This window comes from Ammodytes marinus (assembly GCF_949987685.1).
Source record: "Ammodytes marinus genome assembly, chromosome: 12".
Lineage (NCBI taxonomy): Eukaryota > Metazoa > Chordata > Actinopteri > Uranoscopiformes > Ammodytidae > Ammodytes > Ammodytes marinus.
The window spans coordinates 18,950,357-19,094,535 of record NC_137216.1 but is presented as its reverse complement, the minus strand read 5'-3'; the positions used below and the strand labels follow the sequence as shown (position 1 = coordinate 19,094,535).

Genomic DNA, 144,179 nt, shown 5'->3' with positions numbered 1-144,179 from the left:
AACTCATAAGAATGTAAGATGAATAATTCAAAGACGCTATTTTAGATTTCACAATGTCTGTTAATAATTCATCGCATATCCTGAATATTTGAAAATACCTGAGTTTGTAGGGAAGTTTACATACATATTTATAGTTTATTTTATTTAGCAAATTCTAAATTGAACACGGCAAATGGGCGTCCCTTTTTGTCCTTTTCCATCTAAATGTCGTGCAATGAAAGAGATCTCTCAAAGAGGGAAATCGATTCCAAGACGATGATAAATTCAAACGAACAGATTAGAGCACATATCCCCCCCTTTAATCTGATAGCTGATTGCAATCTTGAAGGGTTCCTTTCTCCCCACAGGAAGAATTCCCCCGCTGGTTACAACACAGTTAAACTCCTCACCTAGCCACCGGCTACAGGATCAAAGCAACATCCACTCACAGGAAAACAGAAAAGTCAAGCAGGGAAAAGGCTGGTTGCTATAGCAACTTAGACCACCCCTTGTATGGTCTCACACTACAATTTTATTATTAGGACAGGAGCATGTTAACTACCTTCATTAACCTAAGCCCTTGTTCGTAGTGCAACAACACCTGCTGTGAAGAGTGCAGATGGCAGCAGCAGGTTTTCATTATGGACTCTTTCTTATTTACAGATTCTACAGACACTATAGTGTAGCCTTCTTAAATATACTGTGTGCCAGCTATAAAAGAAATGTTTACCTTATGCTATTTTCTTATACTGTTTATACAGTGTTGTTTTAGTCAAATTATCAATCTTTAAACATGAGATTTGTTTCATGCATGTATGTAGAGATCACATGTACTCTGCATGTATGTCCCTGTGCCCCTTCCAGAGGACTGCATTTCTATGGCACAGGAGGACGGCAACATCAAATATTCACTCTTGGATTTGCCACACTTGGAATAAGAGCGTCCTTGGAAGTCTGACATCTCCTGTATAATTAAGCTGTCCGGATTAAAGCAGGAAAGCAGCCTAATCAGCAGCAGGATACGTTGATAAGCATTAAGCCACGCGGACACAAATTATTAAAAACTCCTTCTGATCAGAAGGTCCCATAATGCATTAGTCCTCCAGAATGAGGTCAAGCACCTTGGGTTTCCATACAGTCATATCCATTAAATATGTGATTTTGACAGCTAGATTGGCTCAAGCAGTGAAGTGTGGGAGAAAGACAATAAGAAATGTCCTTCATTCCCACAGAGTGTCATAGATTGTGGTTTGTTTCCGGGAATGGAAAAGGATACATCGCTGAAATACAAGACAGCTTTGGAACAGAACATTTCGGGGAAACATAAAATAGCTCCTATTTTTCAATCTTTTTTTTTCTTTTTTTGTGGAGAATCCTTTCTTTGCGTTTGTTGTTGTGCCCTAAAATGTGTCCTCTCCCTTTCGACCCACTTATTTACTGCCCATTTTGGCCGTTTGATAACTGCTCCCACTTTAAATGTTCCTTTCAGACTTATAGCAGCACTTTGGCACTTTCTGTAGCACAGACAAATGCCCCCTTTTGCACAGCAATTCAGTCAAAATGGCCATTAATCATTATCTAAGGTGGGTATGAATCAGGGAGGCAGTATTCCTGTTTGATTAAGCTGAATCTACTCTCTGCAGATGTTACAATACACATCACTGTTTCCTTCCTATTGCCTTTGCCCCCCCTCATCGCTACATCGGTCATGAAATGGAAATATTTGACATTAATGTGCAGCAGAGCACGATGTTTTGCGATGTCAAAGCGATGTGAATGTACTGTAAAATTCATCAATTATTCATAGAAAAAGGAAGTTGGAACACGGGAAAGATTTTAAATTTCTCTAGCTCTTTTCATCAACTGTCTTCGCCAGCATGCATCCTGATGATAATGTAGTGAGGGCAGAATCCATTTACAAACAGCACTGAGGTGTAGTGTTTTCGGTGTTGCCTGCATGTGTCTCTGTATTTCCTCCCCTTGCACATCTCAATACCTCATCACTGAGTATTGGATATAGGATAATGAATCATCAGGCCATCGTTAACGCATCGCTTTAAATTTGTCTACTAGGCTCACCAGGGTCGAATAACAGAAGATATGGATTCCTATTATGAAGAATATGGTTCCCATGTGCTTAAAAGCAATGTGAACAGAGTTTATCCGAGCTTAGTTGGTTGCTGGGCATTTATCTGTGGCCCACCATTACTATAGTAGATAGTGCACTTCTTAAATTTACAAGACAAATTCTGATAATGCTATTGCAGTATTTTGTTAGTCTGTGTTGCAGTTAACACAAAAGCTGCAAGATGTAGTTCATTACATAGAATAGAGAGGTTTTTACATCAAAGGCATAATGAAACATTCATGTTGGATGTTAGTTCCCGATGGTGCGATTGCAGCATCATCCGTGGCATTTCTACTTCTATTTGTCACTGTGACTAACAATTACGCTCAACCATTACATAAATACATTATACACTTTGTTCTCAACAGTAGACCATCCTAAAAAAAAGAATGTTCTTACGTCTAATTAAATATAGCAACGTATTGATTTTAACCTGGAGTCTAGATCGTCTGTTTGCTTGATGAGATTCTAGTGTGGCAGACAGAAAAAAAGGCAGGATAAGCATAGACACGATGAGAAAAAGCCTTCTGAATATTACATTTTTCACTGTGGGAAACGGCTTATAAAAAGGGGTTCTATTTCCATTTTAGCACAGGAGAGTCAGTGATGGAGATTAAAAAGTTCTCATAGAAATCGTGTTTTAAATTTGAAGATATCTGTGACATAATTTATATTTATGTAACAGCAATATGTAATGTCAGTAAAGAAGGTAAATGAGTAAAGGAGAATTAGCTTCAGAGATGGAATATACGGTTGAATTAGGTCCTGAACACTTTAAAGTCCACTATGACATTGGCATATTTAAGGTGATGACTCTATACTCTTGCATATACTTACGAATTAAGTTAAAACCCTGCGATCTCCCTTTATATGTGCTTCTGACGCACTAAGCTTTTTGCTAAATGTGCCCAAAATAAGGATGTCTTCGATCCATGCCAAAATTGGAACTCCGTTGCAGTTGTTTCTCATCTTCACCCATCCTGCAGAGTAAGCATCCTGCATCCTGATAAGCATCACACAGAAGTTCCAGTGCAATGACTCAGCTGTTGTTGAAAGTGTTTAGGTCCTAAATAATTAAAAGAGAATACCTGAACCCCATTTAGTATCCTGAACCATATAGGAGTTTGCAGCTCTCCAAATAGGCCTATAAAGAAGCTCTTGTAGGTATTCTTGTGAAAGCCTTGGGAGTTCCTTGTGTTTTCAGTGTTTAAAGCCACACACAAACAACACTTATGGTTTTATTTATTAATTTGTGGTTATTTGAGAGTCAAACAAAGGCATCTTTAAATAGGCCTACATTTGTGACTAAATATTGATTATATGATTTTCACAGATGTTTTAAAGCTGCACTAACCAAATATCTTATATTAACAAATGTGTCCATTCCCATGTTAAAAATAGAAAATTGATCCAGTGACAAACCAACAAATAAGAATATCATGAAGTTACACTCCCCATAACTCCATTGAGCATTTTAGCGTCCTCCAGCTAACTGCTTTGGGTTTAGCCTGAATGTGTCATCGCTCTCTTCAACCTTGTTTCCAGCAGTAGCAGCAGGCAGCTATGCGCTTCCCACCTAGCGCCAAACAGCAAACAGGCACAGTTAGCACGACGCTGGTGAACATTGTGGCGCAATTAGCAGCTAAAGAGAAGGGACATTTCCCTTGGGGGTTGGTGGGGATCAAAACAAAGCCCAAAAGCTGCTAGGTGCTTAGTGGATGAGTGAAGAGGTAATTGTTTGCTGACACATTTGCCTAATCAACCTTATATGGCTTTGAAGTAAATGTTACAGCGTGTTGTGCAACCATCATTGGACCAAAAAAAATTAATGAATGAATTAATGCAGATTTAGAATTTTTAATATATCAGTCCTGGTTGACTTTGTGACACCTGCTGTTACTGGCTGTTAAAGCAAATGTTTTATTTATATTTTGACACCACACGAAGCAACAGAGCAGCAAAAAACACCTCAACTATGCCAAAAATATATCTGTACACAGCGCTCCCATACATACTGTTGGCTGTGTGCCTTATTCTTTAAAGAACACAGTTAACAGTGTTGCCTACCATCAGCTTTTGTCTTCCGCATCTGGTCTGCAATTATTTCCTGTGAATCCCTTGTGCATGGGTAGCAAACATGAATCCCACAGCGATGCACACTCCACCAATAAAAATAAAACGATAACAGAGGGGCAATTAACTTGCACAAATAGACAGAAAGGCTGTTGCTGAAAAATGCCAGCAATAAATAGGAACAAAAATGAGATATGATGTAATGACACACTTTAATATTATATCTTTAAAAAGTAATGTGCACTGTCATGCAATAAACTAAAACTGACCTTGAAACACCTTTCAGATATGAGAGCCAGAATTTACATGATTATGGATTTTTGTAATGGCACTACCCCCACCCCCCTGCAAATGCCAGTGTGGAGCTAACAGTGACGCCGCTGTTCACTTCACTCTGTGTAGTGAGCTAACATCAATCCTGCTTTGAGCTGTAATGATCTGTGTGACCAAATGATGAGTGTAGAGAGTGGTTATGCAACACACTGTCTTCTTGAACTTATCTCAAAGAGGGAAGGGGACATATATCTCTAATTAGGCTTGAAAACAAAAAACTTCATCATCGTTTACAGGCTTGCTAAAAATAGGCTTTACAGTATGTCGGGGGCATGTTTTAATTACAACACCATGTGATTTAATCACTGGCATTTCATCTGCACAAATGTTTATTTCTTTCCATTTCTCCAAGTTGAACTTTTGAACTGGCCAGCTAAGCTTAATGTTATCATTATATCTGTTGTCTGGGTTCAACTTTAGCTCTTTAATGTGCCTTCTGGTCATGATGGTCTTTTCATGGACCAATTGCTGATGGTTCTATGCATGGCATGAATTAACTAAATCCCTCCATGGAAGCAAGATTTGAATTCAAATGGGAATCTTTTGCATCACACTGCTTTGTCATGTCAAATGCAATAGAACATCAGTGCCCCTCGTTAGATGCTCAAAGCATATTTTTCTCTCTCTGTGGGAGACGATGGCTTGACTAATAGTGCATGAAATTCGTCCAAAACATTTTCTTTGTATTCAATTATTTATTTTAAGGGAGGGGGATACTAAATTCCAAATCCAGATAAATACACAGTTTTTTTCCAAGCGGAAAAAGTCTTGCGAACTTTGTGAAGTTAATAAAAGTCTATCAATATCAGCAAGGGCGAGTGCTGAATGCAAACACTCCCTATCAGTCGTGTCCCTGCAGCAGTTGGTTTAGCAGGGAGTGTGTGTTTGGAATCTTAAATGCGACGATCCAGACACATTATTGAGAGCTGTGCACCAAAGGGGTCAGCCAGGAAGATGCACAGAGACGGAGTGACACAGACACATTCATTGCACTGGCAGTAGTTAGCGCCATCATCGTGCAGAATTACGGCCGGTGATTAACTGTTGAGAAAAGTGCATGTACCTTGTTAAATCATTGGCCACCTGTTTCCACAATTTGTAAACTTTGGGATGAAGTCTATGAAGTGGAGTTTTCTAGGAGGGCTGTTGCACCAATCCCTAAATAATATGTGACATTAGGATTTGACTGCTTCATACAATAATGAAGGAATTATAGCAGGCAGACAGTAGTATCTCTACGTTCAGTCAATTTAAGAAATGTTGATGAAAGTTTAGCCTACATTCAGACTGCGCTCGGATTATCTTCCAAGGCTTGGGAAAGCAAAAGAATTGAAATGCAAATAAGAAGGGGATTACTGAGAGAGCATTCCCTCTACTAGAGCCATCTTCATTAATGGGTGAAATACTGGTTGCATCTTTTTTAAGTGTCTAAGCCTAATGATTATTCTCTTTTTACTTACTTTTGTTTTAAGCAATTTCATAACTCCATACATTTCAGCAGTGAGACATGAACGTTTAGCATCTTGCTCTGCAGAATTCTTAAAATGCAATATAACAACAGTGTAATGATCCAATCCATGCCCATAATCATTCCCATTACTCCACACACTAATAATACAACTGGTGTGGCTGGCATGCGGTCCCTATTCCCCTAAACGTGTTTGCCCTTGTTAGTGTCAACCTCAAAACAAAACAGAGCTGACACGACATCCGTAAGAGAGAAAGTGCAGTTCTCTCCCTATACGTGGACAAGGGATTCATTTGCCTATCCAATGAATTGCATTTGAATCCAAAGGAGAATTGTGCTAAATGAGAAACTGAATCATCTCAACTTCAAAAGCATGATTCCTGCACACCGAAAGCACTGTGAAATTTGTAGCTGCAGGGATGGCACTGACATGAAAGTGCCCAAATGTGAATTCCCCTTTCATAGTTTTCTCAGATCTGCAAAGAATGGGAGAGCTATTTACTGACTCGTTTTCTGCCTTATAAAAAATAAACTAACTGCCATGTCACACGTTTTCTTTCCCTTTTGTTTGGCCTGCAAATTAATTCTATTGCCCAAAATAGTACGTGGAATGGAAAACACATTTTGCTTTAATAGGTTTCTTCTATGCTTGTTAAAAAACTGTTTTCCTCACTGTTTATCTGAACACAACAACACAGCATACAGCCTGCTGCATTAATATTAACGTGAGTCACCGGAAAATATTCTAGAAAAAAACATCAAGGAGTCTTCTTGGTACTATATTTCATCATTGTTAGTCAGCGTAATGGACAGTTGCCTAAGTAGAGAGAGCCATCTGCTGGCAAAGTGTAAGCATAGCCCCAACACCGCTCTCATTCTGATCAGGGAGCAGCTATGGCAACACAGTAGTAACACAGAATGCTGCCCCTTCTTCCCTGCAGCTTCCTACTGGGGGAATCATCAAGTGCTCCTAACAGATGTACTGCTGATTGAATTTGTCTTTTCCTATTGCTCATTTCCTTTTCCTCCCTCTATGCCACTTGTAGTCCCATCAGGAAGTGACTTAAAGGAAGCCAGAGGAAGGAGACAGGACGGAAGAGAAATAGGATAGCCGTCTGCTGATACCGTCAAAAGTCGATGCCCATTGCCGACGTGATCCCGAAGTCCATCTTCAGCCAAATAACCAAATTATAGACTCACTCGTTCAATCTGATATGTCAACTTTTCACTGTAGCAAGTCACCAAATAGATATAAAGTGCATGGAAGATTTGACGTTACACTGTAGGATCTACTTTTTAAATCTCATAAGTGGGGAACATTGAGATGATTGGGTCGGATGTCCAGCTTTTAAGAATGCTACTTGTGTCTGGGCATTAGTGGACATGTCATTTAAAAAATTAACTTTCCCCACAGGATTTTCTTTCTCGTCCTTCAGACAGCGTCTCTTATCAGGAGACCTTGAAGCTGTTTTTGGCTCTACAGCATTGAGACAGCCTGCCAGATGGAAGCACTAACATTTCTGTGGCAGAAATGAAATTAGGACGTAGGGAGGGAAAGGAGAGAAATTTGAAGGGGAGCATCACAGACCTGTAGTCTCTGTGGTGGGTCCTTCCCTCAAGGTCTCATCATCACAGCTTTTAGTCTTCAGGGAGTAACAAGGATATCCTCCTGTTGGATGTTCCCCCACCTGGACATGAGGCAACATAAAAAAGAACAACGCTCTTTTGTATACCTGTTTGTTTTCAAATTTGAGCATTTCTAAAGCACGCTATATAGTTTGCAGAATTTGCTTATAATTTCCATTCAAATCAATACACCATGAACATCAATTTCAATCAAAAACTGCAGCTTTGATGAATGGGCCCAAGTTTACAATATAATTCCTGGAATTGATTACTACTATTATGTCTTCTTTTTATTTTTGCCAGTTATTTCAACCGAGTGAGGTAAAACTGCAGACTCAGGCCTTGGGATGTAGCCTTCACACTTTATACTGTCGGATAATAAAACTCCCCTAAAGAACTCCTAACTTGATAGCTGAATTTGACAGCTCTTTATAATAGAAACTGCACCTTTTACAGTACAAGGTGATTGAACAATATCCTAACAATAACGTGGCAAGGGGAACATAGCCTGACAACATGTTTCTACCTCACAGACACAGGCATCGACACCTGTGAGTGTCCTTAATCCTGCCACAGTGGTGGACTGACAGACAGATGGCCTCCAAAGCAAAGTCTTCCAACGGCTTGGAGGAGTCAAACATGGAAACATCGATTATTTTCCAGTGTGAGAGGATTCATTTCCCAGAGTCAGTGGGGCGGTGACCGGTCCATCACTTGGTAAGCTCAGAAAGTTTCAGAAGTTGTTAAGAAGTTTAACAGGATCAGCTCCATAAATCATGATTTGCATTATTAAGGGTTGTCATAAAAAGGAAATGTGCCTAAGCTTTTCAGGGAGGGGTTTAAAAAAACATCACAGGCATGGGGTTGGCTGTGCCATATAGTACTAAAGGATCTAGTAATTTTGTCCAAATATTTAAATGGAATTAAATTCTAATCTTTTTACTTTTAGGGGAAAGTGCAAATCAATAAAACACATTATTATGGGTTTAAAATTACAGCCAAAAGGCTACTAGTTAGACAGCAAAGTGAAAACATCAAGCTTTGTTAGTTTCAAGTTTGCTAAAGTACTACTACAAGGATTAAAAGCAAATACCACCAACAGTTACATATACTGTATGTGGCTACTGTAGCCTACTTACAATACAACATTACCTGATTGAATCAGATTCAGGGTTTCCAGGTACTTGTTTAATACCGTCAGTCCACTGCAATGTAAAAAGGATACCACTTCGATCATCTGTTGTGTACAAACATGTTAATAAATATTTTAAAAGTATTATAAAAAATAATTGACTACAGCATTTATTTTACCTCAACCAGGCCTATTTCCATTGACTTCTGAGAAGTCTCTCTTAGCTTTGTGATGAACACGTTTAAGTACTAGTAGGTTTAGAATATTTGCTGAAATTCTGACCATTCACCCTGCTGTGGCTCCACTTCAGTAACACATTGTCACGGAAGACGTTTCAGCCTGTCTTTATCAAATCAAATATCAGATATACTCTTCAGTAGCAGCCACAATACAAACAAAAAAAACATGGAAATCTACCATTCAACCATCCAAATCATTTGATGAGATCAAGTTTGACAGTTGACGTGCAAAGTGGGCAACAATCTAACTAGAAACGGACGCATTGACCTCGGAGAGGACCCTCATGCATGAGAGAATGTGTGCAAAAACGGATCCTGGAAAGCACAAGCAAATTCTTGCACGAACATTAAAAATTGGCTGCATTCAAAAAAAGATAAATACAATACAAATATCTACGTCTATAACTTATATAAAACAGCAGTGAAAGATACAGAGAGGCATTAAATCATTTTTAATTAGCATTATTTTCCAAAACACATCACAATATTAACAAAAAATAACTTTAAGAAATTTTATTTGGCTGAATATGTACAAGAAGGCAGAAGTCGGTGGGGATAAATGGCCATTAATCTCCTGAACAGACCTGTGCATTGCAAATACTGGATAGTCTAGAGACAGATTGCATTGCTGAGTTTGCTGTGATTTCCATTCCCTCTATTTGTCCAGGAATCATGACAGAATCTTGTCCACTTTGCAGTGCAGGTATGCCAGCTTTTCAGCCCTGCTTTTCCTCAGCATGGGAAACCACTCCTGATGGCGAAGCTCAACAACCCTGTAGCCTGCCAACTTCAACTGCCTCCTCTTCATGACATGAAGGCCCAACAACTGCTGTGACTGGTAGCAGTAGTGGTTCCTGCTGGAAACCTGGATGGCAAGTTTGATTGGGCTTTTAGAGTCCTGAACATCTGAGCGTACTAGGCTTATGGGTTTGGTAAGAGTTTCTGTAATGTCACTGGTCAGGTCTAGCCCTGTGTCAAACAGACTCCCACCGTCATCTGGCTCCACTCTGCGAAGAGATGTAGGCTCAACCGCAGGAGATGGGCTTACAGTTTTTGTGGTGCTTTTGGTATTTGTCAACTGGGCTAAAAGTTCCTCAGTTATAGTTACTCCGACATTCATTTTCCCCCAACCCTGATAAGAAGGACGTTTGGATGAACTGTTCTCTATGGATAATTCGGCCATGTGGGTCGCTGGCTTCACAGGTAAATGCTGCCCGGCGGAGTCAAAATGTACTTCTAGGTCGATGGAGCGGGTGTGGGGCAGAATCATTCTCTTACACACAAACTTCTCTCCTCCCATCAAATCGTGCAGACCAGATTCGGCCTCCTGAACCTCTGGTTTCTGGCACACGTCAGATTGAGCGAACTTCCACAGCATCTCTGCCACCTCCTCCCTCAGCTTACTGTTCAGCCTCGGGCCGGTCCAGTGAGGCAACTCCAGAGCCACGGTCCCATCTAAAGTGAACAAGTCTTTTTTCAGCTCCAGCTGTGTGGATTTCAGCGCCAGGTTGACAAAGGCCGGACTCAAAGCCAGCGCAATGAGGTCCTCTGGGAACTGAGCGACAAAGGCCAAGCCTAGAAGACCGGTAAGGAGATGCTCGGGGTATCGCTGGAACTCAGCTTTCCTCTGTCTCAGGGCCTCTGTCAGGCTCGGATATAAGTTTGGGTTCTGATTTGGGAGAAAGCCCAGGGTGCCGAAAGCCCACAGCAGTTTACAGGAGTCTTTACTCCTGCAGTGTGGCACCAGCGAGGGAACTCTTTCAGCGATCGCCATTAAGATATTATTATTGTAGTAATGCAGCGCCGAACAGGCCAGAGCCACGTGCATCAGCCCCTTGACACCCATCCTGTGGGCCCGTCGGGGAACTTCCCGCGCCATGGCCTCCAGCCATGCTCTGTGATACAGGTAGCTGAAACGCAGGAGCTTCAGCACGTTCACCATGGCAAAGTCATTCATCTCCTCCACAAAAGAGACTGCCTTATCGACGAGGTGAGTCACCGCTCCCTCGGATAGCGATGTCTGGGATTTAAAGAGCCCCAGGCATACGGTACCAACCTCCTCTGGGTACAGTTCCTGTAGATGACAAAGGAGAAGCTTCTCTACGGGATGGATCAGGTCTTTTGGACACTGCCTGCCTTCTCCCATTATATACAGCAGTTGCACCAGCTCGGGGACCCCCATTTGTCCCAGATTTGGACGGACTAACGCATATAGGTGCTGTAAGAACTTGGGGACCTGTCTGCCAATGCAGCGCCACAGGTCAGCGGCTAACAACAGCTGGTGTAAAGTCATGTGATGGACCCGCCGGATCAGCTCGGCTTCGTACAGGCCCAGCACAGTGTGGTCAGAGGGCATGTCCAGCCACACAAACGCCCGCAAGACCTCCAGCAGCTCAGGCTCAGTGAAGAGGTGAAGGTGTTCCACAGAGTAACGGAGGAGCATGATGAAGCGTTGGTCACTCCTCACTAATGTCATCTTACCCGGCTGCAAGCGGCTGAGCTCCCCAAGAAACTGAGACACATCGCTGGGTTTTATGCTGCCCTTCAAAACAGTCACTTTCTGGAGCAGTGGCATGGCCTCCTCCCATTCCATCGGCTGAGGCCGCTGTGTGAGATCAAGGACCATGGGGGCATACCCAGGCCGGCATTTGATGTAGGCACGTGTATCCACTTTAACATCCGGCGCTATGGGTTTTCTGTGGTACAGTGGCACTGATGAAATCTCGGGTTCGGGGCCTTTGTTGAACGCCAAGTCTAAAAGTGTGTTTTTTGCGCTGGAGAGATGCCGCGAGCAACTTACACTGTAGCGGTTGCTCTGTTGCCAGAAGGAAGGGGCCAATGTGGAGAGACAGTGTTCCTCCTCATCTTCGTTATCTGTTTGGCTGGAGGAGGTTCCAGAGTTCTTCACAGGTGGATTATAGGAGGTAGGGTTGTAATGCAGCTTGTATCCTCCTTGGAGAGAGGTGTCCTGGTGTTGCACTATTCCTTTCTTCCCCTCCAGAGCGTCAGCATTTTCTTCTTGTTTGACAAGCTCATGCTGAGTCTGGGTAAAATCCTTCCTCAAGCACGGGAGGTAGCGTAGCCTGGGCACCCGTCGACACAGCACACAGGCAGCCATCAATCTGCCAAACTACAAAGACAAAGAAATGGTGGTAAAAGAAAGCTAGCAAATATCAAAATATAAAAGCTAAGTTGACCAGACATTTAATTATATGTTAAACATATAATGTTTTTTGGGGGGATTGTTTCATCTGAAACTCAACTAAATCTAAAATTAGGTGTGCACTGCAATGGTGCTTCTGACATAAAATGTAGACATGGAAATACTGAGTTAAGATTTCCGCTACTCAATTGTGCTTTCAACAATTAAATAACATATTATATGTAGTATTAAGAATTGTTTTGTACATAGTTATAGAATTGCTTAAATCCATGTAAATGCCAATAACTGACAGATGGATAAGTAGGTTGTACACTTCAGCTGAAATTAATGGACATTGACTGCCTTTGCATATCGAAGATAACTGTCAAAAATATCCATTTAACAATACATTTCTCATGCAAGGCCATTTAACTCACAATTAATGTGGGAAAATAATTGTCTTGTCAAGCACATTATAAATTAAGTGGCCAGTTATAGGAAACCATTACGGATAGTCAAGTCTGTCTTATAGGCACAGGATAGGCACACTAGGCTACTGGCCTATAACATGCATGTTAGAGCTAATGTAGCCTACTTGCATGACTCTTGCTGTTCTGAGTTTGTACCTTCATGGTTGAATTCACTTATTGAAAGTCACTTTGGATAAATATGTCAGCTAAATTAAATGTAGAGCAATGTAAATGAAACAAATGTTATTATTCTATATATCACTGCTTTTATACAATTGTTTGGATATTTCCTGTAACGTGACATGTTCCTTGTCCTTACTTTGAATAATTGTTCAGTGTTGTGCTCTAACATGCATGTTATAGGCCAATAGTGTGCTAATCCGTAAAACAGACTTGACAGCAACAATTTAGAGTGGGTCCTATGATTTCACACAGCAGGTAGCCTGACAGTAATGTAGGCGTAAGTAGCTGAATATACAGCTCATTGAATTCAGAAATAAAGTGCAGCGTACACATAGCCTACTTGTTCTGTATAGAGACCAACTTACCTTTTACTCTGCGGCATCAGCACATGCCTGTTATTAACAGTATGTACATGCCAAACACTCATGCAGCTAGGGTGAGAGTAGAGGAAGCATTCAGTCCATAGATAGTATATTCAGTCCGATTCAGCCATTCAGTCAACGGCCATGCTGTAACTACACCGGTGCTCCAGTACTACACCCTTCAAAATAAAACACCAAGACGTAGTTAGCTATACGATGTCACCATAAATGTACGAAAAACAACTTATAAAATCGTGCTGCGATTTACAGGTTATATTCGTTTGAATGAATATTCGGTATCACTATTAGGTTCTATAATAAAGTGTTGCAAAGTACGGAGGCGGACTTGTGGTTCAATTTTATTATGGCAGGACGATGTAGCTTCCGTGGACAGCAGCAAGTTTGACCTACGGAACCAAGTTAGGTTCAAAATTTAGGACTACGAACCGCGAAATTAAAAAAACAAACAAAACCAAAAACACTTTCAGCATTCCACTATACAATGTAATAGTACTGATCCGCCGCATTGTCTAGGTTTAATTCGTTGTTTTCCAAGAAAGATGTCACTGAAAAGTCAAGCTCTTTTTAATCTAATAGCCTGAAACAAAAAAAATAATGTTTTAATAGGCTTCAAGACTCAACATTTGTTTGACATAATTGGTGAAACTAAGCATAACTATTTTTACATTTTAAATAATTTAAATTATAACTAAGCCTAATGTATGCTAGTATCTGGCTAATATACCCTCTGTAACAAAATACGTTTTTGTAAAAATAAAATAATAAATAAACAAAATAGTATAGGCAGTCAGTTGTTAATTTGTTATGTTCAATTTCACAACATTGTTCTTCATTCCTCAAATACTTTCTGAAGCTAAATTACATTGGAAAATACCATTGGAGCATAGTGAAAGAATAATTTCACCCAACTGTGGAGCTTATTTGAAGTACTTTAAATATTGATTGCCTATTGATTGTGGGCTCATGTTTCCTTGTGAATACTGCTTTTTTTAGGCCTAATCCTTTTTTAGATACAATTTTCGTTTTAGTTGAAACTGTCATTCTGTACAAAAATTATTAAAACGTCAAACTATTTTATGTTGATGCTAGGAAGCACTTTAATTCAAATATATTTTTAATATTGAAGACATAGCCGGCTCTCTGCTAAAGTCTACAACAATCTCTGTTTTGGTACTTGATTTAAATAAAAAATGTAAGTGTGCGATGTATAAATACTTGTTTTTTGTTTGTTTGTTTGTTTTTTGTTTTGTTTCATCTTACCTCTATTCATATGAATACCACATCTTAATAAATACATAATCAATCCAGTTAAACCTGAGGCAACATTATATAATAATAACAGTCATTGCTGCACATTTGTTCATTTGTTTGCTGCTGATACAGAACGATTTGTGTAAATTGTTTACAACTTTCAAGCAACAGCTGTGGGTGGCATGCAATGTCTAAACCCCACATCTGTTTTAATTTATTTTGGTCTGTCTGTGTCAAAAATATTAACCTTTTTTTTCTTCTAATTGAGCTATGGCTTGTTTTGTTTGAGAATAGGGGATATACAGACTTCTTGCCAAACAATTAGCTATGCATTAATTGTATTTCAAATCTAATATGCTTTATTGCATTGCATTTTCTAATTCTGTAGAATTAATTAAAGATTGCCAGGAATTAAGATACTAATTAATTGGTTGAAAGAAATGCACACTCTTGCCAGAAATTAGTTTTCATGTGTTTTCCTTTCCTGTCGACCGATTATGACCAAAGTTTAAATAAGCTCTTCACATAATTGATGAATTTAAAGTCTGGATGAGCAACATTGTGTGTGCTTCTCAACTAACAATACATGCCTTTTAACTCATGTGCCTACAAAAAGATCCTGAGGTAAGTAAACCTTTAAGAGCATCAGAAAACATTGTTATGTCATCATGCCCCCTCACTTAAGTCTTATGAAGAGACTAAGTTGATTCAGGAATTGCACCTCTTTGGAATTCCTTGTCTTTAAAAAATATAAAGGCAAATCCAACAGTTTATTGCAATTGTTTGCAGTCACTTCATATTGTCAAATGTTATCAAATGACATAAAACAATAGTTCATACGTCGAAAACTGCACTTTTTATTTCACATTCTGGTAGTTTACATGTGACTGAGCTGAGGGCATCTTCAAATTAGGTTGTGGTTCCATTGTCATCCATTGACTTCACACATGACTGAAGCTAGAGGTGAAAGGTGAACGAGACTGAATATATGGTCCTAAAAAACACAATTCACCCGCCTTTCTGCTTGAACGAGGAACACTCCTCGTGCCCTTTCAGGAGGAGGAGCCTCCAAAACAGACACTTGAAACCATGTTGTAGCAGTAACACCCCTTTTTATTAAGATCTTTCTTGACATCAGCGTGTAATTCTAACTGTATGTGCATCAAGGTAATTAATTAATTTAACTTTTCATCTTGCTAAAAATGTGCTATTTAAAAAAATGTTTATTAAAAAACTATAAATAAAATATAGGCCTGTATAAAAAAATAAATTTGCTATTTTTATGAAGAGATGTGTATTAGGATGTCATTTGTTTGTGTGTGCTATTACAATAATATACAAATGTTAGATGTTAAATACTGTATTCAGATTACATGCTGTAATAAACAGGGTTAATATATCAAGTAATCGAATAACTTTTTATTGCAATATTCTCATGCTAATATATTACTTATACACATAGGCCTACTACACATAGGCTACACATTTCACCAAGCTTCATGTGTCAGTATAGGAAAGTTCATGTGAAGGACAACTAAAGTCAGGTAACTGTTTAATTTGTTTGAGAAAATGTCAATATTCAGACACAAGACATATTTTTTATGTCAATAAAACAGATGATAATAGTGAAGTTAATCATTTCAAATCAGGTTAGACAATTTGTGAAACTAACAAAATGGCCAAAATGGTTATTCCTTAAATAGCCATATGCCCACAGCTAGTAGGCCTATTCTACACCCGAAATAATAAGTCTACAGCCAAAAAGAAATCCTGTTGGAAGGATAAATATATTTGATATGGTAACTAGAAAATAATTAGTGTTGACGTATTGATTTGTGGAAACTATTTTTCGTTTGAATGACGACGCATATTTATTTCTAGTGGTGGATATCAATACTATTTGGGCATTTCTGACATAACGCAGATGAATATCAACACAATCAGGTTATCAAACTTTATAGGCGTGGAATTGTGCAACTATTGTTTTGGTGCTGCCTGTATTAAATAGCCTGTTTGTTTCCTTGTTTGTTGTTTTCCCCCTAATGAGAAGTACATTCGTAGATTGTGTATTTCACTTCCTATAGCATGTTTATCAACATACTAAATCAAGTAGCCGAACTTGAGAGTCTCATTTGGAGAGGAAGTAGTTGATTTATGCTAATGAAGGAGTTGGGCTTTAGCTACGCTGGCTGGGAGCCGCCCTTCATTCACCACATGGTTGATCCTCGGCTCCACTCGCGCCACTTTCGCAATCTTACTACGATTCCCAAACTCCTAGCAGATCATAATAGTAGCACATGGTTGTGTTTTTTGGATTATACGTCCAAGCTCTTACTCGATGTGTTAAGTCTTTTATTTTTCTCCATTTGGCAGACACGTCTGAAACAGTGAGTACAACGGTAAGTCTGTACAAGTGAGTGAAGATGGTGGATTTTTTAGAAGCTAGTGTCTTATTACGCGCATGTTATTGGCAGGAAACCTGTTGTAAGCCTGCTTTTCGGGAGATACGGTTTATGTCGGGAAAGTGGCGAAAAAGCTCGGCATAGTATGCGATACCAGAGCCACACTTTCGCGTTTTATAATTTGCAAAACAAATGTAATGGTCAGTTTCCGCATTTGAAAACAATGTTGTAAGGAGCGCATGGCAACCTCTTTTCCATGTCTGGAGAATGAGGGAGATTTGAAAAGCATGTGTTGCTGCTGCACCTCGGATAAGTGATACTGACTCGTGTAAATTGCGTGTTACATACGTCGGACAGTAAGCTGCAAATTAGAGACTCGCGTACTCCTGTTCGTCGGCCACATGTTGATAGACATTTTAAGTTGTCTGTGTATGTTGTACACCGCGGTGTAACACTAAAAAGTGCCTCTAGAACAAAGCAGCAGCACATGGGGGTTTGCAGCAGGCCGCGCGCCTTTGCTATCCCGCGAGCTGCCCAGTGAGCTAGCCGCTAACGCTAACACACCGACGTCAAGATACCGTTAAGTGGCATCATTGGCACTGACTTGACTCGCCATACCGTGTGTTTTTGTGGAAATGTCGGTGTTTACGAGCACTTGGAACCACACACTGATATCTGACTTGTGTTCGCTGTGCTCGACCAAGTAGCTAAGTTGGCTACGATTAGAGAATGCAATGCTTAGAAGTGGATGGAGGCTGTTAGATTGCTGATATAGTATGTCATTATTTACCCACGTTTTAATAGAAGTACACCGTGGCATTATAAAGAGTATACCAAACAACCACTGTCTGAAAGCCAACCGTACTCACAGGTTACACGCGCTAGCCTGTTTGCCTAGCACATGCTGGCATTGGGACTGTTTTGATGGAGCCCTCGGCTGCTGCTAGCTTGTTGTGTGCTGGACTCTGACTTAAGTTTGCAGTAGCTCTCATCATACGCTTGGTGCGCCTGTTCACATTTGAGCGCATGCGACACATGCACCTGATTTCAGTGTTGGGCGCATAACATTACTACTTCGCAGACATTATGGTATGACTGTATTGTCCAAGCGGTGGAAGTAGATTTATAAAACGCTCAAAATGTGGACTCTCATGGGCGCCATGTTAGCGCGTGGGGGAGGGGTAACGTTACAGCAATGTGACTGGAGCGCAAGTGTTGCTATCCTATAGCAGCCCCTGGTTCAGATAGGTTTCCCCTATTGAACTTTGTCAAGACATTTCGACATGTTTCTCTTGTGTTTTCGCCCCGGTGAATGCTCTAGTGTTGGAAAAACAACTCGTTAAATGGATTTTCCCTTGGACTCCTACCTGCGACCAAATACACAATGATGGGCAATCAGGCGGGTTTGAGGAACCCTCGGTCCTCCGAAAATTGGAGCTTTGTGCAGGGATGCAAGTACAACATTGCTAATCGATCCTATGACTATTTGATATTGACCTTCAATTTGAATGTCTAATACATTTCCCCGTTTGCGTGTAAGTGTAAACGTAATGTTCCAAATTTAGTTTTTTATTTACGGATGTTTTTGGTGGGAAAGGGGTAAGACAATGACACATGCGTTAACTAGTAAAGACAATCAAAGTTCAGTAGTTAAGATCAAGAAAATCTTGGTGCTTCGTAAATTCACACCCAGTTGAATCATTTATATCAAAGTTGATTGAGTTTGGTCTTAACTTGAAAATGCATCAAGTTTTTTTTCTGGAGAGATATTTTACACGCTAACAGACACACAGCACTGGTCACACAGCCTCCTCGGTGGAGGTTACAAACAAGTCTAATCTGACAGGGACATCCCTGTTATTGTCAAGTCAAATTAACAGATATTATCTACTATAATTTTGAAGGATTCATCTTTCATCAGACCTAGTATTCTCAGATTTTAGTTTGCCAAACGTGAGGATTTGCTTATTGTTTAAACACTTATGCGGTTTGGGCTGCTATTCAAAGAAAGCACACACACACCTTCAAGACAGCACCTGGCTCTAGCAATTTTGTTCACATTTCTGCTGAATTTTTCACATTTCTTTTTGATAATTTGTAGAAAAAAATACAAATTATAAATCAAACTTAATGCATTTTAGTTGATAATGTAAATAATATATTCAAATTTCATCTGAATTGATATTGCTGACATAGTCATGATGTTATGTCTCTTTTATACTTGCAGGCACCTATACACATCTGTCTCTAGGAAGCCCCTCATTTGGATATAAAGGCATCGCAATGCATCCTGAATGAAAACAAAGTTGGAAGTCACTGTAGTGTCAAAGTGCTTACAGTGCAGGTAGTTATATAAAGTCTACTGCAGTGAAGGCACTTTCAGCACTATTCTGATAAAGGTGACCAAAGGAGCCGGCTTTTTCAGACACCGCTTGTTTTTTGCTGGTTCACGATAGACCGATCCAAATACACATCTGGGAGGACATCGTCTCAATTTTGCTGTGAGGTTTTGATGCCATTCCGTTCAAACCTGTTTTATTTATGAGGCGCCATGCATCCTGTCAGTGTTAATATTGCCATTTCATAATTCAACAGTGCATGAAATCCTTGCGGCTACTGAGTGAAATTGAGCTTTGCCTATTCCCCCTTAACTAAGAAATGAACTACTGTGAAATACAGACCAAATAATGTCAAGCTGAATCATTGTTAAATGGGGTTTTGTCATAATTTACCTCGCCTTTCACTAGTGCTTATGCTAAGGTGCATCTAGTGCAGATAGTGAAGTAGACTAGCACCTACTGCCCTAAGTGCTCCTTCTGGCATAAGGGGCTGGACCTCTCATCTGCTCTGTGTGCGAGAATGTGAATGTGCCCGCTTTTAATTGCGACAGCTCTCTGTTAGTTTTGCATAGTTGCGCTGCGAGAAGAAATAAGTTGTGCAAATCTATGCAAAACTGATGGTGGCCTGTGTTTTCATCTGAATATTGTTTCTTCCTCCATTTTGGTCAATTAAGCAACCACTACAGCTGTTAATAATGTCAGGAGGTTTCAGGAGTATTAAAGTGCTTATAGTGCAGGTAGTTTTATGAAATTCTACTGCAGTGTGAGCACTTAAAGTACTTCTAGACGCGTGTTTCTTCTTGGGGAAAACTGCAGAGGTAGCGTAACATGTATATGGGTCTCTGGTTAGTTTTGCTGGTTTGCTTTCAGCTTTTTACTATACTGCTGTGCAAATCCATGCAAAACTGACCATAGAACTGAAACAAATCTATCGAAAGTGATCCCTTTCTGTGCAGGTTGGGAGAGGGAGCAATGCTCTGTACTTGTGTGGTATTGCACTTGTCCCGGCCTGTTGAGGAAATAGGGAATTGTTCTGCATGAAGCTATCCTGTGAAATGGCCCACAAACAAATTTTTTGATCCCATAATGTTGGGATTATCATCCTTATAAAGCCACTTTATATCTCTGACAATTGAATATAATGTAGATGTCTGAAGACTTTTTCTCTCTTCTAATTGTCCCAATGTATGATGATATTTTAATGTTCCTTTTTTGAATATTCAATTAAATAAAATCTTATTTTAATTTTTTGAATTGTGTGTTGCTTTTTGATAATGTATTATCGATTGATCACATGAATGAATATCTGTGCAGATTCATATTGTTATATTAACAGTGTTCTTGTCATGTTCTTCACTACACACCACATTACTATCTTATGAGGGTTTAACTTTGGTTTCAAAATCCATTTTCAAGTTTTCCGGAGTGGATGGTTGGATAAGTTGCAATGAAATAAGGCACATGAGGAAGTAACATTAAGCTAAAGTTAACTTTTTTCCATAATGTGATTCCAAAAGTGAAACTTATATTTTCTAGATTCTTCGCATAACGACATTTCAAGATGCTGGATTTTTGCAGTAATCAACTAAAGTAAACAAAGACAGGACATATTTCACTTTGTGTAAAAAATCTAGAATAAATGAAAGTTTCACCTTTTGAATCAAATTACAGAGAAAAAATAACTTGCATGATATTTTAATTGTTTGAGATTCACCTGTATGTTGCGCTGTGTAAATTAAGATAAGTTTTAAAATCGTCCTGGCCTGGAGGGTAAACCTTTGTGGAATCAAGTTAACGAGGAAAGGCCAATATAATTTGTAAAGGTCATCATTTACACTGTACTAAAACTATTACGAAGCTCCCAAAATGTTCAATGATATTTGCTGTAGAATGAATATTAAATAAGAATAGGAATTAACAATCCGTTGAGTGCAAGAAAAGAACAATTGGTGTGTAACATTAAGATGTCAACTGTTGATCAAAAAGTTGGTCATCGGTCATACATGGAATGCAACTCTTAGTTAAGCAGTTTTTACATAAAGTTATACAAACTATGCATAAACAACTAAAATGATAGTTGTTTAGTTTTAGCTTCAATCCAGAGTTTTTCCTTCTGCAAGTGGCTATATAGTTTTTTGCTTAATTTTAAATTAAATTTGAAGTTTGAAAAGTGCAGTAACCCTATGCCCCAGCAGAGGGAGATATCTGTATACTTAATATATCAGTGTAAGTTTCAAATGTACTGAATCATGGAGAATGCAATTTAACTCAACATTTCTGATTTAAGGTATACGTTTCTTTTTAGTGTACAATATGATGGCAGCCTGAGTGTTGTATCTGACGAGTCAAATAAGGGAAAAATAAATCACAGATGCAATTGAATCGTATTGCCTTATTTTTATTCTTTTATTGTATCAAATCTAAACAATGTTTTTGGGGTTCCTCTTTGGATTTGTCCTGATGTAATAACTGAAAAAACTTTATTTTATTCTATTATTATTCTGTTGTCACAAGCATGGATGGGTCGCATATTAACAAGATGAATGCACCAACTACACTCAACAAAAATATAAACGCAACACTTTTGTTTTTGCTCCCATTTTTCATGAGATGGACTTAAAGATCTAAAATTCATTCCAGATACACAAATGTACCATTTCTCTCAAACATTGTTCACAAATCTGTCTAAATGTGTGATAGTGAGCACTTCTGCTTTGCTGAGATAATCCATCCCACCTCACAGGTGTGCCACATCAAGATGCTGATCTGACATCATGATTAGTGCACAGGTGTGTCTTAGACTGTCCACAATAAAAGGCCACCCTGAAATGTGCAGTTTTGTCTCACAGCAAAATGCCACAGATGCCACAAGCATTGAGGGAGCGTGCAATTGGCATGCTGACAGCAGGAATGTCAACCAGATCTGTTGCTCGTGCATTGAATGTTCATTTCTCCACCATAAGCCGTCTCCAGCAACTTCGCACAGCCATTGAAGAGGAGTGGACCAACATTCCACAGGCCACAATTGACAATCTGATAAACTCTATGCGAAGAAGATGTGTTGCACTGCATGAGGCAAATGGTGGTCACACCAGATACTGACTGGTTCTGAGTCCCCTGACCCCCAATAAAGCAAAAAAATGCACATTTCAGAGTGGCCTTTTATTGTGGACAGTCTAAGGCACACCTGTGCACTAATCATGATGTCAGATCAGCATCTTGATGTGGCACACCTGTGAGGTGGGATGGATTATCTCAGCCTGTCTCTCATTTCCTATCCTTGGGGAGTCCGAGTTCCCTTTGGCTTGAAAACCTCCAATTTTTTTTTTCATCTGCTCAGCGAATTTCCACCAGGCCAGGCAGGAAGATGGCACGGGCAGAGGTTTTAGTACTGCAGATGCTGAAGCACCAACTGCTCCACAGTTTCCCAGCCCTGCAGTCTAACAGAGACTATTCCAGGAGATGTTACTGAGGAGAAAGCGGTATCTAAATTGTGCAACTTACTACAGTGTTTTGCTGTATTTGTGATTGGTAACTTCCTTTTCAGTCTTTGGTCAACTCCATCAAATTATGTTGTTCAGGACATAGGCTACCTTCAGTGTAGTGTAGTCAGCCCAAATTGCACTGTGGAGGATCATATATCTTTTTTATGTATTAGGAGAGACTGAATGGCAATGGCAAGCGAATTGATGTGGCACACCTGTGAGGTGGGATGGATTATCTCAGCAAAGCAGAAGTGCTCACTATCACACATTTAGACAGATTTGTGAACAATGTTTGAGAGAAATGGCACAATTGTGTATCTGGAATGAATTTTAGATCTTTAAGTCCATCTCATGAAAAATGGGAGCAAAAACAAAAGTGTTGCGTTTATATTTTTGTTGAGTGTATCATACACACACCCATACTGTATACAAATTCAACATACAACCTCTGGCCGATGAGGTTTCATTGTTCAGCATAATATTGTCGCGTAGCAGATAGAGCCACTCACTGAAGTGTTCACCTTTCATTATCATGTTCTCGTGACTTGACAGTCAAGACAAATGGGACGCATCCAGAAAGGACATGAACCCAAAGATGCATTTTTGCGTGTCAGCCCGTGCTGATTGCTTTAGCAACCTCTATTTACTCTGATGTCTAAACAATCGCATGCCTTTATGAGACGTATGAAAGCTGCATGATTTTGGGTTGTTAGATAGATGGTGCATTCTTATATGACTTATATGACATTCTTCGCAATTCATAATAGTTCAATAAAACCTACAAGAAAGCTCATTCTGGGAAAACTTAACCCATTTTGGAAGTGCATTAAAACTCAACACTTGTTATTAAGTGAAAGAGCTCTATGCGAATGTAAAAATGTGGAGGAACTGACCTACAGCCAGTTCCTCCACATTTTTACATCTAGACTTGCCATGAAATTGTGTCTAGACTATAGTTCCCAGAGGATGAGTCCTGATGAATTTGTGAAATGTTGGAAACTGACGCGTATAGTAGCCTACCATGAAATTCAGGCTCAATTGTATCATCCATTTCATCTAATGCTTTATTTTATTACAAAATACCTACAAAAAGCATTTCCCATCAGATTGTGAGAATCAAAAACCCAATACCAGCAGTGTCATTGTGAGCATGTTGACATTAGCATTTAGCCTGTATTCACCCTAATGGAAGCTGAAAATAAGCCATTTCATTAATCTCAATACATACATTTAGTAAATGGTAAAATAGTTTAATTTTATTAAAGAATAGTCTCACTTTGTTGCCTTTGTCCGTCACATTGGAAAATAAATCAGAAGTGTTTAGGCCTATAGGCTACTCTGTGACGGGTGAATCATGCAGAAGAGATGAAAACATCTGATGGCGCCCTCAAGTTAATAAATATTTCCATATATTATTTGGGACATTTCACCGTTTTACATTGTGCTATGAGTTGTATAGCCATGGGAAATGAAAGTCTGTTTTGCAGATGCTGGTGGTTGTCTCAAGTCATTCAAAGGCAGACTCTAATTAAGACACAATCCTCTCAGCGCTAAAGTGCTCTCTGCTATATGTGTTGGGCTTTGTGCCTTCTGCATGATTGTGTTGTCCTTCTCCTGGACCTATTCCTCCCTAATCTGTATTCAGAGTTCAGCCTCTCCCCCTCTCTCTCTCTCTCTCTCTCTCTCTCTCTCTCTCTCTCTCTCTCTCTCTCCCTCTCTCTCTCTCTCTCCCTTTCTCTCTTTATCCATGGATATAAATTATAGACATTTTACCAGACCCTTAACCTATGACTGGTATTTTTCAGCTCAGGCTTATGCCAAACTGACCTTTTTTATTGTAAACAGTTTTTGCCCTATACCCTCTGTGGATTAGCGGATATGATATAGTACACAACGACCGGATCAACAAGACAAGTGCATTCATTGTCTGGATTGCAATGTGCTCTCCTTTCCTGTGAGTAACAATCAAAATCTTAACACGCTACACGGAAAATCGATATGCGGTGATTCCTTGATGATCAGGCGGATGGGAGTCTGTCTGTGCACGCCTAAATGTGTTGGCTTCCCTGGTGCAATTACTGTTGTGACTTTGTCAAGGATTACAAAGACAGACAGAGGATGTGTGAGTCATTCTTCTTCATGATCAACATTTAACAGCCCCTATGATTCTCGGCAGACAGCTCTGCTCTCAAACACTTAATCAGCAGAAGTTCTGAACACATACACTTGTCGTGATAGTAATTATTCCACCCCACCCCATGTCGGTCTTTTATAACTACAGGATAAAATATGTGTGGCCCTCATGATTGTTCTCAGTTTAGCTGCTATGAATCCCCCCCCCCCTCCCCAGCACTGGAAGAGTACTTAACCCAGAGAGCCCTACATGTACTTTCATGGTTATCAGGGTGTGACTGATTTTAGACAAACCTGGTTAGCTCCTCTTATTAGTACTCGCAGTGCTAATTGAATATTCAGAAGGGACCGTGTGGGTGTTGATGTTATGTCTCAGGGGATTGCTTAATTCTGCTAACAGACACACAAAAGAAAAGCCTGCGTCAGCCCTGCTGCTGAGGCTGCAATTCACTGCTGGCATTGACTCTGACGGGGGTCTGTTCCTTGCTCTGACCTCTGTAAGTTAACTGTGGCTCCATCTCCCGGATTGTGCCCGACCGGAGGATGAACTCCAGTTTTTAAGTATGCATATGGCACACCGCAGCTGTCAATTTATGCTAATGCACTTTTGAATTAGCCATGAAAAACAATTAATTTTCTGAGCAGGTTGATGAGGAGTTTTCACAAGGAGCTTAATCACAATCTTTGGTGCTGGAGCACTTGCTGACTATGTGGCTTGTGAAGCGAGACATGGACAGAATTCAAAGGATGCCCATGTGAGATTATAAGAAACAATCCCTTGTCTGCTTAATATACAATACACACACTTGATCTGTTGTGGTATCAGGATGGACCCCGTGTGATTTACTTGAGTTAGTTATAATATATCAGTAATTCTTAACTGCTTATTCGGGCTTGTAATACAGACTTACACATCTTCCAAAACAAACATCTTGAGGACATTTGACAGCACGCCACATTGTATACCTATACCTTGAATAATCTTCAGTAATATTTATGCTTTAACGTGGGTAATAAACAATGGTTGCAAGTTATGTGCGGATCTTAATGAATGCATCTCCAAAAAACATCATAGTAAAATATAGGCCAGTATAGGGATGATTGTGGGAACAGTCTCTACAAGGGCCCCAAAGGCACTGTGCAAGAGAGAGAGAGAGAGAGAGAGAGAGAGAAAGAGAACCCATGCTGTGGTTATATACTGGGCTGCTAAATCATGTCTTTAACCACACAATTTCACAGCTACCAATCTGTGTCCTATTTCCCACTCAACCCTACTGTCACCTGTCTCTCATTTCCTATCCTTGGGGAGTCCGAGTTCCCTTTGGCTTGAAAACCTCCAATTTTTTTTTTCATCTGCTCAGCGAATTTCCACCAGGCCAGGCAGGAAGATGGCACGGGCAGAGGTTTTAGTACTGCAGATGCTGAAGCACCAACTGCTCCACAGTTTCCCAGCCCTGCAGTCTAACAAAGACTATTCCAGGAGATGTTACTGAGGAGAAAGCGGTATCTAAATTGTGCAACTTACTACAGTGTTTTGCTGTATTTGTGATTGGTAACTTCCTATTCAGTCTTTGGTCAACTCCATCAAATTATGTTGTTCAGGATACCTTCAGTGTAGTGTAGTCAGCCCAAATTGCACTGTGGAGGATCATATAATATCTTTTTTATGTATTAGGAGAGACTGAATGGCAATGGCAAGCGAATTGGCTACGATCTCTTGTGTCTGGGTTGTGGAAAGGCCACACAGGGCAAATGATGGTGAAACATCTGTGAGTATTCCATCATTATTATATGATGTGAACTATTCACAATGTACCATCTGGGCTTTTGGTCCCATTCATGGGCAGTGGCATTACAGCACTATCTTGTGCTATTTCCACACTAGTGTGCTACAAACAGTTTAATGAGAGCAATGAGACTGAACCAAAACAGTAATATTGTGGGCTGTAAAACTGAACCAGCATTGAGCTGAAAGTCACTCAAATAAACGGTGGAGCTTCGGGGAACTGAAAAGTGCAGGTGATAAATCTCATTGCACAAAATAACGAATTTAATCTGAACCTAAAAACATTATCTTTTCCTAACTTCAACCAGTAGGCTATTTAAATATACAGTAGTGGGAACCTTGCTGCCTATTCATTAATTGAGAAGACTTAAGACTAGAAGTATAACAATTTATGAATATTAAGGTAGTTTTCCAATATAGATTTTTCCCTAAGCACAACGTAACAAAGGGCAGCACAGTTGGTGGTCAGACTTTCACCCAATAGCCATTGCTGTGAAATTAAAGCTTCTGTATGCCTGACTTCACAGTAAAATAGCTTTGCTAAGCTCTATTTAATGGTCAACTTTATTGCGTATCATTGCAAAAAAAGAAGAAATAGCCTTCACACACAGGTTTGGGAGAATTTTGACTAGACTGGGTTTTGTGAGGGAAATCTTGTGGATGATCACTGTATAACACAAAACATGAAGCAGGCTGTTTCCAGAATAAATACAGCAAACGTTTCCAGAAGGCTTCTAAACGACAGATGGTGGTTCAAGTGAAAATCAATTCAGAAATGCTTCTGATGCATTTCACCTTTAAAACAGAGAGAAATGCTTTGATGGGATGGAGGCTGCCATATCTCAACCAGTCTCGTATGTTGAAGGAACAGCTTAATTAATGCATGATTACCACAATATACTGTCATATTTCCATATATGTTGTTAGTTTAGTGAACAAGCAAAAGACATATTCACACATAACAGCCTCATACACGGTGTCTCATGTTGCTGTCACATTACTTTTTTATACTCAGACAGTTACACCACTAGTTATTGCCAACATCCACTCTGAAATGTTAGATAAAACACAGGACATTGTGTGCCACCGTGGCAGTATGTCTGCAAGACATAAAGCACATTTTCAGAGAAATATGTATTTACATTCCAACAGTCTTAGAAGAGAAAATATTGCAGAGTCTTTTCTGCCCATTTTTATGTTCTATAATGGCAACATGAAACATTGGCTTAGCGTTATCTCTCTTAAGGCATTTCACAGCTATAGAGTTATGTTCAATCGAAGAGAGGCATAGCTTTCTTTTTACTTCCTGGCGTAACTCATTTCCCCTCAAAGAACATCTTCTTTCCAGACACGTACTAAAAGACGTCGGCTTGAAGAAGAAAAACTCCTTTTGGTATTTAGCATTCTTCGATGATAATCTATCAATGGAAATGTCACAGTGACAACAGATCAACTGAAGGAAAGCTCCACTGATTTTAGTGTTGGCTTGAGTGATAAATAAATTGGGAACACTTTGAATTTCTAATTGTGGTTATAACTACTATATATCATTAGCTTACTAGCTAATGTTAATGCTTGGTAACAGCGGCAGACAGTCAAAGGCTAACGTAAATTAGATTTAGCTAGATGAGTAATGTTGAGGAAATGTTGGCTAAAGGTTCTATACAAGGTTTACAAAAATAGTGGTTGGCAGTTGGGCTGTAGCTTTTTCCACTCTCTCCATTGTAATAAAGGTTGATTTAAGGTTGTGCAAAGTTTGGCAGTCATGTTATAGGCGGGAAAATAAATTATTGCAAGCTAGCTAAATTATCTCCTCCACGATGAGTCTCAAGTGCCATTCTGTTCATAATGATGCCATGTTTCCGTTTCAGTGCTAGTTTTCATCTAAGTTGGATGAATTTCAGTTGGTCAATAGGCTATATTTTTACAAGTTGATACAGTTAAAGCAATTTAACTGGGTTGGGATTATGAAACACAATTTCAAAAAATGTAAGCCCCTGGGTATTTGCAAATATTTTCTAATAGAGAACTAACTATCACTCTTTCTTCTCTTTTTTTAAATGTTTTTTTTCCAAGGGATGGACCAGATGCAGTGTGAAATCAGCCCTGTCTTACATCTGAAACTGGTAGGAAAGCTGCTCTTGTCTAAGAAAGTCCCAGACATTATCTATGAATTCCCCCTCAATTATAAACACATAAATACGGCTATTGGTTTGACTGTACCTTATTCATATGGAAATGAATAAATGTATCAATATTTGATTTTTCTGTTCATTAGAAACAACAATTGTATAAATACAAACTCGTTATATGATCACACACATGATAAATATTGATATCTTACCAGCCCTATTTGATATAGCCTACTTGTGTTTTCCCAGCCATTTCCTGAGGCACCGGTGGGAGTCCACTGACTAGCCCAAGCTCATGTGTCTAAGACAGCGGTTTTCAAACTGTGGGGGGCGCGGGGTTATGGCAGGGGGGCGCGGATGAATATGTAAAAAAAAAGAAAAACTAAAAAAAAAATTTTTTTTTTTTTTTTAGTTTTTCTTTTTTATACTAAGATCACGGCATAGCTGGACACAAGTTCTTCTGCTTCGTTCCCCTCACTGCATTTAAATGCATTCAGTAAATTACAGAGAAATAGGTCTCGTTAAAGAAAAAGAGCACCAAGCCCAACCCAGAGGACCCTGCATACATTTTGTTTATTTTAAATTAATATTTTTATGGGAAATCCATGTGTCCTTCTTCAATAGCTTCTAATTCATCAGACCCAGTGTCTCCAAATTATTTGTTCACACAAAATTCCTCATATTTAGCCTCTTAATTGTCCTCTCAAAGTGCACCAGATTCATGCATTTCACTTTAAAAAGGTGAAAAAAAATCTCCCGGGGGGGCATACCCCCGGACCCCCCTAGGAGGGTCTGGTTCTCCACTGGCTGCTATTCTCCTCCAGCAGGACATTGGAGGCACTAGCGAAAAAACACTGGGTGTGTGAATGACATTTAACTAGTCAATAATTTGGGCAAGTCTGTCTGCCTATCTTTCTCACCCCGATGCACACTCAGTCAGAAGGCTCATTTATGCTCTACGTTACATACGCATACGGATAAGGATGGAGCCTTCTGTCCGTACTCTGCGTACATTACGTCCGTAATTCTGCACGTATCTTGCAAGCTTGCGGATGCGTACCACACGGACAGAACGGAGCATTACTACCGAAGATCACGGGGGGCGCATAGCCAACAGTTCACTTTCACTTACTGTACATTTGTTTACAAACACAAACGAAAGACATAATACTTTAGAAAATGTCTTAACTTTTGAGGAGAGGTTTTTATGAGTTGGTACAAAATTACATACACATTTATCTATCTATGAAGTTACACGGCCGGGGCACAGAGACATACAACTAAAAACAGAGCAGCATGAGCGGGGATCGCACGGGGAAGAATGTCAGCTAGACGGGAGGCTGACGGCAGCAATAGAGAAGTGATGTCCTCACAGACCCCCGCTGTCTATAATACAGCCTCCAGTTGAGCCTCTTCCATCGCTACGGTAGTAGGCCTATATCGCTAAAGCTGTTTCTTCCATGGACCTATTATAAACTATTTATTCCAGTTGATTCGACTGTTTGACTCTTCTTCTTCCTATTTGAGTAACTTTTTACTCTGAGCGGCGCTGCTGCCCACTAATGGTTGATTTGTTAAATGTCGATTCCAACATAAAGGACGCATGGAAGTATGAGGGCATTGACAGATATAACGTTGTAAACGTACGTCTCTATTTACGCACGGAATTGGAGCATAACTGAGCCTTTATCCATGCTTAAAGGAAGCAGGATTAAAACACTGGATTAAGATGTTAAAATGTATTAAATGTGTTTAAAAACGCACAAAAATGTTTAGAATGTTTCAAAAACATGTTTAAATTTGTAAAATAATATTTTTTTTTTTGGGGGGGGGGCTCCGCTGAAATTTTTTCTCTGAGGGGGGGGCTCACTCTCTCACACTTTGAAAACCCCTGGTCTAAGACATCCCAAAGAACAACAAAGTTGCCATCCAACTTGGAGTTGAGGATCTGAAATCAGAAATGTTAAAGTTTTTCAAAGTGTTCTGGGCTTGCAAGGTTACATATCCTTCCCAACCCGAATCAGTCCATAGTTTTATTTGAGTAGGCTACAGTATGTTTCTGACATGCTCAGCTGAGGTGTAAAGAGATCAAAAGTTGTGGAGCTTATCGCAAAGCTCCAGGCAGTCTTGTAAGTTGTACTGCAAAGAACACTTGTTCCAAGTACTATAAATCAATTTCAGAACATAAGTTTGATAAGGACAGTTATCAGACCTCTTTGGCAAGGACAGAATTGTATGTAGAAGACCATTGTCAATAAATAAGAGTTTTCAGTATGTGTGTGAATTGTGTCATTCCATTAAATGAGTTTAACATTTTTACCTGAAATTCATGCAAATTTCTGTGTAATTTTTATTTCTAACAAATGGTTTCTGTATTACTAAACATTGATTTTTTTTGCAGCAACACAACATGTCAACTAGACACACTGGTGAGTTAAAAATTAGCAAAATATAATTATTAGCACAGCTGTTCTGAAGTTTACAGTATATGCAAGGTCAGATAAAGAGGTGTCTTGGAAAATTGTGTCAGGAGGACTCAGGAGAGATTAATTGACATCTCAAATGACACATTGATTTGCTCTTAGAAAACCAACTCAGAGGAGAAAGACGTAATCCCCCTAAGAAGTGTCTCATTCATTAATACATTGTCCCAAAGGGGAAAATAAGTGGTCTTGTAATAGAACCTCTAATGTACTGTTGTAGGCCTTGTGGCTGTGAGGCAGAATCATTCAGTGTTGTCACAATTTGTCAACAATAATTAGGCAGCAATTGAATTTTTAGTCTATGTGATGATCAGAGTTATTCAAATGTTATATCTCAAAATGCCGCATTATATATGGTCTGCTTTAAAAGTAAACAGGTTCTTCACATACTTTAAAAACATTACCATTTGGCAATCATTTTGCAGTAATTAACCTCTTATAATAACCAAAATCTACTATCGGTGATGTTGTACATTCATGTAAATGCATATTGCTGAAGACAGGTATGAACATTTGCCATTCTCCTCCTACCGTGCGCACAGTGAGAGGATACGTTTACAGGTTCTGTGGCCAATGATTCATGTAATTTGTCATTACAGAGTGATTTCCCTCTGAGCTACTATTGCATTACCATGTCTCCTAATCACTCAGTTGGAATTTGCATAATGTTTCAGTGCCATCCCCTGAAAGTTTACAAAGTAAAGCTGCAAGCAATTATCTGTCACCATCCTATGTCGGGAGATTTGACGTTTTTGACCCCACTTGTCAGGGAATCACACTAGACACTCGTACTCCTGTAGGCAATGTCAAATGAGACAGCTGGGGCCAAGTCTGGATGACACACATCACTGACTGCTGCTAAAGATGTACCGTTTGTCAGAAATAAACTAATATTTCCTTTCTGCCACAGCCCTCTGTTCCATTACATTTTGTAATTGCTGCGAGGCAGTTCTGAAACAATGCTGGATTGGAAAGATCTCCTGTGGTACACACACACAACTGTGGTACTACTGGCATGCCCTTTGTCCTAGATGTAAGTAGTCTCTCTGTTGATGTGATCCTAGAGGTGGTCGCGATTTATACCTTCCGTTGACAGTTTTGACTAGAATCTTGGCAATGCTGCCAGACTCCATTCTGAGTCTACAGTGACTTGCCCACCAGAGAGACATCTCAATGCAGTGGGCCAGACACTTTGAAGACGACCGTAAAGTTTCTAATTTTCATCCCCGCACTCTTTTCACAGCATATCAGAAAATATACTGCACTCTTTGCACAATGTATGTGTAACTCCACCATATATGTAGAGTAGAGATTCAGATTGAATTATTGCATTTCATTGTAAAAGATCTGAGGAAATCAAAGTGGAACTCCAACTATAGAAATGTGTGGGATGACATGAAAACAGGAGTCTTGAGGAGCGTATCGATGAATCAGGGGGCGGTTTGTATTCCAGGCATATCCAAACCTACACAGTGCATCTTTAATGTTTTGCCTTAGGGTAACAGTGGTTTTCATTAGAAAACAAAAAGATTGTATCACATTAAAAGGAGATTTCTAACACAAGTAATGGCTGCTCATTAAACAAGTGAGCATCATATTAACATCCATTTAGCTTTAAGAATCGTATACAGTCATATGAAAAAGTTTGGGAACCCCTCTCAGCCGGCATTATAAATGACTCTGCTTTCACACAAAAAAGATAAAAGTGGTATGTCTTTAATTTACCAGGAACAGCTAAGTACTGGGATGTTTTCCAAACAAAGATTTTTTGAAAAGCAGTATTTAGTTTTATGAAATTAAATAAAATGTGAAAAACGGGCTGTGCAAAAATATGGGAACCCTTGTGGTCTTGCTGATTTTAATGCCTGTAACAGCATGTAAAACTGAGGACTTTAAACACAAAGTTGGTTGGATTATGTTGTTAAGCCTTGAACCTCATATAAAGGTCTGTTTAATCATGATAAAAGGTATTTTAGGTGCCTAAATGCGAGTTCCACTTCTCTTTGACTCTCTGCAGAAGTGAGACAGAATGTGATCATCAAAACAGCTCCCAAAAAATCTTAAAAACAAAGATTATTCATTGTCATGGTTTAGGGGAAGGCTACAAGAAGCTTTCCCAAAGGTTTCAAAAGTCAATTTCTACTGTAAGGAACGTTGTCAGGGAATGGAAGGACACAGGCACAGTTGCAGTTAAACCCAGGTCTAGCAGACCAAGAAAAGTACAAGAGCGGCATATGCGGCGGATTGTGAGAATGGTTGCACACAACCCAAAGATCACCTCCAAAGACCTGCAAGAACATCTGGCTGCAGATTGTGTATCTGTACATGGTTCTACAATTCAGTGCAATTTGCACCAAAACATCTGTATGGCCGGGTGATGAGAAGGAAGCCTTTTCTGCGCCCACGCCACAGATACAGTTGCATGGAGTATGCAAAAGCTCATTTAGACATGCCAGCTTCATATTGGAAGAAAATGCTTTGGACTGATGAGACAAAAATTAAGTTATTTGGTCTTTATAAAAAGCAGATGTTTTGGTGCAAATTGCGCTGAATTGTTGAACGATGTACAGATACACAATCTGCAGCCAGATGTTCTTGCAGGTCTTTGGAGGTGATCTGTGGGTTGTGTGCAACCATTCTCACAATCCTCCACCTATGCCGCTCCTGTTTTTTTCTTGGTCTGCCATGCCTGGGTTTAACTGCCACTATGCCTGTGTCCTTCCATTTCCTGACAACGTTCCCTACAGTCGAAATTGACAATTGAAACCTTTGGGAAAGCTTCTTGTAGCCTTCCCCTAAACCACGACAATGAACAATCTTTGTTTTTCAGATCTTTTGGGAGCTGTTTTGATGATCCCATTCTGTCTCACTTCAGCAGAGAGTCAAAGAGAAGTGCAACTTGCATTTAGGCACCTAAAATACATTTTCTCATGATTAAACAGACATTTCTATGAGGTTCAAGGCTTAACAACATAATCCAACCAACTTTGTGTTTAAAGTCATCAGTCTTACATGCTGTTACAGGCATTAAAATCAACAAAACCACAAGGGTTCCTATATTTTTGCACAGCCAGTTTTTCACATTTTATTTTATTTCATACAACCAAATACTGCTTTTCAAAAAATCTTTGTTTGGAAAACATCCCAGTACTTAACTGTTCCTAGTAAATTAAAGACATACCACTTTTATATTTTTTTTGTGAAAGCAGAGTCAATTATAATGCCGGCTGAGAGGGGTTCCCAAACTTTTTCATATGACTGTAAGTGAATTTACCTTAAGCGTATAGCATCTCTTGCAAGGCCCATCCATTTTTCTACAAATAAGAAGCCTCTGTCTTAACCTCCATCATCTCAGTGCCAGTAATACAGGCTTTGAACTAATGAGCTGTAACCTTGGTGGCAGCGCCATCTCGGTAATGAAGCGTGCCGTGGACTGATCAAGTTCACACCATCTTAGTGTAACTGAGCACTAACAGCAAAAGACCTCCAGAAACCAGGTACGTTTGTAAATGAAGACTGATGTGGATTTTAGTTTAGGATAGGAAAATGTATTGGCTTGCCACACTGTATAGTAAGACCCTTAATTACAATTATTAACATCCTAGACACCTTGAAAAAGGGATGAGAGACAGCAAGGGACTTTTATTTTAAAGCCTGCATACCCTTTGATAATGTAATAATAATTTTAAACATGAAAAAAAAAATTCAACACTGCTACCAAATAGCCCTACTGTGTCCATCCTTATTACCATGTAATGGCAATACTGTGTATATGCATCAATGAAATTAAAGTCAATACTCAAATAAAAATACAAAATTAATCAATGTCTGAATAAAATAAAATGCTGCAGGCAAAGTCCTGTAAGAAGCATGGAGGTCACGTTAACCTGAGGAGGCTTACAAAAAGACCTGTTGATTATTTACTGTGCAGTTAAGAAAACTGAAGTGGTTATTGATGCAGTGACTTTTAAAGATCAGATGCGAAACTTGTCATAAGTTGTGTGGCTGCTTATCTGATGCACTAAATGAGAAATATTGAAAAACCACCAAACCTAATAATTTCCAAGCCTAAAAATAAATCCCAAACATATCGCTTTCCCGTGGCCAATGTACCAAAACACCAAGGACTACATGTGAATGTGGGTCTCTGCTCTATTATACCTCCAAAAAATGGGCAGAGTGTTTTCAGGTCAGATACGAAGCCCATTCAGGGAAATGAGGCTGAGTGCAAGAGCTTTCAGGGTTCACAAACTAGGTTTTATGCAGCAAAATAGCACATATATGCCAACACTTAGACATTACTGTATTTTATGACAACCACTCGGCAAAACTGAAGGATGTGATATTTTTTTTTTATTACGGGCCACTGCCAAAAATGTATCGATTACTGATGCTGATGTTTCTTGGCTACAGATAAAAGTCGATTATTGTACCATTTGAGTTTTAATTGCATTATATTTTTGCCCTTGAGTTACATCATTTTTGGATTGTGACAGCATTGATTTCACCTAAAGTATGGAACGATCCAATTCTCCTGCCACTGATGTTCATTTCACAACTGATTTTCAGTAGCAGTCGTTTCATATGAACGTCAGATGAAGTCACTGTTGATATACTGTATAAGAAGTGGTTTAGCCATTTAGCCTCTTTACTATGTTTTCATTGTTCTGTTCCACTTATTCTATATGTCATATAGTTGCTTGAACATAACATAACAACAGAAAGTGCTGTAGAAAACCAAAAATAAATGTTAATTAACCTTTGCGGTGCGGCTTTTGCGTTCTTTTCAAACTTGACTTAAGTAGGCTACTTTAATCACTTTTTACTCTACAGGAGGTCAAATTGCATGGATATAAAATGTTGACGTTGGACATATATAGTATACCTCACAAATGCATTTTTGAAAAACATTAGCAGTCAACATTTTTCAGAAGTTTTATATCCTGAATAGTTCAAATTATAAAATATAATGCTAGAGTCATTTTAAGTACCAATCTATATTGATCTAATGCAACATTTGTTTTCATATGAACACTTTAGTAACCTTCTGTGTATCACAATTATAAACTTTAATACGGGTTTAGCGAAAGGAACACATGTCAGTTGAAAGTTACTGCAGCACACAATACTTGTGAGCTCAATTTCACTTCTTACTTGACAAATAATTGTTTTATAATCATTCTGCTTTTTCTACAAGCTCCAATATGTTTTCTGTCTTCCAAACAAAAACATCATCTTATTAGCCATTTGTATCATAGGCTCAGAACGTTGAGGCAAACACTGTTTCAAATTTGTCAAGCATATCAAGGATGCCTCAAGGTTTTCCCCAAGCATCCAACTTTCATTCATTCAAAGGCTTTTTTTTTCATTTTTGTTGCAAGTAGTTTGATGTTTGAAATTGAATGTATTCTTGATGAGGGCAGCAGGGAATTGGCCTGGCTGTCAGATCAGCACTATTATCTGCCTTTTAGGTTTGAAGCAAATTAGACTCGGGGTCCCCAAGGTGCCTGGACCCTTGGATACTGGCACTGGTGTTGAATTCTCAGAGCGTGTCACTTTCTTGATGGAAATTCACTTTAATCACAAGAAGATTCACAGCCCCTGTGGACTCGTTCACAGCTTTTTGATTTGTTTCCAGGCCATGTCAGAGAGCAAAGTTTTCACCCGAATCTAAAATAAAGTGTATCAATTAAATACCCTAAGACATTTCTGACCAGTTTTTTATCTGGTGCAGGAACACAGCAATTCGTTTTTTATTTTTTATTTAGTCATCACATCAAATGAGACACGTAATAACAAAGTTTGATGTTGCAAGATAAGGACGGAAAAGTGTGACCAAGATTAAAAAACACACGCAAAATATACGGGCCAATCGGTAGGCATGGACAGTTTGCATTTTCCATTAAACCAAATGGGTGCAATTCGTACTATTCTTGGTAAATAAATTGGGATGGGGTTTGCAAAAGCTGTTTGGTGGAGCACTTGAGGAAGAGTGGCATTTTCAAAAATCTCTTGCTGGTGAATCTATGAAATATACAATCGAGTTTGCTGTAGCAGTCTGTGTTGAGGCACAGAAAGGTAGGCATATTTTCTACTGACAATTGACGAACATGGAAAAGAAAGAGAAATGTTGTCTCCTCACAACATACATTGACAATTTGAATGGTGAGAAGGCTCTGGAAATGGAAATATATCTTGGGAAATGAATTTCCATACTAAAGCACATGGTGTAAATTGACTTCAAAATAAAAAATACAAATAAGAACAACACAACACTGTTAACATAGGGAGCCGAGGAAAGTATTTGCATCATTCATTTTTCAATTTTAGATTAAATTTGTTGCTTGATTGTTCAGAAACAAGCAACAGAGGTAAGCAAACGCCTGTGATAGGCGGACCTTGATTGTCGGGCTCCTCTTGTGTCAATGCATGATTTGTAAGTGCAGTGAAGTGATTTTGCATTGATATTTGCCCCTTATAATTTGATGACAAGAATAAACCCGAACCCTCTCACATACACAAACTCAAAAGCTCACATAGAATGCATGTGCACAGGGTAACACAAATGCAACACGTGCTATCAGCACGCTAGCTTGGACATTTCAGTTACTGCGCGGTGTGCTGCTCCCTCTCTGTTCCCATCCATCTTGTCTTATCTTTGTTTATAAGACATCAGGTGTGTTGTGTCTTACCCATCCCCACAGGTTATTCCACTTGAAATTTATTTTCACAACTCCTTCCAGGGGCGCCCAGAATAGTCCAGATCATTATGGTTTCTGGCAGATGCAGAGCTAGCGACGGATTAAACCAGAGAAGAGCCAAGGACTGTCAGGATTTGGTTTGTTTGTCCCAGCTGTGTTTTTTACAACCCCCTGTGCTCTAGTCAGCCTGGGCACAACAGACAGCAGAGAGGATTCGGACTCCAGGAGCCTATCTCCCCCAACACTTATTTGCAGGCTCTGCGTGTCCGCCACTGGACATTGATTGACCACTAGCCTTAGATTGAAATTGATTGCATAAGGGCCATAACAATGAGAGACTGTGGATATTCTGGCAATGGCTGCGGAGGAGTGTCAACGGATAGGATACTGCTGTCACTACAACATCTGGGTTCTATATTAACGTATTGTCTAGTGGTCAGTTCCCTAAGATCGGAGTACGCCTTTGATCCCAGCGATACTGTGTTTCTAATTGGGTTGTATTGATCCGCCCTGCTCCATGCGCGTGACAGCACAGTCATGATGAATGTCAGTCTGCTGTGCTGAATGAAAAACTGAAGTAACCCAGCCAAACGTTGCCCCGGGTTCAGCTGGGTTGTCTGGGTGATCGGTGGCACCAGGTTCTAGACGGTTAGAAAAAGAACAGAATTTAAGTGGCAGAGAATGTATCCTTTAAAGGCTGTTGGAAGTTTTTAACAAAACTTCAGGGTCCAGTTTCAGGTTGTTATTACCAAAAGATTTGCATCGTATTGAAATTCTTACTAGCACAACTGAGCTGGATAAGTTAAGTGTAAAAATGGGAAGGACACGACACGTATACACAAACATATGCTCCCAAATCCTGTTATCAATTTATCACATCTATTTTATTGATCTTCCATATCAATAAAATTACACAACTTCTTATCACGTTGATCAACACTTTGTGATAACGATAACGTAAGTATTTCAATGGCTTGGTTTACCGCAAACATTAAGATTGCACAATGCAACTGTGCCTCATTTTCATGAAAATACAAAATATAGAGCCACTTCGCATCGGTATTTTTGTCGACTTTAGACTTTATTGTACCAAAGGGGAAATTCTTTTTCACTTCACAGTAAAGTTATGGGCCGCACACCGACATACAATAAACAGATGGACAACAAACACAACAGGAATAACATGCAGACAAATATATAAACAGAGTGGGACTGGGGTGTTTTATCTTGGCCTTTTGTTTAGTGCTGCTATGGCTGCAGGTATATCTTGAAAGTCTGACAGAGGCCTTTTTTCCTTTTCACTATAAAAGAGAATCTATTTGGGAAAGTCCATAATGCCTGATTGAACAGATGCCGACACACAGCGCTAAACGTTTCTGTTCCTAGTAGTGTTAGGCACTGATTGTATGATAAGGCACTTATGATGAATATGTGAGTAAAACAGGGAAAAATCTAATCTTGCCCTGAGGCTTATTGATTTCAGGTTGAGTTTATTCATCTGACATTTGTGCCTGACTATAGAGTAACATAGGAATCACTTAGATATGTGGTGTGGCATTTATTTATAGTAGCGATTGACTTCAGCTAATTAGATATCTCAGTGCAAGTCTCCCAATATCCACCTGACATTTGAAGCATGCACCGCTGTAGTAAACAAAGGCACTGCATGTTTTATATGATTTGAGAAAGTTTCGTAGATCCATATACCATTGACATTACACAGGGTTAATCTTAGACTATCTGCCACTGATTCATTATGCTGCATTAGATGCCCTGGGAGGAGGGAAGGGGCAAAGCTTGAAGGATTGCACAGCATATTAAATCTGTCTTGCTGAACATCAGTAGAATGAAGAATTCCCATGGAGATTTTTTCGAATGGAGATAGAAAAAATAACAAGTCGCTGGTTGGAAACACATGACTTTTAAATCGCCTGCAATCCAAGAAAATGAAGGGCATATAGCTTAAATTGAAGTCATTGAAGCTAAGAATACAGGGTCATGAATGTCTCTTTGTGTACTAACGGATGGTTGCTGAATCTCCATTGCCTGCAATGTTTTAACAACCCTGCCCATGTTGTCTCAAACAACAGAGAGAAATGAGAGATGATTAAAATGATGATACTGAGTCAAATTTTTGAGAGTAATAAATGCATTCACTCATCATTAAATTAAATTAAGGAAATCTGTTTAAGTAATCAATAGTCTGATTTTTGCTAAATCTACAGCAACATAGTGAAACGCTTTTGATTGTGGCCAAACTAACTGTTTGTACCTGACAAAAACCACGGTCTCTAAACATCATAAAAGAGCCCAGACTAGACTGGGACGGCCAAGGCCATCCGACTAAAGATAAATCATTGAAATGGTCAGGTCTCATCACAGCACACTTATCTTTATGTGCTAATCTACCCAGCTGTATTGCTTTAGCCGGCCTGTTTGCAGGGTCTGACAGGTGAAAATTCTTCTCCAATGCTCTGATGCTTCAGACTCGACTGCAATCCAACGTTATGAGTGACTAATAAATAGTGAATTGGTTTTCTAAGTCATGGGAGGAAGTAGTATGGGCTTTGCCTTTGTCACGATGGGAAAAGATGATGATTTAAAGTGTTGAATATTGTATGTGTGTTAATTTGTGTAAGTGTGTTAATTTTTGCTTTTGAGGTTTTCAAACTACTGTGCATTTTGGTCTGGATGGCACTACTTAAATAGGCCTGCTCTGCGGTCGATTACTGAAGACACGGAATCATGGAGAGAATTTATTTTGTTGTTTGCTGTATATTTGCACACTGCAACTGTTGATGGTTCTTCATTATATAATGGATTAATTTCTCATAGTATGCCCAAGACATGCCCCAAAGACATGTTTGTTTCTAATAATTGCTGAGGTGATAAACAATGGGAAATGAAAATACATCTAGTCTTCCCTTGCCACGGGCTTGTGTAGGACCTCTCTGACCATACTTTACAGACGTTTCTATCAGGATAGATGTGCTGACGCTATCAGAAACACACAGTTTTCATCACACATACCTTGAATTTGGCAACTTTAAATGTACCACTTAAGATTTTGATACAAATGTGAAGTTTGACATGAAAAGTCAAATCAACACTTTACAGTTCATGATTATCATTCTTGTACAAGATTGTGCGAGGGGTTTTATACAACTTTTTGGACTACAGAAGTATTGTGTTTATTAGAATGACACTATAAAGGAACGCAAAATAGATCTTGCATTGCGGTTTCATCCCAGCCATAATGGTAATGAAAGATTTAGAAAAGATGTCTGGATCTGCATTACTATAGACCTAAATGGATATATTCCAGTATTAGTTATAACTGCTTCAGATAGCATGGGGTATATGATAAAGTAACCCCTGACAGCTTTTATCCACAAGTGATGCTTTCATGTGATTTTATCTTTTATATTATTAAGCCGAGTAGGTACTAACTGAGGAGAAGCACAATGCTAAAGCCATTGTGCTTTGCAGCAGTTACTTTGCTCTCTACCGCTAAGCTGTAACTTATACTTACACAATTAGGCCAAAAGATTCATACTGCCACAAAGGCCTGGGAAAAATGGAGAATTGTCACCACTCTATTTTTATCTGTATGTATTTTTAAGGTTGTTTTTTTGGGGGCTCCTGAAAATAAAGTTTGTACTTGCACAACCTTCCCTAATGAATGAACAGCATGGAATTAGCAAGGGTCTCAGTGACTTCAGATTTGATCCAATTAATAGGGTTTTCATTTTTTCCAAGAACATAATTAAGGTCTGTAAATGCTATTAATTCCTTTCTCCTTATCTTAACGTTTTTGGAAATGAGATCATAAACATCATAATTGTAATGCGTACAATGGCAGAGTATTACTCTTGTTTGAAACAAAAGAAAGAAAAAAACCGAAAAAGGAAACGCTCAGTGAAATTGTAGTGTGAACTGATTTAATTAGAGTCACTTCACTTGATTCCAGGTTGCGGCAATTAACTTCCTGTCTGTTGTTGAATGTAATTTGTTTCATTCTAACCACAGTTCCAATCTGCAGTTGTGAAGTGGTGAGTTGTTTTAGTTTGGAGTTATTTTAATTAACATTGCAGGTTGTCCCTGCGTGCATACTGTATAGACAGTAAGCAATATAATATTATACTGTATAAACATAGCATCCCATTAACCTTGTTTTTCCAGTTACTATTCACAATTGAGAAATAAAAATGCATTTCAAAAATAAGTTTAGGATTTATAAACCAAGGGGGGATTACAAAGATAATTCAGTTTAGTAACTGTTTTGTGGATGTCTTATGTCATTAACTCTGTGTCTCATTAACTTGCACTTAAATTACATTTTTATTCACAATTTCCCAACTGACAATAATTTTTACCATTTGCAAGTCCACTTACATTTGAATTGCTTTCATCTTTTTCTCTTTAAACAACACTTGAAGTGCCTTCAGCAATTATTACACAGTGAACTAGTACTTCAACTGCACTCATCTCATACTCTTCAAATTCTACAAACAATTCAATGTCTTCCAGGACCCCATCAGCACTTACAATCTAAATAGGCACTTCAACTTCTTTCAGCAAGTCCACTTTCCAACTTTCTTTGAGAACTTTTGAGTATTTATCTTAACTTTTATCTATATTTATTCACCTTAAAATGCTTTCATGGCAAAAGTTCAGCAGCAAGCATATTAAAATTCATATTAGAAAATGTAGCCTTTAGTGTCTGCTAAAAAAACACGCACGATTTGCTACATGTTATTGTGAGTAATGAGGATGTTCATTACTACGCTGATGACAAGTTTCTTTTATGTGTGCTTTATGGTTTGGTTGGAAGAGGAAATAAAGAGTGGGTATAACACATTTGATTTGTGTGGCATATTTAATCTGCAATTGCAGACTTATCTAAGGGTTTGTTGGCATTACTAACCATGAGTTTGTGTTGAGATAGACTCATGGTGGTCTCTGATGTAGGCCTTGGCAATAACAAATCAAAAGGTGCTATAAGGGATCAAATAAAACCTGAGTTAACCACACCTGGAGTAAAAACACTGGTGCCCAAACCCTGATTGAGAGAGTTGTATACAGTCAAAAGGTTTGGTGACCAGATAATTTCTTAGGCTCAATATTTTTTTGATTATTCATTTAGCATAGGTGACACACCAATGTTTGTTTATTCTTCTCTCATTGGGTCTTGTGCTCACACAGCGGCTCATTTCACTGGGAGCAGATTAAGAGCCCCTTTCCCCCCTGAGCATATGTTCAGACAGTGCAGCAGGAGATGTTACGTCTCGCCACAGCCCCCCAGACTACCCATGCAGAAGCCTGTTTTTACTTCTCAAGGAGAATGGGGACGCAATTGTCAAAGCTAAGACTGATACAGGCTATTTATTTCTCACAGGAACTATTTCAAATTTTTCAATGCCAAAAAAGACAGCTAAAAATAGACAAAGACATCCAATAAGAATCTTTTTAAACAGACAAACACTCATAATGCACTTATTTCCCATTATGCAAATGTTCAGAGTCCCACAGGGTTGGGTGTGTCGATATGTCAGGTTTAGAAGTTCACCGCATAGAATAGTGCTCAGCACAGCAGATGATTTATAACTGACTTTTCAGGGGCTCTGTGAAGTGGGTTGGTCTGTGGTGAGTTTCTTTCATTTGAAGTGCATGAAGGGGTCAGCATATAGAAAATAATATTATTTTTCATTTAAAAAAGTGTTTTTGTTCATTGAAATTCAAAAACTTGCCTGGAGATTATAAATATGTGTATTTGCTTATGGCTACAGTTGTATATTTATTAGCTCCCACTTCTTTGTTTTGTCACTTGTGAATCCTCCATAGTACAACTCTGAATCTAAATTCAATATACAACACACACACATACATTCACGATATTCTTTCCACAATAATGATTGTATCATGACAGATGAAGATAATTATCAATACCTCATGACATCTGTGTAACTTTAGAGTTTTTTTTTGCAAAAAAAATATTTAATAACACAAGAATCCATGCATTAATTATGCATTAAGAGATTCAATTTTCTGATGTATTATCTTGGTAATTTAATATGTATTTAAGCAGGTCTTATTTGGAGGTAGTACATTATCTTTTTTTATTATTGTTGAATGCCTGACACAATAGCAGTGGTTCCATAAAGGAGTTTACAAGTGTTTTAGATTATTCATTGGCCTTGTTGCATTGTATGAAAAGGCAGTTTTGCTGAGTTCAGAGTGGATGTATGTTCACTGAAGTTTATCTAACCAGATGATCCGGTATGATAAGTGATAGAAAAAGGAGAAAGCGTTTTACAGCGGTAGGCAGGATGCTTTCCAAGAATTGCTTTAAAATGTGTATTTGAACCCTCTTCCCTACAGTATTTCCTATGCAGTAAATCCAGTTCAAATAGGAATTACGTTGAATAGTACATGATTCAACATCCAAAATGAAACTGTTGAATAAGCAAAAGAAACCAGCAATACTCAAGTTATCTTTATCTTTATTAGTCAATTTGTATGAAAAAAACTTAAAGGGACACCTTTGTTTATTTAAATGTCAATGTGACAGGGTGATAGACTGGGGAAAAGGTTTAATGTCTGCTGTAAAGAAAGTAACAGCTCCGCCTCGGTATCACAACAGATCGTATTGCAGTAAAGGCGTCTGTGTATTCGAAACATGTTATGACAACAAACCCTCAAAATGATATAGGATACAGATTTTGTTGTCCTCCTTTTGCAAATAACGTGTGCTTTCAGTTACGCAACGGAGCAGTGTATCTTTGCCCAGGAAACCTTCCCTTCTCAACCCTCTGACAATTAGCGTCATTATGAAATTAAATAAAAATTTAGTGAAAATGATGATATTGTAATGCAGTAAAAAAGAGTCCTCAGCCATTAACCAGACAGAGTACACTATATGGCAGGAATCCAAGATTATTAATGAAAAGGTCCTGTAAATAACTTACAAACATCCTACTTGGAATAATGCTACTCGTATTACTGTTCAGAAATGTTTTTTTCAGCATGTACTGCAAAGAAGGCCACTGGCCATTGAGGTAAATAATTAAGTATATGGGTTTTGGTCCTTTAGATTTATTGTCATCATTGATGAAAGTATATGTCTTTTATTCCAACAGTAGCAATTATAAGGATTACAAGGGAAAAAAGATTGTATGGATTGTTGAAGTATCAACTGTACCACCATAAGCCTTAACCCAGGAACCATGCACACATAGTTGCAATATGTCTCCTTAACATAAATATCATACACTCAGGTAACCATGGACCAGGAGAGCAAGAGAGAAAAAACAAAAAAACAAATGAGGGGCAAACAAAGGTGAAAGGAAGTGGCAAGTAGTCCACCGTAGCCATGTCTACACATCCCTTCATCCATTTCCCTATTTATGTAAATACAGACAATCCCTGCACCTCCATACAGACCTTGTGAAGAAATGGACAATGTAAATAGCCTAAAACAGCATGACATTCTTGTTCTGACCCATAATGCAACACTGAATAGACACGTTGACATGTCTTTTCAGTGTTGCATGCAGTTTGGGAACAATACCTGTGAACTGGAAAACATAAAAGTGTATGCCCACTGACTGAATAACTTCACTTTGCAGCATCCCTGGCAAAACCTGGGCCAAGCTGCGTGTGAGGAGACTCATGCTGTTGCTTGAAACTTGGATTCAACAGTGATATCAAATTGCAGAGGAAAAACAAAAAAATGTTTTCCTTCAACAAAGGTAATTAGGGGAACAAATGGACATGCTGACTCCCTACATGGTACATTGCTCCTTGCACTGAAAAATAATAGCACATGAATGAATACAAATAAATAGAATATAATACAACTTAACACAAAAGGACGTTTAACATATATGTTAAAATCCCCTACACAAGCTCTGATAAAACATACATTAGTGGAACATACAACCTGGTGTAGCCTACATCCTGTTTTCGTCAGCCCACAGACACAACTGGTTAAAACAGAATCACCATCATCACCCACCAATGGTATTATGTAAAACTGATCAGCAGCCAGACTCATTTTGAGCACTTAACAGTTAGGGGTCTTAATTGCAGTCATGCATGCCGGATCCTGTGGAGATTGTGGAGCCACAAATACAAGCCGTGTATTTGCTGATGGGGAGCAAATACAATTTTTTTTTTCTAAGTTATGGTCCCCACAAGCTTTGCCTTAGGAATGAAAGAATAAGGTTGCCTGTACAAGCGGCTGAACAAAAAGGCTCTCCACAGATGAGAGGTGGTGAAAGGTTTCAGTGATCTCAGATGATCTAAATATACTTGCCTTGCCATATGAGCTAGATGTACTGTAGGTGCTTCAGCTGACCTGGTAAGGATGCGGCACTGTCCAAGGTGCTGAATGGAAAATGCCAGTTGCAAGGAAACTGTGCTGGAGATTCCAAGGGGGTGGTGTCCGTGTAATAGTAACTCCCAGCAGAAAGTTGTCAAGACAATTACGGGACCTGTTAAACTGTTCGGTCAATCTCCCTGGGTTTGTTTTCTCGCAGTTTGTCTTAGTAACTGTCCCTTGTTTGCCCTCACCTTATAAATATTGTAGATATCGTTAAATGTGACAGTAAAAGTAACAGTGTAATTTTTTGCTTCCTTCACATTCAAGTGATTGGCAAAGTTAAAGTTAAGTCACCTTTATGACTGCAGTGTTCACTGTTCTGTCAAGATGTTTTTGTTGTGGTTTTACCTATATAATAACTTTTTAGTGCATCCTCAGTCTCTTGTCTTAATTGTGTGTTTGTGATTGATTACTTTTGACAACATCTTTCGGTGGAGTGCTGAATATGACAGCTGGGAGAAGACCCCAAGATAAACTCAGAACACATGGGTGAGGACTCCGTCTCTAACCAGTCATTGAGTGGCTGGCAATCACAACAGAGCTGGAGAAGGTAGCTGGAGAAAAACATGTTTTGGCAACCAATGTATCTTTAAATAGAACCCCCCCCCCACACACACACACACACACACCCCACCTTACCCCCCCCCCCCCCTCCAACATACACACACACACACACACACACACACACACACACACACACACACACACACACACATACACATACAAATTATACATAAGAAGACCCTTTCCTGCAGTGCTATACTACTTGACAGTTGTTTTAGCTGAATGACACCGCCCCCGATGCTTCAAAGTTAATTAACCATGACCTGTTATGAGGTCATAGTTGTGGAAAATCAGATTTGGGTGTTTGAAAACACATTTTAAGGAAGGTGGAGAAAGAGGAAAAAGGAGAGTCATACTTTGGGACTCTTTAGAAACACCACATGGATTTAAAAAAAACATGAAAGGTGCATTTTGCATAATGAAAATCGATTCTAACTTTCCAAAAAGCAATGCAATATGACCTCATAAAAAGCAGATAAAGGTACTCTCAACTTAAAAAAATAACCCATCCAACCTAAAAACCTGCACCTGTGGTTTTGGATATTTGATCCAAGACACCATGTGCCCCTTCACCATCTGATACAAGCCAATGACACTTCAAAGTACCTTTCAAAATGTGGTATCCCATACCAATGGGGATCTTTTGCACAGCGATGGCAGCCATGTTAATCCACTGTTGATCTACCCTGGGATCAAGCTGTTCCTGAATCAATAAAGCCATGAGAAGCTTGCCTTCTGGTCTGCATAGCCTTTATATCCACCACTTAATACAGTTTGATACCGTGTCATAATTGACATTTTCTGAATTCAGTAGGCCTATAATCCCCATCACTGGAACATACCGTAGCTATCCACAGCATATAAACAAATAATGTATTTCAAATCTTATTTAGAAACAGGACACATTTACCACATTAAGCATTTCACAAATATTCAGGTAATTATTATAAAAACACTCTCATGTTTTACTTAAATTAACTAATATATAGCTGTGAAGATGTATAGTAGTGCAATTTTGTTTCAAGTTGTGTTTTTCATTATATCCCCATAGGGATACAAAGCATTTTTACTTTGATGTTTTTAATATTATTTAGCAAAAATCCCTACGTTTAGAGATCTGTAACAGTTGGAAATACATGTAAAAAGCTCCAGAACTAGCCGATAATACTTAACAAAAAATACTTATTTCAAAGCCTTTTTTACAATGTGCTATCCACGGCCGGCCCTGACCAATTTGCCCTAGGCAAGATTTTAGCTGGCGCCCCCATTGCATTACAGTCAGGTGCAGGTCCACCACTGTTCATACACTCACACAGAACTGGATAGCTTTGTCTTTGACATTTCATTTTATTTTTTTAGGCGCTTCAATTTGTTTTTATAGTTTGTCTATCCTCAGTAGTTGTCATATTTTAAACTTAACTCGTATTTTGAAATTATAGTATTAACAGTATTAGTAAAAAAAAAAAAAAAAAAAAAGTTTTGGTAGCCCATTTTATTTTTATTTTTTTTTTGTAGCGGCGCCCCCTGCGGATGGATGCGCCCCTAGCATTTGCCTATGCTGCCTATGCCCAGGGCCGGGCCTGGTGCTATCCCATTGTATGCATTTGTATTTATTTATGTGTTATACTGGGCTACATCTCTGTGGGTACGTGGGCGTCAAACTGCTCCCCCCCCCCATGAAAATGGATGAGGCTGTACTCCACTCCATATTTTGTGTCCCGCTCTGCCTCGCCAGTATATAGCTGATCTGAACACAGTGCGCTCCTCTCCACACAGCAGTTACACTTCAGCACGGCGTCCATACGGGGGCTTCGTCAGTTCGTCAAATCGTCTGCTGCTGCTGCTAAGCGAAGTTGAGGCAACACGCTGGGGAAACGCGCTGCCTGGATTTATGTGGCACCTCCAACCTCGCAGCTCTCTTTCCCGCGGCGCCGGGGAACTTTTAATCGTTGTCGGTTGCGTCAGGACCCCGTTTTTGCTTTGGGAAAATGTGTTTATAGACACTCTTTAGTTGAGTTGCAACCATTTACCGCCCGGTCATTAAGTACCTGCAGATCTGCTGTTGCTGCAGGGCAGGTTTTACCAGCAAGTGCGGGACAGCCTTACTGCTGCAGAGAACCTCAAAAAAGAAGGATATCCACACAAGTCAACAATGCTCAGAATAGAGACTATCATTTGCACTTTTTCCGTGCTATATGTTGCAACAAGAGCCGATTTCAAGGCGCGGAACTGCAGCGAGGTGAGGGAAGCTTGTGTCGGGAAAGGCTTCAGCTTCGCACATGTCCCTCTCCAGGAAATCCCAGGTAAGGTTGGACTGGGTGCTGCTACCTGTCAGTTACGCAAACCGACCTGCCAAACAGCATTACGCTCAGGGTCAGAAATAAACACTGGCTTTTTGGTGAAATAAACACGTTTGCAATTGGTGTAAAGCTCTTGATGTGATGGTTTAACATCCCCCAAATATCCCGTTGTAACTATTTTTTGAATGCAAAGTCCTTAGTGTCGGTCTTTAAATGTGCAGGGGCAGGCTGTGAGTGCATCGGACGAAGCTGTCCGCACCTACAGCAGCTCAGCCACCTGTCACTCACTTCAAGTTGCTGTCAGTCAAATTGACCATGATACTTAGAAACAGAAGGGATAAATGAATGATCAAAATAGTCTTTATGGATCTGCATGCCTGGATGAGCAGCTCTCCTCTGTGAAGTGACATGCTGCTCGTATACCAGGATCTGTCCCTACCTTCACATTTAAAACGCCTAAACCCAGTGCTATCAGTGTAAACCTTCATGCAGTAATAACAACACCATCCTATCAGCCCACATCAATAGGGCTACCAAATGTGAAAGGAGTCCCCTGGGGCAGCAGCTGTGGCGAGATCAGTGTGCAGTGTACATTTGTCCAGTGGAGGTCTCCGACTGTGCTAACCAAGCAGAGATAATGAATGGTCAACTCTGCAGATTAACTCCTGTCCTGCAAAAAAAAAAAAAGAAGATGATTGATATGGCTCTTGCAGCGCTCCTGTAGCAGTCCATATCCATGAGTCACCACTCCTTCTGCAAATTATGAGCCTCTACCCATTCAGGAGCATTTCTTTCGAATAAGTTATTGAAAGAATGACACATTTTAAGCCCGTTTTCATTTGGGTCCTGTGACACACTAAAGCCTATGTATTAAATGGTTTGAGATCACCAATCATCAGTGATACATTGTTAAACGTTTAGTAGGATTGCCTAGTGGCTGTCTGGACTCATAAAGTAGAGTAATACATGCTGTAAGTGGATGTAAATACATTCTGGTTCAGTAGCTCAGAGGATTTTAAGTAAAAATCATTCCTGTTAAGGGTCAAAACAATGTTTCCCAGCAATAATGTTATAAGGCCTAAATTGTGCATATTAGTTTTGTGATTTGATTTTAAAGGATGATTACACAGTCCCATACTTGGAATGCTGTTACCATGTGAATATGTCTGCATCCGAAGAAAAGTAATCGGGGCTAAATGCTTTTCATCAGATTACTCCCGCTGAGTCGTCTCTCCAGGTCGTCATTGTCACGCTTCAGGAGCGACGGTTCTCTTTTTCTCTTTAGAGCAGGGAGTCTGGAAGGCTGCATATGTTATAACAGGCACACCTGTTCAGAGAAGGGATGAATAACACACTGATTGAATCCTTTGGATCCAAGTCCCTGACATAACGACTAATCAACAACATTGTGTGAAAAAAAAAAATCACCTATCTCATCTCACTCTGGATGAATGTCTCAAGATCTGGTCCTTGATAGAGTCATAACCATATCTGCTCTAAATAGACAACACATTATCAACACATCAGCAAACTCAGACCTTGATTGGTAAATGTCCTCCAGTCTTGCCAAATATTGACTAGATTAACTGCAAAAATTTATATTATTTAAAAGTTAATCCAAAGGCACAACCTCAATCAAAAAAAATAGGAAATACGTGCACTTAAGGAGTAAACAATCAAAGTACAATAAATACCGTATAGTTAATGGGTTCATGATGGACGAAAAGAGTAAAATACCTTATGGTTTAGGTTTTGGGCACCAGTAGATTACTCAACATTAACACAGAACACATAATTGCATAGCCTTTTTTTTCCTTAAAAAATAAAATGTATTACATTTGTTTTTATGTAGAAGGTTTAGCTGTTCAGGATGGCATTGAAGGGGTTAAGAGCATCTATGTGGCAGACGGGGAGCATCTTCAGTGATGACATGGAGTTAATATTCCAGTGCTTGTGGATTAGTTGGTCCTTGTGGGACTCGGTGTAGGGGCCTCTTCAAGCTTCCCGGATAGCCTTGTTGTTTCTCTCAGCGTTACAGCTGCCATCATGCTCCATTAACTCGCTGAGGATTTGGCAAATGCGTCAACCTGCATGTGACTCGACCGCCTCTACAAATGCTTCCCCTCCTTCTCCATACTTAACATTCATGTTAAATTACTTCTGATGTCTCAGTGTCTGATATCTGGCAGGCTGAGCCTTCAACAGGAAATTGTAGTAACAGACACAGGATGTGTGTGCTCTCCCTGCTTTTGATGTGAGTTGACATTACCATCTTAGACATCAAATTAGACAAAAACACACAATGTTTCCCTTCAAGTTAAGTTTCATATATGCCACATTATTTCACCTACATTATCTGTTTGAAGTTAATCTCATTAGACAACTGTTAGTTGATGACTTTCACGTGATCATGCTGCATTGATTTTAGCCAATATGACGTTTTCAATGCAACCATAATATACAGCAGGTTATTATTGCAGGAGTGTTGTGCTCAGCCACTGCTACAATATGTTTCTCGGTAGGAAAGCTTAGAATCCAAGATTCTTGCTGTTGTTGTGTTTGGTCAGACAGAAGGAAGGAACCAGGTCATGTGGAATGACTGCAGTGGAGTCAGTGTTATTGACAGAAATGTTGTTATGATCCAATGCCCGGAGGCTCAGTTGGTACAGTAATTCCACAAGACTTCGGCGATACTACTGCCTGCTGACCGGGCCAGGCTGGAGGATGTTCTCAGATACTTGGCGAAGGCATTTTTCTAAATGGATGGAGCATGAACTTGTGAACCGCATTGTGTTTTGCAAATCTAAAAAACGCCTGCAGCATCTGGCTCTCCACACAGCACAGCAGCAGACACTTTAACTTATTTAATTCAGCATGCTAACAAAGTCATTAGCCTTTTTGGAATCCACTTATTCATTGCTCTGCTCCCAACATGAGACCTACTACACTCTGGTCTGGCCCCTGCTGCTGTCTCAGTTTCCACTCAGTGGATTACCCAACGTCTGGGACAAGATGGGAAGATATGGAAAGTGAGACTGCTGGATTCATTGGAACTTCTTCTTAGCATGCCACCCGTCTTGTGTGCTATCATTTTACATCCAGCTCTGTTTGCTCCCAGCCAGGAGATGGCAGAAATAACGGTGCTGATATTTCACATGATCCTGCACCGCGCCGCACACGAGGCAAATGATCTCTGCTGAAGCGTGTAATGCGCACAGGCTCTCTCCTGTCATGTAATGGGATGGAGAGGATTAAAAAGGGCTAAATGGGAGAGCCTTTAAAATGAATGGCCAGGTGACTTTGTTAGCCCCTGGAGCATACGCCAGTGTCGCTGTGCTGTATCGTCAGATTATTGTGACCTTCCTGAAGTTCCTGTCCCTCACACTGTGTGGATATATATCTTCTGTAGAATGACTTTTAATGGGTTCTTGCCATGGTGTGTTTATGCTTTTACATGTCTGCAAACATAAACAAAATTGATTGTTTGAGTCTGTATGGTAGCCCCCAGTACGTGGGGCTGCATTGGGCTATATCACTTAATGTAAATGTGTCCTACTGGGAAGCAGAGGGGGGTGCACGTTCTGGGGCAGTGGAATCCTAAACAATCATAATTTCTTCCGGCAGCAAATTGGGATTTCTCAAATGCTGCCTTCATAATTTAGTCATCAATCATGCTTATGAATGGTAAAATTTCCTTATGATGGTCTCTCTCTGCGGGGGGTTCAATCCGAGAGCTGTAGGAAACATTGTGTCCTGCAAGTGTTTTAGGGTCCCAGAAAAACACTACACAACACTTAAAGCACATCAATAGGCATAAGGAGGGTAATGATGGATTTTCTTTTTACATTTATTTATTTAACTTTTGCAGTGTTGCTTTAAATAAATGAATTGTACACATGATATTGTATTAGTAGCTGAGGTGCTTCTTAACTTAACATGTGAGATTTATGTATGGTCTTTGTGGTTGAGCCCTTCTTGGTTTGTAGGAACAGGGCCCAGCTGTAAGCACCAATCAGAGTTAAGCAATTATTTGAATTGTGATTGTGATGTAATTCGAGGTCATTGGCTAATGTTACCAGCATTGTCAAACAAACCTGATCAAACCACACCCATACAGCCCTGATGAGGCAGTTGAACAGTGTTGAACGGTCAGCCGATTCTCACAGTACAGCATGCATTTCACACTCAGTTCTGAACATGCCATTTAATTCATTCAAATTCAAAATGTGCACAATAACCTTCATCAAACCATGAGATTATCTTATTTTGTGAGACCTATGGTCAAAACCCAAGTTTTATCTTAATTCCGTCTCAGCTCCGAAAGAAAGTTAACTTCAGATTTGAATTTGTGTGTTTGTTTTCTCATTTGAAAATGTCTTCAGGGTTACTTTTGTTGCCAACCGTCACACTTTTTAATACACACAGAATAGTTTATGGATTAGATGTCTAAACCTTACTCCCGTCTGTGACCCTGGCTTTCTGTTCATTCTGTTTTGTGGCCTTCATCGGGGTTTATGTCCAACTTTATTTTGCTCATAACTCTTGCTGAAATGCTAATACGGCCTCTACATTTTTAAAACACAAAATTGATTTTACTCTGCAGTTGGGCGGTTATTAACAATAATGTTTGTTTTCTAATTTACAGGGCTCATTAAGTGGATCAGGAAATCATTATTCAGCTATTTAAGTTTTAATTATTTATTTTATTTCAATATGGTCGCCTGCTGCTTCTTTAGTGTAATCTCTCAATACATTAAGAGAGGTTACAAAAACACATGAGAGAGACATTAGGTTATTGAAGCTTGACCAAAGAATGCCATGAGCCTGTCGTGTCTTAATTATACTGCTGATAAGCAGCTGTTGTCATATAGGATACTGAGGGAATTATGCTGCAAAACACTGCCATGAAGAATTAATGTTTGTCAAACCCATTTGAGATAAATCTACTGCGAAAAACAAGGAAATGGATTGAAGTGATTCTCCTGAGACTGGCACGGCAATGGCTGTTTAATGGTTTAAGAATCACATTGAAATGTGAAAGAATGAGTGCTCCCGCTGTCAGCAAGAGATTGAATGGATGTTATTTTGATCTATTAGTTCCTGTCAACAACTGTCAAATTAAATTCTAACCTGAAGCCACTTAGAGCTTTTTTCATCCCCCCATTCATTGTCCTCCTTTGAAAAAATACAAATCAAAAGTTACCACCAGAATAAACTAGGGCCGAACAATTTGGTGATTTTGTGGACGTATATTGCAATGTGATCTGATTTGCAATAGACTTTATTTGAATGTTTAGTTTTTTTTAAAAAAAGCTTAAAATAAAATGAACCAAAAATAAATAAATCTTCAGTTCTGAAGAGAGATAAATCTGAATACATGTTTACAGAATTAGAGATTACATAGTCCTCACTTATGATTTTTTATTTATTAACTGCAGGTCTATATCTTTATTATATAATTCCCATATCAATATATTTCTAACACAAAAATAATTATTTCAATGTATATTTTTTGTTAAGTGTTTTTTTCTATACCAATACAGCCCATCAAATTTAATTGAGAGAAAGAAAGAGAAATATGGCTCGGTCATCCAGCTTGACTATTTTCCAGTTATTGTGGCTTCATTTTTCAGTTCTGTGAAAACTTTGACACACTTCAGTATATGCCGGAAGAGAATTGCATATCTTCTATCCAGCGTTCAGAGGAGTATTTGTTACCCATCATGTTAAGCAAGTTACTATGGCGTTACCTTGCAGTGCCTTCAACTTCGAGAGCTCTTTTTAATATGTGGTAACTCTGAAACAGTTTTATTGAGGTGGCAAGAGCATCACTTCTTTCCTTTGACCTTTTCAAATCGATTAATCATTCAGCCCTAGTATTGCTGCACGCTAGATGTTTGATTTGTTAGAAAAAAGAGAAACATTCTGCTCGTTTTGGTGCCTTACATATTCTTATAATAACTTCCAACTACATTCATTTGAAAGGGTGGACATTATGTTCACTCACAAGGTCAAAATGGACTCATTCAGAATCATTCCCTCAAATTGAAGTGGAAGCTAGTTGAAAGGTGCAACCTTGGGTTAGTTGCGATATTAACTGTTGTGTTTTCTCTTGCCCACAAGAGATGCAGCCGCTTATGTTGTTCTGTTTGTGTAATATCTGTATGTGTAGGAATATCAGATGACTGGGGTTTCTGTTTGGACATGTTTGGCACCCGTCTCTTTACTTGATATCTGACTTGCCTTGTCTGGTTCTATTTATTCTTTTGTTTATTAGAATTGTTTATACACACGTCTTCCAGCCGGGACATGACAATATTCCACTATCTCTTTTGAATCCGCCCACCGGATCATTGCTGACTTTCAGAAAACAAATCCTCGGGATCAATGAGTGTTTCTTTATTTACGCGGATCAAATTTTGGCTTTTTTGGCTTGTGACGTATATAGCTGGTGGTGCTTTCCCCCTTCGCTGCATGTCGTTTGGATCTATCTTTAGCCACGTCGTCTGCAGCCTCCTGTCTTGTTGACAACGTCTGACTAGACATGACGGGCAACTGGAGAGGATGTTTGCCTTTTAACACTGCTCCTGAGGTCGGCTCAGTGTGCCGAGTTGCATCCTCGTTTCTCCTTAGGTTAAACTGTCTGCTGACTAATAGGGGACACTGCACGACAAGGTATCAGGGGCTGATAATGGCCCGGTGTAGGTGAACTAAGCTGTAAATGCAGACTGAAAGGTAATGGTCAGTGCATCTCAAGGCCCTCCCAGGTCCCCAATTGGCCACCAGCTGCTGGAAGTAGTTCAGTCCTCTGCCATGCTCCACTTAGCAAGTTGACACAGAGGAGAGCGGCTTGCCTGCTCTCAGAGGGCTTCTAGGCGTGCTGCCCACCACGCAGATCGAATGTCCACACCGGTCTTCTCGTGCCTCCTCCACTAGGCCTTTTTTTATTACACTCTCCTCAATAAATATCAAAGCCAGACATAGCGTTACATATGCTGATTATGCGCTGCTCGTCATTCCTTAATGCGCTGCACATGGTGTCAGGGAAATCCATACAATTGTATCTTAGCTGTGTGGATATTGGTGAACCGTGCTGCAGAAGTGTGTATATAGCACTTGAATAATCCACAACCATTAACTTTGAGGTCATACTTATTGTACTTTTTTAGTTGTATATTGTTCTTGGCAAAGATTTATAGAAGGATAAGTCAGTACAGAACTAAAAATATCTTTCAGTTTACTATCAACTTAGCCTGGAAATCCAAACCCATATCTAGAACGTTATAGGGTCTGGCCACGATCAATAGACCTTTCCAACTCAAGGGGCAGCACCTACGCGTGCATTTCAAATACAACTGCACGCAATTGGATAACACTACAACCAACCAGAGCAATGAATCAGGCGACGTATTAAGCTCCGTTCGTTTAGCGAACAGCAGGGTTCACTTTTGCTGTGGTCGGTCGGCAAAACAGAACATTCCTCTTCCTTGCTAATGAAAGATTTGATAGATGTCTTCCAAATCGTAAAGTGTCGAGGCCAGAGCCATCTCAAACTCATACAACATATCCGCAGCCATCTCTGTTGTTTACTACAACGGTTTTGATGGCGCATGCACAGCACTGTCGTCATCCGATAACGTCCGCCCCAGAGCACCATACATATAGCTCTGGCCTGCCCATATCAGATAGAACCAACTGAAACTTAGCTCAGAATGTTCAGACATATTTAATTAGCTTCAATGGAGCGTGCCCAGACCAACACGCTGAGCACATTTTTATTGACCAGCGGCAGGTCTGGATTTCCAGGCTTCTATCAACTATAACTAACAACAAAGAAATCCTCACATTTGACAAAATTGAGACAGTTAATGTTGGACACCTTATCAAAACCCACTCATCTGCTGTAGATCACAAAATCATTTTTCATAAAAAATGTGTTCAGCTGAAGTAGAGTTCGATCAACCGGTAAGGTCATGCACTAGAATACTCAGAATATTTGGCTTTGAACCCAAAGGACAAGTTATTATTTGCAGCTTTAGAGACCGTTTGGTGTTCAAATGTAAGAATGAAGCCCAACTTTGAAACACACATATTGTCTAGAAAACCTTTTTCTCCACAACTGTTTCTTCAAAGCCTCTTAAAGACCATTCCTCCTCAGTGGCAGAGGGCAGTTATGCATTTATATTTCCTTGCTTCAAAGTCATTCAAAAATATTTCAATATGAAACACTTCGCTCTTTTATCACAAATTCAGCCTTGCACATGGTGTGTTGCAGTAGAATATCTTGACATATCCCTCCCACCCAAAAAAAAATAAAAAATACTGACACGTTTGTTAGGAGTATAAAACAGTTCCAACATCTTTATTCCTGTCCCTTCCCCTTCACGCTGACTCTCCTGAGGATGAAGAATACCATCACACCGTTGCATTGCGCTGTGCTGCTTTTATTGTAGACTGTTTTATGTCGGGGAGAACTCATTTCCTCTTGAACCTGTCCTCAAGGACGTATACTCCTCTGTATCAGCATCCCCCAGTTATTTAAAACACGAGCGTGCCTTTCATTATGACTGCTGACATGACCCAGAATGTGATGGGAATAATGTCTCTCCATTTTTGATTGATGCAAGTTTCTAACTTGTAGCGAGAAACTTGGCTATTCTGTACACAAACCCCCTCTAGAGACATTATTTAAAGTGTAAAGCAAAGACAGTGTGCAGGATACACAGATTTATAGATGTCTGCTGATCTTCATTTGCATTGGATTTGGTTCTTATGCTTTACTGTAGTTCATAAGGATACGATCTTATACTTTTTTTTAATGTGATGATCCGTTAGTTGCTATAGTGTGAGGGATGAAGAAGAAACTATATATGCATACTACATTCAAACTGTGTACATGCAGTGCCTCGGATGTCTGAAATCATATGAAGATGAGTGAATGGGTGTCGGATAGGGCTGAAACGATATGTGTATCGAACCGAGAATCGCGATACGCACAGCCACGATCCCGCATCATGGTGTGAGAAGGCACAATCGCGTTTTTTTTCTTCGTTTTTTTAGGCTTAAGTTTTGGATAAAACGTTTGGTGAAGGAAACTGTAGGTCTTACATGTTTATTTGTTTTCTAAACTTGATTTCTGGTTTACAGCACAGTTAAATATATATTTTTTTCAACAGTTTTATTTTGATACAGAGAAGAGAGAAATGTTATATCTTTGGTTATTTATGTATTCATGTTTCTTATATTGTTCTTTGTGTTCAAATCTGTTCAGGTCATTTGTTATTAAATGTAACATTAAGTTAAATGTTATTATAAATGTTATTTAAATAAAACGCTTTTTTTAAATTTCAAAAATCGTTGTACGTATCGAATCGTGGGTCAAAAATCATGATACAAATCGAATCGTGAGTTATTGTATCGTTACAGCCCTAGTGTCGGATAGAACAGTCATTTACAGCAACCTCTGACTCTTGATTTAGTTTTAACAAGGAGGTGAAATGAGCAAAGTCTGTTTAGGGTCATGTATATTGAGAGCGCCTTACAGTGTACTATTTCCAGATGTGACGCTCACTAAGCCAGAAAAAAGTTTCCCTGTAAATGCATTCATACGCATGTGCACCCACTTAACTTCTTGCAGTTAGACAAACCCATGAATTACTCTGGCTAGGCATTTGTTCAATCACTCATAGTTAGCCTGTAGCCACGTACAATCTGAGACCCTGTTTCCACCTGGCATTAACATCTGACTTTTTGAATCTGGTTACAAGTGGACAGCTCTCAGTCCGTGTGTTCCCACTTGTATTTTCAAATGTGACTTCTCTGTCTACTTGTGATCGGATTCCATTTACCCGCGCTGTATTTAAATGAACACGTTCATCATTTCCGTTTGCATTGCTGTGGGGTTCAAACAAGTAAACATATGGCGCTTTTCCACCGCAAATGTAGCTCGACTCGACTCAACTCGACTCGACTCAACTTGGTTTGGTAGCAGCACGGGTCGTTTTCCACCGCAAATAGTACCTGCTGAACGTGGGCGGGGTCGTCGTAAGGGGCTGAAAGCCTACTCCGGAGCAAAGTAGCAGAGCAGAAATTGCGAGCAGTTGTTGCACTATTAACTGAACCAACCGCCAAAAACACGGATGAAAAATGTTTAAGAAATACCCCCCTTGTATCTGTTTGCTAAAAGAAGTAGAAGAATATTGCTACGGGCCATTAAAAGGGATGGTTGTTGTCCCGATGTGTGACTCTGCCACACAGTCAGCTGTAGGGATGCGTCACGTACATCCCTATGCACGTAAACACGGGCATGATAAAGTTGACTGTTTAGTGCTTGTTTCAGGATACGTGTTTTCAAATGCAAGCCGTGTCTCAGCCTGAATATTTTATTGAGGTAATCAGTTCAGTCCGAGGCTTGTAATGTAATCGCTCGCTATCATGTCTGTCCCAGCTGGCTACTATTAGCCTAGCTGCTAGCTGCCCTACATGTCTCCTCTCGTATGATAAGTAACTTCCCCAACAACCAACACTGGGTGAGCTTAGCGAATATATGGAAAATAAATCCAGATCTGTGATGCAAATCAAATGAAAGAGAGCCAGAGAAGGCTGCACGCGGCGTAAATACACTCAAAAGTCCCGGAGAGTTGGGGAGAATAAACAACAGAATGAAGCCGGTAGTCTCTGGCCACTGATTGGCCAGACAATAGTCTCTGGCCAATCAGTGGCCGGCCGTCTGCCGACGTCACCTTTTAGCATCGGCTCAGCTCGCTTGGAACCTAGAGCGAGGCGATACCAAAAAAGCAGCCGCTACGTGGTACCAGGTACCATGAAATTGCGGTGGAAAAGCCAAAAATGCGAGTTGAGTCGAGTCGAGTCGAGCTGATACCATGCGGTGGAAAAGCGCCAATACAGGGCTGTACAGTGCCACAGTTTGAATCGCATTTGCTATAAAAATGCATTACATGCGAAGATAATTACCAGTCTAGGTTGACGAGATAGGCTAGTCGATCTCATTTAGACAATGAGGAGCGATGCACAATACTGCTTAGAGGGCCCTTACATTAACACTCGCCAAATGCGGGAAATATCATAGTATAGGTAAAGTATAAAAGTAAAAACTCTGAGGCGAGTAAGTTATTACGCCACTTTGGCTGGTGAAAGATGTGTGCTCGCTGTTTGGCTATTCTAACGTCTGCCTCTGTTAAACTCTTGTCACCGCAACCAGTCCATAGCTTTCACAGTTAAAGGTGCAGTGTGTAATATGACATCATCAAGAAAGTTCTACAAAGTTCTAGAATGCAACGCTCCCTGGGTAACCCCAACCCTTTCGAATAATAACAGAAGCTACAGTGGCCTTCAAGGACAAGAACAATTCTACATTTTAAACAATGCATCTGATGACGTTCCAATTATGACACTTTCAAGATGGCAGCACTAGGCCTTGGTCCAAAATATGCAGAAATATGGACATACGTATATGAGACGCTTTCTAAGGGAAAAATAAATTATTCAAAACATTTTTTCAGCTATTATGCACTAAATTAAATGTACTTATGGATATTATAATTACTTTCTACAAAATCTGCAAGGAAATAAAACCCAAAATTCTACACACTGCAGGTTTAAGTTATTCCTTGTGCAAACAGAACGTTTCCTGTACACCTTCACATTAAAAGCCTGTTACTAGCCAAGCGCGAGTTGACCTTTATTTTGAAGCAGATAAGAACAGGAAGTTAGCGCTCCACATGACTGCAGCTTGCATAGCGCCAGAAAAAAAATCAGCGACTTCCGTGTTATCACAGTTTTACTCTGTGAAATGAAAACAGAGGACAGATCATGGACCTATAAAGAAACAGATAGCTTGTCATTTGCAATACTTTTAACTGGGCGCACACTAAAACCTTTTTTTTCTACGTATTTCCGCTCAGGCAGTTGAGTAGGAGGTCCCTAATGTGGACACAAACCACATTCGTGTTTCCACTACCAAATGAATGCGGATACAAGCGACACAAGCGACGTAAACCACCTCCGAATGTGGTTTTTGTGATCCGATCTCAATGCGTCTTGAGAGTGTTCTCACCTGTAGTTAGAGCTGTATTCATGTGATCGGATCACAAAAACCACATGTTAATGCCAGGTGGAAACAGGGTCTGAGACTTCACAGTTAGTCAGCATCAATAACATTACCTCCTTTTGGATGTGCCTGCTGCTGTGTGTTTTGTGTCCATGCTATATATTCAGCCATGTGTTGTAGCTTAAATTAACCCCAGTCACACACTAACGGCTGCATTTATTTAGCTTGACTTTCCCGACAAGATATTCATCAGGTAAAACCAGTTCAAATCAGCACTACGGTTTTCTCTGTGCGATAAGTAATAGTAATATTTTGTGTGCAGCTCTGACAGGTTGAAGGCCCTAAATGTTGTCCATCTGTACAGGCGGAGAATTGGATTACACGTGGATAGGATATGTTTGGACATCCTTTTTCTTCAACTAAGTCATTTCAGACCACAATGAGCAAAGAAAAACATAATATATATTTTTTATTCCACTTGTTTACCTGCAGTAGGCTTTCATGTTTTTAAGTCAGAAATAAATCACAAATCTCCAAGATGATTGATGATAATGGGCAAGGCCAAAATGTGCTAAATGAAATAAATGGCATGGCTACTTGATGAGGATAATTAACTGTTGAAATTTTTTTTGCAAATAATTGTCACGTCTGTATCAGCACGATTGGAGCAGTAAATCAAAACATTTTCAGAGCTTTGCTAATGCAAAAGAGCAATCATAGGGTTTGGTTGGGAAAATGTGCATGGACAGTATAGAGAGGCAGTGAGTGTGTTGTTGTTGTGGTTGTTTTTGTTGTTGTGACCAGCTGAGGCTAATGTTGTTTCAAATGTTTTTCTCAATCTTATAAAATACAATATAAAAAATTCAGTTTTGTAAATGTTTTAAAGTACACATAAGCTGGGTGTAGGAGGCTTAGACTGAGATCTGAAAGACCTACATGTCACAGTCACAAGACAGGGGAAAATATCTTTATGTGCAAATATACATATACAGCTCTTAAATGATTACTCTACCACCCGTTAAGTTGTAAATGAGCAATAGTGAGCGGGGAAAACACAAGTTTGATATAAACAATAACCAGACAGCTCATTGACACCGAACCCACCTGCTAATTGTGACTCTTAGGAGGTGTTAATTGAAGGGTCTGTAAAGTTAACAATGACAGCTGCTCTGTCTTTTATGCATGTGCTGTCATTGTTGGCACTATAGTTCCTAGAAATTAATAAGCAAATGAACATAAAACATACAGGCATCAGTGGAAATATTTTAAACAGAGACTAAAAAAACTATTTCAACTTTTCCTGCACAAACAAATTCCCCCGGGCTGCTGCCAGCATGCGAACACTGGCAAGCTTCAAATGTGAACAATACTTAACCCCGGTGAAAGATGAGGAGAATGTTACCAATGGTTACAACAAAGAAAAATACTATTATTATTGCTTTTGCATAAAAAACACTGCAAGCCTACTTTTAAATGACAGGTTTTAGATGTGAGCACATCTCGGTAGGAAGAAGGAAGAATCTTGTTGTTGCTTTTTTGCAGCAATTCATCAGAAGGGATAATAAACTAGAGCTGATTTGATTGACACTCCATTTGATTACAGGAATGGGAGTGACATGAAATAATTACTACGTACAGTGACAGTTTGTAGGTGCTAATACATTGCTGAATGCATGCATGCATTTATCTCATTTAATATATATCTTTATTATATTGCCAACAGTTTATACTAGTGGCATAGCATAAGGTTGTACTGAATCTGCTTGTTGTCCTGTTTTTGATATGTTAATTTAAGTAAGTGCTGCTACTCCCATGCAAACATTAACCGGTGCCATGTCGTTATGTAAACTTAAGTTGTGCATTCTCCTGTTTGCACCATAGACTGTAAAAAAAATATAAATAAAGGTCATGGAATGTGTACTCTATGTATAATGAGGTTAGGCTGAGACAAGATCTCCTTGTTTCACCCTCATAGTTCTCTTAATTCTGAATGATACGCCAAAGGCCTATCTATGCTATGATGCAAGGTTATTAGTGGAAAAATAATTCCCCCTCGCGAGCTGCATAAGTGTAGCAAAGCTTCAGGTAAAAATCATACTTGGTATACCAGGAAAAACCTCATCAGCATAAGACTGATGTGTCCCTGAAGGTGTGCGTGTGAGAGAGAAGCATCACTTTGACAATTTAGCAATGCCACCATCAAACTTTTAGAAGCTTCAATTGTGCCTATAGCTAGAGCTTTAACAGTAGATTGTGTGTTAATGTGTTGCACTTGTACTTTCTAGATGGATTGAAAATTAAATACGGAACTATATCAGTGCCAATTTACAGTTGTAGAACTGTTCCATACAAATTAGCATGAAATAGCATAATGTATCACCTTTTCCCAAAGAATTGAACCAGCAGCGTTTGTGTGCATAGTATAGCAGACCAGAGCTGTTCCTAAGTGTGGCTTATATGGCTATTTTTTTGTTTGCTAGGAGGAACATAATAGTACAAATCAATGGCAAACAAGTAGATTATGTGCCAGGTCTGGTTTGAGAAGTTTATGTTCCATTTTGTACCTTGATTATTTGGGAGTGTAATCACATGGATGCAGTTGAAGGCAAAACAACATTTTCTGAGGTCAAAGGGCGGGTTTAGGCTATACTAGAAAAGATTATGTTCTTACAATGTGTTGTCAAAAAAATCAAATGTGTTGACACTGAACAGGGGGGACAGGGCTACTGGAGGATGGGGGCAATCGAGCTATGTTGGTGGGCTGTATTCCCAGTCACTGAATACTATAATCAGTAATATTGTTCACAGTATAGCAACTGGATTATCTTATTTAAAAAAAAATAACTGTCAGTCTGTACATCACAGGAAATGCTTCAGCAGCCTTAGCTGAACAGAGTGGGCAGTATTATTGACAGCCACGTCAGGATCACTTCATCCAGCCCAGCGTTACTGGCCTAGTTTACTAGTTTCCCACCAAGAAACTAGAGGCCATGCAAGGCAATCATCAAAGCAGAAAACCACACCATCACGTCAAGAGCACATGCCAGTGATCTTACTTGATGGATGATTTCATTAAAACCAGCAACCAAAATACCATCATCCATGTCATGACTAGAGTATTAATACATACAGCCGTCCCATCCCTCAAACTGAGATTAGCAGTAACATGCATAAAAAATTATTCTTGTATTAGCTAAACTCTGTGTTTTTCAAAGATGCCTGCAACTCCAATATATTTAATTATTAAGTAAACTCCAGACCACCAACATACCACTTTCAGATGTCTATCCTTTGGTTTCATACATTTATTTGTTGACTTCAGCTCAGCTTTTAATACCATCCAGCCCAATATTTTAATTAACCGGCTATTAGAACAACTTGATGAGTAAGAATCTTGTGGGGTGAATTCTTAACCTTTTATTCTCACAGAGAGTGAGAATAAACGGAACGTTGTCGGACCCTGTCTGCTCATCCACTGGCTCCCCACAGGGCTGTGTGCTTTCACCTTTGCTTTTTTATTCTTTATACCAACATGTGTCAGAGCCAGTATGAAAATAGATTGATTTTAAAGTATGCGGATGACTCGGTAGTAATCAGCCTGCTTAGGGGTGGGGAGAGCAGCCATGGACCGGTCATAGATGACTTTCTCAGATGGTGTGATGATGACTCTTACCTTCAGATAAATGTGTCAAAAAAAAGGATATGTTCATTGATTTCAGAAGGCAGGCTCACAGTCAGGAGGCCCTCACAATAAAAGGGCAGACCATTGAACAGGTAACCTCATATAAATATCTCGGGACAGTAATCGATTCTACCCTCAATTTTGATTTAAACTGTGAAGCTGTGTGTAAGAAGGGTCACTAGTGCCTGCACTGTTTGAGGAAGCTTCCCTCTTTTAACATAGACAAAACCATGATGTCTTTGTTTTACTGTGCTTTTATTGAGTACATTTTAACATTTTCCTTAGTATCGTGGTTTGGAAACATATCTTTAAAAATAAGAATTCCTTCAACAAGATAGTGCACCAAACAGTTACAGAGGTGAACTCAATCTATTCAAAGTGATAACACCCATCCTTTAAACAGCGAATTTCAGCTGCATCCCTCTGGACAAAGGCTCAAAGTTCCCAATTGCAGAACAAAAAGCTACTGGAACAGTTTTGTTCCTACAGCCATTATCTGTATGAATAAAATGTTGCAGCGCTACTAGTGGTGCATAATTTTGTTGCACTTTCTGATGTACTGAGCACCTCAGTGATTTTGGTCTTCTGTTTTTTGTTGTCCTTTTGTACTGTGTATGCTAAGAGTGTGAACGCCTTTTTCTTGACCTGCAAACCAAATTTACCCACGGGTATGAATAAAGCAACCTTAAACCTTGAATAACAGTTTATTCCCCAGTGGTATGTTGTCTAATTTTTCCAGGGTCCTATGATTAAAGGTGGAGTCAGCAATTCTGGAGAACGCTTGATGTCAAAACCACCTTTTGTCAAAATCAGTGAATATCTCCTTGAGATCCGTTACTTGTCAGTGCGTAAGAAAAAAAAGTGGTGTAAATACAGAGCCTATAGGCTCTTTAAACTGGTATGCAAACAAAGGGGGCCCACCATAACATGTCTGTTTAGAGAGCCTAGGCTGTTGCCCACAATAAATAATATCAAAGATAGCTACAAAAAGTTTTAAGACGCACTGTTTGTCTAATCACGCTCCATTGTATCTGTTGCTAATGTGTGGCCTGTGCTCCAGCCGATAGATTATCTGTAAGGCCACAGTGCTGTTTTAACCTTGGCAAGGAAGGTCGTGGTACTTTGCTGAGCAGAGAAGTCCCCTGAAAGCGCATTCCCCATATGTTGATGATCCACAGGCTTATTTTAATGTGATGTCTTGCTCAGTCAAGCCTGCTGCAGCACACACTAAGTTTATTGTAAAGGGTGATGGCTTTTTTTCTTTCTCTTGACACGTCTGATGAAAAGTCTACACTCCAAATGTGTAGCCCGAGGGACTTGCCAGTAGATAGTGTGTGTTATTGATGATGTTTCTATCCATGTTTTTTTGTACTATGTCATCCCTTAAATAAGTAGTGATTTGAAATGCAAATTCTTCTGTGGAAGAAGTGTGAAGAGTGTGTAGTTGCTATGATGCTGGAATATGTGCTACATAGAGGTATGGGCCTTGTTCAACAAAACATCTGCCATGGGAGGTCCACCTGAATGTTCCTATGACATATTTACACTGGAGTCTGCCTTTCTTCTAAGATCAAAGGTGTGTTGGTGTGGAGGTGCACTCCCTAGATTGCACTGTGTATAAATGTCAGCCTTACTTTCACATTATTGTGAGAATAAATCTTAATTTTGTACTCTTGTGCTTTTTAAATTTATACACTTTTGTATGTTTAGTAACTTCACATTCATTCACCATTTTTAAGTGCACAGTACAACACTGTAGATACAGAGGCAGGCAGTTTCAGTAGATACTTTGCCCAAGGTCAGGGGAGAACTATTTGTGTGGGATGACAACCGGCCTAGCAATGACCCCGCACCCTCCCTTCACCTCTCTTATGAGCAGGGTAGTGTAAACCATGAAATGTATCTTATGAAGACCAGCAAGAAGAAGACGTCATCAAGCCAAGCCTAACTACGGCCAGCCTCTAACACATAGTCAACCAATCAGAAATAATGTATTTGTTTCCATATAACACTATGTCCCACCATTTTGTCTTCAGTCTTACTGGGGACGCTTTTTGAGAACCAGTAAGCTCCATGTTTCTGCTCACTCAATTTAGATAATAAACCTTTAAGCTTTTAAATAAATCTTCTACTTGTTTTTCCTTCTTCAACTCTGGTTAAAGCGGATACGAGTAACATTTAAATATCTTTTAAACAACCTCATGTTTCCTCTGATAATCATAAATTACCTTTAACAGCAAACGAGACCATCAGTGCAAAGAAAGACGTTTTTATATAGTTTTTATTACTGCTTTTGGTCTGGTCGCACACCCAGTCCGATTTTCGGTTCGCTCGTGCAGGCTCTATGGTCACATATCCGTATTGGTTGCAGATTTCAGTGTGGCGCTGCAACGCGATTTGAGAAGCCTATCCCTCCAGGTGAGGGAAGGGGAGCGGGAGCCTTGTTTGAGACAGTTATTTGTCGTCATAAATGACTGATAACGGGGCTGAACCATCAAAGAAAAAAAAGAGAATGCAATGAAGAAAAGCGAAAAGGGAGAGTGAGTGATAGGCGGGCGGGAGGACGTTGCCAAGCAACGTGTATACAATTTCACGAGAGCGAAACTAGACTGCTAAATGAATGAGCGGTTGGTACTAACACAAAGTTTGCTTTGCTTCACCATCATCAGATAACCATTATCTGAAATAGTCATTATTTACATCAACAACACAAACACATTACCTCATCGTGATCCATAGTCTACTAACTGCCGTCTCTCATTCATTCGCTTTCTGTGAGGACACAGCTCCGTGAGAGAGAGAGTAGTTAGGTGACGCTGCTGAATCAACTCATTGCAAGCAGGTGTGTGTACTGACTGGCATTAGTTGATGCAGTGTCAAAACCACTCTCACGGAGCCGAAAAGAGTCCTCACACTTTCAACACACGAACATGCACTATATTGCGCCCTTCTCAGTCCACGCTCACGCGCCTGGCACGAGCATTTGCGACAGCGGGCGTCGTAAAAATACTACCGCTTTTGTCCAAAGGGGACGCCAACGTGCCATCTTACTCGTAGTGCCTTTAAAAGAACATGAAATATTTTTATAACATTATCTACTCTCATTTTTGGACACATAAATGTACCACGTTTTTGTTAAACGGAACCACACAAATGCAATTTACCGGGGAAATTAAAAACTTTCCGGAAGCTTTCCACGGGAGCTTTCGCTTGGGAATTTTGGGAATATTAAAAATTGGGAATTATAGGAATTAACTAAATGGCTGTAATTGTAATGATTTTTTTCATATCCAAACATAAATCCAAACATATAAACACTATGTTTTGTCATAGACAGACATCCATGCAAACTAATACAATAAAAAAAAACATTACATTTGAACAGATATATTTGTAAGTAGAACTATATCAGTTTTGATCATTTTATGAACAATCAATCATTTCACTGAACAACAAAAATATGAATGTTGTGTGAAATATAACGCATCTTTCTGACCCCACCCATTCAATAAATTAAGTAAATGAGCCTCTGTAAACCTGGTCTAGTAAAAAGCAATATATGCTATCAATAATTACTGACTTAAGGCAGCACAGGCTGTCTTGACATATTGCAATTGCAATTATTGTTATATAGCAGTTTTTCTAAGTGAATATGAAGTGTTAATATTTTAACTTTATCTTGGTTTTTGGAAAAAAGTGTCAGAGTGAGCCCTCACGTGTTTCATACAGGATCTAGCGCCAAATCTCCGGTAGTAGCCTAGCTTACAATTTAGTTCACAGTTGTATGCAGACTACAGGAACAGCATAGCCTACAGATAAATAACGTTTCTTTATAACGCCTTTGCCTTGGAGACTATTTGACTGTAAGTGTTGATAGTTTGTAATGTTAACATTAGCTTTCAGGTGTAAGAATGCAAAGTAAGCTACTTGTATGTTTATTTGATTGCACATGTGGCTCTGTTAGCTAGCAGGTAGACTACTACAGAAGCTAATTGTTTGCTAGCTCACTATACTTTGTCAGCTAAGCTGTGTTTTTACAGTCATGTGTTGTTTAATACTTAAATAGGAATAGCATAGCTGTGTGTATACTTACCATATACTACTTTCTGTGTATTGCCTACTGTCTGTATAGGTCTGGTACTGTGTGTATATTGATTTATTTTTTCATGTCTATGTTACAGTTTTACAAAGAAAAACCTACCAATACAAGATTCACGAAGAAAAAAAATTCTTTATTGGGCTTTTAAATGTTAGCTGGCTGTCATGCTCCATACTACGCACTGCCAGGGCAGTAGGCCTACACAGTCTCTTTTATTTTATTTATCTTTTATTGCCTGAACCGTATTGACTTACAATTTTGCACTAGTTACATGCTGAAGCTAACAGGCCCACAACGTTTGAATGTCATTTGCCCTCCTTTTGTGTTTAAGCTGATCTCTTCTTGGTGATTTTTCGCAGCCATTATAACATATATTATTTATTTTAAAACCAGTGTTTTATTCTTTGGATTGTTCATTTAAGGACTGGAAAGTGCATTTGATTTTAAAGTAGTTCTTATTTCTGTTTTAAGTAGGGCTGTCAAATTAACGCTTTAATTTCGATTAATTAATCACAGAAAAATTAACGCGATTAAAAAAATTATCGCAGATTAATCGCACTTTTATAGTGCCCTTTGACCCGGTGCAAAAGGGGTGAGATGATAGCGCAGCTGTACCTGTAGTTTGCGGACACGGCCTGCACGGGATTAAAGAGTAGGCCAGAAAGAAGCATAGAGAGGGTTCTATGGACGTTTTATGGGAAGCTTTGGGCAAATAAGCATGAAGGTAGGAAGTTATTTTATGTTATTCTCAGCAGTGTCTGTGCATTATTGATTTAGTGGGTGCCTAATTAACAATGTAGGTTCAAAACTCTCAGTATCTCTCAATCTTCCGTCTCACTTTTGTTTGCTAGCTGCCTCGTCTCCCCCATAAACGGACCCCACCCCCTGTCAGTCTTCCTAGCATATGCAGCCTGCCTTTTTTCCTCTTGTGTGTGTGTGTGTGTGTGTGTGTGTGTGTGTGTGTGTGTGTGTGTGTGTGTGTGTGTGTGTGTGTGTGTGTGTGTGTGTGTGTGTGTGTGTGTGTGTGTGTGTGTGTGTGTGTGTGTGTGTCAATATTTTTGGCTATGAGTAGGACGATGGTAACTGAGTCGGCATAGGGCGTAGGCTAAGCGAACCTGTGGCAGTGCAGCGCTGTCTGTTGTGGGAGATAGACAGTCTTCATTTAGCCTGCTTGTTTTTTTGTGGTTTTAAGTAGAAAATTCGGTGAAGTTCCTAATTTTATTTAATGTAGAAAGCTGGCTGAGGGGAGGAGACAGAAGTTACGAGAGAGAGAGAGAGAGGGAGAGAGAGAGAGAGAGAGAAACTGTAGGCTATACAGCTGTTTATAAAAAGGCATAAAAGTGTCATATAAGTACGCGATTAATTTAGATTAATTAATCACAGCGCCTGTAATTAATTAGATTAATTTTTTTAATCGCTTGACAGCCCTAGTTTTAAGTGTATGTATAGATTTTTTGTTTAGTGTCTCAAAGCAAATAAAACACTGTCTTGACTTATATTGCTTTTGTTAAGGTATTTTCCACATGTAATACTGACATGCTTCATGTTACATCTATAAAGGGGATACTACTGCAGTTAACACTGTTGTGTGTATAATTAAGTTTAATAATATTTACTGAAAAGTCCAAATTGTTTCACTTTGAGGTAAAGTCAATACTTCATGACAGTATAATAAAGGTCTCATGACAGTCAATGTCAAAATTAGACAGTGTAATAACACTTAATGACATGTTAATGAAATGTACAAATTGTTTCACTTTACCTGAGGCCAAAATAATCATTCATGAGCATGTTATAAAGGCATTAGACAGTGTAATAACGCTTCATGACATGTTAATGAACTGTCCAAATTGTTTCACTTTACTTTAGGCCAACAGAAACATTCATGACAGTATAATAAAGGTCTCATGACAGTCAATATCAAAACCTTCCACATATGACAGTTTAATGTAATCTTACAACATAAATCAAAATTGTTTCTTTACATTTGATTATTAAGCCTACTATTACATGTTTATGACAGGTCATGTTATTGGTTAATGTCAAGTCGACATAACCAAGATATTTTGTCTTCATTAATGTCAGGTTGTCATTACAAAGACACAGACAAGTTATTTTGTCTTAGCTCATGTCAGGTTGTCATTACAAAGACATCGACAAGTTATTTTGTCTTAGCTTATGTCAGGTTGTCATAAAAAAGACATCTCATACAATGTCAATGTGGCATTAAACGTGACATAATTTACCGAATGACACTTTATGACAACAGTCATAACCATTCATAATGTTCATGACAGTCTTATGACAGTGTTATGTATACGCCTTCAAATAAAGTGTTACCGACCATATTTATGTTAGAAAACATTGAAAAAGTGCATTTTGCAAAATATGGGTCCTTTAAGCTTAGTAAAATAAATACTTTATTCTAGTTGACTTCCACAGGATTTAATACAATATTAATATTCACGTAAGACATTTTAGAATTGTCAATGTATGCGCAGTATGTTGGACAAAATAATCTCAACTGCCATTTGCTGACTTTACTGTAACTCTGATATGTGGCTGAAAAGTCCCAAAAGTGGACATGTTGTGTTTCTAGATCTGATTTGATTTCAAGACCTAGGCAGAACATGCTCCTTAATTTTCTGCAGTTGTGCATGCTGATGATTCTGCATTATCTTTTAGTGTTGTGAGCTTATTCCATATCCACCAAATGTGATCATGGATGCCAGCAACAAATTGACCATTTTACATGTCAGCTTCATGTGTAAAAATAAGCCAGTAAGTCATTTTTTTTCTGTTGAATTCACAAAGGCAATTTATTTAACTGCACAATGGAAAAAAGCTGCATTAATTGACACAGCATGCACAAGATGCAGCGAAAAACATGGCTGTGCTTTTTTTTTTGGCAAATCGCATACATACCTTATCCTACAATTTGAAGACACTTATTTGCAAAACTATATTTTGCTCATATCATATTGTTGTTCACGCAGTATGGTGCTCTCTTAATGAAATCAATTTCTTGTTCTGCTGCTGTGCTATCTATCTGTTGCTGCATTCAGTGATAACTATGCAGCTGCCTTTAGCTTAACAGCTGCTCCGAGGCTCATGCTTATTGTTAAATTAGGTCTGCGATTATTCAGAAAAAAAACTGAAATTGGGTTTCATCTGACACCGTCTCTTGAACGGCTACTGTTAATCTGATAGATGTCATATTTTTCTCGAGACCAGTGGAAATCATGTCAGTTCCTCTTTAACGTTTTTAATACCTGCCCACCCTCCTACAGTATAGCTTACAAACTCATGTAGTGTGGGCATGGGCACATGCATTGTTGATTGAAGATCAGCCAAATTCTGGCAGAAACCTACTGATCCCCTCACAATTGCTTACTTCATACTAAGTATGTTTGATATGTGCCATTTCTATTTTATTTATTAAAGTATTCCTGTTAGTATTAAAAAAGAAAATTAGCCCGACTTAAAAACTAGATAATTTGCCAAATTGAATGCAATTTAAGTGCAAAGGGCAAATTTAGACCTGGAGATAGTAAATAAACCAAATACTGCTTTTTGTCTTCATTGTCCACTGTCTAAGCTTTTATTTAGAATTTGTAAGGAAGGTTCTAACAGGATGACCCTTCACCTCCTGGTCACACTGAAAAGGTGATGCTCTGCTTTTAGTTTGAGTTTGCATTTTGGGGATTCAGGCTACCAAAGTGAGCATGAACAGCTTTGATCATCAGGAAGGCGAGGTTCGATATCAATGGCTCAAATCTAATTATTACACAAGTTCACTTGTACCATTCTCTTCCTCTTTGTGTGCAGATCTAATTGTGCTCTTACAAATCCATGCATGTGCGGTCTCAAAGGTTGACTTGCAGATTGACTAGCGCTCACATTTGTTTTTCGTCAATCAATATTCTTCCATGGTTATATGCTGAAAGGAAGAAATCTATGCCATTACAGACCAAGTCTGCTTTATCGGTAGCTCTTTCATAATGGCTGGATAGAATGGAATGATGTAGATCATTAACTTTTGATTCACTTCAGTATTTCCCCAATGTCATCAATTATGTATCGTGCAAGGGAATATTTTAAAGGAATGTATTATCTGTTCGCTCCACTGATATAACTTTGATAACCTCTTGTCAATGATACTTTTTATTGTCGGACCAAATAAGAAACACTACCATTCATCTTCCACACAAACTCATGTTAAAGAGCCATTTTTAAAAATAGGAACTAATTTTGTTATGCAGAGAAAGAAAAACAGTTAAATTGCAAGTTCCATTTCATATGGGAGTAAATGGACTTTGGTTATATGTTGGTGACACTTTAAATGTCGGTTGGTGTCTGAGCTACAGTTTGAGAAAACTACTGGTTATGTAAAGTAGGAGCTGAACTATAATTCACTGGCAATGGTTTGTAGACATGTCCTTTTTTTATTTAGCTGTATGATTAAAGTTTCAAAATGTTTAAAGGTTATCCAAAAAAAAGTCCCCTCATTTAAGCTTAATACAATTATCCACACAGCAACACTTGACTTAAAAAAAAGTTTTGCTAAGAATCCAATTCTTCCAAGGCCAAGGGCTAGCATATAATTAGCAAACTACATTATGTAGGGTTACAGGCCATAAAAAGCCCCCTTGACACACATACATTTACATGAGCACATGGACATTCAATGCACACACTTGCACATGCACTCCCAGAATACCTACTGTGCAAACACACTTTACTGCATACACCCAAAACTGAATATTTTCTGTGCAGGCATTCATAGTAAAGTAACTAGAGTGGGGCTTAGCAAGCCACCAATTTGAATGGACCCCTGCTAGTTATGAATTGATGCTGAGATTTTGCAATGAAATCTTGCACTATTTTCTCGTAACCTGGAAGGCTAAATGGGAGAACATAAAGCTTTTAATGCTAATAATATAAGCTCAAACGGTCGTGTCCAAAATGCCAGCCGATGCTATAAAAGTTTCATTGAATCGTTTAATCATTTTAAGCTCGTAACCTGCTAGGGAGAGCTCTGGATTGATATTTCCTGTGAATATGTAAAACAGTCGACTAATTTAATAGACAAATCTAACATAGAATAAGAAAGTGTGTGGTTTTTCAGAAAATAATGAAGTGGAAATGCTCTATGTCTATATATTCCAGTCAAGTAAGATTTATTAAGACTGTGGATAGTCACCTTTTTTGTCTATTTTTGCAGGTGAACATCTCCGTGTATGTCCCCAGGGAAACACATGTTGCACACAGGAAATGGAGGACAAGTTTGGCCAGCAGAGTAAACAGGACTTTGAGACTCTGGTGGAAGAAACGAGTCATGAATTGAGAAGCACCTTTGTTTCAAGACATAAACGATTTGACGGTAAGTCTTCTTTTGCTCATTCAGCTGATCCCTTTTCCTACTTCATCTCTTCTTTTTTCTCCAAGCGTATTAATGGTCAGATAACGTAGAACCAAAACTCTGCAAAAAAGCAAAGTCAAAGGACTGAGGCTGTATGTGTCAATATGAAAAACGTTTACCAGTTCTCTTGTCTGTTCTGAGATGTGAAAATCTCATTAATATGCCATGGAGTGGAGAACCGGCTTGTCGGATTAGACAAACATGGGCTTCTTGCGAGGCAGACTGACAGCCCTGAACAGCAGTACAGAGCCAAACTTTTGCATTATTAAGGTTGTTTGGTGGTATTTTGCTGTGTGTGATCTTGCCTTATTCCTGCGGTGTCTGTTTTGACCACACACATCCACTGAGCTTCTGCATTGGGAGGAGGGGGGGGGAAGCACTCATTACTGAACCAAGCCTCGCTCTACTCTCTCCGTTTCTCCCTCTTGGTTCTCTGTGGAGTCTGCTCCATCTACTTACAGTTTAATGAGAAATAATAATCAGTCCAGCACCCAACATTATACTGTGTGGGAAGTGTCAGCTTGTAGACAATGGGGAAGGGGGCTGGAGGTGAAATATGTCAAACACAGCATAAAACCTTTAATGAGTTATCAATTAGAAACCTTTTCAAGACTGTATATGAATTATATTTCTCTGGCGGATATAATGTAAATCCTCTTAAGGAAAATGCCCTAATGATCATTATTCTTAAATCAAATAATATTGGGTTATATTACTTGCCTAATGTACATTAAGAGTAATGAGACACACAGGCCTACTGTAATTAAAGAGGAAACAATATTTTTGATTAATACTTAACCGTTTGTATACTGTTTCAATATAAATTATTTGCATGTACTGTATACTGTTTGTCAACCCCTTATATTTAAACCCAACATTAAGATTTTGATTCCTGTAGTTGATACATTCTTAGTTTAATCATTTTCTAGCTGTAATCCCGAAGAAATAGCAAAGATGCCTGTAGCCATTAAACTTCTGCAACCTTGACTGAAATAAAGGGTCATTCATCAGTGCCGCTGTAAGCAGACTTTATTTATTATAGCACTCTCCAAAATAATGGATATAAAGTGCTTTACAGGAGAAAAATATAGAGACATTTAGAAACCAAAAAATATATAAGTCTATAAAATCATAAAAAGCCAAAGGAAAAAAAACACTTTAAAGTTTAAAATGCAGTCTTTTGTCTGAGGCTTTTACACTCAAGGGGCAGCCACAGACAAAGCAGAATCACCCGAATATTTAAATTTTAACTTTTAAAATTGTTACTTATTATATAGGGATCCATAAGATTCAAGATTCAAGAGCGGCAGTCATTGGCAATGAAATTCTTAAGTCCCAGACTCCTCTCCACAATGCAATATAGAAGAATGATAATGACCTCGACTTAAGTGAAAAGGAAATTGTATGCCAGTATTTTTTCATCTCAAAGTACTGTACCATTTCAGTTAATATAAGTTTATAACTGCACTTGTGCTGACATATTACTGCTCTTCAATTTAAACTTATTTGCTTGCTTGTCGTCTGTGCTGCTGATTTGAACCGCAACATGACAATATCTCTGTGAGAATGGAGTAGACCAGGGGGGCCATGCATCTTCTGTTACCTCTGAATGCACAATTAGTATTGAGCCGGCTAATTGTACTGCCAGTGCTCTGCGGTGACCACCAAACTGATGGTACACATTAGACTAATAACCCAAAGTGGCCATCGATACAATCCATCACAACAAACGTGTTACAAACGACGTCTAACTAAAATAAAAAGTCACATTAGCTTTCATTTGTTTAGTTTTTTATCTTAACTGGTTTGTGGTCCAGCAGTATGAGCAAGCAAACCTCATCATATTTCATCTTTTGAATGTATAGGCTTCTCTTCCACCACAGCATACACAATATGCCACTGTTACATAACTCACTCTATGATAGCTTGGGATGTGCCAAATTTGTCAGCACTTCTTTGTTCCCCACCTCACACCTTTTTAACCATTGACAGATTGTCATGATCTCTTTACATTATGACTATATGCATGAATGATGTATATTCAACAATGATTACAACACAATACCAGATCTCAAGATTGTACATCAACACTCAAGGATTCAGTTAATCTAAAATGAATTCCTATTGTTGTCCAAAAAGTAGGGTGGATCTATAGCCAATGTCAAGAACTGAAATTTTTTTTGAGTGATTATTGCCGCAATTTAATACTCACCACTCAATGTTTTGTCTTCTATGCTCATTTTTTTTCAAACTATTCAACCTATTATATGAAATGAATACTATTAAGTTACAGCACTCAACCCCTCAGATCACTGCACACATTGCCAAGAAACTCAATGTCACACACTGGCTGGGTGATATCTGTCTTTCCCCCTTTTTTCTTTCCAGGAATATACACTTCTTTAGCTCAAATGTGATTCCTGGAAGTGTGCATAAATAAGTAAGTGTTATTTTGATCAGCCGCTGTCAGTATAGTGAATGTCACACAAGGAGGACTCACTCCAGTGAGGGAGGAAATGGGGTTTGTCCGGCAGCACTTAGATGCATGACTGCAGGCACCCCTCTTTCCCCTCGGGGTTTGCTGCCACTCTCCATAATTTCATCAGTGTCCGAGGCAGATGCCGTGTGCATGTTTTCGGCTCCGCAAACCCTGTGCTGTCTGGAGACCTTGTGTCTGCAGTGATGAGCGGTCTCCAGTGCCCATCCACTTGGGAAATCTGAGATATTGATTGCCAGATTTGAATCTCTCCCTTTTATTTTTAGGTTATTGTTGAGTGTTTGAAATGGTATGGTCATTGGTTTTAAGCAGGATTACACAGTAGTAGCTGAGATTTAAAAAGCAAGTAAATTAATATATAATTTTTATTGTGAAGGATTTGAAACATACTTTGTATTGTGTTGTGAGATGCTGCATTTCTACAAAGCCTTAGAGAGGCCTTTTGTCTTTGTAAAGCCTGGGTTGCCTGAGCACAATAGTTAATGATCCAAACAATACCGAGATGTCACTTAATTTAGATGCTCTTTACCATCCATTTAGCGCATTGGCTCTTGAGTTGCGCCCACACAGAGTCAGTGTTTGTGTATATGTTCTTTCCTTTATGCTGAGTTTGTGATGAGTGTTCCTGTGGCTGGCAGTGGTTGGACAGCCCACGCAGACCTGACACTACAGCCTCTGTGTCACGCAGAGAAGGCACAGTCTCAAATACAGAAATATCAACAACATATATTTATGTTTTATAGTACAGCTGGATTAATCTAAGAAGAAAACATTGTCATCTGAACATTCACAAGCCACACTTACTGCAAAGTATTAATACACTTTCCCTTTTAGCAGATGTGTCAAAATTACATTTGAATAGTCTTAATATCTTTCATACAAATCATGACTCCAGGAAACTACAGTACTTCTCAAATAAATTACACAAATGGCTTGCACAGGAAATGTTTTCCATTTGCTCATTAGAAGTCTTAAGTAGCAGGTCTTAATTGATAATCACTAACCAAGCAGAATATTAGTTGATCCTATTTGGAGTTACTCATATGCTGGTAATCGTTGGTCAAAATATCCCATCATTCTATTACGAAAATTTGCAACCAACACAAAATGGCCTCAGTTGTTTTTCTTGTACACTAACAATCACTGGCTCAAAATGAACAACAATGCATTACTCATAAATAAAAAAGACCCACCAAAAACCACTGAAGAAAGTGGGTGGTTTTATTACTGTTGGGTTATTTTGCAAAGCTTAAATATGGCATGGTTGTTTACCCATTGGTAATAACATGTCATGCCTTGCAGTTTTGAAAGTGAATGCACTAACATTTGGTTAAAATAACTACTTCTGTGTAAAGTAAACCAAGTTCTGCGTTGGTGCTATATTGACCAAACCGGGAATGTTTTTGCCCACTGATGTTTAGTTTGTGGAAGGTGGCTATTCAATCCTCATTAAAGTGTATTTAAAGTGAAAAATAAATGTCTCCCCTCCCTAAGCAGCATTTGTTGAGGTCCCCTTGAGCAAAACACTTAACCCGAAATTGCTCCCCAGAGGCTGCCAAACATAGAAGGTCGTAATGCGCTGGCTAGTAACCAGGTGTGGATGTGTGTAACTAGATGAGTGTTAAACTGTGTGGTGTTGAAAAGGGCAAGCTTGCTCAGCAAAACCCTTCTTCTGTTAGGAGATCTCTGTTGGACTATCCAGGACTAGGTGGGATTTGAGTCGAAATGTTACCCTATGTCTTATTCCATTTTTATGTGGAAAGAATACTTTTGACAGAGTCAAGTATGATAACTTTCAAATATGAAGAAATAGAACCTCATTATATCACATTAGACCACCGCTTTATCTTTATCTTGACTCCATTATCAATTGCTTTAATATATTGTTTAATATCGCTTTGAATTGCCCACTGTGTGACTCACAATAGGCAGGCCATAGCAATTAGGAAAGAAAATGGAGACATAAAAGGTCAGCCTGTCATGTTCTCTCAGAGCAGCCCTCTGTAGACCGGCATTTCCTGTCAGACCAATCAATGACCCAGCCTTATGATTGGCAGGTGGAATTAGATGTGCTCCTTTTGGCAGGACATTTACCAGTTTCATGCACATGCATAAAAGCTTGAGGAGTCTGCATGCCTTAATATTGTGCAGTTTCAATAATCACTAAGTGAGAGGTGGGCTCCCTCTGTGATGGCTGTAGTCTTGTAGGAGAAGACACTGAGTGAATCTGCTATGATACCAGGCTTTCTGCGATGCTGCATGAGTCATTTATGCAGTTTTCTGAGGTCAGCTAGCTAGCTTCACTGATGAATTGCATCGTTTATTTGGTTTGACAATGTGTTCCTCATAAGATTATTTTTAACGTGGACGACATGAGACAAATGATCAGAGAAAAATCATGTTGCACACAATTTCAGTGGACATTCAGCTCATTTGGTACCTTTTTTATTTGTATGGTGCCTTAAAATAAAGTGCCAGACAACACAACATAATCCAATAATTGAGTCCATCCTGCAACTCAGCAAGCCGAGAACCGTGCAGATCTGTTTGTCCAATTAGTATCACTTTCTCAAGATGTACAAACTGAAATCTAACCTTGCTGCTTTTAGGAATATTATCAATGTTTTAAAGTCAAGTGTTAGCCTATGATATGTATGAATACCCATTGTAGTGCATGCTTTTTGAGTACTTTGTTTCAGTACAAATATATAAGGATTTCTTCCTCTAGCACAGATGTCAAATGTGGTCCTCTGAGAATGTGGTCCAGGGAGCTAATCCCTCAGTTTCCACACTTGACCACACTGTTATTTTTTATAGATTGTAATTACTCAAACGATGGAAAATGAAATATGTTGGAAAACCCAACCTTTTTCATCCTCCTCCTAATTTATGTCTGGTCGCAGTTCAGTAGACCTTCCAGTTATTAATTCAGTCAGGACATTACAAATATGAGTGAAAAGCATGCTACCTGCCTTTTTTACCCTCATCTAGCACAACAACTTTAAAGTGGGAGCACTCTGTTTCAAGATTGCTGACATACTTGACTACTTGACATCTCTGACAACTAGGAGAGCATCCATCAGTGGGTTTGTGAGAGTGTGCAGCTGTGGAATCACTGAAACATATGCTTTCTATTTTATCACAGAGAAAATGCCTCTGTGACGCATCTGCACCGATCTGTGCGCACCGTGAGGAATTGGAGCCAAACTGAGCTTTATCAGGGAAATGTAATTGAACTCTCTCTGCACGTTGGGAGTATTAGAATCAGCCCTGTCCACCATTTCAGCATCAGTATCCTCTGTTTTCAGCTCTGGTGGACAGTCCTCTTAATAATTACTGCTATGTGTCATGGTTTTATGTAACCTTGCCTCACATGTTTTAGTCTATTCCATTTCACAACATTGCCCATTGTAAAATAGCATCCCTCTCAGGAATATCGACCAAAACAGATTAAGTTGTCCATTCAAACTAGTCTGTGATTTATACTGAGGTCATTTATAATGTTTTCATTCAATGTAATCACGCCAAAACAGGGATCAGAATTATATAAACTACACAGTCCACACATTAACAACAAATTAAACCTTCATTACATTGGTTATATTCAATTAATATTTCAGCCGGGGCATTTGACTAAGAATTTTATTGTATTGAGATTTTTCTAAAATGCTTTTTTAAATGTTTTTATGGAATTAGTTTTGAAGATGTCATACATCTGTGTGCTTATCGCTCAGCACAACTGACTATTTTGAACCAATTGCTGAACCACAAATCATGCTTAGACTATTTGCGTGTTTAAATAAACTCACTGAAACTCAAATCCTACATACTGTTATGCTATTTATTACTAAAAGAAAAGGTGACAGTCTCTTAAGATAGAAGAAAAGTATGTATAAAAGCAAAGCTAATTTTATCAGCTCCCTAGAGTAAGGGTTCAGGTTAACACTCACTGGTACCAAGATATAACATATGCCAATGTATCAAAATTAATTGTAATTAGAATCCAGAACTCAATTCTTTAACAAAATGTAGCACATGGTAAATCAGTTTTGGACTTAATAGAATCATACATGATAAGAACCAAGAATATCTGCTCTGGTAAATGTGACCTTTACCTTACAAGCAAGTGGGTTTTAATAGCTGCTGGTTGAAGCTAAAAATAAACGTTGTCTCAATCAGGTGATAACATTATGATATTACATCCTCATCATGCAGACAAGGAATATATTTCCTTTATATTTACCTTGTGTTGTTGATGTGCACAAGGGGCAGCTCCTAATTCAACTAATCGGATGAGATTTGATGTGATATCATGTAGAGTCATCCCTTTTGTTTATGTGCTGCTGTAATTACATGAATTACATTGCAGTTTGTCAGGGCATTGTGATGAGTAACTGAAATGTGCTTTGCTCAGAGTGGGCCGGATGAATCTCTTAGTAGAGATGTGGTCAGGGTATGTCATGTAACCTAGCTAATAAGGTTCAGCTTTGCTCAGCCAGTCATGCACATCACCATATCACATGGAGGCTCAATGGAAAAAGGGAGAAGTTAGTGTCATTGTGAAACTTATATTTAAATTATATATTTTAGTTTTAAGATGATTTTTTGGCATATTTCATGCTTTATTTGACAGTATGGAGAGACAGAGATGAAATGGGGTAGAGGGAATGACATGAAGAGAACGTCCCGGGCCAGACTCAAACCCGCTTCTGCTGCAACAAGGACATTACTTACACATTTTATTTGTAAATCATGAGCATGATTGATAGGTGGGTTATAGTAACCCTAACCCATTAATATTAGAGTGAAACTGCTGCCATGCAGAAAGCATACTGTGTCTGTATTGCTGGTAACAATTTAAAGGTGTGTTAGAGTTGCATTTAACAATGTAACAGGACCTGCTAAAGAAATAATCAAGGCCATTCATTTTCCTCAGAAGCTTTTGTCTTTTTTTCGTAATTATATCAGCCTTTAGTAATCCATGCATCCATGGGTTGACCTTTACTTTAAAGCTTTGCCTTGGGCATATTGCCCTGTAAAACAATAACTGTGGAATATAAAACATTAAGCGATCTCCACTACCCTTTATGCGACTGGAGTCTCCTCTGACTAGTCATTCACTATTTCACTTTGCAGTAAATGTTAAATGAGTTTTAAAATTGTATTCTGGGTCGCTCTTGTGGAGCAGATGGTCAGACATGTTACCAGCTCATTCCAATTTCTTGTGAGTCTGATTCATAGAGGTCATGAGCCAAACAAGGAGCGTGGCCTAAAATGGAGAAAGCAGAATAGCTGCAAACCCTACAGACAAACTACTGTGGAATTCTAACTATATTGAAGGACAATTCATTGCACTTCATCTGACAGCCTTCTGCTTCAAGTGTATGGAGCAATACTGCAGTAAGAATCTGTATATAGGAAATCATTCATCAGTGTATTCTTTCTATAGGGGTACAGGAATGTATTTTAGTTTTAGTTCTAAGATGAGGACAGTTTAGACCTCATTCCTTGCAAACATATAACATATTGCTTTCTAGAAATGTATATCTATAAGGGAAGGCTCCCATTGCAATGTCAAAAGTTGTTTACTGGAGATGAAACACATCAACAAAGCTGTGAAGTCTCTTCAAAATTAATTTAACATAAAAAACCCTAATTTATTTGCTTATTGTGGTTGTTTTTCTCTGCCATAGACTGTATATTTTTTTTCAGCATCGTGATCAAGCAGACTTCCTTTTTTTAAGCAGTGTTCTATCTTGCAATCAGACACATGGAATGTATTTTTGCTGCATTTGTTTTTTTTCATTCACAACCTTATGGAAAGTTACCTGTGCATATTTTCAAAACATATCAATATGCCATGTGCATTACAATCATTACCAACACATTAAAGCAAATCTGACAATAAGTTTTATAATTAATTTTAAAATCTAATTTTTTTTTATCATTTCTTCTTTCCCCCTTAGAATTCTTCCTTGAGCTGTTGGAGAACACAGAGAGGTCCCTGAACGAGATGTTTGTGAGGACTTACGGCAAGCCTTACATGCAGAACTCTGAGGTCTTTGAGAACCTGTTTGCCGAGCTGAAGCGCTATTACACGGGCGGTAACGTGAACCTGGAGGAAATGCTTAATGACTTTTGGTCGCGGCTGCTGGAGCGCATGTTCACACTGCTCAACTCTCAGTACGTCATCACAGAGGACTATCTGGAGTGCATCAGTAAGTACACGGACGAGCTCAAGCCCTTCGGAGACGTGCCCAGGAAGCTGAAGGCTCAGGTTACGCGGGCATTTATCGCCGCGCGCACATTCGTCCAGGGGCTGTCTGTTGGCCGGGAGGTGGCCCAGAGAGTGTCTAAGGTAAAAGTTCACTCAATGGATTTTGAAGAAGAAGAAAAATACATTTACCAACTGCTTGCTACTGTCATTCACAAAAACCTTAAATCAAAACTACACTATTTGATTTTTCGTTCGGTTTCTATTGGAATATATACAGTACAGCATTTGACCTGAAATTAAAACATTTCAACAAGGGCTTGATTGGTGTGTCTTCAGCAAGCACACATCCCCCCCGCCCCCGTTCCTTTTCTTACTGCAAACAAGTTTCCTCCTGGATTCATTTCTGACTAATGTGTGCTCTCATGGTGCATGTCCTGAGGAAGTTTTTGGGCCCAAGGCTACTTGTTCAGGTGCCGTTTGGAAAACTACTATTGAAGGGTATGTGGGATGCTTAGGAGAAATGCCCAGCCAATGAAAAATCTGCCCTCACTGTTTATTGCTCTATTACCTAATATTTGTTCACCCAGTGTACAGAATCCATTAATCATGCTGTAGCCTTAGTATTCTGTTTGATGCGATGTAATCTTAATGCAGCTTCTGCAGTATATATCACACTGCCCTGGGAGGAGTGTGTGTAGTTTTGATCGTGGACAAAGTGAGATTAAAGGAAGAGCACGCAGCTAAGGCTTGGATTTAGTCACACTCAACAACAACAGGGCCACTTTTAAACGCCTTCGTATGGGGGTCACCATGCTGCAAATCCTCAGTCACACAGTCTTTTTGTAACAACTGTATTCATATCAGTTAGTTTAAGATTGGATAATCTTCAGTGTTATAAGTATTTATATGCCTGCAGTTCAGTATTCAAACAGAAGGCAATACAAATAAATTAACCGTCAAACGTCAGAGACTGAGGAGAAGACACCAGGTAGAAGACACTGCTGTTCTGTTAGAGTTCCACAGTTTGTATTGAAGTATAATCACCACGGTGTTCTCATTGAACCTATTGCCCCCCCCCCCCCCCCTCACCAGTATTGAGCCTATCTGTAAGTTCTCATTTGGAAGCAGCAGCCAAAGGAGGATGTGTTGTTAGTATGCGTTTACTGAGCTGCACTCTGCGTTCCTCGCGAGCCGGCATGTCCCAGCCTCACCTCTTGACATTTCAGTGGGACCTGAGATCCAGGTCATGTGTCTGGGAGCGCAGCCCTTTGATCCCCAGGGTATAAACTCATCACGAGGGATTGGGTGTAAGCATAATGGAATAAGACACCCCCGCAAGCGGTGTCTGTTGCACAGCGCCCCTTAAGATGTGACATCCATGCTTATTGCTGTCAGGATATATTGTGAGTTATAGTATAGTATATTTTTTACTTTTCTTTTCAACGCTTCAGAGACAAAAAAAAAAAAAAAACCCGGTGAAGCTTTGAGGAAGAAGTGGCTCGTATCGAGGGGTCTAAATCTCTCAAACAAAAGCTCATACTTATCCCAGATCATTACCCAAGCACTACGCCTGCTTTTGTTTATTGGAAGTGATTAAAATCTCATAATCATCCATGTGCTTAATTGAAAGAAAGAAAAAAGAATACCAACATCCGAATGCACTCCTAGAAGTAGGTTGGCAATAAATCGGAAAAAGGTGTGAACAATGTGGCAACATTATGCTGTGTTTCCATTACATAACTGAGCCATTCCCACAGGAGGAATTGTTTAATCAGTCGCTTAATGGTTTCTGTGTCAATAGATCTAACCCTTTTTTTATACTTATTTTATAAGAACATGCTTTTAGTTTGAAAAAGTTTGAAGTAAAAAATTTTAACTACTTCCACAATAAATATTATTTATAATGGTAATGATGATATTGCAAATAGTGTTAGCTCTTACATTATTACTCCCAATGTACAAAGAGCAGATCCCTGTCTATGTTGTGGGGCCTTCCTACCTGTCTGAGGTGTGATAAATGTTGGCAGGACTGTTTTTAAAACATTCAGTGTCGAGGTAGTGTGTGACGGGCCGTGCCAGTTTAGTCTGCGAGGTGGTGATGTGAGGGGTTTTGTGGCAGTCAGGAGGACAGGTGGTTTCGAGACGATTTTTTGGGAGTCTGGCTCGGGGGCTACAAAAATCCCTCCTCTCTATGTGATACTTACCATTGGGCTTTTAGAAATAAGTAGCGGTTCAGACGTCAGATGATTTTGCAGACCCGGTAAAGGTCATCCTTGTATTCGTCTCCTCCAGGCTTAAGAACTGTACTGAAATATCCAACCAACTACAGCGAAAAGACGCAGTCGCTCGCCGCCTGCCAGACTTCAACCACATTCCCTAGAGAAAACAACCATAATGAACCAATCTCTTCTGCACCACACTTCACTGTCTGTTTTACAATTGACTTTTAAGCTGTTATTGCTTGTTGTTTAACAGCTTTGGTTGGCCAGGCTCCTGCCCTGTGATCAGCCAATTCCACCGGCAAGCCTGATCTCAGTGCTTGGCAAGGCTCTTTTTTAGCCATTCAGTTCAGTCCAACATATCTGTTTGTCACACACAATGGGTGGGGCTTTGTTGTACAATGGCCCTCAAGCATGCAGAGATGTGTCCTCTTTTAAATCTGTTTAAACAATTATACTAAGCAACATTCCTTTTTACTTTAACAATTAGAAATATGGCATTATTTAAAATAAAAAAAACACTTGCAAGTGCTTTTCCTTTGATTTTATTGAAGGCCACATATATTATATCCCCCCAGCTATTTTTTTTCTCACATATTGTTTAGCCAAATCAGACATAGGCCTACCCCACATGATAATGTGCCATGTCTACAAAGCCCTCTTACAAGAGACATTCTACACACACACAATAATGACTGGGTTAAATCCCAATGGTTCTGGGTCAAGTTAACCCACTATCGTGTCACTGCTATATTGACCTACGCTGTGTCGATTTCTAAACCAGTAACCTTTTACATAGCTGCTGCTTTTTCCCTGCTGTTATTCAGTAACTAAGAATATTAGCTGAGTCTATGGTTGCCCAGCAACAACACAAATATCCCTGCCCGCTTTAAAGGCACCAACAAGAATGTCAAATGAAAGACCAAACGTTCTGATGTTTTTCACCCCACTGTGTGATGAGACAATTACTTTCATTTTCTATGCCGAACTCATGCAACATTCAACTGTCTTTGTGTGTGGCCTGAGTTATCTTCCTATACCTCATAGTAAAGAAGCCTGTGATGTTGTGTGTCCATATTCTTCTGCATGGTCATGTATTCACACAAGGCAATGAAATGCAATGGGAATTTCTCGTCTTCATGGTCTTTACATTGCGTTAGTTTAGTGGAAGCTTTTCTCCAAAGGAAACTTACAATAAGTGCAATGATAGAACATGAGCTAAATATCATCAAAAATAGTTGGTGCATCTCCTCTACCAAAATAAAAGGTAAGTTTGAATGACATTGTTTGTAAATTTGACATTAGTAAAGGCTTGGCCTTGGATGTTTAAGTAACGGGTGTTGTAATGTAATCGTGAATTGTGTTTTTTTCAGTCTGGAATAAGCCGAATAAGCTGCTTGTTGGTGGTTCATTGAGCACATCGAAAGTGCACCATGCTCTATAGAAATGATCTAATACAATCAGTTGTATAGGTCACACAGTCAAGTTTGTATTTGCCAACTGAAATATATTTTAATAGTAGCTAATATGCGGTAAAACAATCAGTGATACAATGTTGCCATTCGCTACATACACAACATACACATGTTGACTGAATGCAAAACAATTAACAACATTATTCAATATGAATGTGATTGAATTGACTCTTTTAACTTCTATATTGAAAAAGCTGTCCTGACTGCTGTCTCCACTGTTGTTGCAGGTAAGCAGTACTCCAGCATGTATCCGGGCCCTGACCAAGATGCTGTACTGCCCCTACTGTCAGGGCATGCCAGCAGTTAAATCCTGTAAGAACTACTGCCTGAATGTCATGAAGGGCTGCCTGGCAAATCAAGCTGATCTGGACCCAGAGTGGAACCTGTATATTGGTAAGTCTTTTCAAACATTACTCCAGGCATGTTTATGTGAGTTCCCATCATATCAATTCGATGTTTTCAGATAGAGGTGGATATATGGAGAGAAAATAAAAGTATCGTACATCGTATGGACACACAGAATGATATATTTGTAGATTGCATTTTTTTATTTTTTTGTTGTTTACTTTTGTGGAAAAGCTACCACTGTTTGTTGCTTTGCCCAGTGTTACATGTTAATAGTGGGCTGAAGCCAGTGAGTCATATGAATGACTGTTTAAAACTGTACTGAGAAGAATGGAAGTTAGACAATCCTTGAAGCAGCAGAATGGAGTGTTGATTGGGTGAAACCGGCAATAGCCTCAAGAAAAGCCTCTGACATTACAGGGAGTAACTGCATGCGTTCCAGCTTATATCACTAATATTCCTTTTTTTTTAAATAATTTATCAAACAGTAAGCATCTTAGTATTGAAACATAAAGGCTATAGGCATTTTGATGCTGATGTTGTATGGATACATATCATATGAGAAACTTAAAACCTAATGGAGAAACGTATCCACCACTGAAAACGTAAGATAATATGGAGGTTAAAATACCATTGAATTTACAGCACCGACTGCTTTCTACTTTATATATATCTTAAATATCTTCCTGAATTTATGTGGATTAGGTTTCCCTTTCTAAAATTTCCAGGAGGTTAAAGTTCACAATTAGGTTTATGTAGGTATTGAGTTTCTTCCAGAGTTAAAATGATTTCTGTCTTTTATATGCTTCAGTAATAATCACTTTTGTTTGGCCTAAGTGAGCTATATACAGTATATAACTATAGAAAAGCATTGTATAGTGTTTTTTTCTTTCACTGATGAGATAAATCAAATGTAAAAAATACAGCTCGGGTCAAATTCTTTAGCTTAAGTTTAAGTCTGCAGGATTACAGAAATAGGTGTGTTATGTTGTCGAGTTGGACTTTCTATTTTAAGAGTGGTTACAGCTGGTGCTGTGTTGTTATCATGTGTTGACAACATCAGTTCCATTGACACATGCCGGGCCCCTGGGTAAGAAGGGGGCTTTATTTGTCATTCTTTTATCAACATTTTCCTGCATACAAAACAATTTTATTCATGGGATGCCGCCCTCCTGCTGGGCTAAATGGTGACTTTTAATAGGGCAGAAGCGCACCGCGGGGAGGGTCAGATTTCGCGAGGAGAAGTTAAACGGCAACTTGTTCATCTGTGAGAAACAAAAAAGTACAAACATTAATTAAATATTTATTTCGTATTTCATAGAGCTCCGTACACAGATGAGTCCTGCTGTCATTTAAAAAGGCTATCCCTGTAGGATTGAACCTTATAAAGCTGTGACAGTGAAAACACGGTTGCTGTGAGAAACGAGGTTCTGATTGTTGCTTGCTAGCCTTCTGCAAATCTCCTCTACATTGTAATGGTATACTGTAGTTTGCATGTTTACAAAGAAAATATCGGATCAGTTTTTACACACAATTTTTTTCTTACCTCTTGCTATATGCCAAATATGATCAAATAAATCTTTTAAACATAATTTTTTTAAACACTTTATAATACTGTGAATATTGCACTTTCTTTGGCCAACATACTTTTGCAAACTGTACATCTCTTTGATTTGTTTGCTTTATCTTCTCCAAGCACTTATATACACAGGCACATTACGTACTTACAAGAGCATTATTTGGGTCAGACTAGTGTGTGTATTTAGATGTCTGTTGGAGAAACATTTCCAAAAGAGCGTGGTTGAGATGTAGTTATTTAATTTCTTTTAATCCCCCAACATCCTGACCTGCTGACCTGACATTTGTTGTGGATTCTCTTTAAAAATGAATGCTCTCATATCATGTTCACTTTTGGTGTTTCAATTCTCAGTGACATTTAGATGATTTTCTAGAAGGTTTTCCTTTTCCCCAAAGATGCTCTAAATGAGTTACAGAGTTGATAGTTGACCACTACGAGGCAGAAAAACTCACAGACCACTCATGTTGAATCTGCTTATCAAGTGTACGTAAACGAAGGCCTTATTATGCGTACATCCAGCAGATTCAGAGCACCTGCCTGAATGGACCTCCAGTACTAACACCCCTTTTCAGTTCTTGTTTTGTCATCCATTTCCCAACTAAACATTTGGTTTGATTTTTTTTATCCTTGGCCTGCTTGATGTTCGGCCTTCCACTCCGTTGTTATCTTTGGCACTTGGCCATTTTAACGCTGGACCCATAGTGTGCAACCAGCTTGTGTAAAGGCTGTGACCTTGGAGCCGCTGCACAAAGTTTGGTGCCAGGCTTTGTGAGCGCTACTGGGACTATATGGACCAGCGAACCAAAACAATCAGGCTGAGAGCTGCAAAGAGCTTCTGGGCGGAGAGTTGAGAGTTACAAACATATTCACATTGCATCTTCATATTTGTTTCAGTGTTATTATCAAAAAAATAGCATTCATTCTAGCTACATTTGATACACATACAATATGTGCATTTTGTTGTATTAGCAATGACCACAACATAATGCATTATGGGAATGAGGAGTAAATAATTTTTATTTTCTCAGTAGGTATTAACACAATTATTTGTCGTTCATCAGTTATCGTAGATGTTGTGTACGTCGTTTGCCGAATACTGCAGTGGTATGATAAGTCTCTCGATCGTTTAATTCTGTATATACTCTGACAGGCAGGAAAGAGCTACATTTATGTTTGTTTGCTGTGGATACATGCATTCACCGACGTGGAATTGAAGGCAGATCTGTTTCACAAATCATCCGTGGTGACCTAAATGTCACCACGTGTCAACAAGCACAAGGCAGAGCAACTGCAGTGCTGCAAGGCAAAAAAGGGACAAGACTGAATAATGCCGGCATGCGTCACGTTGGAAGAACGTTCTCCCCTTTTAAAAGCTGAGCTGTTAGTGGAGTGTAAACACAATTTAACCAAACATAGAGTACATATGCAGATTTCAGTGTGCTCAGTCCCCTATGTTCAGACTACTATTCTCATATGAGGTTGCAGCAAATCACCATGCAGCCACAAGTGGGAATAAAAACAAACACTGTGCTGAACACAGTAGAAGCAGTGACTGGTGCAGAGTCCAAGGGTCAACCAGGGCACTTGTAGTTTGGATGTACATGCCGAAGTATTCTAAAACGGAAGAATACACATTTAATTAGAAGTGTATACAGTTTAGTATACACTTGACATGGACTACCATATTCATTAGCTTTACTTTGGCCTGTGGAAACCAGTGTTAAGGGCCACAGCGCACATACAATATGTTTCATTACAGATTTTAATTTAGCCTTTTCTGTTGATCAATTCCCTGAAAGAACCACGGGCTGCCATTTGATCTTCCCTGAAACCAGGGGTGGGCATGTTGGAAATTTGTGTTATGTGTGGAGTTGACCCACATCATTAAACTTGTGATGTCTCTTCTAAATAATTCAGTCAAAAAAAATGGATAAAACTGCATAGCTGAGTTGGCCCGCTGCCTTACAGTAAGGCCTCTCATGAAAGCAGGCAGGATGAACCATCTGCGTTTGACGCAAGGAATCGTAATGTATTCAGTTTGTGGATGCCTTTGTTTGCTCACACAGATCCATCATTATTATTATTAGATATTTCTTTGATATTATTTTTATCTTGTATTTTCTAAAACAGTGAATTGTAAACCTAATTTTATTTTATGTGGGATCGTTGTGATGTAGTTAATTATTAATTGTTATAAAATGAAAATAACTAGACTTTTGGGGGGCGAACGTACATGGGCACGGTACAGATGGCCTATTGTGAGTTTGCCCTTATAAACAGACATTCACATTCACACCTACAGACAGCTAACAGGACCTAATTTACATTTTCTTTGGAGTGCGAGAGAGAATCAAGGCCAACAGACAAAAAATGTAATACTGTGTGGTGTGTGTGTGTGTGTGTGTGTGTGTGTGTGTGTGTGTGTGCGTGCGTGTGTGCATGTATACACTCGTATATAATGCTTTTTATATCAGTGTCAGTAACATTAACATTAATTAACCGGTGCGAAGTCCATTCTGTCTTCATCAAGACCCTTGTCAATTAGATTATTGTTCCTCAGTGTAGATGAAATCTCAGTGGTTTGTCTTTTGGCTCTGACATTTCATGCTCATTATAGGATGAGAGATTTTCAATTAGCTCAAGTTCTAACCACAGAAAAAGTTATCGATTTGGCTCTTGATGTTAAAATGTCAGTCAGGCTTGTTCATGTTCAGCACAGAGAGATAAGTGTAACGTGTTAAAAGGCACATAGATGGGCTAGTATGCTGATAAGAATCATTCTGTACTAATGTGCCATTTGCATTCACAACAGTAAAATGATTACTCAGAGAAGACTCTTTTTTCCTTCACTTACATGATGTAGCCAACTTAAGATGAGTTATATCCGCTGGCTGAAAGGGAATAGGAAGCTTTAGCTCGACGGCTCAGAGTGAAATTGGGAAAAACACCAGAACCAGTCTTCAAGCTAAGACATTCATCTTGATTCCTGTGGCATCCATTCAGACCAACAGCATGTGCCTGCTCCACTGACCAGAGAAGACATGATATTGGGGAGGCTCAAATTAATCCATCCAAAGCGGGCAGAAATCCTTAAAACCTAGAGGCTGTGGCCCTGATAGCAACGATTTTCTCCTCAGCACCTTCTCACTGAACGACTCCACTTACTGGAAATGACCCCCCCTCCATTAAATAAATGCCAACTTGTGACAAGACTTGAGCAAAAAAATAAAAGAAACCTTGCCATTTCACATTAACCAAGGCCTCACCCTTTATTCATCCGTAATGTGAGTGTGAGGCAGAAAAGGGACTGTTGTGGCACCGCCAGAGGCAAGCTAAAGCAGCTGCACTTCTATATAGTCCCCACAACTGTGAAATGTTTCAAACTGTCATCTGCTTCTGTGCTGAAAAAATATATATATTGCTAAAAGTTTCTTATTCATTGGATGCTTTGATATGAGGTTCCACTTTCGTTGAAATTAATTATTGGTAGTTATGGCGCGTGATTAACTAGACAAGCAAGTACTAATGGATTGGGACGTTTCATGGAAAACACAAGCTTGACTGTAGGATCCAAAACGCCAGGGTCAGTTCAATGAAGAATCAGAGATTTAAAGGAAAAAAATAAAAATAATATGTTCAACTTGCTTGAGACAAGATACATTTCAGAATTAGAGTCTTTGGCGGTTACACCCCACAGTCATGTCATCTTAAAGGGGTTAGTAAGGCCATTGGATTTTGCAGAATAATGACCCAAATGGAGTCTAGACACTGGTGGTGGTAAAATAAAGTAGAGCCGTGCTGAAGATGGATGCAATGGAGCAGGATTCCTTATGATGGTGATTATGATGATGATTATGATGGGGTGAACAATGGAGGTGAATGGGTTGGAGGAGGGTTTCAAGATCAAACTGAAATGACGACTGACAGTAAGGATGGTCTAAATTTTGATAGCGATGCAATTTCATTTAACCTTTATTTCGAACAAAAATAATAAAAATGTATGACATATAGAAATACATATAACACAAAAAACAATAATTATAAAGCGTGATAAACAATATGTATAAATTGGCTCAATGCTCAATGGTAGCCATTGACTAATTACGCAGCTTAAATTAAAAAAAAATGTTATGTCCCCTCTCAAAACACCTCACTCCAGAGAGGGTCCTCATGCAGGGTCAGCCACCGTGCAGCGCCCCTGGAGCACTTCAGGGTTAATTGCCTTGCTCAAGGACACACTGGTAGATATGTGAACACCAGCCACCACTAGTTTTAAAAATAACACCTTCTTGTCCATTGGTGGGGTTCAAACCAGGTGACCTCATAGTTACTTGTCGGACCCTCTTTGCTCTTGGCCATCCTAACACCCATCGTCAGCTGATGGAGCATAGCACGGTATACAAGGAAGATAGAGTGTGAACAGGGCAAAAGAGAGAGAAGTTGTAATAGAGGAGACTGCAATTAGTCAGTTTTTTCCTTATTGAAGATTGATTTGGAAGGGTGCTGTTCCTGGAACTAGTCATCACATTGTAAAACACTCATGCTCAGTGGTTTTGCTACACATTTGTTCCTGCTTCAGCTAAACTTATACCTTCTAAATGAATGCCAGCCTCTAGTCCGTATATTTTCCTTAATGTTGCACTGAATAAATTACATTCTGTATAAATCATACAGTAGATTAAACGGGCTCTGCTGAGTAGCCAGTCTGTAATCCAGTTGTTCCCACTGGAGGACAAATCCTCGCTGACCTCTTCCGGCTTTGCACCTAAAGACAAGACTTGCTCTTAGCATTAACTACAGACGAAGATGCTAATATCAGTCCGTATGTTTTTAAAGCAAGATCGTGTATCCATTCTCACAAAATGTTAGTTCCAACATTTCCTTTTGTGATGAATGCTACTTTGCTTATCATTATAAATGTATGAAAAAAAACATCCCATGTTTAATTTGATGTGATTAGGAGTGGGATTAGATTTTAATTAAGTGAATTAGCTGATGCGTGGAGCGACTGTTGAACAGCTGTCAGTCTGCTCGTTGCACCTGAGAACCCAACAATGAACACTGTCAGGACCCACATGCTAAATCCTCTGGGATATATAGAGCATTATTCTTTCTACATAAATCACTGGATATCCGTTTTTTAAGACGATTACTTTGACAGTGTTTACTTGTCTCTGCATTACTCATTTTGTTGTGTTCTTTTTGTTGTAGAATTTTCTGAAGCATGCTGTTTATACTTATTTTTGATGTTATTTATCAGGTTGTCTGCACAAATGTCTTATTCCTTTTTAGGTTATTTGAATATCAGTCAAAGTTCTGTTGAAGAATATCATCCACACCGCACATGTCATTTTCATTTTTTCGTGTTGACAGCTAGTTGAGTCCTATGATGGAACTTTTCCTCCTGCACTTTCACAACAATCACAGTGAGCTGTTGGCTTTAAGTCATTCTTGAGTGAACTGGTTGGCTCTGCCACGGCGTTATTTGCAATATTTACAAGCTGTTGTTGTTCTCTCTGGAGAGACATTGGAAGTGATCTGCATCGATTGTATCTGCTCATTTCTTTTTAATTAGGTGATTTGTTTCACTTGGTAACCGGAGCCAGCCACCAACTAACTGTTTATGAAAATTCATGCTGGCAACATACCCTTTCCTTTGTGAAAAATTCCTCATGAATAAAATGCTGAATGGAACAACCTTCCCTTAGACACTCTGAGAGGACTCAGACTGCATAAATAAATCAAAATATCTTCTGCGCACATGCAAGATGCACAGTTTGGGCTTTTACTAATATCACAAATATACTATGCCATAATTAAGGGAAGCTAATCCTCCTTTCACACCCACACAGTGACACCTGTATGACTAACAGTTTTGAAATCTAGACCTTTGAAGTTGTATGTGATAAACCTATTTTCTATGTAATCATTTATCTACTACCCAATTCTGAAATTGATTTTCTTTTTATTTCAATTTGATCAAGGGCCCTCCTCACTTGGCCAATATTGAGGACCATGTTGGTTGAATGATTCCAGGACTGTTTCAGTTATTAATACCAAAGACCTTGGATCAATGCAAACATAAGACTAAAATAAGTAGATATAGGAAAGCGGAATGAATTTATGAAATCTAAATCTAAATTAACTATTTCTTAAATTGAACCAGATTATTGAAGATGCACCTGTTGTTCTGCCTTGATTGAGTCTAATAAACACAACCCAAGTACTTTAACCAGCTTGTAAATCCCTCTCTTCCTGCCTTCTCTTCTGATGACTGTTAAATCTCTTTTTGTTGGCAAGATCACTGGTCTGAGGTCCAATTTTCCACTGACTGTTTTACACTCTGCCCCATTCAGCCATCCAATTTAACTGTCAGAAGTTTCTCCTATCTTTCTGCAGATCCACACCGAGATTGTTTTCCATTTCAACAATGACATAGGCTGTCAATTGTCATTTTTACAAATTAAAACACTAAGGGCAATCGACCGTAACCTTAAGTAATTCACACTAATGTCCATTTGGTTGCAAGTGTTCATATTAATAGCAATTCTCGTGTGGCAGTAGAGCGCGTGTTTAGCCTTCAGAACAAGCAAAAAACCGCCACAAGAGTTAGTGTTTTAAGGTATAGGCTAGGCTATGGCAGGTCAATTCAGTTCCCTTTTTGTGCTTTGTTCATATTCTAATTGTCTTATTTTCTAAAAGTGGAAATATTCATATTTGCCTGTTTAGGCACAATGGCCACAGTGTTTTTAGTGACTTCTGCTCATCATGCATTCATCTCCTTGGTTTGGTGTTTACATGAAAAGTCACCTCACGGTTAGAGTATCTCTTCACTTTTTATCTTTGGCTATATTCTTGATCTGTGTATCATTAAAAAGATTACATTAAAATGGCCGGTAATAATAAATTGACAGAATTGTTATGACCCTGTCCAGACGTACAATGAAAAAGTCTAACGCAACCTCTAGATCCACATAATGTAGCTCATATGCGTCCTTCTTACAGTCCCTTTGATAGATTGCCCACAGCATTTAAAAAATCCATCCTTCCTGCCTTAGGTCCCCAGCCTGCTCTCAGTTATGAACTACTCTTAACATCCTGCTCTCTACCTGACTATTTTGATGTTGCCAATGTTCAGCCACTTCTTTTAAAACCCTTGCAGGACCCAGCCCAGATAGAAAATTATAAACCAAACTCCAAGCTACACTTTTTATCCGAAATCCTTGTATAAAAAAGTAATTGCGGACAAACTCTTGATGTTGGTTGGAAAATCTCATTTCAATCTGGCTTTCGCCATGAGCATAGTAATGAGACAGCGTTACTAAGAGTCATCAACGGTAGTCTTCTTAGGCATGCAGACGGAGGTGAATATTTCATTCTATTCAACTTGATTTGACTGCTGCCTTGATACCATCAACCACTGTGGCTCAGGTGGTAGAGCGGGTCGGCCAGTTTGGCGGTTCGATCGCCGCCCTGCCACCTGTGTCATGGTTGTTGTGTCCTTTGGCAAGACACTTCACCCACCTTGCCTCGTGTGAATAGTTAGCCTGCTATCGGTGTATGAATGTGTGTGTGAATGGTAACGTATAAATGGGAACAGGTCTCCCTTGAAAAAGTCTCCGGTCTCAATGGGATTTACCTGTATAAATAAAGGTTAAAAAAAAGGTGTGGGCATTTCTGGTACAGCTTTAAACTAGTTCCATTCTTACTTGGCTGATACATATTTTAATGTTTGTATCACTAATCATGTGTCCTCCTCAAAGGATCAGTGCTCAGACCAATCTTGTTCTCATTGTAAATGATTCCTCCTCATCATTTATTTGGTTGCTTTCAAGACGGATCATATCAGTGTTATGCTGATGATACAGCTCTTTCCCTCTGCCAAACCCAGTAACCAGAATCAACTGTCCTTCTCCATGATAACTAAGCCGCAACCAAAGATTGGATTCCTCTTATTCTTCTCCACCTTACAAAATGAAAATGATTTTAATTGGACTAAACAACTCTGCCCCTGGAATTGATCAGTTTATAGGTATTTCATCAAAATAGTATGATTAGACTTACCGCTAAGAATCTTGGTATAGCCTTTGACCATTTTATGCCTTTTGACATGTTATTCGTGTACATCATGTTACTCAGATTGTCCAGTCCTGTTTTCTTCAGCTAATAGATATTCTACCGACTATCTAAAGGAAGAGTGAGACAAAGAGCACATGAGTGGGTGAGTGAGAGAGCAGGTGCATTGGAAAAGCTAAAACATATCTCTATTTTGTACTTATGTAATATAATTGCATATGGTAATACAGCTGCAGACTTGAGTCTCTGAACAGTGACAGCCACCAATTAAACTCTGACAGCAGTCTCCTATGAAGAAATAAGTGGTGGAGGAAATATTAAGATCCTTTACGTAAGCAAATGTATATATTAACATCATAAAATGGAGTGCAGGAAATCCTTACATTTGAGAAGATGGAAACATAATATATTTTTTTTTTGGGGGGGGGGCGGGGTTAATTAAAAAAGCGTTCACAGAATTTGCCATGGCATTTTCGGGTCACTCCATTATTTGTTTCAGCTCTACTGTAGGGTTACATATTTTTTGAATGAAGAAATCTTGCCATATAGTTTAGGGGTTATTTCTGTCTGAGTATAGACCCAGCCGCCTGCCACAAATATTAGAAAAGGCAACAACGGGTTAACAATGTGCTTTCACTGTGTTTTATGTACAAAGGCATCTGTAGCGACAACATTAATTTCCATTTTGTTTTGTAGTTCTAGTCTGTCCGCTCACAGTTACATGACGATGTGGTTGACTGGATCTAATTACAAATTCACTTCCCACCTGTGCAATTACCAATCTGCAGAAAGAGAGAAATTTGTGAAGAGAGGAATGACTCTCTCTGGTGTATTAACGAGCAGTGGTGCCTATCATTGCCTTTGCTCGGAGCTGCTCCATTGTCTTTACTGTTGAGCCTGTACAGATCATGTTTGAGTTTTGTGGTCCTCATGTGCTCATGTTGCTTAAGAATGCCTTCCCGGAGGAGTGACTTCTTTAACATATGTGTGGGCAAAATAGTTAAAATACTCCTGTCAGTATCCATAGACAGGGATTACAACTCCAACCCCATTAGTAACACAATCTGCTTGTGAATGGCTCATTATTGGATTGTACTGCTTAGTTTCATTTACAGAGCTGTAGAGTATCAGTGCAGCTGCTTTATTTTTGACCCAAACATGACTCTACCACCATGATGCTAGCATGTTTACCATTCTAGTTTAGCAACATCACATTCGCCAATAGCAGTAAACGCAAAGGAGAATCCAACTGATGCTGATGGAAATGTCATTGGATTTGCAGGTAGCCTATTTGGTCATAAATCAAAATACTAGGGACAACAGGAATGTTGACCTGTAGTTGTAGATGAATAATCAGGAAATCGCTCATCAGCAATAACGCCAGAGGTGCAAATGAATGTCTGTGCTAGAGTTCATGGCAATCCATCTAGTAGATGTTAAACTCGGGGTGGCGCTAGAGGAAAAGACCAGGTCTCTGAATCATGACTGTCTGTTAAAAATTAGGGCCCAATCCATGTAGCACCACTGGTGGTGATACGAGAAGAAAAGAAAAAAACAGATCACCAAAGTCACTTTGATTCATCCTCAGGGGACCATGAGATATATTTCAGTCTGGTTTTGTCAAAGTAGTCGACTGACATTACAATCCATAGAGCCACTCTTCTACGAGGAAAAAAAAAGTTATTTCAATGATAGGCTCCGTTCTATTGTCTCCTAGGCAACACCTCTCCAAGATTCCTATCAGTAACCAACATGCAGGCAGCTGCGGATGTTACTGTTGTCATATGGTACAGCAGAGCAGGATGTGTTTCATGGGCATCTGTTAATTCATTATCCATGAGTGTGTTTAAGGTGAGGCTATTTCCTACAGCAAAACGGTGGAGCTCTGTCAGGACGAGGGCTGAACCTCCACCTTCAGCTCTGGTCAAACTGGCAGTATAGTTGCTGTGCAGATCCATATCACAGACAACATCATTTTACAGTCGACATCCTGAAGGAAGACTATTGTATCTTTCTTGTTGTGCATTGTATTTATAAAGTCATGCCATGTTCTTTGTAATCCTTTTATCAGCAGAGGATACTTTTGATATAGCGTGTGTTGTCTCGTTCTGTGGCTGCCCCTAACAAGTCACTGGAGGTTCAGTTTTTGTAGAAGGAGAAATTATCATTTTGAAAAGGCTTTTAAGGTTCAGGAGGAAAATAACTATTTCCTGATGGTCTGATTGTGCTGTCTATGCTGTATTACTATTAATACTTTGAAAGTGGAAGCTTATTTTTAACATTATGTGAAAATGTGACTGCGTATGTGTACAGCTGTGTGTGTGTGCAGGTGCATTTATGTGTATGTACAAGGACTTCTATTTGATCAGGACAGTGTGACCCAGGACTCAGGAGCAACATGCGTTTTTTCTTTTCTCATTTTTTCTCCCCATTTCATATAGCGCCATTAGTTGGTTGACTGAACCACAGATGAGCTATGCTTTACAGAATCCAAATTACAGCAGGGCAATTTTTCATTCTGCAAAGCACTTCACAGGCAAAGAGCCATAGATGGGCCTGTTCATTTTCCTTATTTGTCCTTGTCTGCTGTAGGTTGCCTCTGGCTGACATAGCCTAAATTTAAGTGGACATCAATCTCGATAAAGAGGCAGAGCCCTGAGTAATATTACCTCCTCTTATTTTTCAATATTTTTTGTCTTTTTAGCTGTTAAGCAAGCCAGCACAAATAAGCATGTGTCACATCACAAACATTCACCGCCGATGTGAAACAAAGTGTTTTGGATCATGCTGCGGTTTCACGGCATGATGTCTTTTTAAGTTTTGTGTTCGGTAAGGCTCAGTCTCCAATTGTTTTGTTTTAAACCCTCACTCTCAGAACAGGACAAGATGTGTCTATTTGCACGGCTGCGTTGTGATGATAAAAAGATTTGCTGCAGCTGGCCAGTGGCCTATCTCTGCGCTGCAAAAGTGATGTAGGGAGAATTTGGCTCCGAGTGGCAGCCGTGCCACAGTAGACTGGACTTCATGCACTCCCCATAAATGAGAGTCATTAATTCTCGATGTAGGTAGAGTTTTTCCACATGCTGCGCGAGGAGCCCCTCTTCCTCTGGGACAGAGCTGTGTCCTGCCCTGACTCAACCCAATAAGTGCCACCTCTCTCTCTCTCTCTCTCTCTCTCTCTCTCTCTCTCTCTCTCTCTCTCTCTCTCTCTCTCTATCTCTCTCTCTCTCTCTCTCTCTCTTCACTTCAATTCAAAAAAGCTTTATTAGCATGACTATTGTTGTAAACAAACATTGTTGCCAAAGCGTTACAGAATTACAAATATTACAACAAAATGGAACGTCAGAGCAATGTGTAAATATAACAAAATAGCATAACAAACAGATGTAAATACTAATATCTAATATATAAACAAAATGAAACTGTGAGGCCTGATGTAGAATATCACCTCTCTCTCGCTCTCTCTTTATGTCTCTCCCTCGTCTCTGTCAGCTCTCCCTCGGTTATGTGTGGAGACAAAGTTCCCAGCTCCCTGTGTTTGTCGAGCCCATCTGATAAGTTGCTGATAAGTCTGTCATCATTGTTAGGAAAAGCTCTGATGCTAGAGGCACTCCTCTTTTCTCTCATTTAGAAATATGAATAGTTCTTGTCTTCCTTGACCTACATTTAGTATTTGCACTAGACAGGTTTTTAAGTTTGCCATTGAATTAGGAATTATAGTTGGTTTTGTTATAAAGTAAGCAGTCATACCTTAGGCAATTGAATATATTTACATCACACTCAGATTAAATGGACAGCTGTGAACGGCAATGGCAAATCCAAAATATTTTCAAGAAATACAAGACGGAGAGGAAGCACTCTGCCTTAATTGCAGTTTAGTGTCAAGAGATAAATTATAAAAACATCATCATCATTACTGCTTACAGACAAACAGTACTGTAGCTAATCTTGGTTTTGTTTGAATGATTTCTCTGCAGGTGCAGGTGTCATCTACACTTAGACTGTATGTGTATGCAGTGGTGTGATTTGAGGTGCTACTTTAGAAAACCACGTGGCACTGACGGTCTGTATATAAAAATCTCAGCAAGCGTCACAGGCCATTTGTAATCCACAGTGTAAACAAACAGAAGAGTTCTATAAGGGCTTAGACCTTGATACAATTGGATAGGATAGGACATGGTGCCAGAGCTGAGCTAATGTTTTAAAGCTCTTTTCCTCTGCCATTAGTGATCTAAGGTCCCAGAATAATGAATAGCTGGACAGGGCTGCTATCAAAGAACTGCAGTGTAATTTGGATTTTTCTTTTTTAAAGTACAGATTTATCCTATTTCTTTGATAGATATTTGTTTGGCTACATTTAACACAGTATTTTCCCCCCTTTATGTTTGTGATACACTGATTATTTTGGTCTGTTCTCTGGAATATTAGCAGTGCCTGTGCAGTTTGGAAATAAATTATACCATTCTCTTGTGATGGGTGGGGTGATGGGAGCAGAAAACCAATACAAATAAATAAGAAATTATTTAAAAAAACAAAACAACCACATTGCTTCTGTCTTTTTGGTGCAGATGGAATAAACTGCTATGCAGTCATGAGCATGTAAAAGTGTACAAATTGTTCTCTACTGTAGTCTCCAAATGACAGGATGACCTTATTTAGTAAGGAGGTAATTGAAGAGTCATGTTGGTGAGGTCTTGTCCTGGGAGGTCCACTGATGGCGAAACCTCTGTGGACAGGCTGCCTATAACTACTGTCTCCAGATATGGGACTTGCTCAGTTATGAGTTAGTGGTTTGGTGATGTCCACCTCCCTCTGGCACACCATTAAATGCAGCACTGCCATTACAGAGACTGTGGCACATTAGTATTTAAACCTTGTGGGGTTGAGAGCACTTTAGCACTATTTCATGGTAATATCAATTAACTAACATATTCTCCAAAGGGCAACAGCAATTACCTAACTAGTGTGAGCCACATTTGAAATCTGCAAGTTGTAAATGTTCAACATTTTGAATGCAGCATTTTTTTTTAAACGCTCCGATGTGTTAATTGGATGTAATGGAAACAAATGCACTCCATGGATATGATAATGGTAAGTGTCTCGTGTTCAAAAAGGCCTTGTAGCTTGTGCCCACACAGAGTTATTAGCCTTATAGTATTCACTGCCCACAGTGTATATTAAGAAATGCTTGGCTTTCAGAAGTTTTATTAAATCAATGACTCATCAGCGCTTTTTGTTTGCATGCGGCATACCAAAGTGTTGTTGACTTGATTGAGTGGATCTACATAAAAATGTAATTTACCCCGAGACGCCTTCATGCATCATCAGTGTGTGTTGGTGGACTGTGATAAAAATGCGAATGTAATTCACAATAGTTTGTAGTAATCGCAAGATAAGACACAATAGTTTGTTGTTCAAAACTATGACCTTTGGCTATACCTTGCATAGGAAGCATAGACTTTTTTAAATTTGTTAAAGGAGAAGTAAGTTATATTTTATACATGTTAAATCTCTATATTCATACAGCATAAATCACTTAAACAGCATGCACAGTTCATATATGTTATGAGTCATTCAGCTTTGCAGTAATTGCCAGTTAAAATTTTAAGTATCCCGCTTGTTTTATCCAATAAGGAGACAGAGTGCTATAAAGCGTCTGGTTTCTGTGCCAGTGAACGATGACTCGCTGCTCTCCATCGCTCTACTATCTGACAAAGACGGCTGTGATTTCATGTGGTTTTGACGTATAGGGACGAGGGAGGGGACAGCTTCCTGCAGTCACTGAAAGGAAGTTTGCTAAAAGGACCATTTCACTTACTTATCCTTAAATGTTCTTTACCTAAATTTCAGAATATGGTAAAATAATAAAATTAATGTGTTTTGATAGATAGCATTTTAGCCCCTAACAAAATCCAAATAAATAGATGTGATATGGAATTGAACATGCATTTCTCTGGTTGCCAGTGGAATCAAGTTTGAATACAGAAAACCCACAATTATGTCAAACAAGAAACTGTGCTTACAGAAAATACAAGAAAATACAGATACACAGCAAACACACAACTGAACTGTCAAAATGATAGGAATGCATCCACTGACCTAAGTGGAATAAGTTTTACTTGTTTCTTATGATTGTGTTTTCACCATATTTTCAGTGAACCTCTAAACTTGTTAGAATTTTGTATTATTTTATAAAAATTATGTGAAGCAGTTTCCAAAGTGGACTAAAATCAGTGCATGGAGTGTTTTTGAAAACTTCTGCGTCCAAGATATTTTTGTTTGTGTGAGCGCTTGATTACTTAGGTACCGGCGAGAAAATTATTTTTGGACTAAATGTCTGCACTTCTGCTCTCCTCCCTCCAACCCCCCATCCTTTTTTTGTACCACTGTTATGACAGATGCCATGCTGCTGGTGGCACAGAGGCTGGAGGGACCTTTCAACATCGAATCTGTCATGGAGCCTATTGATGTCAAGATTTCCGAGGCCATCATGAATATGCAAGATAACAGTGCCCAGGTCTCCTACAGGGTATGTCAATTAGGTTTGTTCCCCAGAGGACAAAAATAAAACCCAAGGCTCGAAACTGAAGAGATAATACAGAAAGAGGGGACCTTACGTTAAGTCCTCTCGGGCTGTGTCTAAGGTGTGCAGTATAGAACACGTTCTAATTATTTCCAAGTTTAGGTATATGAATTATATGCTTCAATTTGGTCGGATAATCTTAGTACAACTAACAGTCGTTAATATGCTTCCTGTGTTTTACTGCATTCTTCTTTGCCCACAAAATTGTAGTCAGGACATAAAAAAAATGTAGGTGGTTGTGAAGAATTTTTCTCTGCCTACACAGTTTAAGATGCCAGTTCTCATTCAAAGCTAAATTGCTCTTTTGGCTTTTCCATGCAACAGATGCAGTTTTGTTTATGGTTTAAGTATAGGTGGTATTTTCCCCAAATCCTGTAAAAACGAAACCTCTATCATCTTAAATAGCACTGGTCACAGCTCCTAGTTGAGTCACCTATCAATGTGGTTACCTCAACTTGACGAAGAGTGCTGGTAATGTGGGGTGGGGACCCTCAACAACAACAGTGTGTTCTCCCTTATTTTATGCACCCAAAAGTCCTTTAACTCTCTGACAATCGGGTGCCCATGTTCTTCTAATTGCAGGTTTTTCAAGGCTGTGGCCAGCCAAAACCCGCAGGAATGACTAGGTCTACCCGTGGTGTTTCGGATGTCTTCAACGCTCGCTTCAAGCCTTACAGCCCGGAGGAGCGGCCTACCACTGCAGCTGGCACAAGCCTGGACAGACTGGTAAGGAGACAAGAGCCAATACGCTTCTGTTCAGGCGAGACATTGGTGGTGCAGTGTAAACATCATTTGTCTTTCTGACTTGACACTGTTGATTAAAGCTGGTGATTTGCCACCGTAAGCCCCCGGAGCCGGAAATTAATTCTTTGTACTTGTCCTCCATTCGGGCCCCCTCTATCGATTTGTGTTTGTTAACGAATCAACAGCTTCTACCCCAAGAGGGCAGCGGAAGGTGTGGTGTGCACCGTGTTCAGTGCCCTTCTCAATCCCTGTGCAAACAGACAAGGGAAAGGGATGAAAGAATGGATGGATAGATTTGCGCGCGGCTGACCATATCAATTGTTTGCCGTTAAGCACACCTTTATTTTCGAACAGATTAGTTGCTATGTTTGCTTGATTGGATCTTGATACATGGATTTCCATCTCAAACAACCTTGAAAGCTCAAACGCCGCATCGGGGTAAAGGTTACCAGGGAGCTGACAGCCCAATTCAGCTGAGAGACAGTTCTCATCACGGATTACAGCCACACTGCCCTTCCTTCCTCTCCTCCTAGCCCTTTTTTAGAGTGAATCTTTTCTAATTGTTTCTTGGTTATATGACACCAAAAGGGAACCGAAAAAAGCACCAAATATATTAAATCAGTTGAGTGGAAAGTGGCCCCGCCCACAGTGTTTAAAACATGCTGAGTTTAATTGTGTATGCCCTTTGTGTAAGGTTAACAATAGGTTATTTAGTTAATGGATTCATAATTTGAAAAGCAGCAATTTTGCAATCTGGCTCTTCGAATCCCACAACAATCAATGGCTTATTTGTTTTATTCAATACTAATTATGCACAATCTAATTATTTCTTCACACCATTGATGTCTCTTGTATAGCAAATGCCTTTTCTAGCTTTGTATGTCCATCAACAATTTCTCCCACCTACACTGAATTCATTAATACTTTCTGTTTCCCTGCCTTTATGCTGCAAACCAGAGGATTGTTTGGAATGTGATGCAACACAGTGTAAGGTTCAAATATTTTATACTCGTTTTACATTTGTTCTTTCCCATGCGACTATTGTCTACAACTGTTTAATGCATTTTGACCAGAAGCAAAACATTGTGTTTTAATATTGTGTGGTTGTGTGGATGCATATGATTCTGTTCCAAACGAGAGAGATTGCCAGTAAACAAGCATTGTGACCTGTTTATCTCCGTGGTATGCATCACTTGGTGTGCTAAGCGTCAGTCATAGTGCCATTTTCATCTCACATGGGAGTCGGTGTCACCTGCTGTCATTGAATTTGCAATGAGGGAGCAGTTTGTCTTTAGTGATTCTAATGCAGGAGCACTGCTGAACTCGATAACAGCCTATGTGCTGTATTATGGCATTAACATATCAGCTGTTAAACACATCATATTTACGACTTTCTCAAAGCACAGGGATTGTTGAACACAAGGAATGGTTTCCTCAGCTGGGAAGGATTCCTCTCTGGTGATCCAACATAAACCACTATATCCATTCTAGACACATCCCAGGCCTAGACCTTCATCACAATAACTAATGGAGTCAACTCCTTGAGGAGGCCGACCAATCGGAAGGTGACCTGCTACGTCAGAACTGGCAGAGGGAGAGTGAAGTGGGGCTCCACACTGCTCATGAATAACTGGGCAATTAGTCTGCATGGAGAATCTCACAAGATAGAGGGTCAAACATAGGGGGCTTATTTTTCGCATACTATACCTAAACCAGTGTACCTGAGCAGAAATATACATTATCAGCATCTGTATGCTGAAGAAATCCTGCAGGATAATAGTGGCCACATGCAACCAGGATACTGCTGAAATCTATTGATTTTGACAACAAGTATTCTCCAGAATTACTGACTTCACCTTTAAGTTGTTACCGAAAAGAACATTTTCAGTCATTTTTCAGACAACTAGATGCATATTCACTCTGCTTTCTGTCATGTTTTTGGTCCCCATATTCCTATGGGACATAAAGTGTGTGGATCCTTAGCTGATAAATGCTCTTCTATGTTCACCAGCTACTCAATTACTTTGTCAGCCTACTCTTTAGTGCTGAGCAGATAGTGCCCAATGGTTTATTAGCACTTTCTCCCTTTAAACAGCTGCCTGCTGTGTGTGCAAAAACCAAAGTGATCCTAAATGGTATAACATTGCAGGCCTAAAACCAAGTGCAACCATGTTTTATTTCTCTGTGGGATCATCAGACTAAGTATCACATACACAGTCAGTAATCATGTGATCCATTTCATATATACTGTATATAGTATAAATGTATAGTCACTGCAGTCAATCGAAATATACTGTATATTGCATATGTGGCTTACGTAGAGCAGTTTTCTGATGATACAAAATGACACGGTCAAAGTAGTAGCTTTTTTTGTCTGCCTAAAATACTCTCAACTAAAGACGGAGAAGGTTATATTCAGTAAAAAAAAAAACATTTTTAACAAGTAATTTTTTGGAAATGGAGGACTACTTTAACGATGACTGTGGTTTGTTAAGCCAACATTAAATCATGTTGGTTGAGGTCATACGTTTTAGATACCACACACATTGGTTGTTAATGTGCTTTATAAATAGCAAGCAAAGGCGTGGCTAGAATATATGTGAAAAAATATCCTGGAAAAATCCCAAGAGTGGCCTAGTTATAGCCTTACATTCACAGTATACTTTTCTAACTTGGGAAAAGTTTGGTATATTTCTAATGAGGTCCTGCAGTTGACATCACAGCCTTGAACGGCCACCATGCTTGGCAGGCAGAAAATCCGCTATTCTCGGTTCATGCTTTCAGCATGAAGATGCATCACCATCCCAGAGGTGGCTAGTTCATGAGACATGAGAGTTCCTTTTCCCCCCGACATGTGAAATAAAACTGAACAAATTTAATAAGCACTATGCAGTTCTAAAATAATGGCTTTCAAAGGAAAACAGCATTTGGATTTATTTCCAGAAGGTGTCAATGATTCACGAAAAACTTAGCCTATAGGTAGGCGGCAGTGGGTGGAATTTTTAAAAGGAATTTATTAGCCAAGTGTATTTATGAACCTGGTTTTCGCTTCTTCTCTTCAATATGGCAATGTTGTAATAATGCAGTAGGTTATTGGTAATAATAATGAAAAAATGGGCAGAAACGTACATTACCACTTCATATAGAAGCTACAAGAAATCAAGGCCTTGTCATCGTGTCATTTATGAAATGAAAGTTAAATTAATCTAAGGCAACTGTAGTCGTAAATGATGTGATTAACTGTTGATCTCACACTTGTACTAGTACCTGGGAGAGGAGCAGTCATTAACACATTATTCTGGCAATAGGATTAGAACATGTGGGCTACACACACATTTGCAGTCCCAGAATAAACATTAGAACAGCAATACAACATATTCTAACAATACAATCCATGAAATTACAAAGATTTAAATTAAGAGTGACCAAAACTGGTTTATTAAAAATGGCGTAGGCATGTTTTATAAGTTACATCTGAGCAAATCCAAACATTTGTATTAAAAAAAAATTATTTACATCGGCCTTTAAAAACCTTCGCTCAATCGTAGTATTGAATAAATAATTTGTGTTAGTCTGCAACTGTTGGTTGGAACGTTTGGTCACTATTCTTGATTCTTGTTCAAATCCTCCATGAACCAAATACAGAAGTTCAAATGCAGGTTTTTGAGCAACAGCAGCTCCGTGGAAGCCTGGTATGCCTGGGAAATATCAAAGAAATTTGGTCAAGAATAGTAACTTTTTACCTGAAGCTCTCTGTCTGCGCATGACTTAATTAAAACAGATGCCTGTTATTGAGTTTCTCTTGCCGCTATGCTGTGTGCACTAGGAACAGGCTTAAAGGTATTAGTTTTACAGGTTTTAAAGTTTTAAAGGTCTAGCAGCTGCCTCCTGCCTTCATTAGTGTGCCAACATTTGTGTGTTTATCTTGCAGCAGGGACCTGATTGGGATCCCTGTGAGAGTGCATCTTTGTTGTCCCACACACACTCCTCATTTACATTCGGCAACAGGATAATTACCCGTGACAGTGACACTGCTGCTCAGCCTTGTGGAAGTCAACAATAGTTTAAAGTGTCCTTTGATGAGAACATCTTCTCTGGATTTTGCCGCTAAGTTTTTTTCGGTCAAAAAGAAAATGTTCTAGGGATGAGCAAGTAGTGCCCGCGTTCTTTCATTCTGTTGCCAGTAGAGAAGCCTGGAGGAGTGGGTCCACCTCCAGCTCAATGAGCCATGACTGTTTAATTGCCTGACATTCTGTCAGAGCACACACCCTCAGAGCTCTGAGAGAAATGGAGATTTGAAAGTCCAAAGAGGGGATAAAGGCACAACACACTGTCAGGCTCGGAGGCGCATTAGAGATAAGAGTCGGAGCCTTTTAATTTGACATTTGTAACAAGTTTGGTGCAGTTTAGTTTTGTGTAGTTTTATTGGTCCTTTTTTGTCTCCCCTTTTGTAGTACACAGTTCCCACTTTATCTATATGGTGATAAAAAAAACAATAAGAATACCACAGAAACAAGAGTATACTGTAGAAAGAGCCTATGTACTTTATAACCATAAATATTATTGGACCCTCTTTCAACATTGCCCCTCAGAAGAAATGTCTGATAACTCAATCAGATGTATCAAATATTATTTTATTTAGATGATTAAAACATCACCAACAACTGAAGTTATTCATGAACACTCTCTACCCTGGTAAATAATGAATGGAGACCCACGTCAGCAATGGCCAGCTCCAACATCCTTTATACATTCAGAAAGCTTTGTCAGTTAATTTATGTGCATCTTTGAGGCTAGTTGAGTTTTTTGAATCAGTTTTTCACTATACAAATACTTGGAATTTAAAAAAGGCCAAGATCGATTTAGACAGGTTTTCACCATGTTCGATGTGCTTTTTGTGACTGCCACAAAATGAGAACGCTCAAAACAGGAGAAAATGCTATTGAAGTTCTTGATTTTCATTTAGCATTATGTAGTCCACTTTTTTGAGCAAAAATATTTCCAAATAATTTGTTTTCGTACTAGAAGCTTGATGATCATGACTAAACATCATAACAGAAAAGCCACAATCACAAACAAATTGTAGCTCCCTTTTCATTGGAGCAGATACAATTTACGTTTGCCCATTGTCCTTTCTCTATCTCTCTGCCTGCCTCACTCTGTGTAACAGTTCTTTTTACAGTTGGATAACATACAAAAAAAATGTCGAAAACAGTGGCTATATACAGTGCTGCTTGAATACTTGCATTTTGGACAATTAATTAATTGTGATCAATACCAGTATTTTTACTATGAAATAACAGATGTGTGTTTATCAATTCAACATTTTTCTTTTCAATTGTTAAAACAGATAAAACAAATGATTTGCCAACTTTTGTAAGTGCAAAGGTTTGTAAAACCTGAGCTGCATTGCTTCAATCAAGCAGGTAAACACAATCATGTGGACCAAATTGAGTGATGAAATGGACCAATGTAATCTTTACGGAAGAAATGGGGGGGCACTAGCTAAAACAGAGATCAAACCAGGTCAGTTTAGGCCCACCAAAGTGAAACCATACAGGTCAGACATGCCAAAAGGGAAATACAATCTCAGAGGATCTCAGGAATAGAGTTTTGATGTTGCACATTTGTCTGGGGACAGCTATCAATTAATTTAAAAAAAAGTTTGAGCTCCATCGGTAGCCTGGCTCCGCCCGCCTACCTACTTCCGCCCAAATTTCATTTTCCCTTCAGTAGTCAGTCTGGTGGTGGGGCGTATTAGTGAGATTTTTCCGAACAGATTTCTGAGCATCCAATCAGCGAACAGAGGAAGTGGCTGAGAACGATGAGGGTCGAAGTCGCGCTCCAGTTTCAGTTGAATGCTGCGTTCCCTTACGCTCGGAACTCGGAAATTTCCGACTTGTTAAGGTGCGAACACACTAGGCATTTTACACGCGTAAGATTTACGTGCGTAACGCAGCTAAAATGTTGCTTGATCATTTTGTGTCAAAAATGGTTATACGCGCGTAACGTGCCTAGTCTCCCTCCCGATATTGTATTTCCCTTATCAACCATGGCTGATCAGACCCGACACAACAGCGTGCATGTCTGCACAAAAACAACAACAACACGGCCAACAACTGTGCCAAAAGACAAACTGAACAGCACAAATGGCCTAGCATTAAAACAGCATTGCATATTCACGGCAGCTACATAACAAACACAGTTACAGCAGCATCGGTGCACGGCGGCACAACATAAAGGCAAGTAGCCAAAATTACCCTACCTGGCTGTGACAAGGGACCGTGGCTGGCGTAGATCAACACCGGTGCTTCGCTCTACTTGTCGTGAAAGTCCCGCGGACAGTCGTCATGTTTGGGTTCATAATATGAGGCGCTAGCCGCCCGCACACAACAGGGTGAGTTAACTAATGCTATACGGCGCTAACTTTGTTTATCGGCTAAAGCACAGCCGCACATTGAATTAACCAGGAACTCCATTCTCCTGGTTTACTTTCCCCACGTGTTCTAACCCCGAGCGGCTTCATACAGCACCGGCCGCCCGCAATACATTTTTCTCCTCAGTGTCTCTCATCATCAGCCTCTGTGTACAGTACACTGTTCTCCGACCCTGCCAATGTATGTGACGTCGCGGGTCAAGCTCAACGCTGATTGGCCAACGCGGCTAATCGTCTCGCGTAGGAGCAACAAAAGTTAAATTTTTTGAACTCCTCGCGTAGCTATACGCGCGTAATATATACGCACGTAATATATACGCGCGTAAACATGTTGCTTTAGCGCGAGTGAAAATGTTGCTTTAGCGCGAGTGACGCATTTACGCGCCATGTACGCGCGTAAACCAATGGTTCCCTATGGAAAAGGGGCGGATTTCATACGCGTCTGTACGTGTGTAAAGTGCCTAGTGTGTTCGCACCTTTAGTTCCGAGTTCCGACCTGTCTGTGTTCCAGTGCATCTGCTCGGGAAAGTATGGACGCCTACAACCTTTCTCATCCAAATAACTAAACGTTAGGCTCTAGCAAGTTACCGTTGCCAGGTACCGGTAGATCCATAGACTACAATATGTAGTGAAGTCGGAAATTTCCGAGTTCCCTGAACGCACCGTCAACAGCCGGCTCACGACCAAACGTTAAGCGATTGGTTGGATAATCCAGAGTGGCACTGCGCAGATCCAATAGTTTTAAACTTCAACAGACACCCGCCTCCAAGTGAGTGAACGTTTGCCAATTACAGCACTTCCAGACCTTCTGTACAAATGAAATGAAGTACGATGGTCTGGTAGCGCCAGGCTACTCCATCGGTCCACCGTTAGGCAAATCATCTACAAATGGAGAGCTTTAAGAGTGACTGAACATCTGCCTAGAAGTGGACTTCCTTCAAAAATATCCATAAGCACCACAAGAAAAGGGATTTTTCCAGTAAAGGCCAACCCAAACATTACATCTGGAGATTTGCAAACCATTCTTCTTTTGGTGGTAGACAGAGTTGCGTGTTTGCCCAAACATGGCGGTTTTGGTTATGACCAAACAGTTCAATGTTGGACTAATCTGTCCAGAGAATAGACTTCCAGAAAACTTTAGGTATCTCCATGTCCATGTTTTCTTCTTATTGTGGAACCATGCACATCTGTCCCAGATGCTGCAAGAGAGGTCTTCAAATCACAAGATGTAATGTTTGGATTGGCTTTTAACTGAAAAATCACTTTTCTTTTGGCGCTTGTGGATATTTTTGAAGGAAATCCACTTCTAGGCAGATGTGAAGTCACTCTTCAAGCTTTCCATTTGTAAATGATTTGCCTCATGGTGGACCGATGGAACTCAAACTTTTTTTAATTATTTGATAGCTGTCCACAGACAAATGTGCAGCATCACAAATCTATTCCTTAGATCCTCTGATATTTTCTTTCCCTTTTGGCATGTCTGACCTATATGGGTTCACTTTAGTGCCGCCCAATTTCTTCTCTAAAGATCTCTCATTACATTGGTCCATTTCATCACTCAATTTGGCCCACCTGATTGTGTTTAAGCAATACAGCTCTGGGTTCACAAACTTTTGCACTTACGAAAGTTGGCAAATCACTTTTTTTTATCTGTTTGAACAATTGATTTCCGGAAAAGAAAAATGTTAAATTGATAAACACATGTCTGCTATTTCATATAAACAAATACTGGTATTGATAAAAATTAATTAATAATGGTTAAAATAAATACAATTCCAAAAGGCATACTTTCGAGCATACTTTCGATCAGCACTGTAGCTGGCATTCAGGCATACACCCAAGGTTAGTCTATAACTTGCCATAGCAATTCCACACTCCTGCTGCAAAACAGAAACACAATACTTTGATTACAAGCCATTGAAGAAAATAGTTAGCATGGAAACAGTGAGACACTTTTGATGTGTCCTCTGTTGAACTCCTCAGTTGGACCTATTGGACATACATCATTCTGCACAGTATAGGTCAAATATCCAAGTGACAAAACCATTTTTGAAACAAGGGGACTTACACAATCAGTTTGTTGTGTGTTATATCCTCTAAATATTATTGTCTATCTGCTGTATGCCTAATCATATATGCGGGACATTTCTGTAGTGGGATAGATATTAAAGTCCAACTGTCATCCTCTTGGCTTCTCTTCTCGGTAAGAGAAGATGGCAGCATGGTGGATCAATGCTTCAAATTGCTGCCTCACAGCAAGAAAGTTTTGCACTTGAATCTCCCCCCCCCCCCATGCTATTTTTGTATTTATTTTTTATCTCGGGATCTCTAGTCTCTTATAACCATCCAAAGCAGGTCAATATACTGCTGCTCTGTGTGACTGTCTGTCAATGTGTGTTAGCATATAGTGAGAGAGACCAACAGTGATCTATCCGGGGGTTTCACCTGCTTTTAGCCAATACATTGGTCTTCAGCCTTCCGTGACACTGATTAAGGGTAAGTAAGTGTGCGAATGGGTAAAAGGTGCAAAAAGGTGGATTTCTCAATAAGGTGGCTGAATTGCCCTTAACAGTCTATCAAGCTGCATACTGAATGTTTTTTTAACCTATGGTGGAGACGCTGAGATCCCATTTATTTTCTGCTCACTCTCATGCCATGAATAAATTATTCATTCATACAGCTAGTACATACTAGATAACTTCTAATAGTATAACATTAAGTCAAACTGAATATTCATGCTCACAATCTTCACCTTTTTTTCTCTCATCCGTTGCCATGCTCAGAAGGAAACACTGAGTAAAACATCCGCGTGTGGTTTGTGAATACTGTCGTCAGGGGGGCAAAAAAAACACAACCGCTCCTTTCCAAATATCTTGACCCTGGCATTATATTTCTGTCATCCAGGAACATGTCAAACCACTGAAACATTCTTGTTTTGGATACAGCTTAATGGACGCAAAGTGGGCCTATCCACAGTCTTTATTCTCTGAGGTTGTTGTATCCACCGACTCTTGCCCAAGCCGTGCAATTATGTAGATTCCGCAGATTCTAACATAACTTGTGTTTTCTTTTCTTTTTAAGACCACACAAAAATAAATAGTCCAGAAGTGCATATGTGGCATGATAGTTCAAGGCATTGTTTGACCGTATAAATGTAACAATTCCTGCGGTGAGGGGTGGCACTAGAGCATAAATATTTGGCTGCTTTAAAAAGTTATGATGTTTGCTGTGACTATGTGTGTAACCCAAACACTTAAGATGATTTATTACCCTGGGGGGCGCCTTTAGCTCAGTTGGTAAGGCGTCCCCCTCCCGGGCCGGGCCCAGCAGCAGACCCGGGTTCGATTCCCACCCGCGGGGTCACTCCCCTCTCTGCCCCATTTCACCTCTGTCTCTCTGCACTATCAATAAAGCATAAAAATGCCCAAAAATTATCTTAAAAAAAAAAGATGATTTATTACCCTGTGTACCAGATGTGGAAAACAAATATAAATATAAACGTTTAATATATATATATATATACTGTATATATATATAATACACACTAGTCACTCTACTTTACCACCGGACGGGTCTTTGATATACAGCATTTTAAACAAATAGCTTACCAACGTGGCTCTGATCCCTTTCTCATCCTCTTATGTCTGAGCATGATACCCTGGTCTGGTTACAAACTTCAAAATCTGTGGCCTTGCACCACATGTAGATATTCTACATTTCACAACAGGCAGACACCTAAAGGCACCAGCAAATGTGCATCAGCGTTGTTTGTTCCTGCACAGCAGGGACCTCAGTACTATCAATAGTACTGTATGTTCTCTTTATTCAAGTGTTCACATTGGTGTTAGGTTTACTGCTCACCGCCTGTCAGGGATAAACGGGTGGGAGCTTGGGTGGAGCTGATGTGGGATAGGGTTGAATGCCAATAATTTAAATACTAGGATTTCCCAGGATTCCTTGCTAAAAATCTGCTCCTGTTTTCCAGGAAAAATGCCTGCGGAAACCCAGGATTTTTTTGCATTTTTATGGAACTTTGTGAATTATTGAAATGTCCTGGCTGGCACAATGACAAAACCACTTAGAATCTAGTGGTAGTTAATGTGCTTTTATGTTTTAGTATAGTGGCTTCCTGAGTTTCATCAGAGCTCCTGGGACATTTATCCTTGTAGCTTCAGTATGTATTTTTTTTCACCTCAAAGATAAGTCTACTCTCGCTCCTCTACCACCACAAAAACAAATTAATAATGAAGGCAAATGTAATGTAAACGTGAAAGATAAATCTAATTTGACACGAAATCCCTGGGAAAGAGCAATGTATTCCTGGAAAGTAATAACTTTAACAGTGCAGGGAGTACACTACATTAGACTTAGTGTAACTACCCATGATGAAATAAGCTTGTTGTGGGGAAAAAAGACTCAAGGACTCCAGTCTGGCCAATTTTTGGGTGAATATGTATGCCTTGACCTGACGGGAGCTGCATCTCAACTCTGCATTCACTTGTCATAAAATTGCAAAAGTCAACAGATCTTAAACTGTTATGGACAGATTGGATTTTTGGGCAGAGGCGTTTGGACTATATTCTCTGAATTTGAATCATATCAAGAGACAGTAGCAACGTAAAGTAGACCTTTAGGTCCACACTCAGAGGAATAACCTGCATTATTTATAGCTGCTAATGAATGCACTGAATACAGATTATTGTTTGGTCTGTGTGCATGTCAGTAAAATAACCCTTACTATACTGTTTAAATAAGTCCAACATCTGCAATGTACTTGGTTTACTTAAAATTATACCAGACCCAGAAAACGGACGTAGTATAAAATGGAAATACCTGCAGGTATTTTTTTATGCTACGTCCATTTTCTGTTGAATCCTCTTCTTAAGCAAGTCACCTATAACTTCCCTAGTGAAGCTAGTGGCCAAATGATCAGACTGTCCATATACTATACAGCTTCCAGTTGTCAACATATGTTAGTGTTAAGTGTGGTGCAGGGCATCCTTTGAATGGTGCATACAACATCACTTAATCTAAATAAAGTTTGTGTGGGGGTGTAAGCATGCAGATGAGTCTCTCCTCCTGCCCACTACAAGGTGTTTTGTTGTACAGTCAAGGCCTCTGGGATCTGTACTGAATAAAAAATCACAGTAACCACAGATCACTATATCCACTAAAGCAGATGAATTCAGGGGGCTGTGTATGTACTGTAGATATGTAGGCTTATCGTCCACAGTCCAGACTTGTCATTCAACAGGGCAACACCAATAATGTTGTCAAGGAAAAATGTAGTGAACTTCTACAAAATATTATATATTACAATTAGTTATAGAAGTTATTAAAATTCACCAGTAATCACAATAAAGAAAAAAGTCACCAGATTGATTTATTATCTAAGAAAAAACCCAGGCCTAGGGATATCCATGGTTAACTGGTTAACCGTTAAGAAGATCTTTAACCGGTTAATACTATGATTAAACGGTTAAAAAAATAAATCATCTTCATTTCTCTGAAATCCAGACTCTTATTTTGATATCGCTAAACCGGATGTAAGAATGCCAACTGTCGGTAAAGAGTGAAAATAGTCGTGTAGGCTACTCTCAACTTTATAATAGGTCCATGGTACGCTCCCAGAAAGATAGCCAGTCACAACTTATGGTCACAACACTCCCCTGCCATGTGTTTGTATAATTTAATTAACAGCGTGGGCTCCCGCTATCTTAACATAGCGCTAGCATTAGCCTTCTTGAGGTGGATGCTGTCCTGCATCTATCACCATCTCAGTGAGTGTGAGAGAGTGACAGACAGGCAGTGAGTGCCCCTGCACAGACACAGAGAGGTCTGCCATACTTGTGTGCGAGGATCAATAGCGAAAATCCGTCATAAACAAAAGCGTAAAGTACCGTTATTCAGTACTGATAACGTCGGAGCTTATCAATACTACGGTCTTTCAAAATGTTGCCCCGTGCTCAGCACTACAAAGCACCGGGTTTCGGTAGGCTACTCATAACTAAAGCCTGTGTGTGTGTGTGTGTGTGTGTGTGTGTGTGTGTGTGTGTGTGTGTGTGTGTGTGTGTGTGTGTGTGTGTGTGTGTGTGTGTGTGTGTGTGTGTGTGTGTGTGTGTGTGTGTGTGTGTGTGTGTGTGTGTGTGTGTGTGTGTGTGTGTGTGTGTGTGTGTGTCCCTTTTCAGTCACTTATTTCACTTTCTACTCCTACATTCGCATACTAGACCTCTTCTCACAACAGACAAGGTGCCGTGTGAATGTCAAAATGTAGGCATTTAAATTGGCTACTGGCCCCTGAATTGTTTTTAAATTGATATGCAGGTCCCTGGAACAAAAAAAGGTCGGGAGCCCTGCTATAATGTTTCATGTATTTCACTATAAATAGGCTACATTAAATCTTAACGGTTAACCCGGTTAATAACCGTTAATTCTTGTGGTTAACCGGTTAAAGAAAAAATTCTAAATGGCCAGGCCTATTTCATGCATGCACATGTGCCTATGAAGAGTGAAACCCATTTCTTGTTACAGTTTGATACTGGACCCAAGAGCAGACAGAGGCAGAGTAGGATTGATGAACAAAGGTTTATTGAAAAACGGTGGGAAAGCTGGTGGTGAATGAATGAGGAAGCCGGGGTGTGGTGAGGCAGGTAGGCAGGCGGGAGGTAGTGGTCCGGAATACTGCAGGCAGAGGAAACACAAGTTAGGAAGAGGAACAAAAACAACAAGAGGCTAGAGAGCTAGGTAGCAAGAAATACTGGAGCCAGGCACGTATAGTTACCACAGTAAAGAGTAGTACGATCTGGCAATCGCTGCAGGGGAAACAGGAGTAGATGTAGGTGTGTTGATTGAAGATGCAGACCAGGTGTGGAACGGAGACAGACAGGGGGAGTGGCAGAAGGAGGAGGAGGAACACACACAGCAGCCAGCTGTGATCACCACATTTCTGATATCAACACATTAGATCTTGCACCATTTCCAAAGATGGCTAAGTCCTGGTTAAAATTTAACTTAAAAAAGGAGAGCTAAGGGCTGTATCAACAGTGAATTATGGGCCGTATTTATCAAAGCTGTGAAAAGTACATGTAAAAAACGCCTTGTCTGCAAATACCTACAGAATTTTTTTTCTTTAAAGCCACTACGAGTAAGTCGGCACGTTGGCGACACCTTTGAACAAAAGCGGTAGTATTTTTACGACGCCAGCTGTCGTGAAGCTGTTTTCTAGCTCGTGCAGGGCCTCAAGATTCAAATAATCAGGAAGCAATGTAGTGCGTGTCCGTGTGTTGAAAGTGTGAGGGCACCGGACTCTTTTCGGCTCGGTGAGAGTGGTTAGTGACACAGCATCAACTACACCTGATTGCAATGAGTTGATCCATTGTCACCTCTCACGGAGCTGAACGAGTATGTGTCCCCACACAAAGCGAATGAACGAGAGACGGCAGTTAGTTATGGATCACGATGAGGTAATGTGTTTATGTTGTTGTAAATAATGACTATTTCAGATGAATAATGGTCATCTGATGATGCTGGTGAGGCAAAGTAAACTTTGTTTTAGTAGGCTACCGCTCATTCATTTAGGAGTAAACACTGCAGTCTAGGTTCGCTCCGTGAAATTGTGTATACGTTGCTTGGCAACGCCCTCCCGCCCGCCTATCACTCTCCCTTTTACCTTTTCTTCATTGCATTTTCTTTTTTTTCTTTGATGGTTCAGCCCCGTTATCAGTCATTATGACGACAAATAGCCTAACTGTCTGAAACAAGGCTCTCGCTCCCCTTCTAGGGTGACCAGATCGCATTTCCATTACTTTTCACACGTCCCGCAAATTGAGACGTTGTCCCGCATTGTTATTAAAAGTGAGCCCCCCTTTTTAAATGCGTGTTTTATAATCTGGCATTTATCCGATAGCTGTGAGGAGACAGCAGTCTCCATTTGTCTGTGTGTGGTTGTCTGTGTGTGTGTATCGGGCTGCTGGGCTCAGTGGCTCTGTGAAGGTGCTGCCTGCAGTGCTTCAGCGTTTACTTTCCTGTTACTTCAAAATAAAAGCCAACTCACGTTTGTCAAGTGAAATGCTAATGTGAAGCCAGTGAAATGCTTTTAATGTGAAGCCGCAGCCTTAATGCTCTATTTGTTTAACAGTAGCTAACTTAACTGCTGCGCGCTGATCTAAAGATAGTGTTTTTTTAATATAGAAAGCCGTGTCTCTGGCATTACCGGTGGTGACACGAGTTTATTTTGGTAAAAAAACGGCACTTTGTCCCGCATTGTCCCGCACATACGTAGTCTTTGTCCCACATCTGGTGAATTTGGATCTGGTCTCCCTATCCCCTTCCCTCACTTGGAGTGATAGGCTTCTCAAATCGCGTTCCTGCGCCATACTGAAATCTGCGACCAATACGGATATGTGACCATAGAGCATGCACGAGCGAACCGAAAATCGGACTGGGTGTACGACCAGATCAAATGCAGTAATAAAAACTATATAAAAACGTCTTTCTTTGCACTGATGGTCTCGTTTGCTGTTAAAGGTAATTTATGATTATGAGAGGAAACATGAGGCTGTTTAAAAGATATTTAAATGTTACTCGTTGCCGCTTTAAGTTAATTCTATTTGTGTGCATTTACGTATCAGTTACCATGTGCATTTGACAAGTAGCTACAAATAAAAAGACTTATCGGATGTTGATAGTGAGGTACATCTGAAAAAAGGACTATACGGTGAATATAGAAACTCGTTGACAAGTGCACAGTACATTGTGTGGGACACATAATGTGTGGCAAGAAATGTTCAACTCAAAGCTCAACAAACTATCTTTTTCCGAGTATCTCCAAGCTGCCTGATTTTCTCTGTCACTGATCCACAGTATGATAAACATGGGCCCTGGCTCTCACCAATATACAGTATTAAAGGGTTTCTGTAAAAACCACTCAGGGGACAATCTGGAGGTTTGGATTTAAAAGTTTTAAGAGATGTGATTGGCATCACATGTAAAGTAAAGCAAATCATGTCAACCCAATATTTTTGATGCTGCTAACAGAATGAAAAAGTTTACCAGTGTCAGTTGCAATAGGATTTTTTTTTTAGTCAAGCCAGGTTTGTATGAAGTCAAGTCCGTTGAATCATGGTACAATAGTATGTTGGCATCTACACAGATGAGATGACCTATAGATTGAAACAAAGCTTATTTACATCGACTCACAAGAAAAACCATGACGGATGCAGTTTTGATCCCATTTTTGAAGGCATTTCTGTGTGTGAAGTGGCTTTTACCAATGAATATGACACTTGACATGTAAATGGGGTCTACGTTTCAGGATTGTAGATGCTCTGCCCTAGAATTTTTTTCAGTAGCAAAAAAATAGTACTTATTTGTTTTTAAACATGATTTATTAAATGTTATTTAAATGTTTGTATGAGGCAAAGTCAATAAGCAGTTTTGATGACTATATTATTTTTCACTAAAAACAGGTTGGTGTTTTTACCATTATCATTCCATGCAACATTTCTCTGCAACTAGAGACTTTTCATATCTGTCAATACATTAATGAGGCACGTTGCCCCGTTGCACTGGTGGCTCCCTGGGGACCGGGCAGCAGGGAAAGCGTAGACCCGTCCATGATTGCTCTGTTCTCCACAGTGCATGGCTTCCCTTTAATCATCTCCCCTTTTCAAACTCCTCCTGTCCTAGCCTTGGGGCGAATCACAAACGCAAACTCACCACTGTTTCATCAATATTCTGTCAGTTCCTCCCACAGTGGGATCACTGGGTGATAAATTTTGCTCACCATGATACACCATATTGCCTAAATGTGTAGATACCATAGGGAATGAGCAAATGGTTAGGGGCTGTACTATGTAAAGTGGGCCATTAAATATGTCCTATTGCACAATGACAGTATGTAAATACTACACGAGCCACAACAACATACAGTGATTTGTCATGTGTAAGCGACAAGAGCAAATTATGTTGTCTAACATATGAAAAGAAACATGCAAAAAGTTAAGGTTGGGCTGTGTATTGACTAATGGCTAATGCATCATCATCTTGTCGCGTGCTTCATCACAAATGTCACTACAATCTAAAGGTACATTTTTAAGTTTAAGATATAGTGAGTGATCAAACATGATCAATATAGCCTAAAAGTCCAAAGTGGTTGGTTTGTAATCTTGCATCTCTTTTTGGATTCAACATTCATTTTTTTCAAGATACACAGAGATTCACCGTCACATTGAATTAAAGCCATGATGAATTATTTCTCCTACAGTTATGAAGACTGCTAAAAGTTTTACCTTTGGGGTGTCGCAGAACTGAGTGATTCAATTCTGTATTCAGCTTTCTCTCACTGAAGTACGGAATCAAGACTTAATTTGAAAACATAGCCAGACAGTGTGGAAGCTAATCCAATACAATATACTTGTGCACACGTTTACGTATCAACACACTGTATAGTATTCTTTAAGGCAGCAGACTTTAAATCTAAAGGTATGTGCAATACGTATAAGTAATACATATTCATTAAATTGTTACTTCCCTCAGGAGTAAATCCTTTCCTCTGTTTCTGTCAGATAAACCATTAAGATAGATCATTTCTGCTTCTGTTCAAAACCCAGGCTTCAGACTCAAAGCAAATGCAAAATACTAGCCATTATTTCAATGACAATAGCATTGCACTTAATGTCAAGTGTCCATTCCCAGGAAGCAGCGGAATAACAATCTCACAATGCTGCTCAATGACAGCGCATGAAAGATATACACGCTGCCCGGGCCAAGGCTCTCTTGAGCTGTCCATGTTAAATCTTGCTGTAGTATTCGTAATTTATGCTTGGACATAATCACTCGCAATCAAGGGAAACATGGAGGGCAGCTCCAGCTAAGAGTCGAGGAAATGTGCGACGGCCCAGCAGAACGATGCTAAAAATGGGTTTATCATGAGCCCATGGCGCGTAGCCCAGCAGCAGAGGGCAGAAAAACCACCGCTGTTTGTGTCATATCAAACCCCAATCCAGTTCGCAAAGTGGTTGTGCTGTTCTCTGACCATGATTCGCTTTGGTGAAGAATTCACATCTGTGTGAGTACTGCAAGATAAACAGCTAGCCAAAGTCTTTTCTGGTCTCATCTGTTGAGAAGTCACAGAGAGGGAACGTATTTGCTTCGGCCCTCTGTTGATGGATATTGATTGGATGAAAACAGCCTACATCTAAATGCACTCCCCTAGTTACCTGCTCCAAGCAACAGCACTGCCTGTCACCTTTTGAGGTGAACGGTTCCAGACAAGGACAAAAAAAAAGAGGCAACAAAGGGAGGGAGATGACTTTTTATGCAGGGACATTATCGCAGAGGTCATTTACTTTGTATGCCTTGGGATAGCCAATATTATTTCTACTCTGCCGATTTTTGAATGTGCTTCAAATGCTTCAGAGACAGACAGGCAGGTCTTGGTTGAGAGAATCTGCTGTTTATGAGTAGATCCGAACCAATGAGGAGGGCTTTATGACGTGTTAGACACAAGATTAAATGGCCATGTCCAGACACCCACAGGGCCTCAGCACCTCGATACTCGACACTGCGGAAGTCCAATCTGTTGGCTACAATACCACATAGTGCAGCCAGACTTAGAGAAAAATGTGTATTAGTTTTGTTTCAAGGATCGGCTCCGTAAACACAATATAACTCTGTCAAGAATGTGATGAAGAGGCAGAGTTATTCTTACTGTGGCCTTCATCCTTGTGAGAAAGTATTCCGCCCGTCCTCAAAGTGGTCACTGGTCAGGGAGAGACCCATGGCCAAGCCGGCCAAACGTCTCGGTATGAGCCGAACCGTCTCCCTGACCTCTGTAATTGAAACTGCAGGAAGTATACTGCATTCGTATCAAATGAAAAAAACTATTTTAATGCAGACAGCATGGAGCAGTTGCCAGGGAAAATAAGTTGATCGAGGAGTTGTCTGCCCCTCGTGGTTTTCATGGCGAGACCTGCTGCAAGTCTATGATTAGATTGAACATGAGCTAATTTAGCTCAGACTCGCAGCAGAGGGATATGCTCTGTGTCAAGCGGCGATGGCATCCCTAGAAAGTTGCTGGCAAAAAAAGGACTAATTGTTAATTAAACAAGACCAATGTGTTTTAACTAGAATGTGACAGAATGCCCAATACAGTTTTTTTTTGTGTGTTTTTATTTATGCATTTTTGAGCGAGAGAAAGGGACATTTACCAGGTGACAGAACAGCCAAACAGCCAGGGGAGACAGTGAACGCTGTAGGTCAGCTTTGGCAGCACTATCAACGTGATGTGTGTTTGAGAGCAAAAAACTCGGAGAGATAGTCGAGCCACATATTTCTTTTTTTATTGAAAGCCAGATAGCACGTCCGGGCATCATCCCACAGGCAGATAAGAGCTTAGGCCCCTGACATTGTGCTATTGCCAGGAGTGTGACAGCGGCTTCAAAGCCAGTGACACGTCAGCTTTTGATCAGAGAATAGGCAAGGGCATCTGAAAACCAGTGGTCGGAGCACAGTTCACTCACATATCTTTGCTGAGCTGAGAGGTGACGCGCAGCAGCAACTAAAAAAAAATTGGCACAACCTGGCCGTGTGTGCACACAGAAACAAGCAGCGATGATAAATATAGTAAGAAATAGGCTACTCGAGTGTCCGTAAACAAACGGACACTCGAGTTTATGCCAGCTTACACGATGATTTCATTGGCTCATGCTGTTGTTTTTGTGAAATAATCAGCCTGTGTAAACAGTTCCTCATGTTTGTCCGTTCAAGCTAGCCAATAATTTTTTACTGTGAGTAAACATTGTATTGTATATCCCAGTATGTTTGCGAGGAGTTTTATTTGTGGTGGGGAGAAGTTTAAAGGTGAGGTTACTATGTTTGGATCGTGCTTCTCAGGGATGTGTATACCGCTGAATGAATCTGCTCGTTTTGTGGTTTAGCTGTTCCCGTTTTCCTGTTTGCTGTAAAGACAGAAATACTGTAGATTTTTGGTACATTAATTATCAAATCAATATTGATTCAACAATGAATCGTATATGAAGTGGCAGATAAATTAGGAGCAATTACGATTGTGCGTCACTGCCAATTTTCCATTTTGGTGTTGGAGATTGTTTAAAAATTGAAAATGTGTGGAAGCTGGAAGTGGATAGAGGTGACCGATCATGTATCGTTATATCACAGTTCAGAGACGGACCAGGGGCTTTGTTAACAAAGCTCCTTTAGAATAGGAGTCAGCAGGACATGAAACTTTCACTTACACCAAGGACTATGGTAACACAGAGAAAGTCCAGAGGGAGAAGAGTCATAGCGAGAGGGAGAGAGAGAGAGAGAGAGAGAAGGGGAGAAGAAGAACAATGAAGTAATATATGGCTCCGGACAGGTGGCAGAGAGAGAGAGTGCGAAGGAGAAGAAATATGGCTGAACAGGAAACGATAAGAGTGTGGCAAAACAGCACCTCACTGCAGCTTTTAATCCTAGTGGTTTTAAACTGATGCTTAATCGTGAATCATTTTACCCCTGGTTTTAGCTAAACAAAAGCATGCTCAAGCAATAAGTCTGGTGATAATCTGTCATCATTAAATAATTTGTTCCTTTCATTGCATATATTGTGGAAGAATGTATAAATATAGCTTACAGTATTTATCCGTGCCACAGAGCCCCACTGTTAAAACGCTATTACTGTAAATGCACCACAATGAGCCGCTTTACTTTATTTTTAGTAAATCCCTCATACACCGTCCTCCTGCTGTAAAATAACCACGTGTACACCAACTGTGTATTAATCTACTGCTGAAAATTTACTTAATTGCTACCATTTACTCCTATTGGAGTAACTTTTGCTGAAAACCACAGTGCCCTGATGTTTTAGAAAAATACTGGACCTTCTTTTAACAATGGAAGCAGTGTTGGTTTTGGTACTGTGAAATGATTTGTTGACACCAAGAAATATATAAATAACACCAGAATGATCCTATAAAAAAAAATTGTTTTCAAAAGGTACTAACATTTTCCAATGTTTTAATCTTCAATGTGAATACCTAGCAGTTCTACTGTGAGTAAAATGCAACTGGATTTCCTGTTTTATTATGAAATAAAAAATTAAATAAAGCTGTTAATGCATATTAAATTACAGCTACCTCTAGCTTTTGTAAATGTCCTACTACCAAAGCCGGATGACTGAGAACTTTGTATAGTCCTTAATGTGAATTCTCCATTACAGCTCTTTCTTTGACACATCTCTGTGCAATTCACACAATCGTAGGGAACATTGTATATCATGCCTTAAGGAAACATAGAATATAGATGATATGTGATGCATAAAACAGAAAGGGAGCAAGGCCACATGGTCAGCCCTGTAGGATGAGTCTTCCTTGTAAAGACCTTGGCAAAGAAGGTAGAAAATATATTTTATAATAAATTCTGTTCTCCGACTGCACGGAAACATAATGATACAATGACAATATAATTACGTCAGGAAAAAACCTGAACATAAGAAAGGAATCAGGTCATATGAAAGTGTCCTTCATCAAGTCGCTCCTGGCGGCCAGCGCCTTCCGTGTCAGCTCCTCTGGTCTGTGATTGAGTGTGTGTAGCTGGCCGAATCAGAGACCAAATTGTTAAACATGTTGTCCATTAAGGCGGAAGAGGGCTATACAAACGCGTTCCATTCACCAGATTCAAATGTGAACAGCTAAAACTCTCCCAAAAAAGTGTTATTTGTTTTTTTGCCTATTACTTCTATTTAGCATGCATGAGCAGAATGTAAACATTTAATGTGTAGTGCGTGTGCGTGTGTGTGTGTGTGTGTGTGTGTGTGTGTGTGTGTGTGTGTGTGTGTGTGTGTGTGTGTGTGTGTGTGTGTGTGTGTGTGTGTGTGTGTGTGTGTGTGTGTGTGTGTGTGTGTGTGTGTGTGTGTGTGTGTGTGTGTGTGTGTGTGTGTGTGTGTGTGTGTGTGTGTGTGTGTGTGTGTGTGTGTGTGTGTGTGTGTGTGTGTACAACTGCAACTTCTCCGGTGTCACCCATAAGACTGGTATATCATTGGAAACATGGTAAAACACCATTGTAATAATATGAAATATATTTTCACAGTCGGAGGTTATACTACACCAGTTGAACAATTATGTGTATTTAAAATACAAAAGCAACTAAATTATAGTGTTACATTTTCGACATAGTATTTCCAACGGTTTTATACTCTAGAATATTTAATAACCGTGACATATTCAATCAACCCATAAAGCAACACTAATTCCTTCAGTGTATCCAGAAAAATCCAAATCAACAAATTAGTATATACTAGAGGTGGGCATAGATTAATTTTTTTAATCTAGATTAATCTAGATTAATTTTGGAATTAATCTAGATTAAAATGGCTCATTTGAATTCATTCATAATATGTGTGTGCTCCCTAAATAATGACTCAAAGTAAGTCTTTGAGAACGTGTTTCTCAAGCCAGGTGGCGCATCAGACCAGGGGCTCATCTCCTGTTTCCAACATGCATCACAAACTGCTTGAGGAAGCTGTTCTACTATGATAATTGGTGATGAAAATAAATAATGTTCAACAAGATGTTACTTAGTAACGAGTAACCGGCATCGGACCTCTTTTTTCAGTAACAAGTAATCTAACGCGTTACTATCTCCAAACCAGTAATCAGATTAAAATTACTCATCAAAGTCACTGTGCGTTACTTTTTCTGTAATTTTCCTTAGTGAAACATTTTACATAACTGCACAAATGACTGCGATTGCGATTTTATGTAAATAAATGTGCACGCATGTGTCTCTAAACGCTCCAACTGCTCCAACCGCTCCTCTCGTCTTTTTGGTAGCGCCCCTCGTCTCTGTCATGCAGCGTGTGTGTGTGCGCCTGTGTCTGTGTGTGTGTGTATGTGTGCAGCAGCATTACGGCCGAACTGTGGCGCAAAACAAAGTTTCCCCCCCGATGAAATATAGCGTCTGCTATGGGGATATTTAGGATTCGGGTACGGTGACGTTGACGTTGAAGAGATAGAAGTGTTTAAAACTTGGAAACTTATAGTCACGTGGCGACCGGTGGCCACACACACCCACCCTGCGTTCCAATACCCGATTGTGTCGTGGGCAAGTGATGGAGAGAGAGAGCGGCGGGTGTGTGAGAGAATAAAGGCTCCTCAAGTGTCAACAACGGCCCCCGGCTATTATTATCTCCCCTGAGCCGAACAGGAGGTGGAATAAGAGATTAACGGCGATATTTTTTTTATCGCCGATAAGAGTCTTGCATTAACGCAGCACGTTAACGCCGATAACGGCCCACCACTAGTATATACATATTTTTTATGCATGGACTAAGTGTGAGGCAATATGTCTCTGTGTGGGGCTAAAATAATACAAAACACTACATCCATCCATAATTTTCCTGTTAGTGGAAGAGTAAAAAACTGTTAATACATACAGTAGCTGCCCTTGCCCTGCAATCCTGCATGTGTTGGCAATGTTTTGCTCCAGTATAAAAAGTCATCAAGTTATGTGTATGTGTATTTATCTCAGCCATCAGCCCTTATTACAGCACCATAGGTATCACACACTAATACAAAGGGCTATTCATGTCATCAGGAGTTAAAATACCTATCACACTCCATGCTAACAGTCTTCCTCTAGCATGTCAGAGAAAACAAATGCATTGTAATATCCTGATGCGAGGCGAAGGGGGAGGTGTTCTTCCTGTGATCCGCATTGTCATTTTTAATGAGAATATCAACCCCATCATTACTTGACAGCCCATGGTAATGAGGAGCTCTACTTCACACACACTTTTCTCCCCTCCTGCATCACATACCATCACCATACTGGAATGATAATGTGGACATCATTTTTCCCGTTTATACTGTAGGTGTGCGCGTGTGTGTGTGTGTGTGTGTGTGTGTGTGTGTGTGTGTGTGTGTGTGTGTGTGTGTGTGTGTGTGTGTGTGTGTGTGTGTGTGTGTGTGTGTGTGTGTGTGTGTGTGTGTGTGTGTGTGTGTGTGTGTGTGTGTGTGGTTCAGTTGTTGATTATTCTCGGCAAAGTAAAGTTTACATGTTGGACTACACAGAGATGCATGCAAGGCTAAAGTTTAATGTGAAAAAGCATCATAGTAAACATAATTGGTTTCAAATTTAAATATATTTTCCACACTTTCATTTCCTCTCTCTCTCATCTCTCTCTCTCTCTCTCTCTCCCTCTCCTCATCTCCTCTTCTCAAAGACATAGTGCCATCTAGTGTGCATTGCAGCTGGTTGCATGGCAGGGCTGCTTGTTGCGGTCGTATTATTTATTCATGGACAATGCGCAAGGAGGTGAGAGGCAGACTTTACCCTGAGGCATGTTTATTATCGTGAGAAAGAGGCTCAGTCTTTCCTCTTCTTTTCAAACTTTTTTCTCTTTTTTAAGCATTAGACATTTTAGGTTCATCCAGAACTTTTATTTTATTCCCAGTGGATTTCTTTTATCTGTCTCAATAGGGACTTGTATAGAACTGCCAGGAGAATGTGCTTGTTGTGTTTGGTGGAAATAGGAATCATTTGGTCACTCTGTTGACAGATATAAACCTGAGTTCAGTTGTATGTGTCAGTACTGTAAATTAGAGAGTATTATGACATGAACATTATCTTTAAAAGATTTTCAGTCCCAGCAATGCAAGCTATTTTCAGCGCCATCTTATTTAATATACGTATCACTGAAATATGGATATGCAATTACCAGTCTAATTCACGCATATTCTTAGAGGCCTGGTTTTGCCAGCTGATCCTGAGTAAAAAACTGTGAATCTCTCTCTCTCTCTCTCTCTCTCTCTCTCTCTCTCTCTCTCTCTCTCTCTCTCTCTTTAACCTCAACTTAACGTGTGAGGTTTCTTGTCAATCTCTTGCATTGAGTGCTGCAGCCTAGTTGACCCTCTGGGCAGTATCAGAGTTTGCTGAAGTGCTTTGGCATCGGTGTGACAGGATTAACACATCAAAAGCGAGAGTTGAGGCCTACAGCAGCGTCACACAGTCAGTACAGCACCTTTCATGTTCTGCTCAGGTTCACTACAATTTCACGTAAGCCAACAGCAAGTCAGACGGAAAAAGATAATGGGGCCAACCTGCTGCTATCAGGCTTTTTTCCCTCAGCAGCTCCACTGGAATATGTCATATTGCTGTGTTTGATGAAAGATTGGGGAGTTCAACAGGCTCAAGTCAGGGAGTGATATCTGGCTGTGTCACATGGCCCGCGATGCAAAAGGAGCATTTAAGTCTGAAATTGAAGCTGAAATGCTTGCTGCAAGCCCCCACACACGGTGTTACTTTTCAAGATGAAAACCTTCGATAGTCAAACACGGGAGGACAAATTAAGCCCACCTAATTTTTTGGGGAGAGTCAGACAGTTAGGATGTTTTAGGGTTTGAATCCAAAAATGTTATAATCCCTTTTGATAAGATGTGGTAAAATGTGACTGTCTCACTCAAGGATATCTTGAAGTGTTATGTATTTTCTCTCCAATGCTTCTCCAAGGATATATGGTAATTAGTGATATATTGTTGAAAGGCTTTGTGGAAAACAGCATCAAATAAGGGATGGATGTATATGGGAGCCATCAAGATAAGGCATTATCACACTCACACTCTGTGCTCTCTATGGAATTCATCTAATAATGTCTTAATAGATCAATTCCAAATCAGTTGCAAATGTCCAACCAATTAATGTTCACTTTAAGAAGATTTTCTTGAGACATTAATTCCTTTATTATGTTAACTGTGTGTGTGCGCGCATACGTGTGTGTGTGTGTGTGTGTGTGTGTGTGTGTGTGTGTGTGTGTGTGTGTGTGTGTGTGTTTAGTACATACAGTATATGAATACATATATGTTGTGTGTGTATCTATCATTGTCAGCTATAACTCTAACGCTACTATATTGGAACACACAGACTTGAATAAAACTTAGTTTTATACCGGGTGTTATTTCTCCCATGAAAAATGACCCCTGTTTTTTGCTCAGGTGGTTGACATAAAAGAGAAACTGAAGCTGTCCAAGAAGTTTTGGTCCAGCCTGCCCGAGGCAATGTGTGTGGAGGACAGGGTGACCGCTGGAAATGTCAGTGATGAGGAGTGCTGGAATGGACACACCAAGGGCAGGTAAGGGGCACCAGGACCTGAGGCTAATGCTGGCTAATACAAAAGGTTACTTTTATAGAAGTCCAAAGTCTTCTCAACTCCACTTCACTAATGTGAATCAGTCTAATCCTGGATTTAGGGTCCAGATTATTTACATTTGCAGACTGAACCTCTGCTGTGCAAGGGCTTGGCATACTTTGGCTGGGGTTTGGCATGTAAACAAATTGTATTGGAATCACGCATTACTATAAAGCATGATTTGCTTAACCGCCATTTCCATTTTTCTGGGGTGTTGCTGTGATCAAATTGGGTTTCCTTTCTCGTATAAAAAGTGCAGCCGGGATGGTTTGCCCTCGTTAATCTGATTTCCTTTTTCAAGGGAAATGTTTGGACGAGCACTCTGAATCCTCACGGCCATGGCTGATGTCATAGTTAATTGATTTGCGCTGCTCTTATTCACATCATCAGCTGTATGAACAAAAGATGTTTACGGATTCATGTTTCAAAAAAAATTCAACGACCACCCTCAGAGCTAATTATTTGAGAAGCTGCTGCTTTTTTGTTTGACCAGAAAGAAAGAAAAAATATCACAAATGACATTGGCCAAGGACATCAAATGCTACTACCTCTTGTAACACGGTGAGATTCCAGAGATGTGCGTTATCCAGAGTGACCTAGACTCATGGGGAAACAAATGCTGTTGTGTGAGACGATTTGTGGAATGCCCTCACATGATTTGCCTGCTGCTTATTTATCAAACAGGAATTCGGCCAGCTGATGTGTTTTCACTTGAGAAATATTTCCCAAGAATCACCCGACATGATTAGGTCAAACGTTGATTTTACCAACACAGTTATAACCTCGAAGAGCAATTCTCGAGTGCTATATTCAGTCCACCCTTCAGCTGTCTCTCGTCTTTCTTGTTGACACATTTTTATGAGCCTTCAGTTTATTAAGTTTGCCTAGTATTTTTATTCATTGACTAATGTTCACTATCTGGACACATTTTCCTTTTAACAAGCCTCCTGTAAAATATATATATATATATATACTGTAATACATCAAGTCTCTTTGTTGTATTTTGAACCTAAAAGGTACTTCCCTGAAGTCCAAAAGGATGGACTGACCAATCAGGTGAATAACCCTGAGGTTGGCGTGGACATCACCCGCCCAGACACCTTCATCCGCCAGCAGATCATGGCTCTCAGGGTGATGACCAACAAGTTGAAAAATGCCTATAATGGCAATGATATCTACTTTCAAGACTCAAGTAAGCAATTTGCCATCTTTTTTGCCCATGCACGCACAACACACACACAGGGGGAAAAATGCTCTTTTTTCTCTTAAGACAGGAAATGTATTTTTAGTCTTGGCCCTCTTAGCCCTTGTTGGTCAAGTTCATGCTCCAACGTGTCACTCCTCTTGATAAGCTGTCTACTTAAATATACTACCTAAGCTTAGGGCAGAGGAAATCAGCTTTAGGAAAAGCACAAGAGGCACTGAAGGGGCAAATAACAAACAAGGGCAAAGTGCTATTAGGAACAATGTCAACCAAGTCTTGTGCAGTATTTTCCTTCATCAAGAAGTTGCACGATGTAAAACCAAAACAACAAACTAAAAGACACTATAACGATCTATAGAGTTGAAAAGAATCAAAGACTTTGGTGTTAATTTTCTTAAGATCCATCACTATGCACACCACCTTTCACATACATGCCGTCATTCTAACCAGTTTAAATACAAAACATGTTGTTTGCCGGATGGTTAAAGTAGCTTTCAGCTGAAGTTAAAGGTGCTACGAGGAACTTTTAAATATTTTTGAAACAGTCAAATGTTTCCTCTGATGATCATAAATGACATGTTACAGCAAACGAGATCAATGCAAAGACTGCTATTTTTATTATGTTTTAATGCCTTTGTCATGGGTACTCTCACCCAAGAACTACAGCTGGCGTAGTAAAAACACTTCCGCTTTTGTACAAAGGGGGGGCAAGAATTAGCAAAAACTGAAAGTTCCTCGGATTGTAAAAACCTGGTTTAATTGTCAGACTAGTGACTGTATGTACATATTTGGTGATGTGCTCAGTCTTTTGTTTTGTGATGGCGTTTTTTTTAGGTGACGAAGGCAGCGGCTCGGGCAGTGGCAGTGGCTGCACAGACGTCTGCCCTACGGACATGAGCGAAGTGGCCTCTGAAGCCCCGGTGGTGGAAGCCGACCGGAGTGGGCCCGTGGGTCATTCTGCCCCGCTACGCCCTGCCTCTGTAGCCCTGCCAACCATGCTGGCTCTCTTTGCACTGGCACTCCATCGACAATGGAGATAATGCTGGAGGAACCGGCTAAACATGGACAGCAGGGTTTCCTCTTTCTTCTCTTTCTCTCTCTCTCTCTCTCTCTCTCTCTCTCTTGCAGTTTTTTGTATTCAGGCAGATTGGAGCTACAGTCAAGCAGACAGTATTCAGGCCTGCCAGTGGAGTAGTCTGCTCGGGGAAAAAGAGCAGTCGCGCAGCCAGGCACTTTCCCCAAAGATAGTGCGGTGCCATCCTTACTTGATATTTTAATGGCACCAATTCACCATCTTGCACACTGATGCCGACCCCCAACGAACTCTGCTTCAGAGATTTCTTGCACAAATGGCAGATATTAATGTAGGTCTCTCCACGTGGAAAAAATATAACACGCACTTTGATTGTTTTTTTGATTTTTTTTTTATGCAAAAACATGTGTTTGTGTGTTGAAAAATGTTGAGAATGTGGTTATGTGATGCATCTAAAAGTGGCACAACAACTTTAATATACGTTTATCTTGATATTTTGAAACAAATACAAGGGATAATGAAATATGAATAACAGAACGTTTAGGAACATATAAATAATTAAATAATTTTAATTGAATCCTTGTTCCACTGTCTTTTAAAACATGTGCCAATTATTGCTTTTTTGATGAGAAATTATTGAATGTTTCATCGTTTTCATAAGTCCATGTTTGTTCTTGGATCAGGTGCAGCCCCTGAATCATGTTGCTTCATCTTAATGTGTTTCACATTCATTTCAACGACATACTGTATTTTTGGCAAGGTGGTAGGTTGATTTAACCCACTCTGCTCTTAGCTATCCACTGAAACTGTCCAACAGCCGCCTTTGTGCTCAAACTCCCACTTTGCTATAAAGGGATAAGATTTACTTTTTTATATGCACATTTGCCTTGCAACAGATGTATTATCTGCTTGTTTTTTCACACTTAGATTCGGGAGTAGACAGCCTGGATAGAATGGTAATGGAACATTATTGACACATAAAAAGGTTGCCACTTACTGTATGTACGGTAGTGATGCTGGTTCTGTAGTGTTGTGGGGTGTAATCAATGCATTTATTGCAGACAGGGTTAAACATTCAAATAATCACCAAAATATAATTATAATTGATCGATAATATATTTATGATTTTTTCTTTGTTATCGGTGGAAGTTTGTGTCTCGCCTGTAAGTTTGTTTTCATTGAACCAGTGTATTGCAGCAGTGACATGCATGCAAAGCTACTCAATGAAGAGGTACATGGTTTAGCTATTTACAAAATATATTTCAAGTTCTATAAAACCTACCCTGCTGACATCATCAAGTCTTAGAAATGACAGCAAGTTCATGGACATGCACATTGCAGCATGAAAAGCCTTCAATACAGAATCGCCATCACCAAAGTCCTGTGCTGCTGTAATCTTCATATTTATTTACAGTATTTGGGGTATTTAAATGGGCTCCATCTTCTGAATCCTCTGAATAGTCTTTCTATATGTATCCAAAATGTTTGGAAGTTCCAGGAATTCAGGATTTGCATATTCGGGTATGACAGCAAGAGGGAAAAGGTGCCACTTTTTTCCATATGTGATTGAAATAGCCAAAGCTTATCCTGTAGCTGCTTTCATAGTGTGGATAAAGTAGTCATTAAAATGTGCATTGTAGTGTTTAAAAAACGCTACAATATTGACCGTATTAAAAAAGTCAATTCAAATGTTTGCTTTTTCAGAAATTGTCTTACCACCAGTTACGCAAAAGCCGAGGGAATTATTAAGAGAAGAAGTAGAAAAACGGCTCACAGTGGCTGGCTACTGGAAATGCAAAGAAAAGGTCCCTAAATATATCTGTAAAGCTTGAATGGTTATGTCTGCCACACAGACAGGCTTGAAGCCGACCACAGTCACCTGTGAAATGAGAATCTGTGGAGACTGGACAGGGCTGAATGCTTCAGTTAAGCTCCTCAGTAGAGCGTACTTACAGAGAATGTGAGAGGCCTGGCACTGCTGAGGGGGGTGGACAAAACCAGCCTGTATGTACGTCCACTGTTCTCTGAGAGCCCGTCAGCTTCATAACCACCAGGCCAGCTAAGCTTACATATCCAAGGAATTAGCCAGTGTTATAGCCCTTAGCAGTATATCCATGAATATATGTTGAGCTTTTTTTTTCTTTTTCTTTTTTTGTCATTATTGCATTTACGATAGAGTTTGCGTCTACATTGCAAGAACAGAAATATACCGAAAATATGTTCCAAGAGTGTCATTTAAAAGTATTCTTTACAAACAAATGTTGATGCCGGATGCCCTTTTTATGTTTTGTATCATTGAACTTTTAATGGTAATATTTTTGCAATAAAATATTGAAAATGGATGTCTGGTCTGGCAAATCATCTGAAAATGAACATGAAATGTCTTTTTTTTTTTTTTTTTTTTTTTACAATCTGCATTGCTGTATGAAAGTATTTTTGGAGTGTCAATCTGATTTCCAGCTAAGATGGGTGAAAAACCAGTTGAGAAAATATGCCTTATTGTTTTTCAGTGCAATTAAGATGCATTTGTGTTTTGTTACTGTTCTTGAGAATAAATATTTATTAAAAACATTCCAATAGATTTGCATGTGTGGTGACTGGAAGACATAGTAAAAAGTAACAATCCATGTATTCATTTTGATTGGTTCCCATTTGATCAACATGTTTTCACATCATCGTTCTTATATAGAAAATTAGCATTAATAATATTTAAAAAGAAAATTTTTATTTTGTTTACAAGATTCATATTTCCCTCACACAGAAGAGCCCACATAGTAAGATTGGCTGCTCCGTCTCTCTGAGGTAGGCCTATGTATTGGTGCTGGAGTGTGCTTTTCACAACAATAGGTAAAAATCTAGGCATCATCTGTGTACTTTCTATTTGTGAAGTCTGCTTTTATCAGAGGTTCAAAGCCTCTGTTTCTCCGCTGACGCAGGTAGAGCACAAAGATAAGGAGAAGCACCAGGAGACCGATGAAGACTCCCCCCAGAGCGGAGCCCACCACAAACACCGCCCGCCCTCCATCTGCGTCTAGGAAAGATGAAGAAAAGGCACAGATTATTATTTTTCAGAAAACCTTTTTTTGCAGCGGAAAAAAGTGTATATGTCATTATGATGAAATAAGTTGTTTTAAAAAAATTCACTCCAAAACAACAAAAATTGCTTTGTTGAGGCTGTGAATTGACATCAGGGGACTAAACATTACTCGGCCACTCACTGACTTCAAAACTAACTTTCCAGCTACTTCTTGTGTATTGGAATTTATTATTTGTCAGTGACAGGCGGCCTTTACAGAAGTCTATGCCAGGCTGGTGTGGGAGGGAGATTTTTCATGGAAAACACACTTTTGAGATGACCTCAGACTTCAGTATCAAACGATTTGATACTTTGTTGAAGGGATGAAACAAAGCAGATTAACTTGTTAAAGCTGCTATGAGGAACTTTTAAATATTTTTGAAACAGTCATATTTTCCTCAGATGATCATAAATTACATGTAACGGCAAACGAGATCGGTGCAAGGAATGCTATTTTTATATAGTTTTTCTTAATAGCTTTGTCATGGGTACGCTCACCCAGGAACTACAGCTGGCGTAGTAAAAACACTACCGCTTGTGTCCAACGGGGGCACTAGAATCAACAAAAACTGAAAGTTCCTCGTAGCACCTTTAAATAGTAAACTTGCGCTAGCAGTTCCTCTCCGTTTCAAGTCTTTGTGCTAAGCTAAACTATTCCTTTAAACTCATTATTGTAACACTTGCTCACCATCCAGGGCAAGGTTATAGGAGTATCCCAGCTGCTCAGATGTAATGTATATCTCCTCGTTGGTGATCGGAGGGAAGAAAGGAACCATGTTGTAGTGCCTGTTGTGACCGATGGGAGCCATCTCATCTGGGAAGGTGGCGTTGGATGGAGCAAACCTTCTCATCCACTCGTCAAAAATGGCATCGGTGAAAGTGTGGAGCACCTGTAGGGCAGACAAGGTGTTTTTTTTAAACACCACACTTAAAGGAGCACTATGCAGTTTCAGGTGAGGAGTATTTGTTTACATGTGCGGAGCCTGCAGTTTTTTTACAAAACTTATTTTCTCTACATGTCATTCTTAGTACTGAAAAATTCTATCATCATAAATAAAATTTAAATAATTGTGATGCATCACAGACCAAACGTAAGACTAGAATTTGTTTGTGAACAAAAGTGTGGGCCCTGCTGCTGTAAATAATAACAGCTAAACAGTAACTCTTAAGGTATCTTTCTAACTTCAAACAGTGTTCCAGGGACCTCATTTTCCTGTTAGGAAAGTTACCTAGGGGGCAAAACCCCTTTTTTTTTAAAACAGACATGGAGCGTTGTAAAAGGTTGTTCACCAGAAATGATATCCAGGACCTTCCACGATCACAACCTGGGTGGACAACCTTGTCAACAAGCTGCTGGAAAGCTACAGCCGGCCGACATAGAGCAAATCAGAACCACTATTTAAGCGAATGGGGGTGGGCTAATAGGGAATTTTTTAAACTTATATATATCATTATGAAACTTTGCAAGTTGATTACTGACATTAAAACAACAACTTTTTGTATTACAGTATTTTCCAAAAGGTTTGAATAAATATGAAAAATCATCAATATCTTACTAATGATGCATTGCATATCTGCAAAGCCCCAAAATCTAGATGTTGGAAGAAAACAAAGTCAATTTATTTTTAAATTTTGAAAACAAAAGAAGTGTCCAACTGCCTGAAGCCTTTCCTAATCACAGTTCAAATTTGATCAATAACCCATAGAAAATAAATTTTTTACACTGTTTTTTCCAATGGAATGTCTAGCCGTTTCCTAAAATACCAGCTGGAAACTCCAAAAGGACACTTTTGGTCCATGGCACATGAAATGTAACTGTGTAAAACATTTATTTTCTATGGGTTATTGATCAAATTTTAACTTTCAATCATTAGTAAGATATTGATGATTTTTCATATTTATTTAAACATTTTGGAAAATACTGTAATACAAAAAGTTTTTGTTTTAATGTCAGTAATCAACTGGCAAATTCACCCCCATTCACTTAAACAGTGGTTCTGATTTGCTATGTCGGCCCACTGTAGCTTACCAGCAGCTTGTTGACAAGGTTGTCCACCCAGGTTGTGATCGTGGAAGGTCCTAGATGTCATTTTTGGTGAACAACCTTTTACAACGCTCCATGTCCATAAAATCACTTTGCCCCCTGGGTAAGTGTCATTATTCAGTTGAGAATATAATTTAGAGAAAGTTACATAGTGCACCTTTAAATGTGTCGTTTGAGAGCAAATAAAAAAGTATGAAATCAGATTCTGACCAGGTAGATGGGGTCGTTGGCCGCAGAGTGAGACAAAGCGCTGGTTCCGTTGAGCATGGAATGGACCAGGTTGTGGAGGTTGCTGACGGAATCGTCCAGTTCTCCGTCTGGTTTTTCGTATCCTTCTAGAGCATTTCTGGGATTTACCAAGCACAAAAAGTGTGCTTAACAGTAGTTTTGCAGAGCCTTTCTTAACAGTAGTTTTGAGGAACCTTTTTAAACCAAAGTTTAACCGGCATGTAGACAGTTGCTCACCACATCATGAAAAGGCAAGGTAAGCCTTTGAACTGATAAATTAAGATAGAAAAGTCATACCTAAAACTAAAGGAGGAGTTGGTGAAGTATGGAGGGCTGTCAAAGTCTCTGATCCCAAGACAGCTTCTGACGTCGGTCATGGTAGGCAGAGAGGTGTTCCCTCTCTCCATTAGCCCTCTCTGAATGACACCCTCGTTGGTGCCATTGCAAAGAGTCACCAGGCGATTGTAGTCATCCAAACTGGAAGAGAAAAACAACATGAAAATAATTCAATGTTTTCACCACTCAAAACACATGTTCATTTGCCCTCACAATGTTAATTTCAAAATAATCCACGCAATAATGATTGAGTATTGGTCAATATTTTCAATATTCCGTGCTGACCTGTTACACACCACCCCCCATCTGGAGAATCTGGACTGGTTACTGATGAGGGATGGGTTTTCGGGGTTTTGGCCCCCCAGCAGAGAGTCGGTACACACATCACACTCGCTTTGCCCCGTGGCAAAGTTCCAGTAAGGGATTGCAAAATTCTCATTGCCGGTTAATCTCTGCAACGGATGGACACATTTTTTCGACATTACTTTACATCGGTAGTACATAACTTAACTTTGGTACTTCTACACAGGCTTCTGAAGAGTCCTTCGACCAATCCTTTCTAGGATCTAACCTCTATTTCGCTTTCCCGAGCTTATCCTGTCTCTCTTCCATTTAAAAATGTAAAATTGGAATAATTCTCTGCGTCTTAAAAATGTTCCTTGTATCATGAATTATTTTTTTTGTGTTTCAACTGAATGTAAGAAAATATATTTTAGGTAGGTCATCTGCTCCTTCGGGCACAGTTCACTTGAACAGTTCAATGCAAGAACCTCTTGAATGTGTTTGCAAGCAAATGTTATACATCATGTAATAATAAATAGGCTATTGATTGTTATAACAATCAAAAGCTGATCATCACCTCAGTGACAAGAGCCTATTTATGTGTTCAATCTAATGTAACATTGTGTAGTGTCAAGCCAAAAAATGTTATCACAGAATCCATTTCATAACACATTTTGAGAATATTACAAATCAAATCAGTTGTAATTATATAGACCATTGTACATACCTGTAGCTCTCTTTCCAAGCTGAGTAGGTGATATCTGTGCCATGTGATGAATGCAGGTCCTTTGTGCGAGAAATCAATTGCTTTGAATGGACGACCGGGACCTACAGGGAAACAAAGTGTTGGATGAGCTTGTCTATGTGATCACGACACAATCATGTGCACGTCACACACTATGAAATAAGTGTGAAATAAATATTTTTACTATAGTTATCCTTAAATGAACAGGCAAGGTGAATATTTTCTGATGCTGTTCACATTTTCATTATTTCAATACACAAACAGATCTCAATTATGATGATCAACTAACAATTACAAAAAAAAGTTTTAGCAAGGCTTTAAATTCAACTCCTTAATTATAAAGATATATTAAATTCACGTGATCATAAAAATGTTGATCAGGGCTACAATATTATTTGGAACTGTTTGGAAAAGAATATTAAATAAGACTTTTAAAAAAATGGATATAAAATCACCAGAGCTAATTTTGATAAATGGAAATGGTAATTCTGTCAACAACAACAAAAAAAGAAGGTGACCATGCTCACTGACCAAGAAGAGTGTCTCGGACGGAGTAGTAATGTTGCCACACAAAGAAGTCGTAGATGGATGTGTTGGTGAACTGGGGCTCGGTTCCATTTGGTCCCAGTAGACGCAGCCAGTGCTGTGTGGCAATGACATAGTCTGGGTGGGTGGTGGTCTTAGCCTGCTCCAGAACATCCAGGAACTCCTGGAGCTCCTCAGGGGTCAGGGAGTGGATGTTCTTCCGTACCACTTGGGGTTTCCTCTGGTCACAGTTTGGTCCGGTCCAGCCAAATTTACACTGACCACAGTCATACCCTGCAAAGTTACCTGCAAACACAGAGATCAGACAAAAAAGTGTCAAATCAGGTTGGTTTTGTGTTCCAGGTTCAACGTGACGTGACGTGAGCATAACTGAATGTACTTGCTCTCCAAAAGGGCAGCTGTTACTACATGAGGCAAGACAGTTGTATGTGTAGAGCACCATTCAATCATGAAGAAATTGGAAAAAAAAAGGTGCTTACATTGACTACATAAATAGTTAGATATACACTGTGTGCAAAATCTTTAGGCAAGTTGTATTTTTGAGGATTCATTTTATTATTGAACAACTACAGTGCTCTCGGTCAATCCAAAATGTTAAAGAACCTAAACCTGAATGTATACGAAAGTAAAAGTGAGGTTTTGTCTTTCTTACGAGAATATATATATCTTTTGCTATTATTAGGCAACTATTAGTATGCAGAATTATTCTGCAACTAAATAAAAAAACTAAAATTTTCCCATCTCACTTGTTTATTTTCATCTGTTAAAGTGAGAATAATAAAACAATACAAAATTTACAAATAAAAATTTCCGACATGTAAAAAAAAAACAGTGACCAATATAGCCACCCTTCTTTTCAATAACTGTCACAAGCCTTCCATTCATGGAGTCTGTCAGTTTCTTGATCTGTTGACATCAACTTTTTGTGCAGCAGCAACCACAGCCTCCCAGAAACTGTTCCGAGAGGTGTACTGATTTCCTTCACTGTAAATATCCTGTTTAAGCAGGGCCCATAGGTTCTCAATAGGGTTTAAGTCAGGTGAGGAAGGGAGTCATGTCATTATTTTTTCATCCTTAAGGCCTTTACTGGCTAGCCATGAAATTGAGTACTTCGATGCATGTGATGGAGCATTGTCCTGGATAAAAATCATGGTCTTCTTGAAAGATGCAGACTTTTTTCTGTACCACTGCTTGAAGAAAGTATCTTCTAGAAACTGGCAGTAGGTTTGGGAGTTGATTTTGAGGCCATCTTCAACCCGAAAAGGTCCAACTAGCTCATCTTTAAAGGCAACTATTAGTATCTTTAAAGATGAGCTAGTTGGATAAAATTAATCCTCAAAAATACAACTTGCCTAAAAATTTTGCACACAGTGTAATTTAAAAAAAAATAATAATAACAAGTGTAGAACGAATTGAAGCAAGCAAATAAATAGTGCTTCATGACTCACCAGTGCATCTGCAAGTCTGATTGAAGAATTTGGTGGGCCATCTCTCTCTGTCGTCAGAATTCCTCAGTCTGTACGGTCCTCCCCAGGGTTTGCTGTCCACTCGAACGGCTGCGCAGCCTCCTCTCCCCGACAGTGAGCCGCACACGTTGGCAGGGTCTGGGCCCAGAGGCGGACAGCACTGCTTGGACACGATCCCTTCCACTGTGCAGCACACGCGAGGAAACTGAGCCTCTGTATTCTCAGTCCAGAGGAATAAACACAGAAGACCAAGGCCCAGCGCTTTCTTCATAATTGTTCACCTTGTTTGTTTTCCCTCCAGTCTGTGGCGACAAATCACTTTGTAAATCAACGTTAAGCGAAATATTACGGTCAATTAGTTCCCCCCAGAAAGAGTGTGGAATCTCAGTATGCCACGGCCCAAAGTTGTGTATCTTCTCAAATTAGATTCAGTGATAGTTTTTAACATCTGTGGAAACAACGCTCAGAGCCGAATCATGTTGTGTTCCAGTTAGTTACATGCCCATTAGGAGAGCCTCTGAATTCTGTTCTGGCTTTTGTAGAGCTGCTAGAGGATTAATACATTGGTCTTGTGATGATCACCTGACAGCAGTGCTGTGAGCTGGAGCACAATCTGGATGATTACCAAGAAACTGCCTGAAGGGGATATAAAGTGTTCTATAGCCACTTTGAATCTAAAGTGGCAGATTGGGTCTAATTTTTAATACTTTGAGTAAATCAACAAGAAAAATCAGGAAACTGTTATAAACCCAGATTAGCCTCAGACAGAGCAGATTTTCACAGTCACCAGCTCAGACATTTGGTCAAATACAAATGTAATTACTTGTTAATGTGTGAACAAATGCCATTTAGATGTTATTCTGATTGATTTAGGCTATTGATTTATTTGCAGCCATCATAATACAAAAATAAACTTAAGAAATGCAGCTTTCAAGAAAACTGTACATATGTTAAAATACTAACTGGGGACTAATCACTTTAATCCAACCAGACATAACAGTTTTCTTAGAAACCCAGGTCTCAGCTGACACCCTCTGCTGCATGTGTGCCAAGTAGAGAGCATTTGTCTTTGTGTACCATAAGTTTCTGGTTTGAAAGAACAACCCCAACAACTATCCATACTGTATGCAGTGGTGATACTTGAATACTGTACTTAAGTTTTTAGGAACTGGTATTTTACTTGAGTCTTTCCATTTGATTCTACATTAGACTTCTTTTCCAAAGGAAATATTTTACCTTTTACTCCAGTGGATTATTCTGGCACCGCACCTATAGTTACTTTTGAGATTAAATTGAAAACAACATGAATATATGAATATATAATGTTTATAAAACAAAACAATGTAAAAGTTGAAACCTTGGGTCCAAAATACAGGCATTAGTTAGTAGAAATGTAAAGATGTTTGCAATTTGTAGTGAATGGAATAAAACAGACCTAAGGGTTAGGCACTGTTTTAATTCATTAAGAAAAGAGAGCTCTGTGTTTTGATTTATTTGAAAGAGGCTGAAACACAAGGATGCCCTGAAGACAGCAATCCATTGACTGAATCTAACTGTGTCAAAGAGTGAAGTTGGTGAAGCTGAGCCTAAGGACTTGGTTTCATGTGACCAACATTTGTGCATCATTCAACACTTACGTCATATGTTGTACTATTACTGTGTGTACTTCTCTTTCTTTTTGAAGGCCTTTGTCAAATTCACTTGATTTGTAACCGCATGGTCAGAAGGAGAAATCATTGATAGGCCTTAAGCCATACAGCTAACAAACCATCAGTACCCTAACCTAACCTTACCCTCATCCATGCGGTTTTACTTGTGACTGACATCAAGATAATAACTTGCTCTGCATTCAAACAGAAGTCATTGCAGACGGTGATGTTATATGGGGGTCTTATTATTTGTTTTCCCATTGCTCTAAACATCATTCAGTTGGAGTTATCCATAAGCTTTCTTTGTTCTGGAGCAGGAGCTCCTGATGCATTCCAATGGCCTGGCATGTGACTGCTGACAGTATTATAAGTGCATGTGGTGTATTGAGATAAGGTGAGTCTTAATCCGCTAAACTAAAAGGAAAAAAAATATATTATTGTACGTAATTAATGTTGCTGTTGATGAGCTATATGCAAATTGCAACTAAGGCAAGATTAAGAGATACATAAACCTTTCGACATGTTCTCAAATAATATTACTCCAGTGTTGTCTTAATTGCCAGCATCCTTTTTATTCTTAAAGGAGGGTGTTCATTATAATACTTAATACTTTAATCATCAAAGTATTGTTAGCCAAGTATAAGATTGCTGTAGGAAAGTGTACTGAAGTTTCCACTGTCATGTCAACATTGGTTTCATTTCAGGTTCTAAGAAAATACTTGTTATTGTAGCATTAAGTCCTGCGGTCTTAATACTTAAAACTTAATGAAATACAAATACCACAAGCAGTGTCCAGGTCCATAATACATCTGGAGTGATAAAGAGACAGATCTGGCCAAGAGTCTTGTTAATAGGACAGACACATAAACATGGCCCCATGAGAAACCCATGTGTGACCACTGGTTTTTTTACACAACAAACCCTGTGAGGTTCACTGCACTCAACGGGATTAGTGAGTAGGGTTCCTGGAAGGAATTTAAAGAAATTATTTCACATTTATTTCAGCGAAGAGGGTCTGCGAGGTAGTGAGTGAGTGAGTGAGTGAGTGAGTGAGTGAGTGAGTGAGTGAGTGAGTGAGTGAGTGAGTGAGTGAGTGAGTGAGTGAGTGAGTGAGTGAGTGAGTGAGTGAGTGAGTGAGTGAGTGAGTGAGTGAGTGAGTGAGTGAGTGAGTGAAAGGGAAACCCGGGTGTACATGATTCTAATGAATTCACCAAAGACGTGATCGTTGTTTTCATCACAGTCATGGCTCATCACGTGACAGAAAAATCTGATGTTTTATTGCGTGCCAAAGGCAGAATACATTCCAACGCCGTATACAAACTAAAATCAAATTAGAGGCAAGATTAAATCCAATGTGATCAAGTGAATAAACATACCTAGTTGAAAGATTTTGAAAACTAATTTAGAGAAATAGGTGTGAAGAAAATATAAATAAATATGCATAGAAATGGATGAACATAGATACACAGGATGTATACATAATTTGAAGGCCATACATCATTTAATTCAAGATGTATTCTTTCAATTTGAACATTAAACCATAAGTTAACAAAGACTGCAGATGAATGAATCTATAATTGTATTCCATGTTTAAAAAGAAACAAATTGGTTTGCAAACATGCATAAAACATGCATAAAAGTATAAACACTTATTCACACTGTATTCTGAACATTTACAACTATACCATCTGGAAATGTTTGCTTGTTTTCTATCTTTCTTTTTTTCGCTTTTTCTTTCATTTGTAACATTAAAATAATCTGTATCAATTTGTTATGCAATATAGCAATTGGTTCAAAAAGGAATGGTATGAATTCCTCTAACTGACCT

The 144,179-nt window shown here is 39.4% G+C and overlaps 3 protein-coding genes across 3 annotated transcripts; 1 reads left to right on the top strand and 2 right to left on the bottom strand.

Moving 5' to 3' along the window:
• Positions 1–9,481: 9,481 nt before the first annotated feature.
• fastkd5 (FAST kinase domains 5) lies at positions 9,482–13,279 on the bottom strand. The gene is made up of 2 exons (XM_080038594.1): positions 13,139–13,279; positions 9,482–12,108 (listed from the first exon to the last, which is right to left on the bottom strand). The coding sequence occupies exon 2, from the start codon at positions 12,094–12,096 to the stop codon at positions 9,649–9,651; it is 2,448 nt and encodes an 815-aa protein (XP_079894720.1). The 5' UTR covers positions 12,097–12,108; positions 13,139–13,279; the 3' UTR covers positions 9,482–9,648.
• A 35,682-nt stretch (positions 13,280–48,961) lies between these two features.
• LOC307258300 (glypican-6-like) lies at positions 48,962–134,469 on the top strand. Its single transcript, XM_080037800.1, has 9 exons — positions 48,962–49,118; positions 74,191–74,349; positions 82,852–83,243; positions 87,024–87,189; positions 103,195–103,325; positions 103,962–104,105; positions 129,549–129,685; positions 130,759–130,934; positions 131,781–134,469. The coding sequence occupies exons 1-9, from the start codon at positions 48,968–48,970 to the stop codon at positions 131,984–131,986; spliced, it is 1,662 nt and encodes a 553-aa protein (XP_079893926.1). The 5' UTR covers positions 48,962–48,967; the 3' UTR covers positions 131,987–134,469.
• A 365-nt stretch (positions 134,470–134,834) lies between these two features.
• Positions 134,835–140,973, bottom strand: dct (dopachrome tautomerase; the record flags this gene model as incomplete). Its single annotated transcript, XM_080037526.1, has 8 exons — positions 134,835–135,010; positions 135,744–135,945; positions 137,310–137,445; positions 137,625–137,804; positions 137,949–138,115; positions 138,673–138,773; positions 139,222–139,521; positions 140,685–140,973. 8 exons carry the CDS (start codon positions 140,971–140,973, stop codon positions 134,835–134,837), a joined length of 1,551 nt encoding a protein of 516 aa, XP_079893652.1.
• Positions 140,974–144,179: the final 3,206 nt, after the last annotated feature.

Excerpts from the sequence above, each read along its gene's own strand:
- fastkd5 (XM_080038594.1), bottom strand. The coding sequence starts at position 12,096 with ATGGCTGCCTGTGTGCTGTGTCGACGGGTGCCCAGGCTACGCTACCTC.
- LOC307258300 (XM_080037800.1), top strand. The coding sequence starts at position 48,968 with ATGCTCAGAATAGAGACTATCATTTGCACTTTTTCCGTGCTATATGTT. Across the intron at positions 74,350-82,851 it reads AAGACATAAACGATTTGACG|AATTCTTCCTTGAGCTGTTG; the intron begins GTAAGTCTTCTT and ends TTTCCCCCTTAG. Across the intron at positions 104,106-129,548 it reads GCACAAGCCTGGACAGACTG|GTGGTTGACATAAAAGAGAA; the intron begins GTAAGGAGACAA and ends TTTTTTGCTCAG.